The sequence below is a fragment of the Hemicordylus capensis genome, chromosome 17 (genome assembly GCF_027244095.1).
Source record: "Hemicordylus capensis ecotype Gifberg chromosome 17, rHemCap1.1.pri, whole genome shotgun sequence".
NCBI classification, from domain to species: domain Eukaryota; kingdom Metazoa; phylum Chordata; class Lepidosauria; order Squamata; family Cordylidae; genus Hemicordylus; species Hemicordylus capensis.
The window spans coordinates 5,586,327-5,729,668 of record NC_069673.1 but is presented as its reverse complement, the minus strand read 5'-3'; the positions used below and the strand labels follow the sequence as shown (position 1 = coordinate 5,729,668).

The 143,342-nt window shown below is 48.3% G+C and overlaps 2 protein-coding genes across 6 annotated transcripts; both read left to right on the top strand.

Annotated features, from left to right (window-relative positions):
• The first annotated feature begins 33,943 nt into the window (after positions 1-33,943).
• TNC (tenascin C) lies at positions 33,944-106,642 on the top strand. 5 transcript variants are annotated; one of them, XM_053282607.1, is made up of 25 exons: positions 33,944-34,346; positions 52,660-53,243; positions 55,461-56,960; positions 57,413-57,676; positions 58,940-59,055; positions 59,194-59,350; positions 61,229-61,498; positions 63,231-63,416; positions 63,617-63,706; positions 64,698-64,961; positions 73,590-73,862; positions 75,576-75,848; positions 78,994-79,260; positions 84,583-84,855; positions 91,404-91,526; positions 91,645-91,788; positions 94,130-94,249; positions 94,456-94,599; positions 95,526-95,656; positions 96,786-96,918; positions 98,624-98,775; positions 99,574-99,670; positions 100,597-100,758; positions 102,660-102,823; positions 104,036-106,642. In XM_053282607.1, the coding sequence occupies exons 2-25, from the start codon at positions 52,784-52,786 to the stop codon at positions 104,144-104,146; spliced, it is 5,874 nt and encodes a 1,957-aa protein (XP_053138582.1). In that variant the 5' UTR covers positions 33,944-34,346; positions 52,660-52,783; the 3' UTR covers positions 104,147-106,642. The 5 variants fall into 5 exon arrangements, with proteins under 5 accessions (XP_053138582.1, XP_053138578.1, XP_053138580.1 ...); XM_053282603.1 differs by lacking the exon at positions 78,994-79,260 and having other exon boundaries at positions 33,946-34,346; positions 104,036-104,902; XM_053282604.1 differs by lacking the exons at positions 33,944-34,346; positions 78,994-79,260 and adding an exon at positions 37,681-37,756 and having other exon boundaries at positions 104,036-104,902.
• A 16,181-nt stretch (positions 106,643-122,823) lies between these two features.
• TNFSF8 (TNF superfamily member 8) lies at positions 122,824-141,530 on the top strand. Its single transcript, XM_053282515.1, has 5 exons — positions 122,824-123,021; positions 131,747-131,792; positions 135,645-135,713; positions 136,288-136,347; positions 140,934-141,530. Exons 1-5 carry the CDS (start codon positions 122,824-122,826, stop codon positions 141,335-141,337), a joined length of 777 nt encoding a protein of 258 aa, XP_053138490.1. The 3' UTR covers positions 141,338-141,530.
• Positions 141,531-143,342: the final 1,812 nt, after the last annotated feature.

The following is a 143,342-nucleotide window of genomic DNA, read 5'->3' as shown; positions in this document are numbered from 1 at the left end:
AGTTGCCAACTCTGAATGCAACTATTCCTGAAGATTTTTCTCTGCAATATTTCACAATATCAAGCCATCCAAATCTCCAGTATTGCTTTTGAGAGTCACCTGGAGACTGAAGCCAATTTCTGGAGACTCCGGGCCAACCCTGGACAACCGGGAACTCTCTACGAACCGGTCTAAAGCCATTTAATTGTTTTAAAGGGCTATAAAGCTGCTCTCCTGTGCTCCTGCCAGGTAGCTCAGGGTCTTCAGTCTCGTTAACTTGTGAGCAGTTGGGTGAAATATAGCCTACATGCTTGTGGTTCCTTATAACTCCTCCATTAAAAAAGGCTAGGATTTACTTTATGTGGGGGGAAAGAAAGAGAGACAGAAAGAAAGCTGAAAAGGCAGTTAAAGTGTCTGCCTTTCCTCTGCCTTCAGTGGCTCCACAAGCCTGTGCTTGAAAAAGCTGTGGAGAGAAGCAGACGTTTCCCCCAGGTGGGGCTTTTCCCGACATACGGTTCTACTAATGGGAGAAACTGCACCTGGCAGAAATTGTACCTGGCATAATTTCCCCTTGTATGGGCCTCCTAAAAGTTTAAATGCCGCCTCAGAGTTGTTTCTAATAATAATTATAATTATATCTTTATTTCAATACAATATATATCCCGCTTTTCCTCCAAGGAGCCCAGAGCGGTGTAGTACATACTTAAGTTTCTCCTCACAACAACCCTGCGAAGTAGGCTAGGCTGAGAGAGAAGTGACTGGCCCAGAGTCACCCAGCAAGTCTCATGGCTGAATGGGGATTTGAACCCAGGTCTCCCCGGTCCTAGTCCAGCACTCTAACCACTACACCACACTGGCTCCAATGATAATAATAATAATGAGGAGGAGGAGGCAAAAATCCTCTGGGATTTTCAAATACACACTGTTCCCAGTAGTAATTTTCGCCCTAGGTGCAATTCCAAAACACCTTGAAGAGCACCGTCCTCAATACGACAGGGGCCACAGAAATCACCATCAGCCAGTTACAAAAAGCAACTTTACTGGGAACAGCCTATATTCTGCGACGATATCTATAACAATTGACAATAAAATTCAGCCATCCCAGGTCCTTGGGAAGGAATCGATGTCTGGATAAAACAAACCAGTCAATAACACCTGTCTGACTGTGTAAACAAGGAATAATAATATTATTATTAACAAATGATAATGTTGATTGATGATAAATATTATGATTGCTATTTGTTTTTTGTTTTTTTTTTCATTTTTGCGTTTATATCCCGCCCTCCGAGGAGCTCGGAGTACATGGCTATGCTTATCCTCACAATAACTCTGTGAGGTAGGTTAGGCTGAGAGAGACATGGCTGGCCAAGAGTCACCCAGTGAGTTTCATGGTTGAATGGGGATTCGAACTTGGGCCTTTCCGGCCCTAGTCCAACACTCTAACCGTCACAGTACCTCCAGTGACTGTTGCTGGTGTCGATCTTATGCTTCCTTTTAGCTTGTGAGCCCTCTGAGGACAGGGCTCCATCTTACTTATTTATTATTTCTCTGTGTAAACCGCCCTGAGCCATTTGTGGAGGGCAGTATAAAAATCGAATAAATAATAATAATCTGCTTTTGCATGCAGAAGGTCCTAGTTCCATTCCTGGCAGCATCTCCAGATAGGCCTTGCCTGAAACCTTGGAGAAGCTGCTGCCAGTTCGTGGACTCAATACTGAGCTAGATAGACCAATGGACCAGTAAATGGCATCATCATACATAAAGAACCTATCGCTCAGCGGCAGAGCGCCTGCTTTGCATACAGAAGGTCCCAGTTTCCATCCCTGGCAGCATCTCCAGGCTGGGTTGGGAAAGACTCCTGCATGAAACCTTGGAGAGGCCGCTGCCAGTCAGTGTAGACCAAGAGTCTGCAGATGGACCAAGAGTCTGGCTTCCGATGCTCCTCTGTTGTCTCCCTCGTGTCTCTTCTTCGATGACAAGCACCTTGTGGGCAGGGAACTGTCTTCTCATCCTGTGCTAACTATCATGCAGGAAACAAAACGTTTTTTGAGGCAGAACGAAATGACCAGAGTTGGAAGGCGGCCAGAGCTTGGACCATTGCCAGTGCTAAACTTGTGTGTGCACAGGCCAACTCTTAACCACACTTCATATTGGCTGTCAACACACCCGAGCCATCAGGAGCATAGAGTATGGGAAGCAATACCCAGTGTATCCTTTTCAGATCTCCCCAGCAATGGTGTGAGTGTGTATAAGGAACCAAAACCAGACAGCGTTTGAGTTCTCGGTAGGCTTCCCTTGTGAATTATGGCCATGTTGTCGGAGACAGTTTTGATTCCTCCTAGAAGAAGTGTCTCTGATTTCTGTCCCTTCCAAATAAAACTGCTCAGAAAATGGGGTTTTTGTCTCCTGGCGAGACAGGAGCAAAAAAACTCTTCTTAGTCATGACTTCCAAGTTCCTTCCAGTTGAGTACACGTCTTTGATTTATGGACTGCCGGGGCCATTTTGTCCTTTGCCCTTTGCCCAGATGTCTTTCTCAGATGTGCCTCTCTCAACATTTGGGAGTTTCATCTGTTTAATGAGGAGGAGGATGGACAATGCCAACTTCCTTTGCAGGAAATGAAGATAAGTTGGGCCCTTTCTTTCTTTTTTCCACTTAGTAGCAGCCTCTTTGTGCAACACCCTTGTCTGTCAATTTGGCAGCAATCCTGACTTTGCAGATCCTCCTTAATTCTTCTTCTTCTTAAGTTTATCTGAACCGTCATCCTAGCATTTTGGAAAGTACAGAAAATCTTCCCTGTCCAGCAGAGTGGAACCGAGCGTTGACTTGCATGATTCACTCCAAATTTATTCTGCATCCAAACAACATGGCGGGTAACGGACAGTCTTGGAATGGTGTTCTAGCCATTCTGATGGGCCTCCAGGTTATGAAGGCGATGCAACTTTCCTTGTAACTCTCAGTTAATCTGGGCACTCCACAAAAATACAGGAGAGGAGTGTGAGGGCAGAAGGGAGTATGAACAAAGGAGGCACCACCAAATTTGTTTTTTTTTTAAGAGTGAATGTCTGGGTCCCGTCCCCACCCACCCCCAGGATGAAATGGAGATATCTCATAGGAACATAGGATGCTGCCTTCTACTGGGTCAGAACATTGGTCCATCTAGCTCAGTATTGTCTACACAGACCAGCAGCAGCAGCAGCAGCAGCTCCAAGGTTGCAGCTGGAGTCTCTTCCAGCCCTGTCTTGGAGATGCTGCCAAGGAGGGAACTTGGAACCTTCTGCATGCAAGCACGCAGGTGCTCTTCCCAGAGTGGCCCCATCCCCTAAGGGAAAGATCTTACAGTGCTCACGCATGTAGTCTCCCAATCAAATGCAAACCAGGGCAGACCCTGCTTAGCAAAGGGGACAATTCATGCTTGATACCAGGAGACCGATATGGAGGGTGAGGCAAAGACAGAGCTGGATAAAGACTCGGGTGGTTTGCAGCCAGGAACAACAGATCGCCTAGGTGCTCAGCTAATGAACTAGCCCGGCCTTGAAGCTGTTATAGGGTTCACATGGAATACCACCTGAGACGCCCTGGCCCATTGAAGCAAGGCTCGTCTAGTTCATTTCTATGGCCAGAAGTGGGTGGCAGCTTGATTTTCTGCACGGGACCCCTCAAATTGCCAGTTTCAAGCTCTACTGTGGGATTTAGTCCTAACTGGGTCATGCCGGCTCTTATTCAATATTCCTTTATATTATTCAATATAACTTTGAAGGATGAGGTTTCCACTGTGATTAGTGCTGAGTCAATATGAATGTTTACTTTCATGAAAATGTGTATCTGATTAAAAAGCACGCCCCTGGGCAATTTTTGAGGATCAAAATGGCTGAGAAACTGTTCTTAGAGTGATTCCTGATTGGGTAGGATATCCTATATAGAGGTCAATCACACAATCAAAAAGCACCGCCCTGGGGTTTGGGAGCTGGGTGTGCTCCCAGTTTTCGGTTGTGTGGAAGCACTCCCAGAAATTGGGAGTACACACAACTCCCACAGCTGGGTAGAACACAGCTTTTGATTGTGTGCATGACCTCAATGTGGGCATCCTACATATTACCCTCATTATATTAGTACTATGTTATATTACATCGGGTCAGATACCATAATAATGGATTTACTTTTTTACAAGCATTGCTCCCACTCAGATCAATTGATCCTAGTGATATAAGCACGTAGGTAAGCCTGACTTACCTACACAGGATAGGATTGGCTACATAGCACTGTGATGTCATCTTGTCCGATATGTGAACCCTGATTGGCTGGGATCACCTAATGAGGAACGACCAAAGAATGAAATGGCCACCAAAGCAGCGGCAGAAAAGTGCACTCTATCCCCTTGGCCACAAAGCAGACCAGAATAAAACACCAGGGCCAACTGGACTGCTGCTTGGAAGTAAATCCCACCCAAATCAAATGGACTTACTTCTGAGTAAACATGGTCCGGCTGGAGCACATCTCCACTTTTGTCTGGGAGGCTCTGCTTGCTCGGCTTACTTCAGTTTTTGCAGTGTTTTTCCTGTAGCAAAAAAAGATAAAGGGGATTTATAGATCAATAAAAAGGCTCTCCATTCTCCTGAAATCACATCTGTAAACAGGAAACAGTCAGTGGTCATTTTGTTTTGTTTTTTTCTCTGCTTTGGCAAGGCCTCCATTAGATGATCTCACCCCCGACCGATTTCCTTTGCACATCCAGATGAATGAAGGCTGAACATGCTAATTAATTGTTAAACGTCTTCCGCAAAACGTCTGCCTGGAGAACATTAAACTGCTGCCCACCCGAAAGCCGCGTTATTTCCCTTGCTGGTCCACATGCACGGTCGATGGGTCATAAGTCCATCACGCCACCTCGTCAAAATCCCCTTGCCCTCTCCGTGGCCTGTTATACAGGGGGTGGGGGTGGGGGGATTTTGGAAAAGCGGGAGATGAACTTGCTGATGGTGTGGAATGGCCTAGGCCCCAATCCTGCAATGGCATTCCGCTCCCTCCAATGGCCTTTCAAAACTCGCAGCACCTTTTCCATTGTTCTTCCAAGGGGTTTTATATTACGACGTCTTGGCCTCATTAGGAGGCCTCCACCATGCAAACCCCCCCAGCCTCCTCTTCTAGACCGTTTCCAGCTCCAGTCGGTGACCAATTTGTCTGACAATTCTCACACACACCGCCTCAACCCGCCACCCCCTCCCCAGATTCAGTCTGAGGCTCTGGTTTTAGGACAAAGAACGGATTTTTTTTTTTGGAAGAGCCAACATGGCCCATCCAGGTGTGTCTGACTGTGCATTTCCAGACAGTGAGATAAAAAGCAGACTTATCAACTCTATGGCAACAGCTGACATAACTGTTGGCTCAGAGCCTGCAAATTGAATATGATGGTCTCCTTGGTTACCAGGGTAATAACAAGCCCAGCACTGTTCTTCGTTGTAAGATTCAGGGACCAGTGGTGACCCCCCATCAAACTAAGTATGGCCCCCCGTGACTAATTGTTTATTGGGCTTGCATGAAGCTTCAGCCGAAGCTGAATACTCTGCACAGCCGCCCTGGCACCGTGCAGAGATGGCCAGAGAGCTGGTCTTGTGGTAGCAAGCATGAATTGTCCTCTTTGCTAAGCAGGGTCCGCCTTCATTTGCATTTGAATGGGAGACTCCATGCGAGTGCTATGAAATATTCCCCTGAGGGGATGGGGGTCACTCTGGGAAGCGCACCTGCACACTGGCGTGCAGAAGCTTCCAGGTTCCCTCCCGGGCAGCATCTCCAGAGAGGGCTGAGAGAGAGACTCCTGCCTGCAACCTTGGAGAAGCCGCTGCTGGTCTGGGTAGACCATACTCAGCTAAATGGACCAAGGGTCTGACTCAGCATACGGCAGCCTCCTATGTTCCTAGATTTTAAAGAAAGTCTGGAATGAAGCGTCCAAGGCAGCTGTCACAACTGAGGGTGCAGGATCCGGGTGCCGGATCCTCCTCTGAACCCTGCTGCTTGCTTCTAAGAATATTACAAAGGCACTGGCAGTCTACAACTGGAGACAGGACAACATTATTATCACTATTATCATCCTGCAGGCTCCTAGTCTGTAGTCGTGAATCCACCTCCAGCTGTGGCTGTAGTCAGCGTCCCTGACAGACCTCAGTTCTAAGCAACTCAATAATTTCGGTGGTGGGAGGTCCCAGGAGACCCCGACGTTAAACAAACACCGGCTTATGAGTCCATGTGCAGGCAGGAAGCCTTACGTCACCAGATCAAGAAGATGGGCCAGAGGCACCCAAAGGAAGTGGTGGGGGTTCTTTTTCAGGAGCCGGGGGGCGGGCAGCAACTGGCTTCCTACAGGGTCTGGCTAGGAGCCCTGCAGAACCAAGGAAGGAAGCTCAGCCATGACCTAACCCACACAAGAGACTTTGGTTTTATCCCAGTTTGCTGACTCACCGGGTGCAAAGTTGAAGACAGATGAAGGTTCTGATTTCATGATTTTGGCATTCCTGTACTGACTGCCTTTCACAGCAGATGGCCCACCTTTGATGATGGTGAAGGGACGAACGGGACAAACAGGGGCATGCAGAAACTCCGAGAAGTTGCCTTTCTTTTCTAGAAACCCGTTTGACGGCTTCCCTTGAGATGACTTCCCCACCCCACCCCATTCCCAGGGAGGAGAGCGGGTCTTGTGGTGACAAGCGTGAATTGTCCCCTTTGCTAAGCAGGGCCCACCCTGGCTTGCACATGAATGGGAGTCTACATGTGTGGACCCTGGAAGATATTCCCCTCAGGGGATGAGGCTGCTCTGAGAAGCATGCAGAGGGTTCCAGGTTCCCTCCCTGGCAGCATCTCCAAGTCAGGGCTGAGAGAGCCTCCTGCTTGCAACCTTGAAGAAGCCGCTTACAGTCTGGGTAGTGAGCTCGATGGACCAATGGTTTGACTCGGTAGAAGGTAGCATCCCATGTTCCTATGAGATGTCTCCATTTCACCCCGGGGGGAGCCCAGAAATTAACTTAAAAAAAAAAAAACAAATTTGGTGCTAGAAGTGCCACAGCTCTTCTGGCTGTCAGTTCTGTCTATCCACCGGGATAAACCTCTTTAAAGCAAACCTTCTGCTCTAATTCCTAGAGATTTTGTATCCAGGGCAATACTCTCCCTACATCCTGGACAAGGGGCATCCTGGACTATCCAGGCCAACTCTAGCCCTCGATCCTGGGGTGCCCTCCACTGTTCCTTTGTGGGTCCCTGGGCTAGCCTTTTCCTAAAACACCTCATGCTCTGCACAGGGGGGTGGGAGGGGAACCCTGAGGAGCATTCTGTGTTTCTGGCAAAGAGGATATTCCTGTCCAGACCTCTCTTCTCCTGCCTTCATGGGAGAGGAAGAATCAGTGAGGTCAGACTTCAGGAATGCACCCACAAAACCACAGCCATGTTCCTCGGGCAATGCAGTCATGGAAAGTCTTTATGTCCCGTCTGTGAGTTCCTTCCTTTGGGATGGAAGCTTGTAGGCAGCCCTCTCTGGAATCCTGTCTGACAGAAACCATCATGGCGCACTCTAAATCCATGCTGAGACACCTCTGAAGGATTCAAGTTCTCCTTCAGTGCAGAGCTGTGCAGCCACAAACATTTCCTTTTTGTTGGAAATGGCTTCATCGGAGAGAGACTGAGCAAAGACTAGACTTCTGCTTGCATGCAGAAGGTCCCAGATTCCCTTCCTGGCAGCATCTCCAAGATAGGGCAGAGAGAGAGCCTGTAACCTTGGAGAAGATGCTGCCAGTCTGGGCAGACAAATGAGGGCAAGAGAGAGAGAGAGAGAGAGAGAGAGACTGAGTGAGAGAGAGAGAGATTGCAAACTGGCTCTCTCATTTTGAAATGTTATAATTCTGTGGAACAATTCGATAATGGAGCTTTCTAGGGTCATCCGAATGTCCGAGGATGATGACTGAAAGCTTTTAAGGCAAACAAAATAAAAATATTAACTATTAATGAGATAGGAGGCAGATTTAATAAGGTAAGGCTGCCAAGGCACGTCCCTGTCCTTTTCAAACAAAACCCTCCTCCTCCTCTCCTCCTTCTCCTTCTCCTTCTTCGCAAATCGCTCGATAAGCAAAAAGCGAAATCCTGTTTTAGTTTCATGTATTACTCATGCAAGAGCTTCTGTCTCCAAAAAGCCAAAAGTAACCACCATGTAAAAAGAGGGACTGCTTCCAGCTACTGGATGGTGCTGGGAATAAACACCAGGAATGACTACAACTGTGTGCCTTCTTCTGAATTTCCCAAGAGCATCTGGCTGGTTGGCCACCATCAGAAGACAGAATGCTTAGCTCAGTCTTTCAATGCTATAAATATGGATAGTTGATATATACCAATGCTGGCTGCCTACCAGGATTATGGGCGTTAAGGACATCATCCCTGATCAAACCAAGTGAGCTTTTATTGTGGGTCTGGAGGGACTATCATGGTGGAGTTGTACAATCCCTATCCCATCAAATGTACGGCTTTGCAGGATTTAGACATAGGAACATCTAGCCCAGTACGGTCTACACAGACCAGCAGCGGTCTGGATTTTTTTTAACCTCGGATATAAATCGGGCTATACTCCAACACACAGTGAAAAACTCGAATTGTGTGTGAACTGCTCCCCAATAACTCTCAGGGACATTGGGGTAAATCTGCCCAATATGTGAATGTACCCCTTCCATTCCGGAGGAGATGCGAGTGAAAAACATTCAGTACAATCATCCTTCTGCAAAATAGTCACACTGGGTTTTCCCAACAAGGAACAGCCCTTCTCCTGTGTGTCCAAACTCTCTGGAGCTCATGCTGTCCTCCTTTCCTACCTCACTCAAGTAAAGACGCAAAAGGCACAAACCTGTAATACACGCCATAAATGTATTTTGGCAGGAAATGCACAGAGGCGGGAGCGGTTGGGGCCCCACACAACTTGTGAACTCTACAACAACATGGCCCGAAGTTTTATCTCTCCTCGGGGACAATTTTGCCTCTTGGGCTCAGGGACAGGCCTTGTGCAAACATGAAATGTTGTAATTAAATAAGATGTTGTGGAAAGGCAAGGTGGGGTTTTTTCCCCCTTCAAAAGCAAACAAAAATTATTATATGGCGGGGTCAGGGGGGAGTGTTATGTAGGCCAATAAGGCCTATTTCAGGCCACACAGACTGAGTTAAAAGAGGGTATTACCTCCCCACTGCCCCACACCTGAAAAGAGACATTTGTTGGGAGTCAATACTTTGGAACAAAGCAATCATTTGAGCCTTTGTATACCAGCTAACTGGGCAAAAATAGGCACCGTTCAAAGTGGAAATTCTCTTTTTCTTAAGCAACTGTCCCTATTCAACCCTAGCGCAACATCTCTCCAGTAGCTGTTGCTCAGGGGCGGGTGGGGGGAGGAAGCTAGACTGCCAGGTATTTTATTTTTCTATGTGTTTGTTTAATTTATATACCGCCTGACTCCAAAGGCTCCAAGCAGTTCACAAAAAGAAGCACAACAAAAACAAAACGAGCGGTTAAAAAAAAAATCAAACATTCAAAGGTTACTAAAAACCTGGCTTTTAAAAGGCAGGTAACAGCCGTCTAATGGCACCGCAGGCAAATGTCTTGATTAGCAAGCCAGAGGTTGCTGGTTTGAATCCCCGCTGGTATGTTTCCCAGACTATGGGAAACACCTCTATCAGGCAGCAGTGATATAGGAAGATGCTGAAAGGCATCATCTCATACTGCGTGGGAGGGGGCAATGGTAAACCCCTCCTATATTCTATCAAAGAAAAGCACAGGGCTCTGTGGGCGCCAGGAGTTGACAGTGACTCAACAGCACAGTTTACTTTAAAGATATTAAACCATGGATATCTCTAGGGAGCACATTCCACAGCCCAGGAGCAACTACAGAGAAGGCCTCTTCCAGAGTCAACTACAGAAGGCCTCTTCCAAGCCTCTTCCGGGCCTTCTTCTTACAGAAGGCCTCTTCCATAGTCAACTCCAGAGTCAAATTCCAGAGTCAACTACAGAGAAGGCCTCTTCCAGAGTCACCACCACCAGACAAGCCGGCGGCATCCAGAGACGGACCTCTCTTGATGACCTCAAGTTGAGGTGGGGATCATGCAGAAGAAGGTGCTCTTCCAGGTAACCCAGTCCTAAGCCGTTTAGGGCTTTAAAGGTAATTACCAGCACTTTGCATGTCACCCAGAAAACTATTGGCAGTCGTGCCACCTCACCTTCAGGTCCTTCACGGCTCCGTGCAATCCCAGAATCCAGTTTTGGGTGTTCTCCTGATTCCACCCACCCAGAGAGGAAGCATGCTTCTGGGCACAGGCTAAGCATTCTTGTGCGAGGACCGCAGCCAGTTCTGTGTCCTGCCTGGAGGGTTTTGCTTGGAGCTAATCCTGACGGCTTCCCACCCCAGCTTCCTCCCAAGTAGACCTAGGGAGGCAGCCCGGGAGAGAGGTTGGAGGGCTTTATGAGCTAACTCCAAAAAAGGAGTTTATTTTCCAATGGAAATTTGAGCTCAACACAAAGAAAATGTTGGTGGGTGGGGAGCAATGGAGTGGTGATAGATACTTTAGGGAAGAGGGGCCTATAAAAGTGTCTCACAGCTGACCAATCCAGCTCTGTATTCTCTAGCCTGGCTGGCGCTGGGGAGGAGAGCTGGTTTTGTGCTAACAAGCACGGGTTGTCCCCTCTGCTAAGCAGGGTCTTCCCTGGTTTGAATTTGGACACGTGAGAACTGTCTGCTTTAAGAGCATCTGCTTTCCAAGAGGAAAGTCCCCGGTTCAATCCCTGGCAGCATTTCCAGGTAGGGCTGAGAGAGACTCCTGCCTGCAACCTTGGAGAAGCCGCTGCCAGTCCGGGTAGACCAGGGGTGGGGAACCTTGGCCCTGCAGCTGTTTTTGAACTACAGCTCCCACCATCCCCAGCCACAAGCTGGGGATGATGGGAGTTGTAATTCAACAACAGCTGGAGAGCCAAGGTTCCCCACCCCTGGTGTAGACAATATTGCACAAGACGGACCAGTTTTGCTAGAAGGCAGCTTCCTATGTTCCGATGACTGACAGACACACTTCAGGATTCCAGATGGGTATTTCCCAGCCTTGGGGATTGAATCTGGGACGCCTGCATACAAAGCAAGCCCTCCCTAATATCCTCTTTGAGATGCGGTAACTGTAGGAACATAAGAACATATAAATCAAATCAAATAAATAATATAAATCAAATAAATAAATAAATAAATAAATAACATAGGAAGTGGGCATATACCGAGTCAGAACATTGGTGCACCTAGCTCAGCATTGTCCACACAGACTGGCAGCAGCTTCTCCAAGGTTGCAGGAAGGTGTCTCTCCCAGCCCTATCTTGGAGCTTCTGCCAGGGTGGGAACGCGGAACCTTCTTCTCTTCCCAGAACGGCTCCATCCCCAGAGGGGAATCTCTTCCAGGGCTCACACATGCAGTCTCCCATTCAAATGCAAACCAGGGCAGACCCTGCTTAGCAAATGGGACAGTTCATGCTTGCTTGCTACCACAACACCAGCTCTCCTCTCCCCCGTTCAATGAACAGACCAAATATCGGAGTTCACGGACATGGCCCGATAACTGTGGCGAGATAAACAGCAGTGGCTGAGGTATGAATGCCGTTAATCCACTCTTCTCACTACTGCTAGGCCAACATGTTCCTATAAAAGGATGTAATTTATTAACTGGGACGCAGCAAAGTATGCTTGCTAGGGGCCAGATCTTGCTTCACTTGTGTTTGCACAATGACTTGGGCTCCACAGTGTGTTCATCTGTCATCTTCTTGCTATTTTCTTCCTCCTTCCCCATCTCTATGACATCCTTAAGTTGCTTAAAGTGTTGATCAAGATGATCAACCAACATCCTGATTCACATTTTAAAATTTTATTGGTTTTTACAATATCTTAACAATCCAATTACACTTAATTAAGTAGATATTGACTTCCCGCTTACCAGTCTGCGTGGTTCGCATTAGCTATACATATAAACCATTGCTATAGTAATTCAAAACATATATACTCCACATTGTAAACTCGACTTTACCCGACCCAACCGCTGTAATTATTAGATTTCAAACCCTGCTGAAAGGTCCATGTTAGAAAAATAGTTCTTTAAGTAAAGTAAGAATGGTTCCCAGTCTTCTTTGAAACATTCCAAGTTTTCATCCCTTATAAGTGCTGTACGTTTTGCCATCTCTGCGTATTCCAAAATTTTTATCAACCAGTCTTCTTTGAGGACATTTTATTGTCTTTCCATTTCTGCGCATATACTATTCTAGCCGCCGTGCTTGCATACACTAAAAATGTGAAGTTTCTTCTGGAGAACTCTCCTTGAATTATTCCCAGCAGGAAGGATTCTGGCCTCCTAGGAAATGTCATTTAAAAAAGCTTCTTCAGCTCATTATATATCATATCCCCGAAGGCCTTTGCCTTCCCGCATGACCACCACATATGACCAACATCCCGATTCAGCAATGACATGGTGTACTGAAGCTAGTTGGTGGCGGGGGAGGGAAGGAGATCTGGTCCAAGGGTGGAGAGTTGGTCTTGTGGTAGCAAGCATGAATGGTCCCTTTTGCTAAGCAGAGTCCACCCTGGTTGTCATTTGAATGGGAGACTGCATGTAAGATATTCCGCTTAGGAGATGGATCCTCATACTTGCATGCAGAAGGTTCCAAGTCCCCTCCCTGGCATCTCCGGAAAGGGTTGAGAGACACTCCTGCCTGCAACCTTGGAGAAGACACTGCCAGTCTGAGTAGACAACCTTGAGCCGGATGGAGCAATGGTCTGACTCGGTAGAAGGCAGCTTCCTATGTTCCCATGATCCCCTGGTTTTGGTGGCACTGGCAGTAAGAAATATTTGCTTATTTGTCTATGCTGTCCTCAAATCCATTCACTCTACAGAGCCCTCACTTGCCTTCAGTGACATCATAAAAGGAAAAGTGGTAAGGTAAAGGTAAAGGTAAAAGGTAAAGGTAAAGTGTGTCATCAAGTCGATTTTGACTCCTGGAGCCCACAGAGCCCTATGGTTTTCTTTGGTAAAATACAGGAGGGGTTTACCATTGCCTCCTCCCGTGCAGTATGAGATGATGCCTTTCAGCATCTTTCTATATCTCTGCTGCCCAATATAGTACCAGCAAGGATTCGAACTGGCAACCTTCTGCTTGTTAGTCAAGCATTTCCTCGCTGCGTCACTTAAGGTGGCAGTGACATCATAACATACCCAAATACGATTAGATGTGAAACATTACTATGCCATCCCATTCACTGTGTGATCCCTGATTGGCTGGGATTGCCCAAATGCATTACCCAAACACAATAATGTCCCATTATTTGAACATTATGTTGTCATCCCATTCACCATGTGATCCCTGATTGGCTGGGATTACCTATCTGACTTATTGAAAGAGGAGAAAGCAATAACCAGGAGTGTGTGAGAGCATCAACAGCCACTGTGTGGAACATTATTGGCAACGTGGCGGACATTTGCTGAATATAAAGGCCTGAATGATCCATGGTTTCCTTGCTGATGCTGCATGTACTGGAGGGGATCAGCATGGGGCTTAACTGGGCCCTCTTTCTTCTTTTCTCTCTGTCTAGGGTTGTGGAGAAATGGTCCAAATTGAGAACATTCCCTTGGGGAAACGCTGCAATTCTCTTCGATCTTCACTCCCACCCACCCGCAACCTTCCTTGTGTCTTGCTTTGACTGGATATGTGCTGGCATGTTCCCACAGCCTGCTAGCCATTATGTTGGATGAGAGTTTCGTGCGCCCCTCCAAAATGTGTGTCTCTCTCCTCTCCAGAGACCTGGCTTGCAAGATTTTTTATGCCAGAAGCATGCACAGTTTTAGAGACGCCACTAACATCTGACCGAAAGCAAAGCGTGCATGCAGATTCCTCCATGAAGCAGTTTGCGGGTAACCAAAGGAGTCCTCAAGACCGGTGATGTTTCCTGCACCACGAGACCGTCTGCGCACACCACCGCAAGCGAGGGCTTGACGGATCGGAGCTCGAGTGTAAGTCTTGAATGAATCAGCCGCAGCCACGATGAACATTTACTGCCCTTCCCATCCTTAGACGAAAAAAGGGCATGCGGTTATGTGTGACACGATTTTATTATCTTCTGCCTGACATCCTTAAGGCATTTGTCTTGGGGAGCTGGCGGGAACGCGACATGCTGAACATTCTGGAGCCCTGGAATCATATAGTCAGAGGTTTGGCTACTGGAGAAAGAAGCTTTCTTGCAGGGCAACTTTTAAATGTAAATTCACGGGCTTATGGTTTGGGAACCAGAACAGCAGCCTCGCACGACCTTACCGACTCTACCTCAAGCCAGTTCAACATCAAACTGGCCCGGCTCGAGGGCTTGCCCTCCAGCTGGAGCAGGCCCAGTTCGGCTCAAGGTCGGAACCCCCTGGGCCAGCTTGGGGCTGTTTCTACACTTAAAAAAACACATTTTAACATACCAGGGGGTGCTGCGAAGGCTGCGGGAGGTGTGTGTCTCTGGTGGTTCTCCCTCCCCTGCCAGACTCCCCCTGCCCCCCCTTCCCCAGGCTCCCCCAGGCCATTTTGGCCCGTTTGGGGGCAATTCCAGTCCTTTCTGAGATGGCAGCAGCCATTGAGAGGCTGCCGTGCATGTGCCCTCGCCACTTGCAGGGTCCGGCCATGCGAATGACCAGGTCGCATGCACGGCGGCCTCCAAAATGGCCACCGCCACCTCAGAAAGGGCCAGAATGCCCCCAAAACAGCCCACAGTGGTCCGGGGGGGGGGGAAGCTGGCAGGGGGAGGGGGAACTGCCAGAGACCCGCCATCCACAGCCGCCAGCAGCACCCCCCAAGACCCTCAGAGACGGAGAGTCCACCATGTTTTTTTGAAGGGGGGGAAACAAAACGTCCCTGGCACCCTGAAACCTGGCCCAAACCAGTTTGAATTCAAGCTGAGCCAGGCCCCTCGTTCAGGGTGCCAAAACTGAACATGCCCGGTTTGGTTCGAGCCCTGTTCGGACTCGAACCGGACCGGGAAATCTGGTTTTGAGCACCATCCCTCACGGCTTCTCCAAGGTTCAGGCCCTACCTGCATGCAAAGCAGATGCTATGCTCTCCCTTTGCCCAGCAAGTGGATACTTTTGCTCCGGCCTGCAAGTCATTGCTTGCAGGTCCCGACAGGTTCCAGATCAAACCCCTTCCCAGCAGAGGCCCCCGTCGATTGCCGTTTTTTATATGCAGACTTTGTACATGGCTCACAACTGTTTGCAATATTTCTCCCGTTATAAAACATAATCCCCCTCTTTGATCTGAACACTATCTTTGAAGTCTCTGCCCATTCCTTCTCCTTAAGATGTGGCTTTCTGGTCGTTTCCATTGGGAAATGCAGTGCATTCCCCCCGGGGATCCAAACCCAAAGGAATTAACTTTCCAGCAATCTCATGCCTCCATGGCTTTCAGTAACGGGCCTCACTTGGGCTATGGCTGGTCTGACAAATATTTTCTTCGTGCTGAGGGATTATGGCTGTCATCATTACTTTGCGAGTTTGGAATGAGGCAACACATCTTGGTGTGCATCATCAGAAATGAATTCCATGCATTTGTTTAGATCTCAATCTAGGAACAGAGGGAGCTGCCTTATAACAAGTCAGATCATTGGTCCATCTCGCTCACTATTGTCTACCCTGGCTAGCAGCAGATCTCCAGGATTTCAGGTCATAGACTTGGAAAAGAATATTCTTCCTTTCGAATGGTGTTTCCCAGCCCTCCCTGGAGATGCTGCCAGGGACTGAACCCTGGACCTCCTACATGCAAAGCAGATGTTCTGCCACTGAGCTGCAGACCCTAAAAAGCTGCTGCATACAGAGTCAGACCCTTGGTCCATCTAGCTCAGCATTGTCTACACCGAATGGAAACAGCTCTCCAAGATTTCAGGCAGGAGCCTTTCCTAGTCCTACCTGGAGAGAGGAGAGCTGGTCTTGTGGTTGCAAGCATGACTTGTCCCCTTAGCTAAGCAGGGTCTGCCCTGGTTGCATATGAATGGGAGACTTGATGTGTGAGCACTGGAAGATATTCCCCTCAGGGGATGAAGCCGCTCTGGGAAGAGCAGAAGGTTCCCGGTTCCCTCCCTGGCAGCATCTCCAAGACAGGGCTGAGAGAGACTCCTGCCTGCAACCTTGGAGAAGCTGCTGCCAGTCTGTGTGGACAATACTGAACTAGCTAGACCAATGGTCTGACTCAGTAAATGGCAGTTTCCAGGGACTGAACTTTGGACTTTCTGCATGCAGATCAGGTGCTCTACCACTGAGCTGTGTCCCCATCCCCTAAACAAATACAGAACAATCTTATCAGGTTTGAGGCCTGTCTAAAGGGATATTTTCCGCCATCACTGATCGCCCTTTTCCCAGGTTCCAGAAAACTGGCTTTCTGAATTCCACCTGTTCCTGCTTCAGGATGTTTTGAAATCTCATCCAAAAAAATTCCTAACAGTTTTTGAAGTTCTGAATTACCTGCTTTTTATGTTGCCAAAGTGGAAAGGCCACCTTCAGAATTCTTCATCCTTTAGTTCTGAACTTTATACAGAGTTTGGTGCACGGGCAATGTGTCACTGCCTTCCATTCATTCCAGTGCTGCTCCATTTATGGTTCGTTCAGAAGCATGCTCGACTGTGTCCAATGCAACTTCCTCCCTTGTAAGTTTAGGATGGCAGCCTCTGTGTCTTTCCCCTATATTTCCCGCAGTGTCTTTTCCCTAGATCAGTGCCGTAAGTATCCACACAGATGGAGGCGGATTGGAACATAGGGGTTCTGCCTGCATCGTAGGCAGAGTTCTCCCTACTCTGTGCTAGAGTTCTGGGAGGGCTATACCACATTATTCCCTCCCTGAGCAGCATGGGTTCGACTCCATCTGGGATCTGGCTGGCTGGCCGAAACGACTTGGGGGAAAGGAGGTGAGGATTCCTCCTGAAAGGGAATAATAATAATAATAATAATAATAATAATAATAATTCGATTTCTATACCGCCCTTCCAAAAATGGCTCAGGGCGGTTTACAAAGAGAAATAACAAATAAGGTGGATCCCTGTCCCCAAAGGGCTCACATTCTAAAAAAACACACAAGACAGACACCAGCAACAGTCACTGGAGGTACAGTGCTGGGAGTGGATAGGGCCAGTTACTCTCCCCCTGCTCAATAAAGAGAATCACCACGGTAAAAGGTGCCTCTTTGCCCAGTTAGCAGGGAATGTTTCCTCTAAGGTGTTGACTCATGAGCATCTCTCAAGTGGAATCGAAAAAGCAGGCACCAAGCCAGGGGCCAGGGACAGTGAATCAAGACAGGAGTTGGAGCTGTCCTTACCTGGGCAAACCATCACTCTGAGCAGGGAAGCCTTTATTGCACTTCCTGTGGAGGACAGCCAATAGCCAGCCAGGGTGGGCGGAGTCAGTCCAGGACCCGGGAACCCTTGACTTCCCAGGGACCTGCTCCAACCTGCCAGACTCAAGGCTCCCTGCATGTTGCGAACTGTGTGCTCTTCTTGCGGCCAGCTCTCGTGAGGAGTACGCCTGTTAATGTCACCGCCTCACAAGAAGTTGCAATCTCACAGAGGATCAACTTCTCCTGTTGTCCAGGTGGGTCTCTGCAGGTCCGAACCAGCTCCAACACCTTGGTCAGCGTTTTAGCAGGCCCCCATGGCGAGGGATGACTTTCAACCGATGGCAGTGAGGGAGCAGCTCTGCTCCGTACGAAACCCGGAGCCAGAATCAGGCCGCCTACAATTTAGGCCGTGTAGATGAGGGCGTGCAGAAGGTAATGGATGGTTTAGTTTTAGGAGAAAAGGTGGAAGAGATAGTTGGTGTCACAAAAGCAGAATCAGAATCGGACGCGCCTGAACCCGGTGGCCTTCAAATTATTGGCATTGGCTACAGAACCCCTGCCAGTCTGTGAAGACAATGCTGAGCTAGATAGACCAATGGTCTGACTCAGTATATGGCAGCTTCCTATGTCCCTGTGTCCCTAACCCCGAGAGGTATGGGTCTGGGCCTTTCTGCCCCCTATCTCCCCCCCAAATGCTGACGGAGTCCCAGTTTGGAGCTGGGTGCACACACACACACACACACACACACACACACACACACAGGTGGTCTCCGGCAGTGGCTAGTTGTTTACGCAGCTCCATAGATGGAGCTTTTGGTGGGCTGTGAATACAAGCGTGGCTCTCCCGTTCCAATAAACAGATGGCCATATTTCCTCCGACGTTACAGACTCAGGCAGTTACGTGGAGTTTTTGCCCTTGCCGCATCTGGCCAGCATCCTTCATGTGGCTTCCAGGAAAAAGAGCGGGGTGGGAATAGAAGAAATGGGAACGCAGGGTCTCTGAAGGCAAACAAATGTTTGAGCAGGGCCCGCGGTAGACGGCGCTTGGAAGGACGAGGCCTTGGGTGCCGGGTTTATGAGCGTGGCCAGCAAAACGTGACGTGAAAACTGTGGGATGTGTTGCTGCAGCTCTGTGAGCGTAGGCCTCTGTTGTGCTCCTTCCCCCCTCCGTCCTCCATTGTGTTGTGCTTAACTAAGTGTTACCTGACTTTGATGCTCTCCATACGGCTTTGGCATTTGGTCCTGTTTATACATCCTGACAAGGAGGGAACAGATCTGTTTAACGTCCCCTGTGTTTCTTTGCAGACGCTCTGAAAGGCTGTGTTGGGAAATGGCCTGAGCTGGAAGCACCAGGCTGCCCAGGCCGTCCAGTGAGTTAGGACCCCCACGGCATACAGAACGGCGGGCTTGGTAGGTGCCTAACTGCGGGCAGAGATCTGGGTGTGTGTGTGTGTGTGTGTGTGTGGGCTGCCAAACAGGGTTGGTGATGGACCGGGCACTGCACAATAGGTCAGAACGTGCACACTACCCTCATATGGACAATTCACATGTTGCCCAGGTCTTGAGGGAACAGATGCAGTTCAGTGCCTTGTTATCGGCATGTGCCTGGGATAATAAATGAGAAATCAGCTCTCCCCTGCAGAAGTCCCTAGAAGCAGTGTTCACGGACGATCTTTCGCTTGGAAATCTCAGCCAGCAAAGATCTCAGGGTGCTCTTGCTTGCTGTGAACCGAGCCCCTGGCGAAATGCAGCACCTGGGCTGAGCTTGGAAGTAGGGCGGTTCACACGACCAGGAATAGGGACGTAGAAGGCACCCACCCCTACCCTAAACCAGAAGCTTTAGTGCACTTCCATTTGCCAGGCCTCAGTGACTTGAAACTAAAGTCAGAGGGGGAGGAAGTGATCAGCTGGGAAGCAGCAGCTGGGTAGGAGAGGTTTTGGTCCTCCCTCATCCATCAGTCCTCCCCAGTTAGGAGAGCTGATCTTATGGTAGCAAGCATAAATCATCCCCTTTGCTAAGCAGGGTCTGCTTTGGTTTGCATTTGGATGGGACCCCCACCCTGCCCCAGAAATACGCTTGGCTGCTTCCCTGGTCATTTCAGAGGGTCTTTCTAGGTCTTTGAAACCATCTTATTTTTAACTGACTTGTTAGATAAACGTGGCCACTTTGCTAAGCAGGGTCTGCTTTGGTTTTCATTTGGATGGGAGGCTACATGTGAGCGCTGTGAAATATTCCCCTTAGGGGTTGGGGCCATAACTCAGTGGAAGAGCATCTGCCTGCATGCAGGAGGTCCCGGGTTCACTCCCTGGCAGCATCTCCAGGTAGGGCTGGGAAAGACTCCTGCCTGGAACCTTGGGAAGCCACTGCCAGTCAGTGTAGACAACACTGAATTAGATAGACCAAGGACCTGACTCAGAAGGCAGCTGCAGATGCTCCTCAGGAGCATCAATAGCACAGAGTCAGAGCATCTGCTTTGCATGCAGAGGGTCCCGGGTTCAGTCCCTGGCAGCATCTCCAAGTAGGGCTGGGAGAGACTCCTGCCTGAATCCTTGGAGAGCTGCTGCCAGTCAGTGCAGACAAGACTGACCTAGCTGGACCGACTTGGTATAAGGAGGCTTCCTACATCCCTATATTTCCAGTAGAAGGCAGCTTCCCAGGAGTAGTATCTTCTGCTACCCAGACTAAACATTCAACTGTGTTGTTCCCTCTCCCTCTGCTCCCAAAATGCACAAACGCCACATGCCTATCATGTTAGACAAGCACTCTTTGCGGTAGCCGCTCTGCTTCAGAATCACACAGGCGGCTGTCACGGCCCCTTGACAAACGCCTCCAGGATCCCCTGCTTGACATCAGCCCCCTGATTGCTTTCCAACCTGACCCTGTGAAACAATGATGGAGAAAGAGCAAGCCTCCCTCTCCCATCCCACACATCTGCTGCTGCCCTGAGCAAATGTGAAATTCTAAGAAAAGCCTCGACGTCAATTATGCTCGAAGATGCTGGCGAAGGTGGATAAGGAAGAAGCCCAACTGGTGGCATTCATCTGCAAGCCTTCTCACCGCCGGATTTTTTCTGCCGACAGCATCTCTCCAGGGTGAAAAAGTAGCCAGGAATGACTTCAGATTCTTAAGCCATGAGATCGCTTCCATCTCATGTAAACTCTAAATAGGGCTTAGGAAACCTCGGTGCTTCTGGGCAGATCAGCTGAGTCACCGCAGTTCTGATGGAAGTCAATGGCTTCTCTCCAGTCTGCGTCCCTGAAGCATGATCTCCTGGAAGGAGCTGGGTGGAAATCGACTCTGACTCGTACAGTAGAGTATGCAAAAGGTGATGGCAATGTGGCTTTCGTTTCCTAGAATGGAGGAGCAAGGTTTTACAATGATTCAACTGCCATCATGGCAAAGACGGTATGCGGCATATGCTGGACCGATGGCATGAACACAGACCAGGCTGACGTTTAATTAAAAGCATTTGAGAGTACTGTAAGGGTGCCTTTCCTCAGTCATCATTACTCGCTCTTTCAGAGAGTTTTGGCAACTTGGATCCTCCTCTCATAGGCATGCCCTTATTTACATGGAAGATCTTGCAATGTGCTCTTCAGAAACATCGTGGGGCTAAATATTACTGGAAGCATGGGTTTCTGCATGGGAGAAATTGGCAATCAATTTCATCCCATGAAATTGATTGCCAAGAAATTTAGAACCAACAGAAGGAAGTCCTTTGACACACAACTCATAACCAACTTGTGGAATTCTCTGCCATATGCTGTGGTGACAGCCAACAACCTGGATGGTTTGAAGAGGGGTTTGGATAACTTCATGGAGGAGAGGGCAATCATGGAGGAGAGGGCTATAGGCCACCTCCAGCCTCAAAGGCAGGATGCCTCTGAGTACCAGTTGCAGGGGAGCAACATCAGCACTAGAGAGGGCATTCATACACCTCTTGCCTGTGGGCTTCGTGGAAGAATCTGACGGGCCACTGTGTCAAACAGGAATATTAAGAAACGACCTTCTCTCAAGACGTTTGTGCAGATTGCTTGATTAATGGCATTTGATGGCTGGTAGCAACTGGCTAAAGGAAGGGTTTTAGAAAACACAACACACAAAAGGACACCGTATTTTAGTAGCTTTGAATATAAGCCTAATAGCGAGGTCTGCCCCAGGGACGTAGCTATAACTGAGCAAAAGGGTTCAAAGAACACAGGCCCCCAGTTCCTAAGGGCTCTCCAGGTCCATCCCTCCTTATTTTCTTCATTATCTCCCTCACTCTGAGGGGCTGCCAGAGAGAGGGATGAACACAGGCCCCCTCTCCCCTAGCCACACCCCTGGGCTGCCCTGGTTGCATATGAATTGGAGACTAGATGTGTGAGCACTGGAAGATATTCCCCCCAGGGGATGGAGCTGCTCTGGGAAGAGCATCTAGGTTCCAAGTTCCCTCCCAGGCGGTATCTCCAAGATAGGTCTGAGAGAGACTCCAGCCTGCCACCTTGGAGAAGCCGCTGCCGGTCTGGGTAGGCAATGCTGAGCTAGATGGACCAAGGGTCTGACTCAGTATGGCAGTGAGCTTCCTATGTTCCTATGTAAGGCATCTCAAGGTGGTTTACAAGAGTTGAAGTACAACAAAACAAAACTCCTTAAAAATCACATTTAAAACCTTAAAATCAGTTTCATCACACACCCCCCCACACGCACAACCATAAAAAAGACAAAAAGAAGCAGGAGAGCAGGCCCTAAAGCGTAAAAGCCTGAACAAATACATAGGTCTTCAGTTGTTCTTTAAAAGCAGCCACAGATGTCAAAGAGCGGACATTCATTGGGAGAGCATATGTATAGTTCAAGATATCGTTTTTACCGTGAAGACTGAGATAGATAGATAGATAGGTAGATAGATAGATAGATAGATAGATAGATAGATAGATAGATAGATAGATAGATAGATAGATAATACAGTGGTGGTGCAACCTGTGTGTTTTCTTTCCTGCATTGTTCCAGAAGTGGAACTCATCAGAGAAAGTAACTTCCCTTGGAATGTGGCAATGGATGCCAGGTGTGTTTGGCCACACGGCATCAGTTTCCCTTGCTAAGGCGGGGCAATCACAATGCTAATCTAGAGTCCTTCCACACTACCGTGATTCCCAGGGAGGAAACCGAACTTGAACCAGCCTCAAGCAGCCTTTGTGCATCTGTTCTTGTGCTCTGAAAGAAATACGAGCGAGGACACGGAGACCTTGGAGCGCTTTCCCCCCACCCCACTCTGTTCTATAGCCCGAGGCCCATCTTACGGGAAACTCCCGTCAGTAAAAGCAGGAAGTTACTGGAATGTTGCTTTTTTTGGGACTCGCACTGCATAGTTGCTTCAGTATTTGTATTAATCTTGGAGAAAACAGGTGTGAAGAATTCATCACTTCCTCTCCGGGACTTGTTCAGACACTGTGGATCTCTTGGGTTGTGCAAGATACAGAATGGCTTCTGTCTGGCAGGGCTTCCTACAGCTGTTTCTAATTAATGGTGCACGATCATCCCCCCGCCCCCTGCACACACCCCATAAGCAGTGAATTAGCAACTCATTCGGAAGGCGATCGATGACAGGGAAAGCATCCAGGGGAATGAATGGCAAAGCTACCACGCCCACCCTCCAAACCCAGAACTGGAATTATTGTGTGTCATTGTTTTTGAGCTGGAAGTCAGATTGCAGGGTGCCGCGTCCTGTCGCTTCCGGATCCTCATTCGCACATTCTGGTGATTATTTGCAAATCGGCCGTGCTTTAACAAGAACATAAGAAAAGCCCTGCTGGAACAGGCCAAAGCCCCACCCAGTCCAGCCTCCTGCCTCATGCAGAGGCCAACCAGGCACACTTGGGAACCCTGCTAAGAGGGGAAAGAGGGCATCGGGCTACTACGCCCACCCAGCACCCCGGGTTCAGTGGCATGCCCCCTCTGATCCTGATGGAAATATGTAGAGAGAGGAGAGCTGGTCTGGTGGTAGCAAGCATGACTTGTCCCCTTAGCTAAGCAGGGTCCAACTTGATTGCATAGGAATGGGAGACTTGACGAGGGAGCACTGTAAGATCTTCCCCTCCGGGGATGGAGTTGAGCTGCTCTGGGAAGAGCATCTAGGTTCCAAGTTCCCTCCCTGGCAGCATCTCCAAGAGAGGGCTGAGAGAGACTCCTGCCTGCAACCTTGGAGAAGCTGCCTCTGTGTGCCAGGCCAGGTCCCAAGTTCACTCCAGGTAGGGCTGGGAGAGACTCTCTAATGGAAAGCTTGGAGAAGCCGCTGCCAGTCAGTGTGGGCCATCCTGCGCTTGATGGACCAAGGGCCTGACTCAGTATAAGGCAGCTTCCTAAGTTCCTGTGTTCCATTGTCATTCTCAGAACTGAAATACGTCCTGCAAGAGGAGCTGTTTAGTCAAACCCCTGATGTAGCACAGTTGCAAAAAATGGGTGAAAGGTATCTGGGACCTTGCCTTCATCTGCGGAATGGATAATGTGGAGCCAGCGTGGTGTAGTGGTTAGAGTGCTGGACTAGGACCGGGGAGACCCGAATTCAAATCCCCATTCAGCCATGAGACTAGCTGGGTGACTCTGGGCCAGTCACTTCTCTCTCAGCCTAACCTACTTCACAGGGGTGTTGTGAGGAGAAATTTAAGTACACCGCTCTGGGCTCTTTGGAGGAAGAGCAGGATATAAATGTAAAATCATCATCATCATCATCATCATCATCATCATCATCATCATCATCATCATCAGTTAATGCAGTTCTGGGGCCTATTGAAATTCAAAGTGGCAGCACATTTGGGGAGCGGGGGGTGAGGGGGGGTGAGGGTGGATCTGCTGCTCAGTACTAAGGAATTACAAAATGGAATTCCTGCCGCCACTTTTGCACATGCCTAGGTTGTTTACCACCCCACATGACTCCATGCTACACAATCTGGAACCAAATTTGCTCACAAGACATATTTGCATCCTCCCAATGTAGACATTCTCCCAACAAAGGCCACAAGGCCAATGAATCATACCCATTCTGTTCCTTCTTCTGCTGCACTGGCATAATTTTCTTGCTGGTAGGACTTTTCTTCTTCCTAGCATGATTCCTGGCCCATTGATTCCAGACCATGAGAACATAAAAACAGCCCTGCTGGATCAGGCCCAAGGCCCATCTAGTCCAGCATCCTGTTTCACCCAGTGGCCCACTAGATGCCTCCGTGGAGCCCACAGGCAAGAGCTGAAGGCAGGCCCTCTCTCCTGCTGTTGCTCCCCTGCAACTGGGATTCAGAGACATCTTGCCTCTGAGGCTGGAGGTGGCCTAGAACCACCAGACTAGCAGCCACTGGTAGACCCTGAATTTGTCCGAGCCCCTTTTAAAGCCATCCAAGCTAGTGGCCATCACTACATCCCATGGCAGAGAATTCCACAGTTCAATGGATTCAGCGCTGTGTGAAACAGAACTTCCTTTGTTGGTCCTAAATTTTCCACCCATCAGTGTCATGGGATGACCTCTGGTTCTAGTGATTCTAGGGAAATGAATCCTATCTGGAGGAGAGGACAATGCTTCTTGAACTGGTACACTCTTTGGCCCCTTTTCACAGCAGTCCCTGAAAAACTGCTGAAAGTGTGGCATCTTTGGGCATTCCGAAAAAATATGGAATGTCTCTCTTTTCCTCCTTCCTAGTTTGGACAAGCCAAACACAGAGAGATCCCACTGGCATTGCCAGAAGAGTGCTTGCATTTTTGCTTCTGCAAACGAAATCGGATCCTCTTACCCTGTTGGGCTGAAAGGTTGGCACAAGAGCCTAGAAGAGAGGAAATGGTTACCATCTTATCCCTCCTGCCCACCCTACGAAAGCCAACTGTGTCAACAAAATCCAATCCATGTGGAGGAAAAGGGCCTTCATATGTGGTTGGCTCTGACTGACGTCAGAAGTGTATCGAGGCCTACTGTATCAGGAAGTGCGAGGTGAACAAATGTATGACCAGAATAATAATGTTTTCTCCTCCAAGGATGGAAATAAGTGGATCTCATAGAACCTCTTGGAGCTTTTGGAGAGCAGAGGCTAACAAAGAAGGGATGTGTCTCTTTTTAGAGACGCATAAACCCTGGTTGGATCGTGAAGAGAGTACTGTGTGATCCAGTATGAGGTATGATGCAGTGCTGAGGGTTTGAACCAAAATTTCTCCAAAGGAGAATCTGAAACAGGATGTCTTGTACTTAAATACAACTTGTATTTAAGAACAAGACTCAGACACCTTTGTATAGCACTGAGGATGATGTCTTACATCGAAATGTTTGCTATTTTGCTACATCTGTGGATTAGTTTTTTAAGCTTTTAAACTTTTGAATGTTTTAAAACTTTTAAGCTTTTCACTTTAAATTGTGCATTAAAGAAGGTCATTGAAAAAAAAGCTTTGTTTTCATCTATCCATTCTCTGTGGTCTCAGGGAGGACCAGAAATGTGTTCCGTTTCAAAACAGATCCATATCTTGAATCAGAGTTGGAGAGAAGCCAACGTGGTTTCTAACCCTAGCACTGGATATTCTATACCTCCAGGATCTGCCATAGATGCACGCCCAATGTTTCCTCGCAGACCACAATGGAAGGAGACTCCATCGCCTCCGTAGGCAATGCAAAACTTGAGTTGGGAAGTTCTTCCTAATATTTAATCTGTTTCTGTTTCCCCTGTAATTTAAAGCCATTGCTTCCTGGAATATCCATCATGGATGGGATAGTTTGTGTGTGGCTAAGTGTGTCTATTAAGCCTTTTGAGCTGCAGAGAAGTTTGGGATGTGGTACAATTTTCTCGTGGACGATGTGGGCAGGAAGGAGCCATGGATTCAGAGCGGAGGTTGCTGTGGGCGGGGTGCTGAGACAGCAGGGAATATGCACAGTGGAGCAGCCAGAAATGATGCAACATGGACCTAGAGTAGATTCCTCTCCTCCTGTTACAATGAATGGGAGGCCGCTTAAATGGGACGCTGCACCTCTGCAGGGCAAGCTAAGCTTTTCCTCTGCCTACCACTGGTACCAAAGGGACATTTATCTGGGTCTTAGGAGGGGGGCATTTTCTGTGGTCACTCTAGGAATAGATGTTGTTCAAAAACCTATTTTTATCTCCCTGCTGACTCTCCACTACGTGGTGAAAGTATTGTTGTTCTGGCAGACTTGTAACAAGCATAGTTTTTGAACTTTTACTCCTGCTGTTTTCACTGAACATAGTAAGCTGCCTTCTACTGAGTCGGACCCTTGCCATCTAGCTCCGTACTTACTACACTGACTGGCAGTGGCTTTTCAGGGTTTCAGCTGGGTCTTTCCCAGACCACCTGGAGAGGCTGCAAGGGACTGAGCATAGCACCTAGATCACGGAAATCAGGGGCTGAGCTATGTATATACCTGATGAATACAGGAAGCTGCCTTTGTAGAGTCGGACCTTTGGTCCGTACAGCTCAGCATTGCCAACACCGTCTGGCAGCAATGATTCAAGGAGGAGTCTTTCCCAGCCCTACCTGGAGATGCTGCCAGGGATGGAACATAGTACCTTCCTGCATGCAAAAGCATATATCTACTACTGAGCTATGGCCTTGCTTTCCCATTAACGCTTGATTGATCATCACTGTAATAACTGCTGGTTCCTCTTCTGCTTTCTTTTGTTCTGTTTCTGTTTTTCTTTAATTTTGTGAGCCATTCGTTAGGAATGAAATGGCAGCATGTGCATATATTCTATAATAGATAGTCAGGCAAACCGACAGACAGAGTGGCCAAGGGTACAAATTGGCAGAAAGTTTCTTCTGCTTCCTTATCTGGGTTTTTAAAGTCCTCACACCACACTTCCAGCAGTGGGAAGCTCGCTGGCCCCTTCCCCACCCACAGAAACAAGATGGCAGAGAGTTGCGGGCTGAGAGCAAGGTCTTAATTGTCTGCATTCGTGTGCGGCGAACATGATGACAGCTCAGTTGTCAATGCAAGGTGCCAAGCCTTCTCCCACTCCCCCTCTGTGATCAAGGATGAGTGCTGAACTGGAATCCCCAAGGATGCCCCAGCAAAGCAACAACAGAGCTGAAACCTACTGGAAGGAATCTGAGCTCGGAGCTGCTGTCTTTAATAAAAAACGCAAGTTAGCCGCAGAGAATGCAAGTAAGTTGAATCCCATCTGCTTGGAGGTTTCCCTTTGGTCCCCGAAGGAGACGAAGCAGGATATGAGCCGAGGTATACGCAGCCTTGCTGGAAATGCCGAGTGAAACACGAGGAGTTATGCCTCCCTCTGCTCTCTTTGTCTGCCTTACAGGAGTGACCTCATCAGTTTGGGCCTCCCACTATGTTAGGAACTGGGGGACCACGCACGGCCCAGACAAAGACCAGGGCCGAAAAGATCATATCCTCTCTTGAGGATGGGGTCAGAGCTCATTGGTAAAGCACCTGTTTTGCAGGTAGGAGGCCCAGGTTCAATCCCTGGCAGCATCTCCAGGTAGGGCTGGGAGAGACTCCTGCCTGCAACCTCGGAGAGCTGCTGCCAGTCAGTGTAGACAATATTGAGCAAGATGAACCAATGGCCTGACTCAGTATATGGCAGTTTCCCATGTTCCTAAGGCCGGATTCAAACACCTGTTCACTGATCTCACTCCCTCTGCTTAGCCATTTTGGGGATGGGGCTTTAGCCTTCATAGTGAATGTCAACATAGGAAGCTTCCATATACTGAGTCAGACCATTGGTCTGTCTAGCTCAGTGTTGTCTTCACAGACTGGCAGTGGCTTCTACAACGCTGCAGGCAGGAACCTCTCTCAGTCCTATATTGGAGATTCCAGGGAAGGAACTTGGAGCCTAGATGCTTTTCCTAGAGCAGCTCCATCCCTTGAGGGGAAGATCTTCCAGTGCTCACACTTCTAGTCTCCCATTCATATGCAACCAGGGTAGACCCTGCTTAGCTAAGGGGACAAGTCATGCTTGCTACCACCAGACCAGCTCTCTTCCTTCAAGATCCCTCCCAAAGAGATGCCAAATCAATATATACGAGAGAAGTGAAATTTCTTAAGGGGTTGCTGCACGTCCCTATAAAGAGCATGAAACTGCAACTATTCTGTCAGGACACCTGCTAAGCTATTGGCTGAGGAGACAAGATGGGCACACACATTGTGGTGTGCCAGATTACACAATTCCAAAGCAGGTGGAATCTACCCTTTATATTATCACCAGCCATCCTTTGAGAGCTGTGGCTTAGATCTATCTATCTATCTATCTATCTATCTATCTATCTATCTATCTATCTATCTACCATTACATTTTTATAATGTCTTTCATTAAAACAATCTCAAGGTGGTTTACAAAAAAATGTAAAACAATCTAAAAGTATAAAACAGTTAAACAAAAACAATATTAGACTGGATTATAAATATACAAATCTAATTAAAAGTTTTTTTAAAAACACACACAATAGGACCATAAAATACAGAGCTGCAGCAACAAAAATGACATTCATATAAAAGCCTGGGCAAAAAGCCAAGCTTTCACTTGCTTTCTAAGAAAACTGTGATTTTAGAAACTGTGATTCCTCACCGCTTAAGCCCTCAGTAGGCCAGCACTGCTGCTTAAGAGCTCAGTTAGTCTCTGACTATTATTGAAGCAACATCTACTTTCTGTAGGAGTTCTCCCAGGTCCTGAAAAGTCTGGCTCGGCTCAGCTCCCAAAGTAGTCTTGTCTGAAACCAAAGTTTGAAGCGAATAACATAACATTTTATTTCAAGCAAGTGTGCTAGAATAATCCAAGATGAGTCAGTTGCAACATCAAAACCAACCTTGGTTGATTTTAACCTAAATTCGAAGTAGATGTTCATATGGGCATGGGAGGGAGAAGGACGTGCTTCTGAGGATCAGAGATCTTGTCCACAGCCAGGGTTTAACCAGGGTTTCACATGTCAGATGAGCCAGCCCAATGAACCTTGCACCATTCATATTAATGTCAGTGCATGGGAGAAGTTCCTTCTAAAATCTGCTTTTGGTGCTGGGATTTCCCTCTGTCACTGAGTTATCACTGCTAGTTTAGGCTGGTTCTCACAACCAACAGCTGAGTAGGAGGAGCTTCCAGCCAGGTCCCAGGCCCAAGAAATGGCTGGGAAGTGATCAGGTGCTAGCCACAATCTCGAGAGAACAGTGGTGGCCAACCCACATCATATACCAAACACTTCTTGAGGGTGAAGGGAAAACACATTTTAAAAAATTTATTTATCTATGCGTTTATTGCTCAGTTTTCATACCACCTTTCATAATGAATCTCAAAGTGGTTTACAAAAGTCGAGATACGATAAAGTTCCGTAAAAGTTACATGTGAAACCTTAAAATCAATTCGACATTAAAACCATACAACGCCAAGAAACAATGAAAATGAAAACAGAAGCAAGAAAGCTGAGAAACCTGGCAGCCTCTAGGAGGTAAATGCCTGAGCAAATAAAAAGGCCCTTAGTTGTTGTGTAAAAGCAGCCACTGTTGTCAAAGAGCAAACGTTCACTGGGAGAGCATTCCAGAGTCTGGGGAGCAAACACAGAGAAGGCCCCGTCCCGTGTGCAGGACCATCTAGCCTCTCTCAACGTCGGCACACGGAGCAATGCACCGTCCTACCCAGCGCACATTATGCATCACCCTACCCAGATTGTAGCTAGCACATGATCATTTCCCCCTCTGTCCCATCTTGATTTTTGCCATTTCTCAAAAAAAGACATGGCTTCTCCTCAGGAGTGCCCAGGGGGCTTGGAGCCTGACAGGAGGCTCCTCCTAACCACTGTCCGTCCTGAGAACCAGCCCTGGTACTTGTTTCACTGTTTGAGGTCCCCCCCCACACCCAATTTCGGCTTGTTTCACACATCCTGCCTTAGGACCCGGCTCCTGTAAGATCCCACAGAAAGCAGTGGCTTCCCACCCCTACCCCTAAGCAAACGACTCCCATGATTGGGTAATGGCTCCAGCAGATGTGCTCAGACTGGGAGCGAGCACTGCAAATAAAATGATCAATCGTCCATCCATCAATAGCTGCTCCCTTCTTTCCAGGCAGGCATCGCTGAATGCTGCGTGGAGCAGTTAAAAACTGCTGCCGCTCAGCGATTTACGATTAAACTGTGATTTATGGCTAACTCAAAGCTTGTTTTTAAATTACTGCGACCTCTTGGGTGTTGCAGAGTAGCTGAGTCAGCATACGGTTGGTCTAGGGAGTGTTGTAAGATAAAGCTCCGATCTAAAAACAATTTTAAAGAATGGTGTGAGTCAAAATCTCACCCACTCTCCAAATATTTCATCCTGCAGGCTGTGACGTTGGAAGTGATTTGGCAATTGTGGGGTTGAACAGGGTAAAATATGGGACAAATTGACTGGTAGCAGCAATCAGGATTAGGACTGCTGATGGGTGGCATAATTTTTTAAAAAAAATAAATAATCCAGAACTTTGAAGAGACATGGCAAGAGGCAGTTCCCTCACTCTGATTTGGCTTCATCATCATGAAGCTAATTGATATCTCACTACCATCAAAAACCTTAAATAAATCACTGAAGTTGCTGGACCACAACTCCCATAATCCCCAGCCACAATGGCTGATGAAAGGAATCGGCCCAACAACATTTGCATTTGTATGGGACCCTGGAAGTGTGAGCACTGTAAGATATTCCCCTTAGGGGATGGGGCCACTCTGGGAAGAGCATAGAAGGTTCAAAGTTTCCTCCTTGGCAGCATCTCCAATAATAGGACAAGGTTTTTTTTAATTGAACCAACAAACTTCCAAAGCATACAGTACGTTGCCAAAGCCCAATTATATACAAAGTGATTGTTTGTACATCATATATCTACAAAGATTTACAAACAAGGATTTGGTAACCCACAGGTTTATAAAGTATATGCAGGCAGTACTGTAACTCGGAGTGGGGGGCGGATTACAAGGCACATCAGGTAATTGGGGGGGGGGGTTACGTCCGACGTCCATTTCCACAATTTGTCCCATTGCTGTTTAGAAGAGATACGCTTGTCTTTTTGCACATAAGCATACAGACTTTTCCAGAAGAGATTTACTGTCTCATCTGCGTGAACCTCTTGGTCGCGTCTTCCCTCCCTATTCCTATGCAGGAGCATTGCATAAATGGCATACAGGTTTACTAACCTGATTACGAGAAGGGGCGCTCCTGCCTGCAACTTTGGACTCCGTATAAGGCAGCTCCCTATGTTTGTTTGTAACCATGCCCTTGTAAACTCTCAGACTCAATTATCCAACCACCCATCCATCCATGAACCATTTATTGCACATTTAAAAGATTGCCTTGCAGTTTATCATAAACAACCAGAGAGATCCACAGGAAAGCGACCCATCGGAACGGTGTATAACACTATCAAACAGGATTTGCAAGTGAATTGTATGCCTCCACAGGCATGTCTGTTTTTATTGGTGAAAGGTTGGAGGGTATACATTACTATAGCAAGGAACATAGGAAGCTGCCATATACTGAGTCAGTCCACGGGTCCATCTAAGCTCAGTATTATCTAAGAGGTGCACCTAGGTAATTTAGGCGACTGGACCTAAAGGCCTTTGGAGGCCCGCCCCCCCTCCTGGAAATTAAGCATCATCATGCTCTGCCGGGTGACCATACCACCCAGGACAAACTAAGGAGGTTTTGGGGGCCCCATGGGCTCTGGAGGCCCTGGACTTCGGCCCTGAAGAGCACCTCTGCTAACATTGAGTCTCCAAGGTTTCAGGCAAAAGACATATCAAAGACATATCATAGGAACATAGGAAGCTGCCATATACTGAGTCAGACCATTGGTCTATCTAGCTCAGTATTGTCTTCACAGACTGGCAGCAGCTTTCTCCAAGGTTGCAGGAAAGAATCTCTCTCAGCCCTGTCTTGGGAGATGCTGTCAGGGACGGAACTTGGAACCTTCCGCTCTTCCCAGAGTGGCTCCATCCCCTACGGGGAATATCTTACAGTGCTTACACTTCTAGTCTCCCTTTCATATGCAACCAGGACAGACCCTGCTTAGCTAAGGGGACAAGTCATGCTTGCTGCCACAAGACCGGCTCTCCTTTTTTTAGGAGACATATCAACATATCAAAAGCTCCTTAGTGAGACTGTCCTGCTTAAGTCTTCCAGAGGCTTCCGTTGGTCCAGAAAATGGCAGCCTAGCTTCCTAAAGGGATGGGAGGGTGGCCAAGAACACTAAACATCATCAAGCTCTCAGGTCCAATTTTGAAGTGCTTGTAGAAACATAGGAAGCTGCCCTTTTCTGATTCAGACCATTGGTCTGTCTCAAAGGTTCCCACTCTCTAGCCTTATTCAGACATTATGTTCAACTCTTGTATGAGTGTACAGTGTATCCAGATACAGATCTATACACAGGTACAGTTACTCCCATTTCACATTGAACATAGATATAGGGATGTACACAAGACCAGTTTTCCCAGTTCACTATGCAAATGGCCCATGTGCAGAGGCAAAAAAAAATGGCCTCCACGCACGGGCAGAGGCCCGTAACAGGCCTGGGAAGGCCTGAACTAGGCCCGAACCAGTCTGCCACTGCTGACCCAGATGCTGCCTCCCCCTATGGCTGCTGCAGCCGACCAGCTGGACTTGTGATTACTTCCCAATCCAGTTAGAGAAGCCCCCCACTCCCGCTGTCCCTTTTACCGATAAAGGGGAATCCTCACTGGATTTCCCTTTGCCGGTAGGGCTTCGAACTGGCCCGAACCGGTTTAGTTCAACCTGAGTCCGAACCGGACCCGATTCGGTTCAAAGTTGAGCCTTCGAACTGAACCGGTTTGGGTGCAAACTGGCTCAATTACAGCCAGTTCACACATCCCTACATAGGTGAAGCAGTACACTTTCTATCTGTATCCAGTATGTCAGGGAGTCTGTGTACCCACGTTCACTTTAACTGTATTTACCTGAATCCAAGACTAGTTTCCCCTCAAGTTCTTTGATGTTAGAAACTGGGAGGCCATCTTACATTCAGGATCCTCTTCTTTTGGGGTAAATAGTATAACCTATATTTAACCATTATTTTTAATGGGGTCATCTTAAATTCAGAGTCAACTTCTTTGGGTAAATATGGTAAAATGAATGCAGGGACAGTCAATGTTTGAATAGGGCTTCTGTGCACACGTCTATCTGGGGTGAAAGCAGAGCAGAAGTTGATGAGATTTGAAAAGGGATGGGAGATTAAAAACTTGGGGAGGAGGTGATGTTCACACTTTTTTTGCAAGGACTGAGGACACCAAACCCGCTCACGTGAAAGTGGATGCCAGCATTGAGTTGACACCCGCTTCCTGAGATGCGCCAACTACCGACACTGCATGGTCGCATCCTGGTAGCCTTCATGTGGTGTCCCTTACAGGGAAAAGAAGGGTAAGCAAAAACAGAACATATATACAAAACAGAACACTCTCTTAACAACACACAACGGCATTCTCAGCGAAATTACCCTGGCAATGTGTGTGCACGGCCTTGAGCATACTTAGTGCAGAGGAGGAAAAGGGGGAGGTTATAGTCACAAATTACATGCAAATGTCCTTTGTGTCTCAGCCTCCGGGGGTGTGTGTGTGTGAGAGAGAGAGAGTGTGTGGTGTGCCTCTCTCTCTCTCTCTCTCTCTCTCTCTCTCTCTCTCTGAAACCAGCTCAGGATCCAGGAAAGCTGTGCCTTTAATTTGCCAACTGCAAACTCAGAGTGAGTTTGCCTCCCAGGCATCCCATTACAGTGGATCAGGCTCTGCTATATAAACCAGGAGAAGCTGCAAGCCTCACCACAGTTTGCCTTACAGTCAAACCTCTCTCTCTCTCTCTCTCTCTCTGTCTCCATCTCCCCCCCCCCTTTCTCCCCCACTGAGTCACACCTACATCACAGAGACCCGGGCAACTTTGCTGAGCTTTTCCCAGGACAGAAAGAAAACCATGCAGGCATCTGGCTTTTGAGTGCCCTCTTCATCCTATGGAGACTTGAACAGAAGTGGGCTGTGGTTCATATCCAGGGAGGTAAGTCTCTCCAGCACACATTTTGAGGGAGCAAGGAACGAGAAGGGGGTGATGATTTCAGCAATGGGTCCTCACTGTAAAAGTTTCTTTGGAGCTGCCGGGAGTTTTCACTTAGAGATGTCTCAAGGATATGGGCATGTTTTAAGTCTGTGTCTGTGCTGTGATGTCCGATGGAATCAGATCTGTTTCCATGGTGCTGCTATAGATGCATGAATGATGAGCCAATGAATGGATGGTTGCCGAGAGCCATCCTCACCAAGGACAGAGGGATGTAGAAATTAAGGTGGCAAAGCTAACACACAGTGGAAGAGGCTATGAGTGTGTGTGTGGGGGGGGGGGAATCCATTCAGGTCCTCCAGCTCAGATCTATTTCTGAGATTTTGTGTAATTATGGCGGTGGACTGAAACTGTTGAAAAGTTCACCTTTTAAATTGCAAACCGTCTTGTGGACGGAGCAGATCCCAGTTCTCTCTCAAGTACAGTAACTTGTGCCTGCCTTCCGGACGGAGAGATTAAAAGTAGTGGTTCTGGATGTATCTTTTCATTTCTAATATTGAAACCAGAGGGGAATCTCTGGCAGAAGATAAAACTGCTTCTCTTTCTATAGCTACAGAAACCAGCTCTCCCCCACTCCCGCTCCCCACACTCTCCTTCCTCATGCTTTATTATTATTCAGTTCCTCTGCAACTTTTTTTTTTTTTAACACATGGGCTATCTGAATAGTACATCTGTGCAGTCTGGGAGTCGGGGGGCTGACTGAAAAAGAAACCGGGTCTGTAGCACTTGGCTTCGTTGAACAGCTGCTGGACCCGGCTTCTAAACTGGGAGCTGTGGAATTTATTAATGGAACATTTTCTCGGTTTCTTTCCCCCGCCAAAAAAAGAACTTGTCACGCTCTGCACCACACACAGCAGCCCTGAGGCTAGTGGCCGGATCCTGTGCACTAATTTTGAATTCCATGAAGGCTCACTTTGAGGAAATGTGCTTCAGGAAACCTTCCAGGGAATATATCCTTTTGGACACGGTGGTGGTGGGGCTTACTTCTGTGAAAATTCACACCAATTTGCACTGTATGGCTCATTGCCTTAGGTCAGAGCTGTCCTGTGCAACTAGAAAACATGGGCCTGATTCTGACTGGAGATGGCTGGATTCTGTCTAAAGTAAAATGCAAAGTGTGCACGACTAGAGAGTCAAGGGAAGCTGTACAAGAGTTTCTGATAAATGTGCTGGGAGAGAGAAATCTCTACTCTAACTTTAATCTAAGCTATTGCAATCCTAAACACACTGAATCCGGAGTGAGCCTCATTGGGCATTGTTGGGCTTCCTTTATTTGTTTGTGTATTTATTTAACAGTATTTAATTTATTTATTTAAATATTTTTATACCACCCAAAACTTACGTCTCTCGCTTTTTGAGTAAGACGAGCATAGGATTCCGCTGCACATTCCCCTTTTCTCCAGAGTAGTGTTTTATAGGCCAATCCTGTGCATGGGTGGTGGTGGTTTTTTAAATATAGGAATTACATAGGCAGCTGCCTTCTACTGAGTCAGACCCTTAGTCCATCAAGTTCAGTATTGTCTGCACTGACTGGCAGCAGCTCTCCAAGGCTTCAGGCAAGGGTCTTCCCCAGCCCTAGTTGGAGGTGCTGCCATTAATGAACCTGGGAGATCTTCTGCAGTGCATACACCAAATACAAAGAACACGTATATACTACTTTTCAACAAAAGTTCCCAAAGTGGTTTACAGAGAGAGAGAGAGAGAGAATGAATAAATGAATGAATGAATGAATGGCTCCCTGTCCCCAAAGGGCTCAAAATCTAAAAAAAAGAAGAAACCAGGATAGACACCAGCCACAACCACTGGAGGGATGCTGTGCTGGGGATAGATAAGGCCAGTTGCTCTCCCCTGCTCAATACAGAAAATTGATGCTCTGCCACTGAACTATGGCCCCATCCCCATGCTTACTTGGAATTAAGTCCCACTTGCCTCAGTGGGGTTACTCCATACAGATGTGCATCGTCTTGCAATGCTTACTTGGGAGTGAGTCCCATTGAACTGGCTTGTGAATGCATCTACATAGGCGCTGTACAGTCAGTGTATCATGCTTAAGCACGCGGATTCAAATTTGCTTCATGTTGGCTGGATTGTGCCCCATAGATTGCGGTGCAACCTGCATATTGTCAGCTTTTCACTCCTTCTCCTCCATCTCCCCCTTTCACCTCCCTCTCCCAAATGTGGAAGCTGCCTGAATCAAACCCAGACAGTAGTCCATCTTACATCACTAAATAGGCAGCCTCGTAACTCTATTTTCAGCTCCAATTTCTCCGCGGAGTCTTCATGACACTGCCTTGAGAGGAACAAAGCAGCATATAGTGATCTTAATTCTTCCAGTGGCTTTTGTTTGAGGCAAGTTGTAATTTATTTATGGCAGCTGCTTGGATCAGTTGGAAGTGCTGAAAAGGAGCAGGGTTTTAAGCAGGTCAGGGTTTTCATTTTTTTGCTAGCTGAAAACTCAGCCAGGATTCAGCACACAGGGGAGTCCATAGAAGTTTTTGGTTTTTTTAAATGAAGTTTTGATCCTCCAGCTGAGAAAATTGATCTGAGATGCCTGTAGAGAATAGCCGTCGCTCAATGATGGGTTATCTAAGTTACCAGGAGTGTAATCTTAGAAGGGAAATGATCTGTCTCTCTGCTCAAGTGTGTTGAAACTAGGCAGTACTGATGGTTCTGGGGAAGCTGCTAACTCCTTTAGTCCTCCAGGGCATAAAGAATTGGCTAGAGTGTCTTTCCCAAAGGCATTTTCTATGCCATTGTCCCCAATAGTGCAAGGGATTATGGGCTAACCCTTACCTTTCTTCTTGGCATGGGGGAATAATGTATAGAGGAGCAGTGGTTGTTTAATTCCTGCTGATCGGACAACACAAATTGAAATGGGATTGGCAGAGAATTCAGAGTACTTTCTCTTGGGGATCACACTGCTGACACCAACACATCAAGTTATTCTGGGGGCAGGAGGGAGTTGGAGGTGCTTGCTTTGAGGGACCCCTTGTCTGGGATGGGAGGTCATGAGGTGTTCATGCATGCAGTTCATGCATGCAGTATCGAGTGGTGAATCTTTCCCTAAACTGGTACCATTTGGGGATGCAGATGAGGGAGAGGCTACATGTTTGCTTCCTCACCTAAGAAAATCTTCTTAGCACAGAACATTTGCATGTGAAGAAAAAGGCTGAGCCAACCCCCTCTCCGTGGCATGTTCGGTTTCTTTGTGCGGGGGCCGGTTGGGCAGTTCTTTGTGGGACAGACTTCAAATATGGGAACCTTCTTCTGTCTACAGCCCAAAGCGGTCCAGTCTTGGGAAAGCATTACCAGCGGCTTCTACTGGATGTACAAAGTGACGGTGTTGAGCAAAGGTTTGATTTCTGGACTATTTCTAAAAGTTGGAAACTAGGATTGTCTGCTCTGCGTGTGGTCTGACTTGACTGTGGATGCTTCAGTGAATTGATGTAGAGGTTCTGCAAAATAAAAGAAAACACAGTCTGGATTATAGCAGTAGTAGATAGGGGGTATGCTTATTATACGGGCTTCTTTGGGCAACACATTTCTGATCAAGGGTGGGGCTTTTGCTCTGGGGGTTTGGTTGGAATGGAACTACATGGAATCAGATGACTTGGTGGATTTTGCTCCTCCTTACACTCAAGATCAAATGGATTACCATATTTGGTGCTGGGAAAAGATGTCCCTCAGAACACTGGCTAGTCTGATTTGTCCTGTGCTTTCCCTACTATTCCTGCATTTGATGTAGTCCACGTGACCTGGCTGAGTTTACTGTGCAGGGATGGTGGGTTCTCCCATTTTGTGGAGGGTTAACTAGATGTTCAACTCTGTGGACCAATCTATACATTCAGAGGATACTGCCAGTCTGACCCTCAGTAGTTTCCTGTTAAATTGCTACTGGAAGATCCAGGAACAATTCCCTGCTCAGGTGCTTCAATAAGAATGCGCTGGTGATTCCAGAGAGGTTGCTAACTCTGCTTCAGTCCTCCTGGGCATAAAGAATTGGCTAGAGTGTCTTTTCCAAAGACATTCTTTATCCCGTTGTCCTTGGCAGTGCAAGGGAATTATGGGCTGGCCCCTACTTTTCTTCTTGGCATGGGGGATAATGTGGCGATAGTGATAATTTAATCCCTGCTGCATTAATTATGCAAATGGAACATAATTGAAATTCTAATACAGAAGCAAATTCTTCGGTTTGAATAGACAGATATGAATGCAAGCAGCTGGCATTCTATGGTCCAAAGAGAGAAGGAGAGAGGTTTTTACTACTCCTGGCTATTTTATCATTGCCGATCTTTTATGTCATGTGGTGAGTCTTTGATTATTTTGTTACTTTGCTGCTTTATTCATGCCCCGGTGTGGAGCTGTTTTGCGAAGCACTGTAAAATTATTGTCCTTCATAGACGTAGATACTGTGTTATTGGACCAAGCCCTCCCAAGATGGCCAGCAAGAATAATCTAAAGACAGTGGTGTAGGAACATAGGAAGCTGCCATATACCGAGTCAGACCCTTGGTCCATCTAGCTCAGTATTGTCTACACAGCCTGGCAGCGGCTTCTCCAAGGCTGCAGGCAGGAATCTCTGTCAGCCCTGTCTTGGAGATGCTTCCAGCGAGGGAACATGCGACCTTCTGCATGCAGGCATGTAGATGCTCTTCCCAGAGCAGCCCCAACCCTAAGGGGAATATCTTGCAGTGCTCACACATGTCGTCTCCCATTCATATGCAAACTAGGGTGGACCCTGCTTATCAAAGGAGACAAGTCATGCTTGCTACTGCAAGACCATAACAGAGTAGTTTGCCCACCCCTGTCCTAAACTGTAGCTTATTTAGTATATGCCATTTCAAATCTCTGCCAGGGCTGCACTGAATGGCACTATGTGCCTAGAGAGAGACTCAAACAGGGCAAGCTGATCACCTTAGCTGCCTCATCATAAGAACATCAGAACAGCTGTGTGTGCTGGATCCGGCCCATCTAGTCCAGCATCCTGTTTCCCACAGTGGCCCACCAGATGCCTCTGGGGAGCCCACAGGCAGGAGGTATGTGCATGCCCTCTCTCCTGCTGTGGCTCCCCTGCAGCTGGGATTGAGAGGCATCCTGCCTCTGAGGCTGGAGGTGGCCCACAGCCACTAGACCAGTAGCCATTGATAGACCTGTGTCCACCATGAATCTGTCTAAGCCCCCTTTAAAGCCACCCAAGCTGGTGGCCGTCACCGCTTCCCATGGCAAGGGATTCCATAGATTAATTATGCGCTGTGTGGAAAAAGTACTTCCTCTTGTCAGCCCTAAATTTCCCGACCTTCAGTTTCATGGGGCGCCCCATGGTTCTCGTGTTGTGAGAGAGGGAGGGAAATTCCTCTCCACTCCCTGCATCATTTTATACACCTCGAACGTGCCTCCCCTGAGTCGCCTCTTCTCCAAGGTCTTTTCCATCTCTGGTTCTGTTTGGGTTTCCACCTGAGAGCTGTGGACAGAGAGAGACCTTCGGTCCTGGAGTCAATGACGCCCCCGTCTGTTTGCTCTCCCTTCCTGTGAATGTCCGTACTCGGTAGCAAATGCATTCCACATGTGGGAAAAGTTAAAATCTGGGCACACGTCCAGGAAATCCTGAAATCCACCCCCTGCCCCGCACCAAGTGTGATGTAAATAAGCCGTGGGGTGAGGAGTTGCCCTGACTGGCAAGCCGGGGCTGGCAGGGCGGGGGGGGGTGCTGTCTGCCTTGCAGAATGTGTGGGGAGAATACAGAAGAGGCAATCTTCAGGACTGTTGTATTAGGAACTGAAGCGGCCTGACGCCTCCTAAGCCATAATGGCTAGGGGAAATGAATTGCGCACATCTAATTAAGATGAAAATATACGTTCCTTATGTGGACATTTGATCTCCCGCTCTTTTATTTTCCCCATGACAACGCTGCGGGTAGCGTCAGAAAATGTCAGGGAGCTTTCAGAAGTTTCCAACTGGGATCACTCGGTGTGAACAAGCGGCCCTCCTCCTTCACACAGTCCTCTCCTCCGGGTGCACACCGAGGGGTCAGAAAAGATGCGATCCTGAACCGAGGTGGCTCAAGAGACCACTGTGGGCTCGAGGCAGGGCATGAAATGCCACACGCCCCTTGTGCACACCCTCCCCCCTCCCTTTTCATTTTTAAAAGACATCTTGTCGTCTCCCATCTTACTGCCTGAGGGGGCTGCCTCCCCGGCCTCATCCAAGGGCTGTTTACATGCACTCCCATTCAAATGCAAACCAGGGCAGTCCCTGCTTAGCAAAGCCAACCATGCATGCTTGCAAAGCACAAGATCAGCTCTCCTCGGATCCACAAGGTGCTTTCCCCAGAGCGGCCCCATCCCCAAAGCGGGATGTCTCCCAGTGATCACCTGTAGTCTCCCATTCAAATGCAAACCAAGGCAGACCCTGCTTAGCAAACACAGGCTTGCCAATGCATGCTTGCCAATGCAAGAGCAGGTCTCCGCCCCAAACGTCATAGTCCCGACTGCAGAAAAACGTGGTCCCTCCAGTAACTTATTGCACTGCCCAAAATGTGTCCTGTCTAGAATAAACCTGTAATCAGGACTACTATACATGGTCAACAGCCTGAGCATGGCTCAGCAAAGGACGCCACCTCTGTACAGAAGCACAGGACAGGAGAAGTAAAATGTTCCTACTCTTACGCAACACTTCTAAGGCTTTGCTTCGAGTGGCATCTTCTGCTCTGGGCTGCGATTTGACAAGTTGGAAAGAATTCAGGGAGGCACTCCGGAGAAAGAGACGATCAACTTTTGAGGAGAGGCTTGGGGCCAGTTTGGGGTTCTATATGATAATTTTTTTTAAAGAACTTACCACCTCTGGCAACCTCAGGGGTTGCTGGCGTGGCCGTGGGGGCAGTCTCCAACAGTCCCCCCTCCCCCTGCTGGCCTCCCCTGGTCTTGAAGGGGCAGTTTTAGCCAATTTCGGGGCCTTTGGGGGCCCTTTCTGCACTTGCACCGTGCATGCACACTGGCCATTTGCGTGGCCGGGCGAGCCTTCAGCTCCATCTCTTTTCATCCTTTGGAATGGATGGGACAGTGTTCCGCAAGAAAGCAAGAAATGCACTCCGTCTTACATCCGAGAATTGCTTTATCCCAGTGCTGAGTTCGTCCTGACTCCACTTGGTCATATGTGGGCCGGTGTGCCTTTCCGTTTCTTCCCCCCAAATAAAAATGGAGCTGCAGAAAGGGCTAGACTCTTTTCCAGAGACAACAAATCCTTGATTTCACCGTATCTGACAGAACTAGGCCAAGCAGCCATCCAGCCCGCGTGGGCGGGCAAGAGAGACGTTTAATGGAGCCTTCTAGGAACCACTTCTGTGGTCTCGTGAGTGATGGAGACAATGTTTTTTTTTTCCCTTGTTCCTGAAAATTTAAATGTGCCAGTACCAAGGACAGAGCGGATCTGAACTGGGATGGAAGGACGCCAGCTGGCTTTTTTAAGAAGTCAAATTATCACACGAGGAAGCCTGTCTGCACCCTCCCTTCAGCACCCTCTAAGGGTTGCACGCCGAATGAAGCTTTGAGCTGCTCACATTGCTAATGCAGCCTGGGATGACTCCAAGTGGGGGCAGGCACTCCCCCCAAAATATTTCCCGCTCCCCTTTTCACTCCCCCATCCACCAGACGGCAAACTGACGGCAAAGTGTCAGACAATACAGTCACGGTATATTATGGTCCTATTGCTTGCATTAATTATTTCAAAAGGCTTCTGTTGTTTAAAGAAGTTGCTCCTCTTCCCCAGAACAAGCAGCAGAAGCCAGATCAGCCAAGGAAGGTGGGAGACTCCTCCAGCCTCCCAGGAGCCGGGCCAACCCCCTTCACTTCCTTCCTGGCCAGGACCGGGACTGTGTGCGGATATCATCTCTCCCAACCCAGATTTCAGCTGGCCTGCAATGGACCTCTCTCCCCACCAGTGTTCCCTCTCACAGGGATTCCCTGATGTTGTTGACTACAACTCCCATAACCCCACAGCAAAAGCTGTTGCAGCTGGGGATTCTGGGAGTTGTAGTCACCAACGCCGGGGAGTCCCTGTTAGAGAGAAGACGGCTTTTCTGCCACATGGACTTGGGACAGGAAGAGGAAACTATCCTGGGAAGCAGACCAGAAGGGTTGGGCTGATCCCCAAAGAGTGTTTTCTAAGAAGAATATGGCCCGTTTTCTGAATAAGTTTGAAAATGTCCAATACGACAAATATTTATATACTGCTTTTCAACAAATCCCGACACAGTTTCCTTGGATATAAATAAATAAATAAAATGGCTCCCTATCCCTGAAGGGCTCTCCATCTAAAAAAGAAACATAAGATTGACACCAGCAACAGCCACTGGAGGGATGCTGTGCTGGGGATGGATAGGGCCAGTTGCTCTCCCCCTGCTCAATAAAGAGAATTGCCACTTTGAAAAGGTGCCTCTTTGCTCAGTTAGCAGGGGTTAACTAACAGCATTAATTACCTTTTTAAATATTTCACCTCATAATGTCCTTTGCATCTCCCTTTGCATACTGGTTGTTCTACGGTCACCCCTGCATCCAGGTATTCAAGGAAGGGCCGGAAGAACGCGATTCTGGAAAGTGCATTAAACATGGCAGCTGTAGCAAGAAGGAAGCCAGCCTTTGGAACTCCCTGCAAATGATAACTCGAAATGTCGTACGGAGGACCAGCCCTCACAGCGGCGCTCCGAAAGGCAGGGCTTCTGCTCCAATGCACAAGTCTGTTAGTTGGGCTTTTGAGTGAAGGGAAGGAAAACTCCACCTCTGTGGCTCCTTGCTGAAGTTCATGTCCGTTAAGGAGAGTAGCAGGTTTCCTGAGTGGAATGAGCTTGGAGTAGCGTTGCGTGGGAAATCCTCATGGCAGAACATTTGGTCTCAAATTTAGGCTGGTGGTGGTCAAAATTTGGAGCAGGAGAGGACCGCCGGTGATTTAGGAGGGGGCAGATCGATTCTGAGATGTCATAACAGCTTTGGACTGAAGGTGGTACCCAGTTGTGTCCTTTTAAACTTATTTTCCCCCACCACCTTAAGGGCAGTGGGCAGCAGCATTTGAGTGGCACTCTTCGCAGTAGCTAGCTGTCGTGATTCTCCCATCCTCATGGGAAGAACATAAGCACAGTCTCTACTCTGAGCAGCTCTCCAAGGTTCCAGGCAGGAGTCTTTCCCATCCCTACCTGTTGGGGTTTAAACCTGGGACCACCTGCATGCCCAGCTGATGCTCTCCCACTGAGGTCTTTCTGAGTTTCTGAGTCCCACCACTGGGTCTTTCCGAGTTAGAACATACAAGGTTTCCTTCTCTGTGTCTCTGTGAAGCTTTGTCTTATCGAGCTGACCTGCTGTTCCCGATCAGATCTTCTGGAACCCCTTTGGATCAGACCCTGGAAACTACAGAATGAGCAGAGATGGCTTTGCTGAGTAGGGCAATCCATTGCGGTTCAGATCACCACTCCACTTGCTTTGATCCATTTAGTTAGCTTCCTGTTGGAACATGCCCGTTAGAGAACCCACCTCGTTCTCTACAACCATGGCCAAATATCGTCTTATAACCCTTCTGCAGGGAGACGTGAAAATCCATTCCGTTGTCTTGCCGGCTAAAGATCTCACTCTCCATAACACAAATGAGCACCATAGTACATGGGGAAAGCGAGGGAATGAACTATTAATCCTTTTATTGCATGGTGAAACGGCTCACTTTTCCAGAAAGGGCTATTAAGGCTGTATGGCGGAGTGTTTTTGGAAGAAACCTTCAAGATCCTGGAAATGAAACAGCAGCCTTATGTTTTTAATCCATATTAGCTGCTGCAATTTATTCAAGGGTGGGGGGAGAGAAGAATTACCAGTCCTGTAAGTACGGAGCGCGCCTATAAAGGACTTGGCATAATTCGAAGTGAAGTCATTGAAAAAAAATGAGCTCCTGACCATGTGTAACTTGGCAAAGGAACTTTCCAAAGACAAGTTTAGAAAGCCGTAGCTTTTTGCCAGCTGGGCATATGTCTCTCCTAAGAGGGAGGATGGAGAGCTTCTCACCGAACTGGGGTGAGATAAGAAAGCTGGTCTTGAAACAAGAGAGTCTTTCTCTCTCTCTCTCGTGGGAAGCAGATGCTTCACGCATTGCTCTGTGCTGTGTCCTTCTGTTATGCAGGATGGAGATGGTGCTCAAAGGGGAGGGATTTAGGAATGGGACCATAGCTCAGTGGTATGAAGAAGGCCCCAGGTTTCATCCCTGGCAGCATCTCCCCGTAGGACTGGCAAGGACCCCTGCCTGAAACTCTGGAGAGCTGCTGCCGGTGGGTGCAGACGGTGTTGACCTTGATGGACCAATAGTCTGACTCAGTCTAAGGCAGCTGCATAGGGACATCTATTGCTCGGCGGTAGAGCATCGGCTTTGCATGCAGAAGGCCCCCGTTCCCTCCCTGGCAGCATCTCCAAGAAGGGCTGGGAGAGACTCCTGCCTGGAACTTTGAAGGGCTGCTGCCAGTCAGTGCTGAGCTAGATGGACCAAGGGACTGACTCAGTATCAGGCAGTTCCACAGTCTCTGAGAAATGTTGTAGGGTATATTTTGGGGAAAGGACTGTTTTTCAGCAGAAAAGCATCTGCTTTGCATGCAGGAGATCTGAGGTTCAATCCCTGGCAGCATCTCCAGGTAGGGCTGGGAGAGACTCCTCCCTGAAACCTTGGAGAGCTGCTGCCAGTCAGTGTGGGCAATAATAAGCTAAACGGAGCAGTGAACCAACTAAGTGAAAAGCAACTTCCTATGTGCCTAAACCTGGTGTGAGTAATGCCCTGTTCAGACATTATGTTGTCCAAGTGTCAGAGATGTTGCTATAATTGAGCCAACGTGTCCAAAGAACTCAGGCCCCACCCCCCCCAGCTCCTAATGGGGCCCCCAATTCCATCCCTCCCTATTTTCTTTATTATCCCCCTCACTCTGAGGGGTGGCCGGGGAGAAGGGTGAACACAGGCCCCCTCTCCACTACGCCCCTGCCAAGTGTACAGATGTCTGTATACTTGCACGGGTGTTTGTGTGAATGATTGTCCCTGCATCCATCTTAAAAGTGAACCCGCCTACAGGCCCCTGGGATACACGGTACTGCTGTGCCTGTGTTCAGCGTAATGTGTGAATAACAGCACCGGTGTACAGATTTGTACCTGTGTGCGCTGTCCAAAGCATGGCCTGAATGTCCAACGTCATGTCTGAATCGTGTTTAGTGACCGAGAGGGCACCATTGGAACCCAAAGCCTGTAGGAATTCCCAGATTCCGTCCCTGGCAACTTCCGCTGGGAATGACCCTCTGCTCAGATCCCTGGAGAACTCCCAGCCGTCCATGCTGGGGAAGATGGACAGTTCGACTCAGTCCAAGGCAACTTCCTATGTGTACGTTCACTACTTAATGGGCTTTGAGTGCAATAGATTCCCTTTGCATGGCCAGCCACTTGAGTGCCAAATACTCCCTGCACCCGTGCTTCCAGCAGCCGTCCTGCCTTGCCTTATGGAAGGGCTGGCCCAACTCTTCCAAAGGAAGTGGTGAACTTCCCCCCTTTGGTGGATCTCTGAACTCCCAAGTGTGGTGCATAGGAACATAGGAAGCTGCCTTATACTTACTGAGTCAGGCCATTGATCCATCTAACCCCATGTTGCCTACTCTGATTGGCAGCAGCTGAGTCAGCCCCTTGGTTAGTCTAGCTCAGTGCTGTTTACACAGACTGGCAGCAGCTCTCCAAGGCTTCAGGCAGGAGTCTCTCCCAGCCCTACCAGGATATGCTGCCAGGGATTGAACCTGGGACCTTCTGCATGCAAAACAGGAACATAGGAAGCTGCCATATACTGAGTCAGACCATTGGTCTATCTAGCTCAGTATTGTCTTCACAGACTGGCAGTGGCTTCTCCAAGGTTGCAGGCAGGAATCTTTCTCAGCCCTATCTTGGAGATGCTGCCAGGGAGGGAACTTGGAACCTTCTTCTGCTCTTCCCAGAGCGGCTTCATCCCCTAAGAGGAAGATCTCACAGGGCTCACACATGTAGTCTCCCATTCATATGCAACCAGGGTGGACCCTGCTTAGCTAAGGGGACATTAGAATTGGGGTGTTCTGAGTGAATCTGTGCGATGTCGGTGAACTCAAAAAAATAAATGCATAGCTAAGCAGTAGCGTCTGCCTTGTGCTTTTCTCCCTTAGATGTCCTGATCCTTCCGGGAGATAGCCGACCCATTCAAGATATGACCTCACCACTGAGAGAGAGCACAAGGCAGGAGTAATGATGTGTACTTCGTATCGGGGGGTGTGCCGGTGGGAGTTTCAAATGGAAGGTTTAAGCTAGACCGTTTCAGAGTGTCGGCTGAAGAGCTGATTCCGAAAGAGCCCAGCCATCTCTAATGAGGGAGGGAGGAGAGAGAGAGAGAGTGAGTTTCCACAAGCAGTTTTTTTGCTTTCCAGGGAGTCATTTCATGTGGCCTATTTCCGCAGCTCCCTTTCCATTTTTAGAACAGAGCCTGCTTTTTCCGCCGTCGGTCTGATTGTTGCTGCTCATCGCGCTGTGCCGGCCTGCTGTTTCTCATCTATGGCTTTTTGTCTCCACTGGATCCGCCCCAAGCTCTGTTGGTCCAGGCCCTGGAAACAGCTGCGAAGAGTAGCAATTGTGTCGCAGTGGAGAGAAGTGGTCTCCAGTGGGTGATGGACATTATCACGCGGCTTGCTGCCACCATCTGATTTGATTTCCTCTTGGAAATCAGACACAAAACTCTTGTCTGCCGGTTGCTGTGCACCGTGCTGAGCTCTTGGATGCAAACCCCACAAGCATCCTGTGGACCGCCTGCTTTTGTGTTCCCGTTTTCTCCTATGCCAGTTTCCATAACATAGATGGCAGACACAGACCAGCCCCGGATTTATTATATTCACATTTGCATTTTATCCTTGGCTTTCTATCCTTGGCTGGACTTTCCAGCATTGGGTGATCTGATTAGTAGCGCCAGCTTGGTTTCCCCCCAACGAGGCTTGCCCGTTGCTTTTGATGCTGGAGAATTCTGAAATGTAGAGGGAGGTCAAATTGCAAACTTAATCCACGGCCCACAAATTTTGGGTGTCGGTACTAGTATCCCAGGGGTGCTCATCGTGATTTTTTGGCAATCTACTCCCCTAGAGAGGGAAAATAGGTGACTGCATAGTCGCACTTACAGCTTTCTCTACCTTGCAGGGTTGTTGTGAAAATAAACATAACCATGTATACCACTCTGTATGTAACCGTGTACATAACCATGTATGCCTCAGAGGAACTGTGGGATATGGATGTATACATGTAAAAATAGACAGCTCGCTCAGTGGTACCACATCTGCTTTGTATGCCGAAGATTTCAAACACTGCCATATCCAGTTAAAAGGACCCCAGTAGCCAAGCTAGTTAGCATCCGTGGCTGAGATCTGGGACAGTTGCATAAGAACCTAAGAAGAGCCTTGCTGCATCAGGTCTAGGGTTGTCTGAATCATTTCAAGGTCAAATTGATTTGACTTGAATCTGGTCGATTTGAGTGATTCGACCTTGAAACGGAGTTCATTAAAAAATCAACCGTGTGCCTTGAAATTTGGGTGGTAAGTATCACCCATGGGGTCCTACCCACCCCCACCCCACTTTGGTATCTTCAGGACCTTTAAAAGTGGGTCAAGTCAAGTCAAATCTGAATCAAGTCTAATCCAACTCTAATCAATTCTGATCAGATTCGAGTTTGCAGATTCGGGTTCGTATCGAATCTGACTGATTCGATTTGACCACAAATCAAATTGCAAAAATTGATTCGTGCACATCCCTAATCAGATCCAAGGCCTATCTAGTCCAGCACCCTGTTGCCCACAGTAGCCCACCAGATGCCTCTGGGAAACCCACAGGCAAGAGCTGAGGGCATGCCCTCTCTCTTGCTGTTGCTCCCCTGCAACTGGGATGCAGATGCATTCTGCTTCTGAGCCTGGAGGTGGGACTAGTAGCTATTGCTAGACTAGCTACTGATAGATGAATTTGTCTGAGCCCCTTTTAAAGCCAACAAGCAGGTGGCCAGGAGACAATACTGATCTAGTTGGACTAGTGGTCAGACGCAGCTTCTGATATTTGTAATTTCAAGGGAAAGCGTGAGTTTCAAGACCAGTGAAAGCATTTGGGAGATTTCCACATGTTCCTCAACCAGCAGCTTTGGGGGTTCACCAAGATGTGCTCCATAAAGTGGGCTCCATGCTAGAATCTGAGGGGTGATGGACCGGGCTCTTGGCCCTATAGTTCCCTGTATGTTTGATGGAGGACTTTCTTGGCTGCTGCCCCATAGAGCTAAGTGGGGCCTTTCACAGCTGAAGGTCGTCCGCTGTGACCATGAATTTCTTGACGGCTCTGGGTTATGTCAGATAAACTTGGAACGCTTTATAAACACAGTTGCTTTGAGTCAAATGTTTGAGTAAGTAGCACAGAGCAGTACATTATGTAATGGTTATATTTAGCCAGCCAGATTTTGGAAAAGCCGTGTTTCTAAACACAAGAATCAACGCACGCCTAATAACTCACTCTTGAAACCAGACAATCGCTTTAGCCCTGTACGAATCAGCGGCTGGCATCTATAATTCAGAATTAGTCACCCCGTGCTTCTGTCTCAGTGTTTAATCTCATGTAACTCCTGCTAACTCCTTAATTTAGTGCCAAATTAATGACGCATCTCAGTTGGAGATACCCCATGGGCAGGAGATGGCAGATATGCTAATTCCAACTCTCCTCCTGGCTACAACTCTCTAGCTGTTCAGGAGTGGGGAGAATGCATCAAATAAACCATCTAGCAAGATAGGATGTTGATCTTCTGCCAGACAGAGTCATGCCAACCTATGAAAGATGCTCAGCAGAATGATGTGGAGTTGCCATTACTCTGTAGGCCTGTGGAAATCTTCCAAAGGTTCAGAACAATTTCCGTTTCTCCTTGTGAAAAGCAAAAAACTCCAAAATGCTTTATTTTCTACATTCAAAACCTGCTCTGCCTCCAAAGGGCCCAGAGTGGCGTCCATGGCTATGTTTCTCCTCACAACCACCCTGTGAGGTAGGTTAGGCTGAGAGAGAAGTGACTGACCCAGAGTCACCCAGTGAGTTCCATGGCTGAACTGAGGATTTGAACTCAGGTCTCCCTGGTCCTCGTCCAACACTTTTTCACTTTGGAGAAAAGTATCGATGTCACTGCACTGTGGTTGAGTCGTGCTTTGCCTGCAGAAGGTCTATGGCAGACCTGCTCAACTTAGGCCCTCCAGCTGATTTTGAACTTAAGGTAAAGTTGTGTTGTCAAGTCGGTGTCGACCTGTGGCGACCACAGAGCCCTGTGGTTGTCTTTGGAAGAATACAGGAGGGGTTTACTTGAACTAATTGTAAACTGCCCAGAGACACGGGTTTTGGGTGGTATAGAAATATTTTGAATAAATAAAACTGCAACTCCCATAATCCCCAGCCACAGTGGCCAATAACCAGGGATTATTTCATTTATTTATTTATCAAATCTGTACACCGCCCCAAACTTTCATCTCTGGGCGGTTAACAATAGCATAAAACAAGTTAAAACGTATACAAAAACTAAAAACAATTTTAAAATAAACCAGCAATTAAAACCTAAAAAATTAGGAAGCTGAGAAAGCTTGGGCAAAAAGATGGGTTTTTAAGTGTGTTTTTTTGAAAATTGCCAGAGATGGGGAGGATCGTATCTCAGCAGGGAGCTCATGCCACAATCTCGGTGCAGCGACCGGGAAGGCCCGTCTCTGTGTAGCCACCCAACGGGTTAGTGGTCATTCCAGAGAAATGGTGTGCACCAGTGTTCCCTCTAACGGGGATTTCCAGATGTTGTTCACTACAACTCCCAGCATCCCCAGCTGCAATGGCCTTTAGCTGGGGCAACTCCAATATTTATACCCCGCCCCACCAGTACACTACGGCTCGGGGCGGCTCCTTGAGGCCAGACTGGCCCCTGCAACCTTTGCGCGTGCCCCCTCGCCTCACACGTCTTGCAAACGTCTTGCACGAGGAGCAGTGAAGAAGTGTGTCTGCTAGCAACCTTCCCTCCTCCCTGCCCTTCCAAAACCTCCCGGAGTTGACTTGCAAGGCAGCATTTTGTCCTGGCTCTGCCATGCCTTGGGCAGCCCCCTACCAAAACACTCCATTGCTGCTAAGTATTCTCGTCTGGGGATCTTTAAAAGCCAGTCAAGGGTGCCTGCATCTCCAGAATGTCTAGACGGTGTCCCAGAATGAGGTGGGGCTAGGATCCTTCCTCGTGTGTTTCCCAGTCCAAATCAAGTCCCTTTCCCCTTTGTTCAGAGACACTGGGCTGAACCTCTGTCCCTCTTTGTGTTGGCTTCATGCTGTGAATGCCTTTGAAATCCTATCCCTGCCTGCCCTTCATTCTGTCTTGTGAACCAAAAAATTCATTTGCATTCATCCTCGGACCACCCCGGCAAAGAGTCTGGCCACACACAGCTTTCCCACCCTTCCTCCAAGGGAGTATATGGCTCTTCCTTCCCTCAGCTTATCCTCACAACAACCCTGTGAGGCAGGGCCGACCCTGGGGCTTTGGGTGCTCGAGGTAAACTTTGACCCCAGGCCAAGAATTGTAGTGTCCCCCCTCTAACCTGAGCCCCACAGGCTGCTCATCCGCCAGCCTGAATGACCAGCCTGCCCAGATGACCAGCGAATGACTAGTCCACGCTGGTTTGAGGATACAGTGGGAGAGAGTTCCGGAGTCTATTCTGGGGGCAAAACTCCAGCCCTTCAGCGATGCTGTTGCAAATCTGGAGATCCCGTCTGAGACCATTTCTATTTGGTAATGAACGCTGCAGCAGGCAGTTCATCTTCCAGAGAGGGAGTGCACCTGCTGAGACCTGTGTTTTATTGGGGGGTGAAGTGCAATCAGCAAAGACAACTGCATTGGGGGCGGCGGCGTGCAGAATGTGCAGGATGACATTTTACAAGAGGGAGAGTAATTGGCAGTGCAATATTCTTGCACTCCTTATGCTCCCCCCCAAAAAAATCCTGGTGCCTAGGCGAGTGCCTAGGTCTGCCTAGTGGTCAGGCTAGCCATGCTGTGAGGTAGGTTCAGCTGAGAGAGAGAGAGAGAGAGAGAGAGGAGATCAAATGTCCATGTAAGGAAACATATATTTTCATCTTAATTACATGGCCCACAGCCATCCAGTTAGCTTCCTGGCTGAATAATGATTTGAACCTGTGATTCCATACTATTTGGACACCCTAACCACTAGTCTGCACTATCTAGAAAGCCTGGTGGTAATGTATAGGAGTGCATCCAAACACTTCTCACTCCTGGTGTGTCAAAAGCCAGAATCTTCTCCGACTCCCAGACCTTTTCAAGATGTTCTTTTCTCCCCCTAAGCACCCAAAAGATGGCTCAAGGCCCAGGGTCTGTTGGCAGCCAGCAGACTCTCTTTGAGCAAGGCGCACCATTTCAAGCTCGTGGAAAACCATCCCGGCTGTTAAAGCTCACTTCTGTTAATCCATCCTAATGAGGTCCCTTGTATCTCATTAGAACGTTGCACAAGAGAGCTGACCTCACCGGTTTCCCCAAGTTCTCACACCATGCCGAAATCATTGGCAGCATTAAATGGATCCATGGAGAGGGGCCAAGAAGGAAGGCATGGAATTAGCACTCTGGCTGTTCTAGGGCTGCTTCTAGGGAGATTTTTAGGGAGCCCAGAGCCCAAACGGGGGATGCCGTGGCTTCAGATCGGGACCTCGCTAAGTGAGATTGGTCCTGCAGTAGCGAGTTTGAATTGTCCCCTTTGTTAAGCAGGATCTGTCCTGGTTTGCTCAACTTTGCCCCCCCCGGCAGCTGTTTTTGGACTACAATTCCCATAATCCCCAGCCACAATGGCCAATAGCCAGGGACTACGGGAGTCGTATCTTCAGGAGGGCCGAAATTGAGCAGGCCTGCCCTAAAGGGAAGATCGTACGGTGCTCACACGTGTAGTTTCCCATTCAAATGCAAGCCAGGGTGGATCCCGCTTAGCAAATGCCTGAGACCCCCAAACCAGCTCTCCTCCTCCAGCCGGAGATACTGCCTTTAATCTTTGTGTCTCATCAGAACCTTGAAAGCCCCCTTCTTTTTCTAGAACTGTAATCTGATCGCGTCCTGATGTCACCGCATGACCTCTCTCCCTGGAGTTCACACACACACACACCCCTTGGCGTATCAGTTTCACAGAGACGTAACTCACTCCCTGTAATTTTAACTGTTTCAGGAACAACCAAGCTGATCAGGAGGAGGGAGAAGTGAAGAGCCCCCAATCTGTCCACGTCCGGCGGGCTGTGAGCGTGCATCCACATTGAAGCCGCAAGGACGTCCCGGAGGAACTGAACCTCAGCATGGGTCTCCCCACGTGGGTTTGGGCCGTGGCGGTCCTCTCTTTGCTCCATCAGTACGTCAGTGGTGGACTCATCAAGAGGATAATTCGGCAGAAGAGGGAGACGGGGATAAACGTCACTTTGCCGGAGGACAATCAGCCCGTGGTCTTTAACCACGTCTACAATATCAAGGTCCCCATGGGCAACCTCTGCTCCGTGGACTTGGACCCCGCCAGTAGAGACACAGACCTTACATCTGTCGAGCCGGGCAGAGATTCTCAGGAGCACACGCCGAACGAGGAGAACCAGATCGTCTTCACGCACAGAATCAACATCCCGCGGCGAGCCTGCGGTTGCGCGGCAGCCCCCGATATCAAGGATCTCTTAAGCAGGCTTGAGGAATTGGAGGGGCTGGTATCCTCTCTACGAGACCAGTGTGCCGGTGGTGTGGGCTGCTGCCCAACCGGGCAAACAGCTGTGGGTAAGGCAGAGCGCCAGGGTGGTGTGGGGCTGAGAGTGTTGGGCTAGGATGCGGGAGACCCGATTTCAAGTCCCCGTTCAGCCATGGCACCCACTGGGCGTTCTGGGCCAATCTCTTCTCTCTCCGCCTAAGCTGCCTCCACTGGGTTGTGGTTGTGAGGATGAACATAGCCATGGGCATCGCTCTGGGCTCTTTGGAAGAAGAGAGGGATACAGACGCAGTAAATAAGCAAGCAGTAAGGAATAGAGAGACCAAGAGCATTTTCACATGGGAGGCTTAGGACCAGACTAGACACATAGGGACACAGGAAGCTGCCATAGATGTCAGACCATTGGTCCATCTAGCTCAGGATTGTCTACATAGGCTGGCAGCAGCTTCTCCAAGGTTGCAGGCAGGAGTCTCTCTCAGCCCTGTCTTGGAGATGCTGCCAGGGAGGGAACTTGGGACCTAGATGCTCTTCCCAGAGTTGCTCCATCCCCATATCTTGCAGTGCTCAAGCATCAAGTCTCCCATTCATATGCAACTAGGGCAGACCTTGCTTAGCTAAGGGGACAAGTCATGCTTGCTCCCACCAGACCAGATCCCCTCTCCACATGGTAGGAGATCTGCAATCAGGTTTCCCAACATTTCCCTCCCACTTTCCAGTTGCCGGTGGAGGACTGCCAAGAGGCGATTAAAGTGTTTTTAAAATGCACCTGCAATTCTGGTCATAGATGCTGCAGCCAGAATCTCTGCCTTGAGGTCTCCATCGTCAAGAAGATAGGGGTGGGGTGTGGGGAAATAAAAGAGGTCGGCCAGGGTGGATAATGGGTACAGGATGTATTTATTTTATGCATTCTCTTTAATAATACATACCCCCTCCTCCCATTCCCAAACATTTTCTCAAAGAGCCTGACAGCAAATTCAGGATGCAAAATGCTTGCAACACTTTAAGATCAATAGTACAATCCTCTTAGCATTCACTCAAATGAAATTGTCTTAGCAAGTGACTGATATTTTTCCAGTCCCCAAAATGGTGAGAAGGATCTGACCATCAGCCTTACGATAGGCTGATGGTCATAAATGGGGCAGACTCAATTCTATCTACTTGGATCAGTTCTCTTAGTCTGATGAAACCAATTAAGCCTTTGCAGGCCCAAGCTATTCATCCGGCTAGCTGGGCATAGCAGCAACACCTTTTCACGGGCTGGCGCTCTTATATTTATCAGGGAGAGAACCACTGTCCCTGTTCTGTCCACCATAGCATATCTCCGGTGGGTGTTGCTGGTGTATCACATGTTGGGCCTCCCTTCCCTCCTCCACCCCATTATGCTAGGAACACAGAAACCTAGAAAGTTGTCATATACCAAGTCAGGCCCTTGGTCCATCTAGCTCAGCATTGTCTACCCAGACTGACAGCGGCTTCTTCACGGCTGCAGGCAGGAGTCTCTCTCGGCCTTATCATGGAGATGCTGCCAGGGAGGGAACTTGGAACCATCTGCATGGAAGCTTATAGATGCACTTTCCAGAGCGGCCCCATCCCCTAAGGGGAATGTCTTTCAGTGCTCACAGCTGTAGTCATTCAAATGCAAACCAGGGTGGACCCTGCTTAGGAAAGGGGACAATTCGGGCTAGCACAAGTAAGGCTCTCCTCCTGAGTTGCTCTGACTATCATTTCCACCCCCCCAGAGGCCCACTCGGTATGAGACTGAATGACAACATAGCACCATTCTTAGTAGGGATTCAAAGAGCCACATCTTTTTTTGCAACAGCAAAAAGAGAGATGCCCCAATCCCCGCTTCCAATATTTCAGCCTGAGCATTATGGATGGGGCTGTAGCTCAGTGGCAGAGCATCTGCTTTGCATGCAGAAGACTCCAGGTTCCATCCCTGGCCGCATCTCCAGGTAAGGCTGGGAAAGGCCCCTTCCTGAAACCCAAGAGAATGAATGCCATTCGGTGTAGATCAGGGATTCTCAATGTTGGGTCTCCAGATGTTATTGGACTTCAATTCCCATAATCCCCAGCCCCTGTGGTTGGGGATTTATAGGAGTTGAAGTCCAATCACATCTGGGGACCCAGCGTTGAGAATCCCTGGTGTAGACAGCACTGAGCTGGAAGCCCAAAGGGTCTGACTTGGGATAAGGCAGCAATGTAGAAGTGTCTAAAGAGAGTCATCCCTAGATCTGCCTCCTCCGACATTTTTAAGGATAACATGCCGCCTTGTTTTGCTTCTGTAGGCATTCTTGAGGCCAAGCCGTATTGCAGCGGGCATGGCAATTACAGCAACGACCACTGTGGGTGCATCTGCGAACCCGGCTGGAAAGGGCCCAATTGCTCCGAGCCAGAATGCCCTCAGAATTGTAACCACCGGGGCCGCTGTGTCGACGGCAAGTGTGTTTGTGATGAAGGCTACACCGGGGAAGCCTGTGAGCAGCAGACCTGTCCTGGGGACTGCAACGACCAAGGCAAATGCATCGACGGGCAGTGTGTCTGCTTTGACGGCTTCGCCGGGGAGGACTGCAGCCAGGAGGTGTGCCTAGTGCCCTGCGGCGAGCACGGGACATGTGTGCACCAGCAATGCATCTGCGAGGCCGGCTTCACCGGGGCGGATTGCAGCGAGCCGCTGTGCCCAAACAACTGCAACAACCGAGGCCGCTGTGTGGAAGAGGAGTGCGTGTGCGACGAAGGGTACACCGGCGAAGACTGCGGCGAACTCATTTGCCCCAACGACTGTTACGACCGCGGCCGCTGTGTCAACGGGACCTGCTATTGTGACCCGGGGTTCACCGGGGAGGACTGTGGGGAAGTCGCCTGCCCGGACAACTGCCACAACCAGGGGCGCTGTGAAAACGGCCTGTGCGTCTGCTACGAAGGGTTCATGGGAGACGACTGCGGGGAGCGGAGGTGCCCCAGTGACTGCAACCGGCGTGGGCGCTGCATCGACGGGCAGTGTGTCTGCCACGAGGGTTTCTTGGGCTTCGACTGCGGGGAAGTGAAGTGCCCCAACGACTGCAACAGCCGGGGCCGCTGTGTCAACGGACAGTGCATCTGTGACGAACGGTTCATGGGGGAGGACTGCAGTGAATTAAGGTGCCCCAGCGACTGCAGCAACCGGGGGCGGTGCACCAACGGCTGGTGCGAGTGTGACGAGGGCTACACGGGGGAGGACTGTGGCGCCTTGAAGTGCCCGAACGACTGTCACGGCCGCGGGCGGTGCATCAACGGGCAGTGTGTCTGCGACGAGGGCTTTGTGGGCGAGGACTGTGGTGAGCAGCGGTGCCCCAGCGACTGCCACAACCGGGGCCGCTGTGTCGACGGCCAGTGTGTGTGCGACGCGGCCTTCACCGGGGTCGACTGCCGCGAACTGAGGTGCCCCAATGACTGCAACCACCGCGGCCGCTGCGTCAACGGGCAGTGCATGTGCGACGAGGGGTACACAGGGGAGGACTGTGCAGAGCGGAGGTGCCCCAACGATTGTAACGACCGCGGGCGCTGCCTCGACGGGGTGTGCGTGTGCGACCAAGGCTTCGTAGGCGAGGACTGCCACGAACTGGCCTGCGTGAACAACTGCAGCGGCCGAGGGCGCTGCGTGAACGGGCAGTGCGTGTGCGACGAGGGGTACCGAGGGGTCGATTGCAGCGAACACTCTTGCCCCAATAACTGCAATGATCTGGGCCTCTGCGTAGACGGGCGATGCGTCTGCGAAGAAGGCTATGTAGGCATTGACTGTTCAGATGGTAAGTTCCAAGGAACCTTTGGTGAGACTGGTTTGCATACACAACTCACCAAACCTGGCATTTTGGGCCGATTTGGGGGTGATTTCCGGCATCCAGGAACCAAACCCCCTGATTCCCATTGCCCTAATGCCCCGTTATTAGGGGCATTATTTATTTGTAATTATTTGTGAATTCACTATCCACAGCCCCCCCCCCCGAGAATGGAACCCCCGTGAATAACAGGGTTCTCCTGTAAGCAGAAGCATCCAGCTTTGGGCTCCGTTCCCATGTACAAATTTGTTGCAAATCGAAAACCAGGGTGTGAGTGAGATTAAAAACCTTTCTTCCTGGTGACCTATGTAACTTGTGTCATAATCTACATATTCATATTTGCACACTCCCCAGCCACACACAGACCATCCTTTATGTGTGTTTCCTGACTTCTTGTTAACTTCTTGTTAACTTCTTGGCAGTGTCTCCTCCAAAAGACCTGACCGTTACAGATGTGACAGATAAAACTGTGAACTTGGAATGGAAGAATGATAATATCGTCACCGAATACCTCATCACCTACATTCCCACTGGCATCGGTGGTCTAGAGCTAGAAATCCAAGTTCCTGGGAATCACACCTCGGCCACCATCAAGGGGTTGGAGCCTGGTGTGGAGTATTTCATCCGTGTATTTGCCATCCTAAAGAACAAGAAGAGCATCCCCATCAGCGCCCGGGTAGCCACTTGTGAGTCTATTAAAGCCAACTAAGAGCCTCTCGACTTATTTGCTTGCCTTCAAACCTGTTACATTTTTTTGTACACCTGGGCAGGAGAACATGAACGCGCCCCTTTTCACATCTGGGTTTCCAGCAATTGTGTTCTAGATCAGGGATTCTCAACGTTGGGTCCCCAGATGTTATTAGACTTCAACTCCCATAATTTCCAACCAAATGTCACTGGGGCAGGGGATTATGGGAGTTGAAGTCCAAGAACGTCTGGAGACCCAACGTTGAGAACCAATAACATCTGGAGACCCAACTTTGAGAACCCCTGTTCTAGATCTATCTAGTGATGGCTATGAATTTGGAATCAGTTCGGACTCTGACTCCCAAGATTTGGAAATCTGGCCCTCGCTATGAGCCTAGCCCTAACCCACTCTGGGATTCAGGCCTGGCTCATGCTGAGTTTGCTACTGGGGGACCCTTCCTGTTCATCTACCCCCTTCCAAGTAAACTCTCCTTTGCAGTGAGGAGAGAAAAGGAAGTGGGTTTGTGGGCCTCATTGTTGACTTAGCCAATCGTAAGCATCCTCAGGAGCATTGTTTCCAGACCGAGGGCATTGTATCCCTCTGCCCTGTGATTCCTTGGGCTAGGATGCATAGGAAATTGCAGTTCCCATGCATCCCAGGAGGAAATGACACCCGTACAAATACCCAGGGAGCATCCAGTCTTTTATGGGCATGGGGTTGCCCTTGAAGATGATTCAGGAGATTACAGTTAGCAGTACAAATTACGACAGCAGGTTGCTAACTGGGACTGGATGCATGCAACATAACAGTCTCAGGAAGCAATGCCACTGGCTCCTGTTTTCTGAGCTCAGTTCAAGCTGCTGGCTTTAATCTGGTTTTAACCCTTAAGGCCCAAATGGCTTGGGTGCAAATTACCTCAAGGGCTGCCTTCTCGCTCAGGAACCTGCCCTGGATTGGCTTTCTCTCACTAGGGGTCACTGGAGAACTGCAAGCTGAAGCTGGCCAGCCTTCTTCTTCTTCTTCTTCTTTACATTTATATCCTGCTTTTCCTCCGAGGAGCTCAGAGCAGTATACATGGTTATGTTTATCCTCACAACAACCCTGTGAGGTAGGTTAGACTGAGAGAGACATGGCTGGCCCAGAGTCACCCAGTGAGTTTCATGGTTGAATGGGGATTTGAACTCGGGTCTTCCCAGTCCTAGTCCAACCCTCTAACCACTATGCTATGTTGGCTCTCATCATTTCTGCTTGTGCTTCCCAGATTTGCCTGCCCCAGATGGCTTGAAGTTCAAATCTGTTAAGGAGACGTCGGTGGAAGTCGAATGGGACCCCCTGGACATCCCATTCAGCGGGTGGGAGATCGTCTTTAACAGCTTGGTAAGGAAGTTGGGCTTAGGAGCTGGTTCCTTAATGGATTGTCTCCTTCTGGGTGATCTGGCTGCCCAATCAGTTCTTTGAAGGATGCCCTGCTTCTTCCAACATTCGCGTCCCAACGGTCTAACCTCTTCGTTGCAGAAAGAGGAAGACAATGGTGGTATCAGGAGCAGCTTGAAGAGGCCACAGACGTCCTACCAGCAGCCAGGGCTGGCACCGGGACAGCAATACAACGTGTCACTCTATGTGGTGAAGAATCAAACCAGGGGGCCTGGACTCTCCAGGGTGGTGACTACAAGTAAGTCGACAAGTTGACAGTGACCGCTGGCTATGCCTACGTAAGAACAGCCCTGCTGGGCCAAGCCCAAGGAGGCCATCTAGTCTAGCATCCTTTTCCCCACAGTGGCCCACCAGGTGCCTCTGAGAAGCCCACAGGCAAGAGGTGAGGGCGTGCCTGTTGCTCCCTTAAAAAGGGGATTCAGAGATAAGACTTGTACAAGACTTGTAGCCATTGATTGACCTGTCCTCCATGAATTTTAAATTTAGCCCCTTTTAAAGCCATCCAAGCTGGTGGCCATCACCACATCCCGTGGCAGAAATATAGGCTAATCACACACTGCGTGAAAAAAGACGTCCCTTCTTTCGTTCCTTAATTTCCCACCAGTCGGTTTCAAGCCCTACTTAAAGCCACCCAAGTGGGTCGCCATCACCACATCCCGTGGTGGAGAATACCACAGGTTAATTATGTGCGGTGTGAAAAAGTATTTCCTTTTGTCGATCCTAAATTTCCTGGCAATCAATTTCATGGGATGAGCCTGTCGTGGTTCAGGTGTTGTGAGAGAGGGAGTTCTTCTCTCTCTTGCTGTGCCCTGCATAATTTTAAAAACCTCCCCTTAGTTGCCTTCCCCCCCCTGCCCTAAGAAGCCTCAAATGTTGTAGCCTTGCCCCAAAGGAATGGTGCTTCAGCCCCCTAACCATCTTGATTGCCCTCTTCTGCAGCCAAGTAGGAGTGTGCAAAAAGAATAGCCCCGTTGTTCCTGTTAAAATAAAGCCTCCGCATTTTGAGACGCCTCTGGGTGATGGTAGCAGCAATCAGGTCTGACAGCTGCTACAGGCAACATGCAGAGAAACCTCTATGCAGCCCTCCACATGAAACTGTCCACTCACTAACACTTCGACATCTGGCTGCTCCTAACAGCATGGGAGAGGATCAAGACGGTTGCAGCAGAAGGTCATGATATCCTTTCTCCTCTTTGGTGCTCTAAGCAAAAGCCAGATGCAGCTGGAAGGGGGCTTTCTGTGGTGTCTCTAGCAACTGTCACAACCAATAGCTGCTACTGGCTCCCAGAGACGGGGGTTCTGTTTTGAGCTCCAATGTGAATGGGGTCATGGTCAAAAGCATAGGGGCGTATTCTGTACCCAAGCTCCAAAAAAAACCAAACCGAGGGAAAGGATGAACACTGAAGAACCGGAGATGGGTTAGAACTTGATTCCCCACCACCACCACCACCACCCTGCCAAAAGAAATAGTTGTTCAGACAAAGCTGAAAGTTCTCACTTTGGGCTTGAAATTTAGGAACATGGGAAGCTGCCTTATACCGATTCAGACCATTGGTCCATTTTGCTCAGGGCTGTCTACACTGACTGGCAGCAGTTCTCCAAGGTTTCAGGCAGGACTCTTTCCCAGCCCTACCTGGAGATGCTACCAGGGAGGGAATCTGGGACCTTCTGCATGCAAGGCAGATGTTCTTCCACTGAGCTACAGCCCCATCCCCTAAGGGGAATATCGTACAGCACTGACATGAAGTCTCCCATCCAAATGCAAACCAGGGCAGACCCTGCTCAGCAAAGGGGATAATTCGTGCTCGCTACCAAAATACTAGCTCTCCTGGTCCTGTAGGAGGTGGGGAGAAAAGTCTGTTGCAGTGGCTTCCTTACTGGCTCATTGGTTTCTACTGCCACGTTACCTGTTCTGCAGCAACAAGTAATTTGTCTATTACTAGAGGTTGCTGATGGACACAGTTTTTAACCCAGAATCCCCCAGTGCCATGAAAGAACATGCAGATGTAAAGTTTCAGCCCTCCCCAGCCCCCTGCCACAAACTTGGGCCAAACTCTCAAACGTTCCTCCAAGCCCTAGTTTAATTCTTCTGACTTGTCCCTTTCTTCTGCCGCAGGACTTGATGCTCCCAGCCAGATTGAGGCACAAGACGTTACAGATACCACGGCACTGATCACATGGTTTAAACCTTTGGCTGAAATTGACGGCGTTGAGCTGACTTACGGGCCTAAGGATGTCCCCGGGGCCCGAACCTCAGTTGATCTCTCGGAGGACGAAAGCCAATATTCCATCGGAGACCTGAAGCCACACACGGAGTATGAGGTGACCCTAATATCCCGACGTGGGGATATGGAAAGCGACCCTGTGACCGAGACCTTTGTCACAGGTAAGTGAGTGGTTGTCATTCATAGTTTACTCCAGCTTGGGTTTAATATGTGAACTTTCCACTTTCAGGTAGGGTTCGAACCCAAAATTATCCCAAGTGAAATTTGCAAGTGAATGCCAGGTTTTCTTCAAGGAGAAGCTGAAATACAAAGAGAAAATCCAGGCTTCCTTCAAAGGAAAGACAGGAATTTGAAGAGGCATTTCTGGATTCCTCCCAAAGAGGAAACGTTTTGTGAAGAGTTTCTCCCAAAGAGGAAGAAACAGTGAAGAGTTTTCTCACAATCCTAGGAAATCCCTTCTCCATCTAGTCTTCTGTTGTGGAACCCTAGCATGCTGCAGAAAGGATTCTGGGACATGTTCTCGGGGCTCAGTTGATAGGTCAGATCTGTTGGGCATCTCTATTGCTCCACATGAACTGAATACATGGAAGGGAAAGATTAAAAGTGCTGGACAAACTGTCTTTCAAGGAAACCTTTCCTCCATCACTCATGTTCCCATTGAGGGACTTAGGATCTGCTTCCAAGGAGGAACTTCCCCAGAATACCACCTGAAAACCAATGATCAAAGATCACATCAAAATACCATATTTACCCCAATACAAAACCATATTTACCCCTTAAAAACAGAAGTTGAATACAAGTTATACATATACTTACCAAAAAGGCTCTGAAATTAAGATGACCCCCTGATTTCTAATATCAAAGAGCTTGGGGAAAACTAGTCTTGGATTCAGGTAAATACAGTGATATCATATTTACTTGAATATGGTATCTTTCAGGTCTGATCCATACGTATATTAACAGGTCTGATCCAGCCATATATTTCTCCAAGTTTAAGAAGACCCCCTTAAAAAATAGAGGTTCAGCACAGGTTATATCTGTATTTACCTGAAAGGAAAAGGATTCTGAATTTCAGACAACCCACCCAACTCTAACGGCCAAGAACTCAGGAAATACCAAGTCTTGGATTTGGATAAATATGGTATGTTGAGGTGAAGAGGAGGCTTTCTACTTTACTGAAAAAGTCCATGATTTACTGAGCCAGTTCCAAATACAGCAGAAACAAAATGTCCCACCATTTTCTGTACCCCATTCATTGGTGGTGAAAAATGAGGAGGGGTGTTTCATTGATTTGGGGAAAGCAGAGCACAAAATTGTGTGTGTGTGTGTGTGTGTGTGTGTGTATAACTCAATGGGAAGATGGGGGTTCTTCTCCCCCTGTCATTGGGGCTGCCAATAGTCCCACAAATGCCAGAATCACCCCCTGCAGAATGTCGGGTAGGGATAGGGGCTTTGAGAGGGGGAAATAGCAGTCAATAGTCCATGGCCCCTAAAAGGAGTAACACTGTGAAACAGGCAACGGTGTAATAAAGTAAATCAGGGTGCTAGTTTCAGCATCTCTTTCAGCCCCCACCTCCCCAAATATTGAACTACGAGTTCTCACCTCTGAATTTTCAACTCAGACCTGGTTCTGAAATCAAGTTGAGTGAGTTTGTCCTTCATGAATGAGGGATTGGCCCTAAAATTCAGCCGGCCTGTGGGGTCCTCAAATGTGGGTTCCCTCCCAAATGTTGTTGGACTACAGCTCCCTTCATCCACTGTGGCTGGGAATGATGGGAGTTGTAGTCCAACAACATCTGGGGACCCGAGAGTTCCCTAGCCGAATTCTCTGCTCTGAGGTTCTCCCACAGAATTAACAGGAAGAGTGATAACCCTCATTTCCTCCCACCCCAGAACTGGATGCTCCAAGAAATCTGAAACGCCTCTCTCAGACAGACAGCACCATCACCCTGGAATGGAAGAACAGTCAAGCAACTCCTGACTCCTACAGGATCAAGTATGCCCCCATTTCTGGCGGCGACCATGCCGAAATCACAGTGCCCAGAAGCAACCAAGCCACGACCAAAGCCACACTCACAGGTAGGACGCAGAAAGCCGGTGAAGGGGGACGTGAGCCTTGAGCAGGCATTGCAGGGATGTAGATCTGAGCGACAAAAATGGCGAGGGGTCTTGGAAGTCCGTGAGGAGCGGTTGAGGTTGCTGGTTTGAGTTTCGCCTGGAGAAGAGAAGACAGAGGGCAGACACAATGGTCACATAAATGCCATTTTGTTTTCATTTAGGACTGAGACCCGGCACAGAATATGGCATTGGCGTGACGGCCGTGAAGCAGGATAAAGAGAGCGCCCCCGCTACCATTAATGCTGGAACCGGTAGGACGTCTTAGATGGCTTATGCAAATTCATGGAGGGCAAGCCTATCAATGGCTATGAGTCATGGCTTTGCATGCAGAAGGTCCCAGCTCAATCCCTGGCAGCATCTCCAGGTAGGGCTGGGGAAGATCCTCGCCCCCTGAAACCCTGGAGAGCTGCTGCCAGTCAGGGTAGATAGTCCTGGGTTAGGGGTGTGCGAACAGGTTCAGAATCAAACCAGTTCGACTTCGAGCCAGTTCGGTTCGACAGTTCAGGGTCAAGCCGATCCACCCCCCAGTTCGGCTCGACCCTGGACTGAACCAACCCCGGCTCTTTGGGGTGTTCACTTTATTATTACTTTTTAGCCATTATTATTATTACTTTTTATTATTACTTTTTAGCCATTTTGGTCCATGAACCCCCCCCCCCGGACCAGACTGAACAGGGGTGCTGGACTGAACTGGCCCGGTCCAAGTCCGGTTCGGACTCGAACCAAACCAGGCCAGCTGGTTTGGTGCACATCCCTACTAGATGGACCAAGGGTCTGACTCAGCAGATGGCAGCTTCCTGTGTCCGTGTACGAGTCCCCAGAGCAGATAGATAACTCGTGCCATTCCGAAGTGCACAGAATGGCTTTTTCTGTATGTCAGCATCTTTCTGCTTGGCCTTTTGCCCCTGCTGGAATGGAAAGGGGAGCGTGGAGGGTGTGGGTAGGTAGAACATGCGTTTCTGGCAGTTTTCCTTCCCACGAAGCCCAGCTGTGAAGATGTGGTTGGCTGAAGCTCAAAGGCTCCTTTTTTCATTGGTTTAACTGGTGGCCAACTGGTGGTTGTCAGTGGGCCACAGCTGAACCGCAGGTCTCCAGCTGCCTGCCCCCATCTCTTACATCAAGGAACCCATTCCAAGTGACACATTTTAAATGGGAACCCAAGGGGTGTCAAATGGGAGGATTCTTCTTGGAGAGAGAGTATCATTTGACAGTTGGGGAACTAAGTTTTCTTTTTCAACACAGAAATGGATAGCCCCAAGGACCTGAGGGTCAGTGACCCTACTGAGACCACTCTCACCTTGCATTGGAAGAGGCCCTGGGCCAAATTCGATCGTTATCGCCTGTCTTACGTGACCCCATTGGGGAAGAAGAATGAAATAGAGATTCCTGCAGATAGCACGTCTCATATCATACGAGCCCTGGATGCTGGAGTAGAGTATACCATCAGCCTCGTGGCAGAGAAAGGCAGACACAAAAGCAAGCCCTCAACAGTGACCGGTTCAACGGGTATGTGAAACTCTTTGGTTTGAACCATGATCCATTGGTCCCCAAACTAAGTCCCATGGTTTGAACCATGGTCCGCTGGTCCCCAAACTAAGTCCCATGGCTTGAACCATGGTCCGCTGGTCCCCAAACCATGTCCCATGGTTTGAACCATGGTCCGCTGGTCCCCAAACCATGCCCCATGGTTTGCTCCATGATCTATTGGTTTGTAGCCAGCTTCATTTTAATTCCTCTGGAGTTCCCAGGAGATTTTCTACACTGACCTTTGTCGTGCAAATGAGGGTCATGCTCAGAAGAGAGAGTGCTTCTGGGTAACGAAAGCCAGTTGAGAATGAAAAGCCTGCTGCGTATCTCCTCAAAGATGGTGCTTGGGGTTCCAAACGGAACATGGGCCAATGTGATGAATAAGCCACAGGCTAACAGGTTGCCCGTATATAGGCGAAGTGGCCACAAGCTGTCTGAATAGCTGGTGGACCATGCACAATAAGATGCCAGACTTCCATTGTGAATTTATGTATTTGCTAGATTTACTAAGGATTCATGAGCATCCCTCTACATTTGGGTGTATTTTGCCCCCACCCATAAACAACTGCCCAAATCCACTGCCTCGCCATTTTGCATCTGCTAATGGGTGGTGAAACAAAGAGAGCCATTTGGGCTCAGTTGTAATTAGGATAATTGGCGGAGAAAAATCAAAGTAGCCAATACTTCCCATTGGCGGGTGAATTTGCCTGAGAATCGCTTCCCAGCAACACTGAAATTTATTTCCACCTCATCATTAGTTTCGTCTTCCCCTCTAGCACCCAAGCAATCATAAGGACCGCATGGGGAGAAATATTCACGGTGCAGGCGTTCATGGTGAACTTTTGTGCTCTTCAGTCTGCATTACAGCCTCACTCCTTGCCTCCTAAGAGGATATTTTCAACTTGGGAGGAGAGTTGGTTTTGGCTAGTGAGTATGAATCGTTCCCTTTGCTAAGCAAGTCCTGCCCTGTTTTGCATTTGGATGGGTGACTGCAAGGGAGTGCTGTCTGCTGGAAGATTTTTCCTCTTAGGAGATGGGGCCAAGCAGAGCAACAGCCCCAGGTTCAAAGCCTGGCAGCATCTCCAATGAGAGGGGAGAGAGGTGACTAACAAGTAGGTTGTTAAACACAGGAAAGAGCTCCTCCTTAACTGGAACTGATGCTCCTGAGAATGCTCAAGAATGCTGTCTCCTGCAAGGGAGCATGGGAGCTGTAGTTCTCTCTGTCTCTGACTGGCATTTCAAAACAGACCGAATTAGAAGGACCTGAAATGTGAAGGGCCTTTTTCCAAATGTGGGAGCTTCTTGTTTTGAACTCCCTCTGCTTGCAAATTCAGCCCAATCCACTTCTGGATCTGCAGCCGAGCACATATCCAGCCTTCTTATCTCTATGCGGTGAACATTTTAGCTGCTCTTTTCCGGCCATCAAACTGCTGCTGTCGAAGGCATGGGAGCAGGCTTAGTGTTTGGTTTTCTGGACAGTTGGCCACCCTTAACTTCTACATCTCATCGGAAATTCACGACTGGGAAAATTCTCCTTGACAGAATGATCCGGACAGCCCTGTGGCTTACCATGTGCAGTTCCCTGCACACTGGTGCATAGGAACATAGGAAGCTGCCTTCTAATTGGCCCATCTAGTTCAGTATTGCCTACACTGACTGGCAGCGGCTCTCCAAGGTTCCAGGCAGGAGCCTCTCCCAGCCCTACCTGGAGATGCTGCCAGGGAGGGAACCGGGACCTTCTGCATGCAAAGCAGATGCTCTGCCTATGAGCTACGGCCCCATCCCCTTATTATCACTTCATAAATGGTCTTCTGTCTTTGCATGAGGAAGCATTAACAGCATAGTGCAGTCATTAACTGCTGGTTTGTTGGTGGATAAAAACCATCCCATGAAGAACCTCACGGTTTACTGATGGTTACAGCTAGCCAAGGCAGTGTGTTGGGGGAATGCAATCTTAAAAAATCTGCTTTCCCGCCCCAGTACCTCCAGCTCTGGTGGCCCATGAAGAGTAACAAAATCAAAGGTCCCTTATGCACACATTTACAAGTCTTATATTAATATGCAGCTTAGTGTCAGGATGTTGCAGCCACACACCCCCGATTCCTTTTATGTTTTATATTCTGGCAATGAAAGATGGGGTGCTTTGATGGGTGGGGTTGATGGGTGCCAGATGGAGTTTTGCAGCCCTCTCGTGGCATCTGTTTCCTGAAACCCACAGCAGACAGAGACAGATTTCCCCCAATTAGCACGTGCCGTGCAACCTCCCTACGACCGGGCATGGAGAAACCCCAAGGAGGGCAAGGAGAGGTTCTAGATATCACAAGCCACTATGTGTGAGGTTCTATCTATCTATCTATCTATCTATCTATCTATCTATCTATCTATCTATCTGTCTATCTGTCTATCTATCTATCTATCTATCTATCTAAATTTTCTTATATACTGCCTCCTCCAAAGACTAGGCTGTGAACAACAATAGTGCCAATAACAATTAATTTAAAATGATTATTATGAGGATGGTTATTATTATTAAAGGGCAGACTTGGGTGCATCTGCAAGGACCATAAATCGGGCAGGGGGTGGGGGAGAGAACATAGGAACTATTACAACCACCCCAAAATGATGTGGAAGTCTGGCATGGAGAGTGCATATAACTTTCACCTGGTATTGTAGAAAACCCATCTGAGAAAATCCTCCCACTTTTCAGCTTGGGAGAAGCCCTGAAATGCCCTTTGAATTCCCAGCCTCCCCTCTGTGAAGAATGCCCCAGTTCTCCTAGAATAACACATCAAGGATGCTGAACAAAATCCACCTGAAACAACCCTACCTGGTGGGTTTCAGAAACTAAACATTGATGGCACCAGAGCCCCCAACTGCCCAAGATTTTCCTTTCTGTCATGGTGTCCATTTCTCAGTGTCTGATGGCTCAGGGTTGTTGTTGATATTTAAGGACTGTTTGGTCAACACAGAAGACCTTGCATTGCAAAAATGTCTGGTTAAGCATTCCAGCTATCCCTGTTTTGACCAAGCTGTTCTTGTCCCAAAATGTAAACATCAAGGCCGTTCAACCGAGGGCCCAGAAGTAATGGATGTAACTCACAGAGCTGACCTGTCCCCATCTTCCTGATTGCCTCCAGCTTGGGTGAGAACCTTCCAACTTGAGCCAAATCGTACAAGATGTGTCAGCTCACCCTCTCTGACCTTGAGGGACATCAACATCCATGCCCTGAGCTCCAGGCAGCGAAGAGACCATGAGTCACTCAGATTGGGTCATCTGAACTGCCTTCTTGGATTCATAAGAGACATTCCCTAAAAGAGCCCCCGCGGTGGAGAAGGAGGCTCATTGGATGCGGCCCTCCCAAGAAAAACATGCTTCTCTCTTGGAAAAATTAAGCCGCTTCCATGAGCAGTTTAGATTTTGTGGCCCGGATCCAGAGAAGATCCATTCAGCTTAAGTCCTATTTAAATTAATGGTCATGAAGAACTTGTCTCAGATGGGGCTTAAAAGATGGTGAACTTCCCCTGGATTAGGGTCCAAGAGAGTATCATTCCATTTGAGACAGTGAAAACTTTGAATCATGGTTCCCCGTACTAGAGTGACATTCATGACATCTCCATTTAAAATTTGAGAAAAGGACCGATAACAGGAAGCAGATTCAGGCTAGACCTTAGAAGCCATTTCCTAACTGTCAGAGCTGTTAGACAGTGGAACAGCTTGCCTCATGCAGCAATGGCCTCTTCTTTCCAGGAGGTTTCCAAACAGAGGCAGGATGGACATCTGCCCCATAGAAGCCAAACACCACCACCACACTGAGTGTCTTTGAAGAGGGTCTGTCTCTACCTCTTTAGGAAATGTATGTGATGATATAGGAACAGAAACCAATTTCACCCACAGCTGCCAGGAAAATATAACTTCCTGGCACGATTCCCCTCCAGAGTTTAAAAAAAAAATCACCAGCAGTGAGGCATAGCGGTGGAAATCCCTACAATATCCGAGGCCTCTCATATCAACAATATGCACCCTATATAGAGACAGCAAAGCTTGGGGTTTTACCTCAACTAGGAGGCAATAAATAGAGGAATTTCTCTTTGGGAAGGAATGTTTATAGCGGCGCCTCTGATGTTCATCCAAGAAGCTTTTAGCTCTAGCCTGTATATGTTCTTTATTAATCCACCAACCATGTCTGGCTACTGTCTCTCTACCTAGGCCTCTGTGTTTCTCGTATTTATTACATTCCGGTCCGGCTGAGCCTTTAGAAAACTCAGAGTAACTTATATGTGCTTATCAGTCCACTCCAGGCTGGAATGAAATCCACATCCCCTGTGCTTCACAAATATCACGACAACAAACCATGCTTTGGGTTGTGATGGACCATCTCCCTCCCAACCCCACAACTTGTCAATTGAGGAAATGCGGTGGTTTATTTCTGAGCCAATCCAAGTCTGTCTATCTATCTATCTATCTATCTATCTATCTATCTATCTATCTATCTATCTATCTATTAAAATTTTCTTATACACCGCCTCCTCCGAAGACTAGGCAGTAGACAACAACAATACCAATAACAATTAAATAATAATAGTAATAATAAATTAAAGGGCGAACAACTGGCGGAACAGGTAGGTATTAAGAAGGGCCTTAAAAGCTAGGGAGGAGACTGAATGAATCTGGGGTGGGGGGAGAATGTTCCAAAGAAGAGGGGCAATTATCATAAGAACAGCCCTAGTTGATCAGGCCCAAGGCCTATCGAGTCCAGCACCCTGTTTCCCTCAGTAGCCCACACCAGATCCCTCTGAAAAGTTCCAAGAAAGACATGAAGGCATGCCTTCTCTCCTGCTGTTGCTGCCTGGCAGCTGGTATCCAGAGGTATCCTGCCTCTGAGTCTGAGCGCAGCCTGTAGCCATCAGGACTAGTAGCCACTGATGGACCCCTTTCTGTTTCACCCCACTTAGCAGGCTGGGGTGATGGGAAAGGCGGCAAAATAGGAAAGGGAATGGAGGAAGGTCCCATCTGTACAAACTTAGATTCAGATTCCTTTATTACGGCCGTCAACCAGCTAAATAATCATTATACACACTCCCATCACACAACTGGACCCACGTTTCCAGCACTGTCCCGCTTTTGGGGCATGGGCAATGGCCCAGTCTCTGGAAAAACTGGTCCTCCGGAAGGGGTTTGCCCACAAACCCAGCCCCTGATGGCAAATGGTGTTTTATTCGCCTTATCCCGGTATCCCATTGATGCCTGCTGATGATGAAACTGCATGCTTATGAGCTTGAATGCATGTCACTCTACACAGAGGATGTTTGGATGGCTCAGAGATTAGCCAAGGGCCTGACCAAGCATCGGCATTCGGCATCAGGCACGGCGTGTGCGAGATGCCACCATTGCGTGTGCCATCTCTTGCCATGATGTCGACATGATTAGAAGTCATGCAAATTTGTGAGCTTGAATGCAAGCCACTCCACAAGGAGGATGTTTAAAGCACAAAGAGGGCGTTTAAAGGATGTTTAAAGCAGTTAAGGCAAGTGTGGCGTTGGGCTGCTTCTCTCCTGTGAATTTTGCATGGACGATCGTTTCATTGAAGCAGAAAGGAGCGTATTCCCATGACGCTTCCTTTCATGTGGCTTGCCACCTTGGCCATTATGACTCGTTTAAAAGTTCTCCACGGAGAACCTGAGCATGGAACTTGGGGGGCCGAAGTTACCCCAAACCATCTTTCCCTTCATAATTCTTTGATGAAAGATCATCAGTGAGGAGTAAGTGGTCATATCAGGGAAACCTCCCCATCATTTTTGACCTTTTGTGTCTGCTTCCTTCATGTAGCATGTTCTTAAGTTCCCTTCAACCTGAGTTTTAGGCTGTTCCTAGGCTTTGCATGAGAGATGACCCATCTCAGATGACTTTTCAGAGTCATGATGCATACGTGTTCGAGAAACCATTGCATCAGAGCTCACTTTGCTAGTGTGCATGCAGAGACGATGTGACTGCTATTTACGAAAGGCATGAAAATAGCAGGTATCTTACCATCGGCCATTCGTAGCATCTGCATGAAATCTGTGGAGACAGAATGCATGTAAGGTTGTCCAGAAGTAGAGTTGGCACTGAAAAGAAACTGAAGTCCAAAATACATCTTCCCAAGGAGCAACATCCGAGAATGTGCAAGGGAAGCCAGAGAGGGTGTGTGTGTGTGTGTGTGTGTGTGTGTGTGTGTGTGTGTGTGTGAGAGAGAGAGAGAGAGAGAGAGAGAGAGAGAGAGAGAGAGAGAGAGAGAGAGAGAGAGAGAGAGAGAGAGAGATCCACATCCAGATATCCACATCCATACCTGGAAGGAGGGACATCTTCAGGTCGTAGGGGAGTGCAGGTAGAGTTCCTTTATTCCACCGATCAGCCCAGTATATGAGAAACCAACTATAAGTTTATAAGACAATTTAAAAAGCCCTGCTGGATCAGGCCCAAGGCCCATCTAGTCCAGCATCCTGTTTCCCACAGTGGCCCACCAGGTGCCTCTGGGAAGCCCACAGGCAAGAGATGAAGGCATGCCCTCTCTCCTGCTGTTGCTCCCCTACAACTGGTATTGAGAGGCATCTCGCCTCTGAGGCTGGAGGTGGCCTATAGCCACCAGCCTAGTAGCCATTGATAGACCTATCCTCCATGAATTTGTCTAAGCCCCTTTTAAAGCCATCCAGCTGGTGGCCATCACCACATTCAGTTGCAGAGAATTCCATAGGTTAATATCAGGTGGTACAGCCTTACCACTTCAGAGTTGCCATGGGACACTGCAGGTTTAAATATCCCCTCCCAGGTACAAAACATCCTGCAAGTAGAAAAGTATCATGTCAAGGATAATCCTTCTATGGTTCTAATATTCTGTGGACAGAGTTTGCATTGCATTGGAGGACTCAACCATGCCATCCTCCATGCACAGTCTAAAGTGGTACAATCTCAAGAAGGCTATACCACGTGCAATTCCTGATTCCAACAACCACATTGTTCGTTGTTCCCCCCTGGAATTAAGGGTGACTTTGTTGGTTGCTTCCTGAGAATAGTTTAGGTAGTTCTCAACCAATTCTGCACAGAGATAGCTTCTCCATGCATTTCTTTGATAGACATCTTCCGGGCTAGTCTGACATTATGCTGTACATGTGTACAGATTTACACTCGTACATGTCTTTGTGGGAATGACTGTACCTGCATTCATTTCAAAAGGGAATCTGAGCCCAAGCCACTCAAATGCCTAGTACTGGTAGGAAGTATACTGCTGTACCTGCGTTCAGCATAATGTGTGAATAACTATATCTGTGGGCATTTGCTGTACCAATGCTGAACATAATATCTGAACAGGGCTTGTTAGTACCATGAAAACCAGTGTGGGGTACCCAAAGACCATGCTGATCAAAGGATAAATCTTCATATGTTCAGACGCACCCTTTCCTCTGCAAATTCACTCCCAGCACTTTTTAAATGCTCACACAACTAGGAATTTGGTGTTTGAGAAACATCTAATTCCATCCTGAGCAAACCTGTTTCATTTCCATGTGTCCTGCCCTGTCCCTTTAGTTAGCTCCTTTCCCTGACTTTGGGGAACCACTGTGATCGGAGATTGTGAGTTCTCCTCCAAGAAACCCCCTGTCAAGGAGATGGTTTTCACTTCAAAGGTTCACCCTTCCAGGGCGTTTTTCACACAGCAGACTTTACTACAAGTTTACTGCAAGGCTTTACTGTGAATTCAAAATTGCCCCCCCCAAAAAAAAAACCTGATACAAAAAGTGGATTTTTTGAACCCTGGATATAAATTGGGCTGCACTCTAATGTCCAATGAAAAAACGTGAATCTTGTTAAATGCTCCCCAAGAGCTCCGGCCGATATGTGGCTGCACACCCTCCATTCCAGAGGAGATACGAGCAAAAGGCCCTGTGTGAAAAACACCCAGGTATTTGCACTTTGAACTTGGCTCATTGCTGCACTGCTATAATAGCTGGCGCGGTGGGGAAATGACTTGACTCGCACGCCAGAGGTTGCCAGTTCAAATCCCCGCTGGTTGGTTTCCCGGACTACGAGAAATACCTATATTGGGCAGCACCAGCGATATAGGAAAGTGCTGAAAGGCATCATCTCATAATGCGCAGGAGGAGGCAATGGTCAACCCTCCTGTATTCTACCAAAGACAACCACAGGGCTCTGTGGGCGCCAGGAGTCGACACCGACTCGACAGCACAACTTTACCTTTATAATAGCTTTGGAAGAGCAAATATTGAATTGTTAAGGGTCCCCATCAAGCAGCTGTAAAAATCTAACCCATGAAGCACAACTAATGCTAGTAGAACCATGTTGGTGGGAATTTGTCTCCCGGGTAGGTTCTTAGGTCCGGCAGTGAAATAATCTGGTTAGGGTTGGCATGGCTGTCGTCGACGGCCTTGGCTGTGTGGCTTAGTTCTCCTTTGGTAATCGAATCACCGGGTTCCACCAGGGTGCGTGCAAGTGGAAGAGAGAGGTGCTCATAAACACCAGTCGCAAGGGGGACGCCTGAGCATGAAAGCCCAAAGCCTCCTGGCTTACTTTGGTGTGTGGCCTGATTAACGGATTGGCTCTCTGTCCTTATCCAGAGGAGGAACCTGAGCTGGGGAATTTGTCAGTGTCAGACGTTCACTGGGATGGATTCCAGCTCACCTGGTCGGCCGCGGACGGGGCCTATGAGAACTTTGTCGTGCAGGTGCGGGAGCCGAATAATCCAGCAGATGCGAGGAATCTCACCGTTCCAGGCAGCTTGCGATTGGTGGATCTCACTGGCCTCCAGCCAAGCACATTTTATATTATCACCCTCTTTGGGGTAACTCAGGGCTTCAAGACAAAACCCCTCTCTGTTGAATCCACCACAGGTACCTTTCCGCGCTTATTTGCCCAGTTCAGGCCTTTCCTTGCCTGCTTCTTTCCTTCCTTTACAGAAAAAGAGAAAGCGCTCCACCTCAGACCTGCTCCATCTTTTCCCCTAGTGGTCAGCAAATTTCGTATGGCTCGAATATTTCATCTCACAGTCACCCCTCTTAAACCTTGGAGCAGGTTTCAGAAGAGGTCCTCTCAGAGCCACAAATCTCCATGTTATTTGCTTCTCTGCTTCCCCCCCCCTTTGAAACAAGGGGGATCAAGGCTAGACAGTTGGGAACTTATTTTTCTGATTCGAAGTACATTCTTGGCCTTGCATAGTTTGTAACATGAGAGAGACTGAGGCTTGCTTCTGACTGGAAGCAGTATCTGAGAGCTCTAATTCTAAGTCAACCAGGGTTAGCTGAGTTGGGTCAAAGGTACTCTGCATATGCTCAGAGGTAATCTCTTTTCCCCACTCTGTGTGATCGAGAGCTGGGTTCTGGCACTGAAAGCAGATTTTAAGACTAAGTCTCAAGGAGCTTCAGTCCACATTCCGTCCCAATTTTGGAGTCTTTAAATGCCCCATTCTTTGCTTTTTGTTATGACATCTGACTATTTTGGGTTTCCTCCCGCTCCCTGTGTTGTTCATTTTGAAACATTCCTGCTGAATCTATAATGCATGGCAAGTCCTATCTTGTAGATAGAGCATCATGCCAACTGCAAAGTATGCATATGGAAATTTAAACACTGCCTTGCACGTCAGCGGGCTGATTCCCCTGGAAAGTTTGTGATAGCCTGGTGTTTTCCATTCCCATCGAAGGAGCTTACATGAGATGTCATTTCCCCTTGGATAAAACAAAAGTCTCCTCTCTGACAGGACCGGCAAAACCGCTGCTTTGCAACAAATCTCTGCTTTTGCATGTTATATGTTCAACTTGTGATGGCAAACTCCACTCCAGCTGGGATGACCATCCAATTGGAATCTCCCTCCCTCTTTCTCCCTCCATCTCCCCAAATCTATTCTATCTGCAAGCACAATCCTGATCATCTGGGTATGCAATAGAATGAGATGGTAGAGCCCTGAACTGACTGAGAGGGCTGTACCGCTTCAGTAGGAAGTTGGAGGTCACATTTTTGAACGTTACTCTACATGAAGGTTACTACAATGAGACCAGGATGGCCATTGGATTTTTGGCACCCTCAGCAAGGCTTTAACTGGCTGCTTATTTGGTGAAATGGGAGAGTGTTTGGGACAGGAGAGAGGGCAGAGGTTGGCTTTGCTCACTCGCTCTCCCCTCCCGCCCCCGCCCCTGCCCCTGACTTTCTCTCCAGGGAGGAGAATAAATGGACACTCCCAGCAGCAAACCAGACATGTCTGTGATGGCTTGGAGAGGGAGGGAGCAGCATGTGGCGCCCCCTAAGAACTGGTGCCCGAGGCAACTGCTGAGCCTGCTTAGTGGACAGACCAGCCCGGGATTGGGAGCAAGCTAGGTTTGAACCATTGTACCTGGGTTACTGGGGTTTCCCTGCAAGATCTTTGCTTTTGGCTTTCGTGCATGGCAGCTACGGATAGCATATTTCCCTGCCACACAGCTGCTCTCTGTGGTATTTCTGCCTTTCCCCACTTTGCTTCCGCGCCCGGCCTCTTTGCTCAGCAAACCGACGGCAAACAGAAGCTCCGCCATCTGAATATTCACTAAAAACGACCTGTTGTTTCCCCTCTTCAGCAGCGAAGCCCAAAGTCGGCGATCTAACCGTTTCCGGCATTACCCCCGAAAGCTTCAACCTTTCCTGGACGACCACAGACGGGGCCTTCGAGAGGTTTACCATTGAAATTGTTGATTCTAACAGGTTGCTGGAACCCAAGGCGTACAACGTCTCAGGCCATTTAAGGACGGCTCATATCTCAGGGCTGTCTCCCCAAACTGATTTCATTATCTACCTCTACGGAGTCACCCGTGGTTTCCGTACGCAGGCGTTGAGCGCTGCAGCGACTACAGGTATACAACCCTACCGTGTACACTAACACATTGGTTGTTTGTTTTTCCCCCTTTTCAGGACTTTTCCTAGCCTCCTTTTCTACTCTCATGCTCTTCCTTGCCTTGTGATGAACAGCAGCAGATAGCTACTCTAGAGGTGTACCACTGCACTGCTGAAAATGGGAATAGACAAATGTTTATGACTGCATTGGAATATTCTTCTTCCCTTAGCCAGGTGGGCACGGGAGTTGTGTCTAAGGCCCAGGTTTCTGTTGGGTTGCACCACTTCAGCAGCCTGCAGCGGATGACCCACATAATTTGCTCTATTTATTTATTTAAACTATGCACATACTCCTTTTCAATTTACGATTAGGACAGTGATTTGCGAGATTTGATGCTGAAAGCAAAACCAAAAATCAGCTACCAAAGGCAGAATAGAAAAGTGGAGTTTCTACCTGCCTTTGGAAAGAAAGTAAAGATGGAGCCATCTGAACTTCCCTGGAAGGATATTCCAAAGTTCTGGGGCTGTGACAAATAAGGCCCTGCTTCTTTTGAAGGCTAATTCAGCCTCTAACTAAGATGAAATCTTTAGCAGGACCAGGTTATAGATCTCAGTAAGCGGGGGCAGTTGACCCAGGTGGAGGGACTTAGCAAAGTGGGCCCTGGGACAAAAAGTCAATCTGGGTCCCTGCCCACCCCCCACCCCCAATCTTTTTTAGAGAGGGATGAGGGGGGAATCAAAGAACACGTTTGTATTCTGCTTGTTCAGTTGCAGTGATGCCCCTGTCCAGGTTTTCCCTGAGATAATAGAATGCAGAGGGAGCTCCACCCCTCCTGAGGGACCAAATGCATCCTTACTTTCACCAGTTATGGACATTTTGTCACTGCCTTACTGGGCATCACCTGTATCATGAATAAAATGTAGCTATTTCCTTATGTGTTCCATATCTGGTGCTTCAAGGCATCACGGAGGACTGGAACAGGCTTGCCCAGTTCTCTTCCACCACTTGTAACCTCTTCTCTGTGGTCATAGCAAAATGCATTCGGGGAAAGTGTCTGGGAATTATTGTGCGATTTATTTATTTTAATATTCGTGTGGTCTAAAAGATTCTATAAGCTAACAATGTTTCTGTTTAAAAATCCATACTACCAAAAGTAAATAAGCTAAAGTAGAGATTTGAAGACCGGTGGGTGGGTGGGATGGGGGTGGGATGAATTTTTCCGGGGACGGGGGGAAATGTTTTGTCTTTTAAAAGCTTTTTTATGGGTTTTTCCCAGGCCTTCACATCTCTAAGCCAAACCAAAATCACACACACACACAGACACACACACAACACACATCAGAGCAAAACAGGAAAGTATTCACTGATTAGATTCAGGATGAGAAAAAAATGGGGGGCCACAAGAAAATGGCAAACTCTGGGCAGGCGGGGGGAGCACCTTTGCTCGGTGTCTGGAGATCAGCAGGGCTGGGGAGCGAAACTCTCCCAGGAGGGAGTTCCCTACCTTCGGTGCCACCAGCACCAAGCCCCTGTCCTGGGTTGCCTCCCATTGTAACCCTGGCCGCAAAGAGCCTCGGAACAAAGCCCCCAGGGGTGGTCTTAAAATAAAGGCAGCAAATGCCAATGTTACTTCCCCATTATTAAGGAAATCTAAGGAACTGAACCCTGACTGGTTCTTGTATATATACACATACAGTCATCTGTGCCACATTCTTTCTTTCTGTGTGTATATATAGAGATGTGTTCGGAGACATACATCTACAGTATGTGCATATATGTATGTGTCCTTGTTCCAGTTGATGTTTTTCTGAAACTTCTCTGCATCTGGTCTGCAGTATCAGCCATCCATCTCTTCTGCCTTTTCTTCTTCTTCTTGGCCATTCTCATCCTGAGGTCTAGCTCCTTCTCCGTTCGGGACACCCCAGGAAGTGGTTCTCGCATGCAACTTTGCTTGCCTCTGACAAGGGCCAAACATCTGTCCATAAGAACATCATCTCCTTGCCTTTTGATATGGTGGTGCCTTGGCCATGTGGGGAGAAGTTGCATGGATGGTTACCCTCAGCTTCATCGACTGGGGCCAAGAGCCTTCTCTGCATCTGTCATTACAGTAGCTGGCAAGGGAAACTCCACTCTGTCTCTGTCTCTCTCGAGGCTGAATCCGGAGGGCTCTCAATTCCACCTTTGCCCTTGATGTCTTGGTGGATGAGACTCTGGCCCACCTTCTGTGGGATACTGCCACGGAGGTCTCCAGGATTTTTAGATCCTGCTAAATCTTGCCTAGTGAGATGCTCTCAGCTTGCATTGCATGAAGCCTTTGAGAGCCAAAGGGCTGCACTTGATCTGAATGCAAAAGCATGCTTTGAAAATGTCAAAATGACACAGGGCAAGGGGCCGCATTTTCATCTTGCATGGACGTTCGGTGACACCCCTTCTGTCCCCTCTCTGCTATGAATTTGATCATCTTCAGAGGCTCTCGAGCTCTCCTTGGACTTGTTACATGAGCGTCCGGTGTCATAAAGCCATGGGAACGCTGCTGGCCAGTATCTGGCAGCATGCAGGCAGGTTCGGCATGGGTCCTTAATTGGGGTCACCTGGGGCTACTTCACACAGCCGCGCTTCCTGCATGGGTACAGCTTGGCCATGTAGAACAGCTGTCAGAGTTCAGCTGTTACAGAGGAGCTTTCTTTTAACATGAGAATGGGACCTCTGTCCAAAGGAAGCAAGGGCGCCCCCTCCAGGTGGCTGTGTGAAGTGGCCCGAGTTCAATTCAAGGCATCGATCAAGGGCAGCAGAGGGAAGGATGAGTGAAAATCACCCGTTCTATAAGCAAAACATTATTATGAGTTTTATCCCACGGGCATGGCCTTAATCAGTATGTGAACCCATGCATAGCACCCACATACTGCCAGAACACAGTGCATGGATTGCCAAAAAAACACTGTCGGTGTGGACTGCAGAGATTCCAAGGAGAACCAGTTCAGGACATGTCAGTTTCAATAACAGCCATTGCATGACGGGTTGTAACAGGCCAACAACTGGTCAACAAACACCCTGTATGGATTTCTTCCCTCCAGCCTCGTGTTTGAGACATACTCCGCCTTCTCTGCTGCACACCTCTTCACCAGTAATGCTTTTCTCTCTGCTTTTTGTCCTCTTCCCTTCAGGGGCTGGGCCACAGCTGGGCAGACTCACACTCACAAACGCTACCTACAACCTCTCCTGGACTGCGAGAGACGTGCCTTTCACAAAGCTGGCTGTCAATGTTAGAGATTCGTATCCAGCCCCTGAGCCTCAGAAGCTTGCAGTCTCAGGAGAGGCTCACGACACCCTCATCTCAGGCCTGGTAGACTATACTGATTATGACCTAAATGTTCAGGGCACAAACACTGGAGGGAGCCCCACTGAGACCCTCATCTCTTTGGTGATGACAGGTACCCACATCCAGATGTCATGGGGTTGTTTTTGTTTTTCTGTGGTGGATTCCCCCAGTTTGGAAGAGCTGATAGAGCTGATAGAGCCCACTTCCTCCATCTAATTGGCTCTCCACATCCACCAGAGGCTTTCTGAAGCATCTGCAGAAAAACTGGAGATGCTTCTGAACCTCTCCAAGCAGAGAGGCGCTTTTGGGTGTGCATAAAAGAGTGCCACACGCCGGAAGTGAGCTTATAAAACACCCGGATTCCATTGGGATCAAAACCTGAGCTAGAGATGCTTTTGAACTTCTCCAAGGATGTTAGGTGAGAAGAACGTTAGGCAAGCATAAAAGACCACCACCAGTTGGAAGTGAGCTATTAAATCACCCAAATTCAGTTTGACTCAAAACCTGAACTGGAGATGAATTCTGAGCTCTCCTCCCACCCAAATTCAGCTGAATCAAAACCTGAGCTGGGGATGAATTCTGAGCTTTCCTCTCTACATCTCCATGAGTCCTCGCCATCCCCCAAAACCCTTCTCACCATCTCCTTGCTCCTCATTCTCCAAAATACTCTCCCCTCCTCCTCCTCTCCTTTACTCACCTGTCAACTAGTGGTGATGGACCTATAGCAACTTGCTGGGTGCAGAACTCAAGCGGATCATGGGAGAGAACTCATGGGGATCACGTATCTCTTCTCCCTAATGTTCCTGCTCTCATCACAGCTTAACAGGTAAATAAAGAGAATGAGTGAGGAGAATGCTTGAGGAGTGATTTAGCAGAGGCTTCTTTGGAGGAACACCCAGGGCTGACAGGGATGAGAAAGAGAATTCTCTCTCTTTTTAGAAGAACTTGGGTCAATTTTGACCCACTTCGAGGCAAGCTTGGGAGATATCGCCCATCTCAGAGAACACACAGATGTGTTTCCCATCTAGAGTTCCCCATTGTGTTTTTCATCCCAGACTCCCAGATAACATCGGCACCTTTCAGCAATGGGCAATTTATAATTTACATACATTCTCATGCCGCTCACTCTCCCGCCTGTGAGAGATGGCAACCCCATGAATTTTGCAGGACCTGTGTGATCATGCTGAAGGCAGCCCACGCCAGAGGGGATTTATCTTAAGCAAGCTCCCGTGGAAATGCCTTCGTGGCCACTGCATTTCGTATGAGACATTCCTGGTGGGGTTTCCGAATGAATTCTGCTTCAACAAAATTTAGTCGGAAACATCGGCAAACAAAGCTAGCAGTGGTTTCTGGAATATCCTGGCAACCCAGACCTGTTTTTCTCAGAGTTCAGTGGAGCTTACTCCTGAGTAAATTGTGTATAGGATTGCAGCCTCAATTATAAACAAGCTCTGAATGCATCAGTTCCCTCCTAAGGGCTGCACAGCACATGTGCTGTAGTCAAAAGGCGCTGCATAAACAAACCTCCGATGTTTGTTTGCTTTGTTTAAAACATTTCATCCATGAAATTGAAGTTCAGGAATTTAAGAAGTGCAAAATTCCAAATAAAACCAAACTGAAAGACAAATAACAGGATCGAAAAACGGCACATGTCATGGAGCAGAAGAAATCCAGCTGTCCTGCATAACTATTTATTTTTTTTAATCGATTTAACGCATTGTGTGTGTGTTAAATTATAACGAGCAAATTATAACGTATAATTCAAACGAGCAAACGGCTGGAGCAAATTGAACTCGTTTTCGACCGATGTTTTAAGCAGTCCAAAGTAGGTGTTTGGAGAGGGCTTGCGGTGCTACCACAGAAAAGCCCCTGTCTAGTATAGGTTTTAAGATAAGCTCACTCCTCTCTGACTGTTACAGTGCATCTTGAGGCATATTTCTGCCACTCCTGTAGACTACATTGTCTATGATGCACTGCAATTGTAAGGGGCTGCTGGAAGCTGTATAAAATGATTCTTGTGCATCTTGCATTGCTGTTTATGCAGCTGTCGTAGACCGCATCACACAATGCAGTTGTGAGCAAAGTGAGACATTCGAAAATACCTTGAGCCAGGAAGATATAAAGTGATATACCTGTCTGTATGAATCAAAGGTGAACCAAAATGGGACCCCTTTTTCACAGCTCAATTCCCAAGTCAAGAAACTGCAGGGGGGTGAGCTACTATGGCAGTTTTCAGTGGTCAATTTTCGGGGATGGGGGTGACACTCCTGCTAGTGGTGTTGGGGGCCACCTTTAAAAAAAATTACCCAGAATGCCTCTGGACCTATGCTGTATCATAATATAGCGTTCTATTCTGGGATGGCAGCTGCCAACCAGAGATCGGTAAACTCCTCCCCTCAAATTGCCCCCACATCCAAAAAATACAAAAAGGCTAAGCTTCCTCTTTCACCCTCCCGGTCCCCCCAAATTTGAACCTGGCAGGTCAGCCGGCACATAGAGATGTATCAGTGCAGAATCTTATCTATGATTCTGAAAAGCTCTTGGGTGGCGCTAGTTAACACCACAGTGCCATAGCTGGGGTGGGTTTATCTGCAAACCTGTGATGGGCACCAAAAGTTGAGCAAACTGCCGAGCCTAACTTGGAGTCTCTCCTTCTATTTTTCGCACCTCTCGCAACTTTTAGAGGCGCTGCCCGCCCTGGAAAACCTCACTGTCTCAGACATTAATCCATATGGGTTCACAGTGTCCTGGACGGCATCTGAGAATGCCTTTGACAGCTTTCTAGTCATCGTGGTGGATTCTGGCAAACTGCTGGACCCCCAAGAGTTCCTTCTTCCAGGATCCCAGCACCAGCTGACTCTTAGAGGCCTCATTACCGGAATCGGCCATGAGGTTGTGCTTTACGGCTTTGCCCACGGCCGGCAAACACGACCCTTAAGCGTTGTTGCGCTAACAGGTACTTGGACTCAACCAGGGTAGCTTCTTCCTCCTGCTCTCTTCTCCTCTGGATGACCTTTCTTGCCATCCATCCATGTGCCAAACAACCATGGTTTCCCTCACCTAAACCATGGTTTCCCTCACCTCAACCATGGCTTCCCTACTGACGCATCCACTAACTGAATCCATCCTCTTCTGTTCTGGGTGTTTCTTTTCTGTCTCTCAGAGGACCAGAATGAGAGAAGCGGCAGAAAATCCTGTAGCTGGTTTATCCTGATGTCTTTGTCATCCCCTCCCAGGAGTGGGCTCCACAATGTCCTTTTTTGCATTAACTTTCACTCCTTTGTTATATTTTTACCTCCACTTTTACACTAGAGAGCAGCTTATTCTACTGTTCAATTTCTAGTATATCTCACTGGAACTGTAGTCCATAACTGTACCATTAGATGTCTGCTCATATTCAACGGTAGGGTTTTTCTGTTCTCTCTGTGTGCACGACTCCTGGTAATAATGCGCAAACCCTGCTGAGAAAGATGGAAGAACGTTGATGGTGCAGGGCATCCTAATAGTTTAAGGAAACCTTCCTGTCTAAATATTGATGGAGAATTAAGAACATAAGAACAGCCCCGCTGGATCAGGCCCAAGGCCCATCTAGTCCAGCCTCCTGTTCCACACAGTGGCCCACCAGTGAAACTATTTGCAATTATTAAGGTCCTTCTTTCCACCTGTAGAAATATAAGAAACTCCATCTAGTCTTGTGATTAGTCTATCCAACAGCAGCCAGACAGATTGCCCTGGGCACCTCCTTAGCTGGATAGGAGGAGGAGAGGAACGTACGAACAGAGGAAGCTGCCTTACATTGAGTCAGACCATTGGTCTATTTAGCTCAGTATTGTCTTCACAGACTGGCAGCGGCTTCTCCAAGGTTGCAGGCAGGAGTCTCTCTCAGCCCTATCTTGGAGATGCTGCCAGGGAGGGAACTTGGAACTTTCTGCTCTTCCCAGAGCAGCCCCATCCCCTGTGGGTAATTTCTTACAGTACTCACACATGTAGTCTCCCATTCAAATGCAAACCAGGGCAGGCCCTGCTCAGCAAAGGGGACAGTTCATGCTTGCTACCACCAGACCAGTTTGAGGATGGTCAAACCCTATTGTGTGAACCCAGAATTCCACTCGGAGGTACATTGCTTCTGAACGTGGACCATCATAGTCAACAGCTGTGGATAGACCTATCCTCTCCCTGTTGATAGAAGTTCCAGTTGGAAACTTATTTGGATTGGAGTTGCATCCGAGGGTGGATTGAGCCATGGCAGATATGCCGAATCCACCGTTTGTGCAGACATCTTATACCATCATTTGATATAGCGTGCATGGCCACATGTGACTTTACGGGAGATCAGATAATTCCACGCTCCTTGAAAACCACTCTCACCTGTGACATTTTGCTGCTGTGATGCCTCCACTTGGAACTTTCTCACGCATGAGGATAGACGTGCTTGTCTCTGCTCTTTAGTCACTAAAAGACAAAACTCAAGTATAACCTTGTTTTGAAAAGCAAATATAATTTTGTTTTGTGGGTTTTTATTCTGCAGATTGTAGCACAGGGGATGTACCCTCAACAGGTCAGATATTATATATATATATGAACAGTTGGAGATGGCACTTTTATCAGCTCTATTGATAGGGTAGCTAGCTTCTGAGTTACACTCTTCCGCATGAAACACTCTAGCTTCTGGGTCACACAGAATTCTCCCACATTAAGAAACACTCTTAGCATCTCAAAAAACCACTCCTTGATCCAATAAAAGAGTCCTGAAGGTCATCTTGGATCCCCATTGGCTGGTGGGTTAACACAGCAAAACACAGCAAGTGTTTTCTTGCAAATTGGTGCAGCAACAAGTCGGCTCCATCATATCAGGTGGTGAATATCCACAGCATTAATCACACCAGAAGGACATGGAGGGGGGGAGGATATGAGAGAGATGGGGGGGGCAGCTGCTGCTTTGCCGTGAGCTTGGGAAAGGAAGGAGAGGCCAGCAATATGCAGGTGCTGCTGTACAATTTGCTTTGCTTCTGCTTTTCCAAAAAAAAAAAGGTTTGGCAAAAGATGACTCCGATGGAAGACAGAGAATGAAGGAACATCACGCTTACTAGCAGCATGCTTTCATCCTTGCATGGCCGAGGAAGCGGGTGTGTGGAGGGGTGATACACCAGCACTGTTGGAGGGTCCGGGAGGAGTGACCACACTCATGTCTTTGTTCCGGAATGTGTCTTGCTCTTAAACTCTGAATGCCTTTTCCCTCCTTTTGGATAGCAGGCCGGTTCATTTCCACTTCTTCCAACCTCTGGCCGGACCGCTCACAGCATCCTTTCCCCTCCCGATTGGTGGCTGATTCCCCTCCATGTTGGGCTTCTTCTTCTTCTTTCCAAAAGGGAAATTAAAGCCTCTTTGTTTTGTTTCACCCCCTCTTGTTTTTGTTGTCTTCTTCCCATTTCAGAAGCAGAACCCGAAGTAGACAACCTTTTGGTTTCAGACGCGACCCCGGAGGGCTTCCGTCTGTCTTGGACGGCAGACGACGGAGCCTTTGACAGTTTTGTTCTTAAAATCAGGGATACCAACAGGCTGGCAGACCCCCTGGAGCTCATTATCCCAGGGCATGAACGCACCCACGATATAACAGGGCTGAAGGAGGGTACTGAATATTATATTGACCTCTCTGGAATTACCAGTGGACGGCGTTCCCAGCCGGTAAACGCAGTTGCTAGAACAGGTATTGTTTCAAACACAATGAGAACGAGAAAAGCATGGTGTGTGTGTGTGTGTGTGTGTGTGTGTGTGTGTGTGCACGCGCAATGTGTGTATTTACCTTTCACAGCTATCTTCATTTAATAATTTAGAGTTCTGTCCACCAGCAACTTCTCCCGGGCATGCTCCACTGATGAAGAACAATCCAGCTGTCCCTGTTGGTTAGGCACAGTTCCTATTTCCTTTCCCTGTTGCTGATAAGCCACTGGCTGATTTTGTGCCTTTGGAGGACAGCTTTGTTGAATGTCATCCGCGTGGGACTCTAAAAAGTGCCTCTTTGCTCAGTCAGCAGGAGTTTAACTCTGCAGTGGGGATTCTCTGTTCCGCGGGGGAGAACAACTGGCCCTATCCATCCCCAGCACAGCATCCCTCCCTGTGGCTGTTGCTGAGGTCTACCTTTTGTTTGTTTTCAGACTGTGACCTCTTTGAAACAGAGAGCCATCTTCCGGCTCACTTGTGGCACACAGATTGGCAACCATCTCTGCTTACTGGGCCAAGAGGCACTTTCTCAAGTGGGGATTCTCTTCTGTTTAGTAGGAGGAGAGCAACTGGCCCTATCCTGCCCCCGCACAGCATCCCTCCAGGGGTTGTTGCTGGGGGTCTATAATTATGTTTCTTTATAGACTTTGAGGACTTTAGTGGGACAGGGAACCATCTTATTTATTTCCGTATTTTCTTATGTAAATCACTTTGAGAACTTTTGCTGGGAAAGTGGCATATAAATAGTAGTAGTAGGTAGTAGTAGTAGTTGTTGTTGTTCTTGTTGCCACGCTTCAGGCGTCCTTCACTGGATCTCCGGGGGCGAGAAAACAAATGCATCTTTTCACTTGCACACAAGCATGTACATGCATTGTCCCCTTAGCTAAGCAGGGTCCACCCTGGTTACATATGAATGGGAGACTAGAAGTGTGAGCACGGTAAGATATTCCCCTCAGGGGACAGAGCCACCCGGGGAAGTGCAGAAAGTTTCAAGTTCCCTCCCTGGCAGCATCTCCAAGACAGGGCTGAGAGAGACTCCTGCCTGCAACTTTGGAGAAGCCACTGCCAGTCTGTGAAGACAATACTGAGCTAAATAACATAGGAACATAGGAAGCTGCCATATACCAAGTCAGACCATTGGTCTATCTAGCTCAAGCTTGTCTTCACAGACTGGCAGCAGCTTCTCCAAGGTTGCAGGCAGGAATCTCTCTCTCTCAGCCCTGTCTTGGAGATGCTGCCAGGGAGGGAACTTGGAACTTTCTGCTCTTCCCAGAGCGGCTCCATCCCCTGAGGGGAACATCTTCCAGTGCTCAGACATCAAGTCTCCCATTCATATGCAATCAGGGTGGACCCTGCTTAGCTAAGGGGACAAGTCATACTTGCTACCACAAGACCTATGTTCCTATGAATTTGTACACCACCCACTACTGAAGTCTGTAGGCAGTTTACATGTTCCATGTATAGTCCAAAAGTAGTGTCACATCACAAGGACAAACATCGAAATTTCCCCCATCTATCTTTCACCCAAAGTTGCAGACCCAGACACTGGGTGAATATCTGCTAACCCTATGTGGACCGAGTCACACCACAAGGACAGCTGTTTGAGATTAACCTTCCTTGTTAAAACAGCCTTTCCCCTCTTCCATCGACTCATACGGAATTTATGGGAAGCCACTGCTGATCATTATACTGTAAATGCACCTTCTTCACTACCACTGCCGTCAATGTTGGCTTCTTAGCCCTTTTTCGGAAGATTTAGGAGTCCCAGCGCTACTCACTGAAATAAGTTGAGAATAGGAAAAAAGCCTATTAAAACTCCCTAGCGAAAAGCTCAGAGATAGGCAGCTCATATCGTCCCAGGGAGTTGGTGGCTTTCACAATGCCAGAGAGAAATGTAATTAGCTTTTGATTTAGTGCCTTCTGGCCCCTTACGACTTTTTATAGCTCTCCTCTCCTTTGATGGTAAAGATGTGTGTGGTTTTTGCAAAGCCATGGAGGGATTTGGTTGCATCTTTTCTCATAAAAGCCACTGCGAAGGTTACCACCACCACTGTGGAAGCACTAAAGAGGATAGAAAAGAATGGAGGAAAAGGAGATGGATGGGGAAGGAAGGAAGGAAGGAAGGAAGGAAGGAAGGAAGGAAGGAAGGAAGGAAAATGAGATGGATGGGAAGGGAGGGAGGAAGGAAGTGACCCTATTCACACATTATGTCCAATGCACATACAATCTGTTTACAGTGTACACACATACAGATTTGTATACATGTGAAGTTATTCATACATTGTGCTGAATGCACCTACAGAAGTATACTTCCTATCTGTACATGCATTTGAGAGGGAATGTAGCCAGGTTCACTTTTTAAATGAATGAATGTCGAGCCATTTGCAGGAACGCATGTGCACATGCGCAGATGCCTGAATGCACATGCACATAATGTCTGAATGGGGCTACAAAAAGAAGGAGATGCAGAAAGGAGAAAATGCCATCGTGTTTTGGCTTATGAATCCATGCAGATGCCTCCCCCTCTTCCACCCTCTCTGGCATCTAAGGTGGAGAGTCAGGTTGCAGCTCTTAGGGTTGTGCTGCTTTGGAAGATGGAGGTTCCACTCTGGTCTCCCATGGCTGAAAGCTGTGGAGAGACACAGTTGGTTGAACTAATCCTTTATAAGAACGTTAAGGAGAGCCCTGTGGGATCACACCACGAGTCAACCTAGTGCAGTATCCCAGTGCCCCCAGTGACCAGGCCTATCAGATGGGAAGCCCACCAATAAGGTATGAAGCACCAGCCCGCCTTTCTTCTTCAATGCTGGTATTCTGAGGCATGAAGCTTCTGAAGATGGAGGTATCATTTATTTAGCCAGTACAGCTAAAAGCCATTAAAAAAAACTAGGATAGGATATCTAGAACATTGGATATCTAGCACAAGATGGATATCATTGGGTATCTGGAACAAGGATAGGCTATCTAGAACATTGGGTTCCAAAATCCTTTAATATGACCTTGATCATTACACTTGCCTGCCAACCCTCAACACCCCAGCCCCACCCACCAGGCGAGTATCAGAGTGGAAATTTTAAAAACCTCCACCATGTTTTCAAGCTTTACCCTTGGAAATGTGCCGTTGCTTGACATATCAACAGAAGAATGTGCCCCAATCCAAACGATGTTTATGTGGAAATGGGCTGGATCTTGTAACCTTAGTCTTTAGCTCTTGCTGATAAATGTTGAGGTAATATCTGCGGGGGGGGGGGGCTGGTCTTGGGGTAGTGAACATGAATTGCCCCCTTTGCTAAGCAGTGTCTGCCTTGGCTTGCATTTGGATGGGAGACTTCATGTGAGTGCTGTAAGATATTCCCCTTGGAGGATGGGGCCATAGCTCAGTGGAAGAGCATCTGTGTGCAGAAGGTCCCAGGTTCAATCCCTGGCAGCATCTCCAAGTAGGGCTGGGAGAGACTCCAGCCTGAATCCTTGGAGAGCTGCTGCCAATGCTTTTCATTCAAAGTTTATTACGGTCTATGACCAGCACAACAAGGGGGGCGGGGGGAATACAATCAAAATATAAATAATTAAAACAAAAAACAAGTCAACAGTCTAACCCATCAACAATATTATAACTGAAAGGTTATAGAGTAGCACTAGGACTGTTAATTAAAAACTGGCGCACTCTTCGAGCTGCTGCACAAAAGCCCGCCACTTTCCCAGTAATGGCAGGTATGCTGTCCTCAAGCAGGAAAGCCACTTGTTGGCTAGGTGGGAAACGAGCCAACAGTGGAGATATGAGTTCCAAACGCAAGTCCCTATAAAAGGAGCAATAAAGCAAAACATGTTCGATTGTTTCAACTTCCCCATCACCACAGGGGCACAGACGCTCCGCATAAGGAGTCCCACTGTAGCGACCTTCAAGGACAGCAGAGGGAAGGCATCTACATCTGGCCTGTGTGAAAGCCAACCTAGATCTGGGGATGTCTAATAGTTGCAGATAAGATAAAGGAGCAACAAGGCTGCTGCCAATCAGTGTAGACAACACTGAGCTAGATGGACCAAGGGTCGGACTCAGTAGAAGGCAGCTTCTTGTATTTCTAATAGCATTATTGTTAACCTCGGTAATCATTATTGTTAGCAAATGCCTTGGCATAATTTTATGAAAGGCAGAATATAAATCTAAAATAAATAAACCAGGAGAAGGAGAAGCCCCAAACCCCAAATGCAACATCCCTCATAACTGGAAATGTGGAGCAAATTACAGATTAGAAGCATACCAATTTGGATTTTACAAATTAGAAAGATACACATTTGGTAGTTTAGAAGCAAACTTAAGTTTACCTCATTTTTTCCTTTGGCTGAGCTGTAACTGGCACCTCTCCACAGATGCTTTTAATGTGGTCTGCTTCTGGTATTTGTCCCTCATTTGCTAATGGACATCTCTTGTGTGGTCTGTTTATTTATTTTTTAACATTTTTTTTTAAACCCAAATTGTGTTCCTTGCAACTGACAAAAGAAATCCCACTTAGGATGGAAAGGCTAAATATAAACTTTGGAGTGCCAGTTTTCTCTGGACGCTGGAGCGTGCTTCTGCATTCCCCAATAATTCAATATGCCAAAATAAGTTGGGACCATGGCGAAAATTTCACTTAAGAACGAGTAAAATGAACAGCTTGGTTAGGCCTGTTTGTTTATCGTTCTCTGCATTGTGCGTAGAGACATTTAAACAATAACGTGCGTGCAGCACATATACAGAATTAGCAGGCGGACATCAGTTGCTTTTAGCGTATGGGACCGGATCCTGACTTTCATCAGTGGGATTTTGCTTATGACATGGGGATTATCCCCCTTCCCCCTGCATTTGAATACATGATCATGATTAATTGCATTTATAGTTCACCCTTCCTCAAAAGAATTCGAGGGTACATAGTTCTTCCATCATAGGAACATAGGAAGCTGCCTCCTACCGAGTCAGACCGTTGGTCTATCTAGCTCAGTATTGTCTACACGGACTGGCAGCGGCTTCTCCAAGGTTGCAGGCAGGAGTCTCTCCCAGCCCTATCCTGGAGATGACTTGAACCGGGGACCGTCAGCATGCAACGCAGATGCTCTACCACTGAGCTTTAACACTTCCCCAAAGGACATATTAAGATACCGAGTCAGACCCTTGGTCCATCTAGCTCAGGACTGTCTACACTGACTGGCAGCAGCTCTCCAGTTTCAGATGAGGATTTTTCCCAGTCCTACCAGAAGACTCCGAGATCCTGAGCATTGAACCTGGGACCTTCTGCACGCAAAGCAGAGCTTCTGGCACTGCGCTCATAAGAGCAGGTCTGCTGGATCAGGCCCAAGGCGGTCCATCTTGTACAGCATCCTGTTTCACACAATGGCCCACCAGATGCCTCGGAGAAGCCCACAGGCAAGAGGGATGTGCATGCCCTCTCTCCTGCTGTTGCTCCCCTGCAACTGGGATTGGGAGGCATCATGCCTCTGAGACTGGAGGTGGCCTGTGGCCACCAGGCTAGTAGCCGTTGATAGCCCTGTCCTCCATAACTGTGTCTAAGCCCCTTTTAAAGCCATCCAAGCTAGTGGCCATCACCCCATCCCACTGAACTAGGCTCCCGCCCCCCAAGGGGAATCTCTGACAGCGCTCGTGTTCAGTCACCCATCCAAATGCAAATCAAGGTGTACCCTGCTTAGCAAAGGGAACAATTCATGCCCGCTACCACACGACCTGGCTCTCTGCCTCTGTTTTGTATTCACAGCCATGTGTGGTAGGTAGGCTGGGCCGAGAGACAGTGACTGGCGAGTGAGAGACTATCACTGAGTGGGGGGAATTTGAAGTTATTGGCTATGGTCAAGGTCAAGGTCAAGTCGGTGTCGACTCCTGGCGCCCACAGAGCCCTGTGGTTTTCTTTGGTAAAATACAGGAGGGGTTGACCATTGCCTCCTCCCGCGCAGTATGAGATGATTTTTTGTCCCAGAGCTCCAGTGCACGCATGGAGTTCCCCCAGTGGCCTCCCCTTTCCTGTCAAGGGTGGGCGCTGTTTCACTTATGCGTGTATGTGAAGAATGGTATCCTCTGCAGAAATGCAGGTTCCACCCTCCCGATGCAAGAGCTCCATGTAAGCATCAGAGCATAAAGGGAGCTCTGCATCGGGGTGGCGCCATCTAGTGTCAAGAATAATGAAGGGTGTACTTTGGGGTTTGCTGTGTCTGCATTTGCTTTGCCTTGTTTTGTCTGCTAGCTGAGGAAGGCTTAGCATTTGAGAATTAAGATGTTGGTGTGTGGTGTGTGGGATAAGGTAGACTGCCAGAGTACTGTCGAAAATCAAAAGCTTGACCATAAGGGGGACAGTTCTGAATCGGCAACAAAAGCCTTTGTGAGATGGAACTTTCCATTCCCGTCAAACACTGGACCAAAATATTTATTTTAGTGTTGGCTCCTGGACTGGAATTCAGAGACCCAGTGTTTCTTTCCAAGCCACGTGGCTTATGAAACCACGTGTTAACTCCTTCTCTCTCCTTCTCCTTGTGTTCCTCCTTGGCTAGTGATGGGATCTCCCAAGGAAATCACTTTCTCCGATATCACCGAAAACTCAGCCCTGGTCAGCTGGACAGCCCCACGGACACGTGTGGATAGCTTCCGGATTTCCTACGTCCCAGTTACAGGAGGTGAGAGAGAAGGCGGGAGCGGGTAATGTCCCAAAACAAGTCGGAAAGGTTATTAGCATGCTTCTCGTTTTTTACGTGGCTTCTGGTTCCTGACCCTAGCACATCTGGCTCATTCCAGGTACCCCCAGTACTACGACCGTGGATGGAAGCAAGAGAAGGGCCAAACTGGTAAAGCTGATCCCTGGCGTAGAGTATATCGTCAGCATCATCTCTGTCAAGGGCTTCGAAGAAAGCGAGCCCGTTTCTGGCTCTCTGACCACAGGTAAGTCCAAGGGGCAGATTTTCTTCCCGGCTGGGTGGGTTTTCAGAGAGAAGCTAAACCATGGGAAAGTTCCATCAGTGCTCAACTTGGCTGGCTGACTTGGGTCCTTTAAAGGCAGCTGTTCAGGGAACATCGACATCCCCCAACGGAACCACTTTCCAACTGGTGGTGGGTGGGATGGGCCATTTTGCTTCCTCGCCGTTTCACTCTTAGATGCTACATAACAGCTGTCTTGTGGTAGCCAGCATGACTTGTCCCCTTAGCTCAGCAGGGTCCACCCTGGTTGCATGTGAATAGGAGACATGATGTGTGAGCTCTGTAAGATCTTCCCCTCAGGGGATGGAGCTGCTCTGGGAAGAGCATCTAGGCTCCACACACCCTCCCTGGCAGCATCTACAAGATAGGGCCGGGAGAGACGCCTGCCTGCAACCTTGGAGAATCCACTGCCCATCTGGGTAGACAATACTGAGCTAGATAGACCAAGGGTCTGATTCATTATATGGCAGCTTCCTATGTTCCTAACATGGTGGGTGGGGAGATCTCACAGAAGCTATAGAGTGACCTCTAGAGGGAGCTGTCCCAACATAAGAGCATGGCCAGCGGCCACCCACTTGACAGCCCACAAAAGAGGCCTTTCCAGAGATTGATGGAAGGTCATCCCTGATGCTTTAGTGCCTTCTGTTCAGTCCTTTTTCCCAGCACCAGTTCTGAGTTTTCTCCAAGAAGTTGACAGGAATGGGAATGGAGAGGGAAAGAAAGAGGTCAGTGCGGAAAGACGGATGACACCCAGTCTCTCAGCCAATGGCCTCTCATCACACTGGCATAGAACCAGTTTTGCTGTCTCTCGGCCTTTTCAAAACTCCTCATCTATAATGTCTGCCCATTCCCATGGAGATAATAATTTGCCCTTGATTTCAGAGGGAGGGTCGACTATGCTTTATCTTTTATATTACCACAACATAATCTGTTCAGCCAAGAAAGAAAGTGCAGGCCTATTTCTTTTAGGACTGAGCCAAAATACTAAGATGGATGGATGGATGGATAGATAGATAGATAGATAGATTTATCCTTTATTATGGTCATCGACCAGATAAACAATAATCATACCGTTTGTGGCAGACAATAAGAATCTACATCAAAGTAAGCCTCTCTTTGAAAATACTCGGTTCATTCTCACGATTATTTTTAGGATAGTTGAAGACTCCTAGGCTGTGCATGCTTCCGTTTTGTGATCGTCACTACGAATTTCAATCAATCAGTTATGCTAGTCTATGACCAGAATAAAGATTGATTGATTGATCAATCAATCAGTCAATCAATTTATTTGATTAGCCACAGCCATAACAAAGATATTTGACTTTAAAAAACAGGTAGCTAAAACGACGACATAAAAAAAAATTGCAGGACACTCAACAGCAGAAACGTTGACTCAGAATAACTGAGAGCAATTGGACTGTATCAGCTTGCCACATCCTTAGATGGCAGAAATGAAAAAGCTGACGACTTTCCTTGTATTTCCTGCTGCTCACTGAGCAAAGAGGCGCCTTTTAAAAGTGGTTATTCTCTTTATTTAACAACAAATCAACAACATAAAAGATCTGAAATAATAGTATATAAAACAAAAGGAGAGATCCTAACAATACAACCCAAAACAACAAAACCCACTAAATATGTGAATATAAATTATATTGAAAGTAAAACAATCAAATGTATATAGTGATCTGAATAAATACAAGATATGAATATAATGTCCTAACCAAACATCTACAGCAATATATATGTAGGAACAATAGGACAGTATAATATCGAGAACTATGGGGAACACAACAGCTTTCTGGTAATGTACGCTGTTTTGAGATGCTTTTTCAAGTGTCCAAAAATGTTCAGTTATTCTTTGATAAATATCAGCAGCATTGTCTTTCAATTTTCATATTGGATGATGAATACTTCTCAATGGGAATCCATCCATCTTTCCCCATCATATGTCCATTCCACAAAATACCCACATTCACCCATAAATGTGTTAATACTGATCTTTATTGAGCAGGGGGTGAGCAACTGGCCCTATCCAACCCCAGCACAGCATCCCTCCAGGGGCTGTTGCTGGTGTCTGCCTTATGTTTCTTTTTTAGATGCTGAGGCCTTTGGGGGACAGGGATCCATCGTTATTTATACCTATGTCAACCACTTTGGGAACTTTTGTTGAAAAGCGGTATATAAATATTCATCATGTTCATAATGTAGAGCCCGGTATTGGTTAATTAAAAATGTGCATAGAGCTCCAAAGATCTCCCAAGTAGCCAGCCTCACAATGATATTCCCTCTCTCCTCACCCACGCAGCTTTGGACAGCCCGTCAGGTCTGGTGGCCGTGAACATCACGGATTCGGAGGCACTGGCGATCTGGCAGCCAGCAATTGCTGCAGTGGACGACTACGTGATTTCCTACCTTGCTGAGGGCGGTATGTTGAGATGGATCTGGAAGAGATGGAATTCTGGCTGCCTTCGGCATCAAAACAGAGCCTTCTCTAGATGCATTGGCACAGCCATGGATAGAAACAAGGGATGCTTCCCAAACGGAGTGTCTCCATAGCCCACATAAGAAATGCCCCTAAGAATGCCGAGTTGCTCATGAGAAGCACTAATTGCGATTTTCTTTGTTGCCCAGATTCAGAGGTAACGCAGAGCGTCTCGGGCAACACTGTGGAATACGACCTCTTCGGCCTCCGTCCTGCGACTGAATATACACTCAAGATCTATGCTGTTAAGGGACCACAGAGAAGCACGGCTATCACCACTAAATTCACTACAGGTATCCTCAGGTTTTGTCCAATCTCAGGTTTCTGATCAAGTGATGTCGTGAGGCTAGAAAAGGTCTCCTCAGCAAAATGAGGTTTCTTAGGAGGAATACGCCTTGGCAAGACTGAGTCCCCAGGGGAGAAGCTTCCCTGGTCTTGTGGTAGCAGGCATGACTTGTCCCCTTAGCTAAGCAGGGTCTGCCCTGGTTGCATTTGAATGGGAGACTTGATGTGTGAGCACTGGAAGAGATTTCCCTTCTTAGGGGATGGAGCCACTCTGGGAAGAGCAGAAGGTTCCAAGTTCCCTCCCTGGCAGCATCTCCAAGATCGGGCTGAGAAAGACTCCTGCCTGCAACCTGGGAGAAGCTGCTGCCAGTCTGTGTAGACAATACTGAGTGAGATAGACCTGACTCAGTATATGGCAGCTTCCTATGTCCCTATCCGTATGTACCACACCCCGGCTTCCTGGCCCCCATCCCCTTCCTCTCTGCTTGGGCCTACATGAACCTTTCCCCTTGATTCCCTTTTTTCACATGCAGCAGCCCTTGTTTACACAACAAACCCTTTCCCAACCCGACCACACCCTGGTCAGTCTTCTGTTTGGGAAAATGCTGCTTGGTTGTGTGTGGGGTGCCTGGAGGGCATGATCCCTGGATGATCACCAGAACAGAAAAGGCAGAGAAATAGAAGTGAATTTGGCCTACTTTACAGGGAGGCACTGTATCCAAGTGGCCGCAGACATGGCTTGGGGGTATAAAGCCTCAGGTGGGATCTCTAATACCTCCAGCTGAAAGGTAGCAAGTCGGAGACTCCGGACTCCTCCAAGCAATGAGAGCAGAGCGTATAAGCCAGATGGGCCAGTGGTCTGACTCGATCTAAGCTTCATGTCCTGATGTGGCTCCATATCCCACCTATCCATTTCATTCTGTCTTCCTCCTAGGCCTCGATGCTCCAAGGGACCTGACCGCCAGCGACATTCAATTTGAAACGGCACTCTTGACATGGAGGGCCCCCCGTGCCTCTGTCACCGGTTACCTGCTGATCTACGAATCTGTGGATGGCAAGGTCAAGGTGAGCGTCAAGGTGGACTAGGAGAGCTAGTGGCAGCAAGCACAAATGGTCCCCTTGGCTAAGCAGGGTCTGTCCTGGTTGCATTTGAATGGGAGACCATGTGTGAGCACTGTGAAATATTCTGCTTCGGGGATGCGGGTGTTCTGGGAAGAGCATCTCGGTCCCAAGTTCCCTCCCTGGCAGCATCTCCAAGGTAGGGCTGAGTGAGACTCCTGCCCGCAACCTTGGAGAAGCCACTGCCAGTCTGGGTAGACAATACTGAGTAAGACAGACCAAGGGTCTGACTCAGTATACGGCAGCTTCCTATGTCTTGTACGGCCAGTATCCAGCTCTTTACCCACAGACAGCTATAAAGCGTAATCTCTTGGGGGTAACAATAGGAGGAGGAAATGGTTGGGACTGTGTGTGTTTTGGGATTCGGCACAAGCATAGCCATGGCTGAGCTGCAGGCTCTCTATGGAGAGCTTGCAACTCAAAACCTGGAGGGTAAGGACAGGCAAACTCTCCCCCCTAAATCACCCTTTGACTCGCTCCTTTTTAAAAGGGTTGCTTCATCCAGGAGAAACGCCAACATGTTTCCCCACCCAAGACCATCCCTTCCTACCCCTGGAAATTGCAGAACTGTCTCTACTTCTGCAGTGTGCAGATATGGGGTGGGGGGGGAGTGCTGTCCAGTCCTTGTCTGCTTGTGTTCCAGACGGACTTCCAGAGAGGCGATAAGATTTGCCGTCAGAAACAGCCTTCCTCTATCCAGCCTAGCTATGTTAGGGGGATGCTCCAAGAGGGAAAACGACTGTTGCTTAATTTTTGATGGGCTTCAGACATGCCACTGCACTGAGTGCATGTTTCAGCCACGATAACGTCCGCCCCGATCTTGCTTTTACGCTACCCCACTTGATCCCATGAAACTTTCATTCCAGACAGCCGCGCCGATACCCCAAACGGGCAGCCGTGTGGGGAGAACCGAGCAGCCACAGCAATTGTCCTCATCAATCATTGAAGCTGTTTGCTTAAAGTAGCATGAATGATTCATCCGGGGGCATTCCAGTGTGTAAAAAATGTAAGAGCTTTCCATTCGATGTGGTCCTCCAACCAAAAGTGGTCCTCCATTATTGATTCCCCCCCGCAGGAAGTCATCTTGGGACCGCAGTCGACTTCCTACAGTTTGTCGGAGCTGAGCCCCTCGACACAGTACACGGTGAAGTTGCAGGCGCTGAATCGGGACTTGAAAAGCCGGATCATCCAAACCATTTTCACCACAAGTAAGAGATAGGCACAAGGTCAGAGCAGAGGCACGCTCCCCCCTGGACTTCCAGGCGTAGGTCCAGGGCCTCCACACCCCCTGGGCCCCCCCTAATCCTCTTTAGTCTGTCTCTCCTCTCCTTGTTCTCTTTCATCTCCCTTTGATGATACCCTTTCCTTCTCCTGTGTGGCATATTCTGGTGCAGAAAGTAGTGCATTCAGCTAATTGGTGGCAGGATTGTCAATGCAAAAGGTGGTATCTAAAGATCAGTAAAGTAAATAAAGTGTGCTGTCAAGTCGATTTCGACTTCTGGCACCCACAGGGCCCTGTGGTTTTCTTTGGGCCTCCTCCCGTGCAGTATGAGATGATGCCTTTCAGCATCTTCCTCTATCGCTGCTGCCCAATATAGTAGCAGCAGAGATTCAAACCGACAACCTTCTGCTTGTTAGTCAAGCATTTCCACACTTCGCCACTTAAGGTGGATCAGTAGGATGAGCATATTCCTTTCCCTGAGCATATTGTGGTATTTAAAATATTGTGTGTGACATGGGGTGTGTGCGGTGTGTGCGGGTGCATGTGTGTGTGTGCGTGGGTAGGGAGATGATGCTTATCTTGCGGCAGAGGAGGGGGCCGCCCCCAAAAGGCCTTTAGGTCCAGGCTCCAAAATTACTTAGGTGCACCTCTGGGTCAGAGTGTTGTAGATGGCGATTCAAATGCAAACAGCAATGGCCAAGACCATAATGCCCTTAAATAAATCTCTCTCTCTCTCTCTGTATGTATATGTATATGTAGATAGATAGATAGATAGACAGATAGATAGATAGATATACCAACCTCCCCAAAAATGGCTCAGGCAGTACTTGGAATACAGTCAACAATTCTGAATGCCCTGCCTTTGGAGAAGAGTGCTGGAGACCCCGGTTTGCATGCAGAAGGCCCAAGGTTCAATCCCTGGCGGTGTCTCCACTTTGGGAAAGACCCCCTTCGGAAATCCTGGAGAGGCGCTGCCTGTCAGTGCAGGAAACACAGAGCTAGACAGACCAAGGGCTTGACTCAGTAGAAGGCAGCTTCTGACATCCACACACTTGAGAAGGGCCAGGAGCTGAGTAACAGAGCGCCTGCTTGGCACGCAGAAGATCCCTGGCAGCATCTCCGGAGGGGAGGATGGGAAAGACTCCTCCCTCCCTCCCTCCCTGAAACTCTGCAGTGCTGCTGCCGGTCAGTGTAGGCTTCATATGTGAAGCCAGGCTTGTAGTACAACAGCAGAGGGCCTGTTTTCATGCACGCAGGTCCAATCCCTGGCAGCCTGTCTGGGTGATTCAACAACTGCTGGAGTAGCACAGGTTTGGAACCCCGATCTATGAGCTCTCTGGGTAGAGAACACGGTACGATTCAAACGATACATCTGAGTTGGCTCCACCCACCCACCCTACGCGCCCCCTCCACCCATGCCCCCACCCAGCCATGAGTATGCCCCACTCCCTCGCATTCCTGGATTCCCTCTCCAAGTGGGTAGGGACTCCGGGAAGGGGAGTGGGCATGCCTGCTCAGTATCGCCCGAATCGTCCCCTGTTCGCTCGCCACACTGGGCATGCAGGGATCTGATCTGCTAATATGGCTGTATGAGCCAAAGGCAACACGGGATGTAACAAAATGGGAGCGATGAGGTTTCTAGGTAGCCGTGGGTTTCTCCATCACTGATTCTCTGCTGACTCTCTGCACAGCCGGACTCCTGTATCCGTACCCCAGAGACTGCTCCCAGGCCCTGCTGAATGGAGAAACGGCGTCAGGCCTCTACACCATTTATCTCAACGGCAACCAGTCCCAGCCCATCAAGGTCTACTGTGACATGAGCTCCGACGGAGGCGGGTGGATTGTGAGTATCTAATGAGAGAGGCCGCTTCAGCAAGGAGGACACGCCCACTGCCTCGCCTCCCTCCCCGGAAATGAATGGGAAGGCCATTCTGTTGGCCCTCTTCCTTGAAATGAGTGAGAGGCCCATTCCCCCAGCTTCCGCCAGTGCTAGCAGAGCCAAGAGGCACTTTCCAAAGCAGGAGTCTCTTCTCTTTTGCACTGGGGGAGCAACTGGCCCTGTCCACCCCCAGCACAGCATCCTTGCTGTGGATGTTGCTGTTGTCAGCCTGGTGTCTCTTTTTAGAATGTGAGCCCATCAGGAACAGGGAGCCATCCAATTTGTTATTTATTTGTGTTCCTATGCAAAATGCTTTGAGCCTTGGTAACCTTGGTAGTAGTAGTAGTAGTAGTAGTCATATGAGTAGGTGCTCCTGAGCATGAATCAGTCAGGACAGCTGATTTGCACTCTCCACTGCCCGCAACCCTCTCAAACCATGTTGGTTGGGATATCAGGAGAACTGATCTCCCATAACCCCTGGTTATTGGCCACTGTGCCTGGGGATTATGGGAGCTGTAGTCCAAAAACAGCTGGGGGCGGGGAGGGGCAAGATTGAGTAGGCCTGCTTTAGGGAATGGGGTCTTCGTTCAGTGGAAGAGCATCTGTGTTGTACACAATCCCTGGCAGCATCTCCAGGTAGGGCTGGGAGAGGCTCCTGCCTGGAACCTTGGAGAGCTGCTGCCGGTCAGTGTAGACAATGCTGAGCTAGGTGTACCAATGGTCTGACTCAGTAGAAGGCAGCTTCCTCTGTTCCTGTTTCAGGTGTTTTTAAGAAGGCAGAATGGAGAGGAGGAGTTCTACAGAAACTGGAGGACGTATGAAGCTGGATTTGGAAATCCCACGGGTGAATTCTGGCTTGGTAGGTGGCTGCAGGGTTCATTCATTCATTCATTCATTCATTCATTCATTCATCCATTCATCCATTCATGATTTGATTTCTGTGCTGCCCTTCCAAAAATGGCTCAGAGCAGTTTACACAGAGAAATAATGTACTTCTCTTTATATGCCACTGAAAAGATAATACCTCCACTCCTGGCAAGCCCCCAGTTGGACCCCTCTCGATAGTGCTATAACTCCTCTGGAACCTAATTCCCCCCACCCCACCCCAGAGCAGCTGAGCTCTACGTTGTGTGGAATCATCATGTAAAGGGTGCCTCTGAGCATGGGCAGAGCATCTCCTCCCTCTGTGCCAAGCAAGCGCAACTAGCCTGCACAGCTTTGAGGGGAGAGTTCCTAAAACAGAGAGATGGTTTGTAGGCAAGCTTAAAAATTCCATTCCGGTTGGAAATGAAGCTTTCTCTACTGTGTGTGGGAGAAATCCTGAGGAAGGTTCTGTGTGGATTCAGGCACAGGAAGCTAGAGAAAGGGGGCTAATCAGGGGAGATGATGGTGGTAGTTATAGGGGGTTATTCACACAATCAAAAACTGTGTTTTACCCGGGTTTGGGAGCTGTGTGAGCTCCCAATTTTCCGTTTTGTGGAAGCAAGGTAGGAGGAAAACCTGGGTAGAAGTGACAGAGCCTAGGTAGAACCTGGGTAGCTTTTCCTCTTACCTTGCATCCACACAACCGAAAATTGGGACACAGCTCCCAAACCTGGATAGGACACAGTTTTTGATTGTGTGGATGACTTCATAGTTTAATTGCTAGAAAGCAAAGGGACAGAACCTCTTCAGCACAGAGGGTTGTCAATTGATTCTACCTCCAGCAGGACTAGCAGCATGAACAGTGTGACTGGGTCTGATAACTGGGAGATAATGGGGAAAGCGTCCCTCCATTGCTTACAGGTCTGGATTCGCTCCACAAGATCACTTCCCAGGGCCAGTACGAGCTGCGTGTGGACTTACGGGACCACGATGAGACAGCCTATGCCCTCTACGACAAGTTCAGCGTGGGAGATGCCAAGACCCGCTACCGGCTGAAAGTGGATGGATACAGCGGCACTGCAGGTGTGTTGGGCAGCCCAGCGGGGAAGGATCTGCAGCTATCCCTTCTCTTGCTGTTTTGCTAAGAAGCCTGGTCCCCAAGAATACTTCTGTTAAGCTCAGCAATAACGATATGAATACGATGAATATTTATATACTGCTTTCCAACAAAGCCACCTAATGGCACAGTGGGGAAGTGAACAGCCTAGTGAACAAGCCTAGTGAACAAGAGGTTGCCAGTTCGAATCCTGTTTCCCAGACGATGGGAAACACCTCTATCGGGCAGCAGCGATTTAGGAAGATGCTGAAAGGCATCGTCTCCTACTGCACGGGAGATGGCCATGGTCAACCTGTATTCTACCAAAGAAAAACCACAGGGCTCTGTGGTCACCAGGAGTCTTTCCCAGGCCTACTTGGAGATGCTGTCAGGGACTGATCTTGAGACTTTCTGCCTGCAAAGCAGCCACTGAACGAGAGCCTCAACTCCCCACCCCAAACAGCTCCTCTTTGAACCACCAGTCCCTATCGGTCTGTTTCGGTACCAAAAAAAGTAAATGCCTAATCTCTGGGTTGGGCTCTCTCTGCTTTCGGGGATCATGGGCCCTTCTGCAGCTCATTGCTTCGGCATGAGGTTTCCCTTTTAGAACTGCTCCGTGCCTTGCAAAGGGACCCTTTTCCTATCCGGCTTCTGCTGCAATGTTGATGAACCCGTGGAGCTGAGCCACATCTCACTGCAGGCGCCAACTACCTGCCATGGAGATTGTTTACAGTGGCGAGCGTCACGGCCTCCGGAGCCAGGAATGTGCTTGGCGGCCCTCCGTCGTAACTAACTGCAGGCAGTGAAGCCCGAGAAATGTTGCCTGAGAAATGTCGGTCTCTTTTTTCTTGCTGGGCAGCCAATAAAACAGACCTAATCCCGAGGAGGCCGTCTTTGCTTTGGCCTCTGTCGGAATCTCGGCTGGACTGAACCATGGCCCAGCAGATGTCAAAGGTCACAGGGACAGAGGCTGCAAAGTCATTCTGATGTTAGCCCAAGAATGTGGCAGAATCAGAGACCCATTATTATTTCAACATTGAGTCCTCAAAGCATTTTACATCCCCCCCAAAAAGAAATAAGAGGGTTCCCTGTCCCCAGAGGGCTCGCAATCTAAAAAGAAACATAAGGCAGAACATGGTCTCTAAGGGGCACAAGATACAGACACCTTGTTGCTGACACTAAGCAGGTCTTGGTGTGGTCAGTACCAAGATGGGAGATTCACGTAAGCCATCCTTGGAGATAGAGCCATAGTTCAGTGGTCCATCTGCTTCGAGGCCCCAGGTGCTTTTAGATGGAGTAGCCCCACCGAGCCAAGTGGGTCTTCCTCCCAAGTAAACATGGGGATGGAGCCATCATGTCTGGTTTGCATGCAGGTTCAATCCCTGGCAGGTCCCAAGTTCAACCACCAGGTAGGGCTGGGACAGGTAAAGGTAAAGTGTGCCGTCAAGTCGATTTCGACTCCTGATGCCCACAGAGCCATGTGTGGTTATCTTTGGGAGCATACAAGAGGGGTTGACCATTGCCTCCTCCCACGCAGTATGAGAGGATGCCTTTCAGCACCTTCCTATAGCACTGCTGCCCAATATAGTACCAGCTGGGATTCGAACTGGCAACCTTCTGCTTGTTAGTCAAGCATTTCCCCACGGACTTCTGCCTAAAACCTTGGAGAACCGCTGCCAGTCAGTGCAGACAATACTGAGCTCGATGGACCAGTGTTTGGTATAAGGCAGGTTCCCAATTAGAGAGCAAACCTAGGAATCTTACCCATCACTACGTCAGACGAGTCTCGGGGTTGGATGTCAGAGTTTCTGCTGTTTCTTCATGAGCAGAACCTCAGCCACCTGGAAACTGACTATCTGTTTGTTTGCTTACCCATCCTGCCGTGCAGGCGATTCCATGACCTACCACAGCGGACGTCCGTTTTCCACGTTTGACAAGGACAGCGACTCCGCCATCACGAATTGCGCCTTGTCGTACAAAGGGGCCTTCTGGTACAAAAACTGTCACCGTGTCAACCTGATGGGCAGATACGGAGACAACAGCCACAGCCAGGTGAGCATCCCATTTCAAAGCAACAGTGGGGAGAATGGAGTACACACCATGGCTTACGAAGCCAAGGTTGTTTATTATTCTTATATTTATATACCGCCCTTCCTCCTCAGACCCCAGGTGCTTAACAACTAGGGATGTGCACAAATCGGATTTTGCAATTTGATTCAAGGTTGAATCGAATCAGATTCGATTCGAACTCGAATCTGCGAAGTTGAATCTGCTCCGATTCCATTTGAGTTAGATTCCATTTGATTTGGATTCAAATTGATTTGACCCACTTGTAAAGGTCCAGGGGGCACCAACATGGGGTGGTGGGTAGTTCCGCAATGGGTGCCACCTACCACTCAAATTTCAAGGTGGTGGGGTACTGGTTGGTTTTTTAATGATTTTTTTTTTTTTAAGTTTTTAGTGATTTTGTATATTTCCGCTTTAGGGAATAATGGGGATTTGAAGCAGCCCTAACCCAGATTCCCAGCTTTCATTTTTTAAAAAGGCTAGCCCTTGTAGAAGTGGAGTTATGGAGCAAAATGTGCAGTCACTATTTTTGAAGAGTTTAGACACTTTGGTGTGTACTGAAGTTTCCTCACAATTAATCCCTATGCGGATTCATTACACACCAAAGAGTCTAAACACTTCAAAAATAGTGACCGCACATTTTGCACCACAACTCCACTTCTACAAGGGTGTTTTCCCCCCTAAAATCTTAGTTTTTTTTCTTTCTTTTTTAAAAAATGAAGCTGGTAATCAGGGTGAATGAATAAGGGAAACTTGAAAGTCAGATCTCGAATAGATTCTGGGGAGGTTAAATTCGAGTTTGAATTTGGCCTGGGGTGATGGGGCAGATTCATTTTGAGGCTGAATCACTCAAATCGACTAGATTTGAGTTGGATCGATTTGACCTCAAAACAATTCGCACATTCCTATTAACAACAGGATGGAAACAATAAAATTCCATAAAAACAAAGTTTACTCATTTCTTTTGAAGGCCTTCCAACTGGGTAATCTTGTGTACCATGTAGATAGCCACGTCTTGGCAGGGTGGTTAGAAATCTCAAGGGAAATCAACCACCAAGAATGAAGAACGTTCACCCACCATGCAAACGCATGAGCTCCTGGATTCAGATCTGGCCTCTTAGCTACTCCCTCTCAAAGAAACATCTGGGATGGGTCACCCCTATTCACCATATTTCCTCTCCTGCTTGTCTCTTTCAGGGTGTGAATTGGTTCCATTGGAAGGGTCACGAGTACTCCATCCAGTTTGCAGAGATGAAACTGAGACCGTACAGCTTTAGGAATCTAGAAGGCCGACGGAAGAGAGCATAAGCGGGGGAAAGCCCTGTCGGTGGAGAAAAGAGGGAAAGAGAGAGAAAGAGAAAGAAGGAAAATGGACAGGGCAGCTGAATTTTTTTCCAGAAAATTGGGGAAGGGAAATTATCAGTGAAGATGGAAATCTTACCAAAGCATGGGTGTTGCTTGGCCTAACCTTGGCTCCTTTGAGGATTTTATTGGGGTGGGGTGGGGGTGGGAAAGGCTTATTCAAACATAGCATGCTCATTAGAGCATTTTTGCCCTTGTCCATAGCTGGCTTTCTTTGCACCAAAGACGACAATCTCCGGGGAAGGGAAGGGGGGATAGTGTTTTATACAGCCTTTTTCCTCAGTGGGCTCTTGTTGACATAACTGATTTGGAAACCGAGATGGCTCTGAAGAGCTGCCAGAAAAACAGAGCAGGATCTGGTAGTTTCTTTACAAACCAGCCGTATTCCTTCACACACACACACAATATACGCTGATCTCGTGATTATTAGCCACCATGCAGCTTCAGCTGGTCATGTGGAAGCCCTGAAGGTGTGGAAGCAAGCAGTCCAGTCTAAACACTTCAGCCTAAAATTAATATTATTAATATAATGAAAAAGTTAAAATAATAAGGATGATAATAATAAGCTAAGGTGTTCTCTCTTTTTTTTTTTTTTGTCGTCTGTTTTTGTTTTTAAGATATCCATGCTTCCCAAAAACACAGCAGGACAGTGTCTGATTGTAAATTTTTTAAAAAATAAATAAAAGCACAATTTTACTTTTATGGACATCTCCAGTTTTGCTTATGTGTTGAATTGTCTTGTGCACAGCCAGGTTTATACTGAGGGGTAGCACAACACCTCCTTTGCATGCTGAAGGAAGTCCCAGATTCCATCCACAGTGTCTTCCGTTTTCAAGGAGCAGGTTGCAGGTGAGGAGGAAAGACCCCTGTCTGAGGCCATGGAGAGAAAGTGGGGAAGGGCATCGTTGGAGAGCATCCCGGAATACAGCCTTTCCTGAGCAAACCCTGTTCTGGCTTTGGTACTGGGTCACAAGTGTCATGGTAGGTTGGCTGGGATGGATAGCCTATCAGTGCTTCCCCAAAAGTGTCTTTCCCCTCACCCCACCTGCAGCTACCCAGAAGATGATTGATGGTCCATCCCATGGACCGTTTCTGAGGGTCTTTCACGCCAGCCTTGGGAATGTCCTCTGTTGGCCACCAGAGACTTTCCTCCTTCACTCCAAGGAGACGTCTTTGTTCTCCTTTGGCAACGGTCTCCCCAGAATCCTCCCAGCTAACAGAGAAAAAGAAACGCCTCTGCCTGGCCCTCTCAGGAAGAAGACTGCTCTGCAGGGGTGGATGGTGGGCCAGGAGTGTGATTCAAGGGCATCGCACCTGTTCACAGGGGACGCCCCGTCAAGGCGCATTGGAAATGCACCTTCCCACACAACCCTCAATGGCATTAAAACCTGGACAGGCCTTCAAAGTGGCATCAAAGGCCTTCTCAACTAGAGGGTGTGTGCCCTCTAACATCACATATTATAATGGGGATGCTCTTGTGATATCCTTCTCCTCATTCCACCCTGGTGACGTGGCTGAAGGTTTGTCTTAATTTCCTCTGCATAAAGCCTGCCCTTCACCAGTTTTAAAAAGCATTTCTTCTCGGGTTAAAGATACAGGAGGATCTGTATCTTTAACCATCTGTAACCAACAGTTCCAAATATACCGATGCAGTGTGTGAAACAGAGGCCATGGACTCCATGCTACCTTAGTGTTCATGCACAAGCATTAAGATGCATGTGGTGCTAGAGTGCAGATGCAGATATAAACACACGCACACACCCCTCCAATGGTTACATAGCTAATTACACAGATCCACAAAACCTTGTTGTGGCCGGTGATCATGAGGATACTTTAAGCAGTGGATATCTTTCAGGGTCATTTCTGTTTGCAATAAAAATCCAGTGGGGTCATTTTTTGTCTCAGTTACTTACATTTTGGCATACAAATGAGCCCTTTCTGTTGTTAACTTTTTCTACCAGGGAGTATTTTCTTTTTTCATGGAAAGAAATGATACATCCTGGATATATTGTTTAGCAAAGTTGCTGTTGACAATGTCTTAGAAAAGGGCAAAGTTGCAGTATCACTGACATGCAAGGTTGTGCAAGAGATATGCCACTGGGGTACAAATTTACTCCAACCGTGGATAAGGATTCACACCCTAAAATAGGAACTGTGATTTATTCAGGATGGGGACCATGGTTAACAAGGGCAGTTGGAGCATTTGGAGGTGAGATTATGGTCTGTTTTGCAGGATGCACAAAACTCCCCAAAAGCACTTCTTGCTTTCAGGGACTGGGGGAAATTGGGCAAAGCACAAAAAGGGGGAACTGGGGGTCAACTGTAACAGCTGTTCAAGATTCACTTTGTAAAACAAAATCTTTTTATACGAACAAACCCTCTGCTTGGGTCCTTCTGTACGATATCCTTGGAATAGAAACCAATAAAAGACATTTGATTTAAGCCATTGCCTTGCGCCTTGTGTGTCCTGCTGCTCATCTGACTGCCGCTTAGCAGTCAGGCATGGTCCCAAATGCGGATGTGGTCCCAAAGGCATTTAAGCACTGTGTGCGAAATTCAGGGACAAGCCCAGACGTGTCAAAGAATTATTAGTTCAGGAAGAAGAGTTATGCTTGGGGCAGTTTGGTAGCTGGGCTTTGTGAGCTCCCATTTTGTGCTTGTGTGTGTGTGTGTGAAGGGGAAAGCAAGGTAGGAGGTGGAGGAAGTGTGATAATAAGTTCCACCTCAGATCAGAGAGAGAGAGAGTTTCAATCAGCTCATTCCCTTCTAAGTTAGAACAGTCTTTCCAGAGAACGCTTTCCTCTTTTCCACCAGCAGATGGCAGAGTGGCTCCATCTTTGTGATTCAAGAGCTCCGCTGATTGAGCTTTGGTTAAGAGAAAATGGTACACAAAATGTCTGTACCACTTAACTAAGGTTTTATCTGAACGCGCTGTGGGGAAGCAGCAGCTCTTAGGGATCCGTTCCAAAGCACCACACATTCCTTGAGGTTCTGGTCCACGCCTGCCTCGAGGCGGGCATGGACCAAAACCTCAATGACCTATGCTGGCGAAAAATAACTCCCTAGAGGTTACCAAAGAACCGCAAGGGAGTTATTTTTCTCCAACACCTCCCACAGGCAGCTACATGGAGGTCTGGCCTAGCAAGAGAGGAGAGCTGGTCTTGTGGTAGCAAGTATGACTTGTCCCCTTAGCTAAGCAGGGTCCGCCCTGGTTGCATTTGAATGGGAGACTACATGGGTGAGCACTGTAAGATCTTCCCCTTAGGGGATGGAGCCACTCTGGGAAGAGCAGAAAGTTCCCAGTTCCCTCCCTGGCAGCATCTCCAAGACAGAGCTGAGATAATCTCCTGCCTGCAGCCTTGGAGAAGCCGCTGCCAGTCTGTGAAGACAATACTGAGCTAGCTAGACCAATGGTCTGACTCAGTATACGGCAGCTTCCTATGTTCCTATGTAGCAACTGGCTTGCTGTAGTGACTCGAATAAGGGCTTGTTCGCAAGTGTGCGTTTTCTCATCTCCTGATGCCTGTGAGGTCAAGGGCCCTGCTGGAGCATGTTCCGTCTGGACTGAGGCTTTGCATATTATATGAATGGGGACATGACAGATTTTTCTATACCACTTTTCAACAAAAGTTGCCAAAGAGGTCTAGATAGATAGATAGATAGATGACCTCGTCAAGCGGGCAGCAACCCTTAGGAGCAGGTGTTCCCTCAAGTATCCAGGGCCCAAACCATTTAGCGCTAATGATTCAAAGGCTCTTCTTTTTGGAGATACAGCAGAAGAATAATTACAAGCAGATGTAGACATGATCACATTTGTCAACAGCATCAAGACTCTGTATTACGATAACATGGTGTGTGGCGGAGGGAAGCCCGGGAGACTATTTGGAGCACGATATTTCTGATTAAACTCATATAATCATTCCAGGGATGAGGACACAGGAGAAACATTTGTGTCTAGACAGATATTGTGTGTTCAATACTGGAACGGGAAAGTGCGACATTCTGAACACCCCTAGAGACTGTTCTAAATAGCAATAGCAATAGCACTTACATTTATATACCGCTCTATAGCCGGAGCTCTCTAAGCGGTTTACAATGATTTTAGCATATTGCCCCCCAACATTCTGGGTACTCATTTTACCGACCTCGGAAGGATGGAAGGCTGAGTCAACCTTGAGCCCCTGGTCAGGATCGAACTTGTAACCTTCTGGTTACAGGGCGGCAGTTTTACCACTGCGCCACCAGGGGCTCTTTACCTGCGCCACCAGGGGCTCTTACCACTGCGCCACCAGGGGCTCTAAAAATGATCTCATCTTTGATTGGGGTGTTTTTGATATTTCAAATAATTACAGTAAAATATGATTTTTTTGAATTTTTTTTTTAAAAAAACAATCATTGTTCATTGTGCCCCTGCCCCCCGAACTCTCAGTGCTGAACCAAAATATGCCAAAAATAATTTCAGTTAATTTTTTGGACCGATTGACATAATAAAAAGCAATGTCGGTTACATGTCAAAACCTTGATTTGCTTGGAGTGCATGCTCCCAGTTTCTAGCCACATGAACCCGGAAATTATAGGAACACAGGAACATAGGAAGCTGCCATATACGGAGTCAGACCATATGTAGGCTTCTCGGAGGCATCTGGTGGGCCACTGTGGGAAACAGGAGGCTGGACTAGATAGGCCTTGGGCCTACGGTTCCCTCTAAGGTGTGCACACGTGCATGCACTCACAAGGTTTTTGATGTCTGCTCAGTCCATTTTAGGTCTCGCTCAGGTTGAATCCGGAAGGCCCCACTCGAAATGCAGGTGCGCACACTCTGCCTTGATCCTGCCGCCCAGAACAAAACTGATTCCGCACAGAGATGAACAAAATTAGACGGACCACTGCTTGGCCCAGATACGGCAGGGCTGATCTTACGTTCTCATCTATGATTCACGATGCCAGGTTCGCACAAAATTTCGGGGTTTGTACAACCGACAAACGGGGAGCTTGTGTGCCTCGGACATCTAGGATTTGAAGTTGACCAGACCATTCTTTTAATTGTGTGGACAGACCTTTGAGTCACTTGTCTCCTAGACAGGCATGTACTGTTTAGATGGGCGCGGATAGCGGGAAAGAAGCGACGATAGCATGACTCCAACCTCTGAAACATTTTCAGTCGTATTTCTCAGGAATTTCTCAGGAACAGTTTCTAAAAATGACAGGTTATAAACTGAAGTACAAACTGATGGTAGTTTTATTAGGTGATAGAAAAGATTCTGCTTTCTGCTCAGCCCCAGGGATTGAGGATTTATTGCTACCCTTCTGCCTGTGGCAGAAATTACCCAAGCAAGGAGGCCCATATAATATCAATGTGCAATGCACGGGGGATTTCTTCAATGTACACGCCGCAAAATGAACAGACTCTTTAGCCCTATTCACATGTTCTCTAAAATGCATGCATCATCTGCGTACAATATGCAGGATCTGTGTACAGATCTGCATGCAGATACCATTCTTTTTATGTCCCATCCAAGTAGAGTAGGAAACTTCCTCTCTGGCATAGCTCAGGGCCCCAGGTTGAATCCATGGCTACGACTCCCAGTAGGGACAGGAAAGATTCCTGCCTGAAACTTTGGAGAAGCTGCTGCCTGTCAGTGTGGACAATCTGTGTGACCTGTCAGTGTGGACAATCCTGAGCTGGAGAGAACAATGTCCTGACTCAGTATAAAGCAGCTTCGTACATTTCTGGGGGACGGAGCATAGCTGAGTGGGAGGGAGCACATCTGCTTTGCATGCAGCCGGCCCCAGGTTCAATCCCTGGCAGTATCTGCAGGGCGGCTGGGAAAGACTCCTGCGTCAAAACCTTGGAGAGCTGCTGCCAGTCAGTGCAGGTGATACTGAGCTAGACGGGCGCAGGGTCTGATTCAGTATAAGGCAGCTTCCTAGATCTCTTCCTATATTTCTATATACATTTCAGGAAGCCTATACCCAGATAAAATATATGCACGTACAGTCATTCACACAACAAACATGTACCATGTCTGCACGGGTGAACTCCCTCCCTCCTGGCCCCCGCACAGCCGTTCTGTTTGCAGCAGGCGTTTGCTGGATCAACAGCTCTTTCTCCAGGCTCTTGCCTCCAGCTGCTGCCTTGTGGCTACACCCAGTTACGGACCATTCTGCACATAAAGGATCTGCTAGGCACGAGCTAGGCTTGGGAAAGGAAACTCATAGGAACATAGGAAGCTGCCATATACTGAGTCAGACCCTTGGTCCATCTAGCTCAGTATTGTCTTCACAGACTGGCAGCGACTTCTCCAAGGTGGCAGGCAGGAGTCTCTCTCAGCCCAATCTTGGAGATGCTAGGAAAGGAACTTGGAACCTAGATGCTCTTCTCAGAGTGGCTCCATCCTCTAAGAGGAATCTCTTCCAGTGCTAATAATAATAATAATAATAATAATAATAATAATAATAATAATAATAATAATAATTCGATTTCTATACCGCCCTTCCAAAAATGGCTCAGGGCAGTTTACAAAGAGAAATAACAAATAAGATGGCTCCCTGTCCCCAAAGGGCTCACATTCTAAAACGAAACATAAGATAGACACCAGCAACAGACACTGGAGGGATACTGTGCTGGGGGTGGATAGGGCCAGTTACTCTCCCCCTGCTCAGTAAAGAGAATCACCACGGTAAAAGGTGCCTCTTTGCCCAGTTAGCAGGGGTAGTCTCCCATTCAAATGCAAACCAGGGCAGACCCTGCTTAGCAAAGGGGACAAGTCACGCTTGCTCCCACAAGACCAGATCGCCTCCCTTCAACTCTAGGATAGTGTTAACTGGGGTGGATCTGATTTACTTCAAAAGCAAGAGAGAGACTGCTCTGTGTTTTCCAGGAAACCTGAGCCATTGTGAAATGGGACATCTCCAGGAATTGTCCTCACCAAGGACCGTCTGCTTCTCATTTAAACAGAGGCAACGTTACAGACGGTCAGCATGCCTAGTTTAAGCCTCTCTCACTTCCAGGAGGTGAAAGGGGAGCTCAGGGGCAGACCGTCTGGTTTACATGCCGATGGTCGCAGGTTCACTCCCTGGCAGCATCTTCAGGTGGGCCTGGGAAAAACTCCAGCCTGAAATCTTGGAGGGGTTGCTGCCAGTCAGTGTGGACAATATTGAGTTAGATGGACCAAGAGACTGACTCAGTAGGAGGCAGCTTCCTGTGTTTGGGGGGTAAAGGGTTCTCTCCCTCGCCCCCAGGCGCTCAGCCTAGAGTGCAGGCAGAAAAAACCGCAGCAACCCGCTTCTGCAAGAGACCGGAACTCACTCCACACAACACAGGGCAGGAATTAGGTAGTCAAATCGTTGTGTCAGAAATAGTCCGGTTGCCAGGCAACGGACTGATTGCCCAGAAAGGACGTCGTGGCTTCCTAGCACTGAGGTATCTCTCTCATGCCTTCGTTAGGAACTGAGAATGCCTCTGAGCACATGCAGAGTGCCACTGCTGAGGGCTGGTTTGCACATTTTATAATGCCAGGATGAGCCAATGTGGCTGGGTCGTAGCTCAGTGGGAGAGGATCTGCCTGGCATGCCGAAGGTCCCAGGTTCAGTCCTTGGCAGCATCTCCAAGAGAGGGCCGAGAGAGAGAGACTCCTGCCTTCAAGCTTGGAGAAGCCGCTGCCAGTCTGGGCAGACAATTGTGAGCTAGATGGACCAAGGGTCTGACTCGGGATTCGGCAGCTGCCTATGTTCCTATAACCAGCCCGATGTGGCCCCTGTAGGTTCTGGCTCCTTTTTTCGATCCCTTGCCATATGACCGCTTTCACTGCCCCCTATGCCTTGCTATCTCTGGCGTGCACAGTATAGCAACCAGAGGAGATCTCTGCGAGAGCAGCTGCCACAGGAAATCACCAGATTTCCTTGCATGCTCTTGTGTTGCTTTGCAGCCAGCTGCCTGGCGAGTCAAAACACTTCTGAAATTCGTCAGCCCTGCGCCTTCCATGCCTCAGTAAACAGAAGCATTGTGACACAAGAAGAAGAGGAGGAGGAGGAGGAGGAGGAGGAGGGGGAGGGGGAGGGGGAGGAGGAGGAAGAAGGAGGGGGAGGAGGAAGAAGGAGGAGGAGGAGGAAGGAGGAGGAGGGGGAGGGGGAGGGGGAGGAGGAGGAAGGAGGAGGAGGAGGAAGAAGAAAGAGGAGGAAGAAGGAGGAGGAGGAGGAGGAGGAAGAGGAAGGAGGAGGAGGAAGAAAGAGGAGGAGGAGGAGGAGGGAGGAGGAGGAGGAGGAAAGAGGAGGAGGAAGAAGAAGAGGAGGAGGGGGGGAGGAGGAGGAGGAGGAAGAAGAAGGAGGAGGAGGAGGAGGAGGAGGAGAAACAGGAGGAGGAGGAAGAAGAAGGAGGAGGAGGAAGAAGAAGAAGAAAGAGGAGGAAGAGGAAGAAGGAAGGAGGAGGAGGAAGAGGAAGAAGGGAGGAGGAGGAGGAAGAGGAGGAGGAGGGAGGAGGAGGAGGAAGGAGGAGGAGGAGGAAGAAGAAGAGGAGGAGGAAGAAGAAGAAGAAGGGGAAGAAGAAGGAGGAAGAGGAGGAGGAGGAGGAAGAAGAAGAAGAGGAAGAAGAAGGAGGAGGAAGAGGAGGAGGAGGAGGAAGAAGAAGAGGAGGAGGAGGAGGAAGAAGAAGAAGAAGAAGAAGAGGAAGAAGAAGGAGGAGGAGGAAGAAGAAGAAGAAGAAGAAAGAGGAGGAGGAGGAGGAAGAAAGAGGAGGAGGAGGAGGAGGAAGAAGAAGGAAGAGGAGGAAGAAGGAGGAGGAAGACGAGGAGGAGGAGGAGGAGGAAGAAGAAGAAGAAGAAGAAGAAGAAGAAGAAGAAGAAGAAGAAGAAGAAGAAGAAGAAAGGGGAGAGGAGGAGGGAGGAGGAGGAGGAGGAGGAAGAAGAAGATGCTTGAAGTCTCTCTCTCTCTCTCTCTCCAGCACAACAAGCCTTTTCCTAAAATTGTTTCCTTTTCCCCTAACGCCCACAAGTTCATCGTACCTTGCGTATGTTCAAAGGGGAATGCCCGGGGTGGGGGAGAGCTTGTAGTTGTAGAAACGAGCTTTCCTCGAGATTCTAGGAAATGCAAAAGAAAACACCGAATCTGCTGGTTAAAGTTCAAGTGAAATCTTTCGGATCAGACCAAAGGTTCATCGAGGCCAGCATCTGTTTCCCACACCAGCCCCTGGTCCCCAGCAACCAGGAGTCAGAGCTACACTGCCTCTGAACATAGAGGTTTTGTTCCTAACAATCATGGCTAACAAGAACATAAGAGCCCTGTTGGTCCAGACCCAAGTTCCACCTAGTCCAACATGCTGCTTCCCACAGATGTCTCTTGAGAGCCCACAAGCAGGGGATGAAGGCAGTAGCCCTCTCCAACGATTGCTCCCCAACAAATAGTATTCCGTGATATACTGCCTCTGCACATGGATGTTCAATGTAGTTGCAGCTAAGAAGAGCCCTGCCAGATCAGGCCAAGAGGCCATCTTGCCCCACATCCTGTTTCCCACAGTGCCAACCAGATGCCCCTGGGGGAATGAGCCCTGAAGCAGATCGCTCTTGATAAAGAGTTTCACAACATTGGAGCCACTACAGAGGAGGCCCTGCTCCAAATGGGTCTAATATAGCCTCCTCTAAGGGTGGAATCGGGGTCTAGCGTGTCACAATACACAACACAGTGGGAGGAAGCCATAGCCCACAGAAACCTGCTCTGGGTCTAGCAGCAGTTCCTCGGGGTTTCTGATGGGCATCTTTCCCAGCCTGACCTGAAACAGAACCTTGGGCAGTCCGCATTTAGAGCACGCACTCGGCCGTTCTGCTATAGATGCTCCTGATAAATCTGTTTCCTGCTGAGTCAGTCCTTTGGTCCATGTAGCCTAGCATTGTCCACACTGTCTCCCACCCCTGCCTGGAGATGCTGCCTGCCTGGGATCGGGGATCTGGGATCCGCTGCATGCAAAGCAGACCTGCCCAAGTTCTTTTCGGCAGGAGATGCTGCCAGGGACTGAACGGAGGCAGAGGTGTATCTAGGGAAAATAGCGCCTAGGGCAAGCACTGAAATTGCACCCCCTGTCCAAGCATCTGACACCCATCTTTCAGATAACTTTACCATAATATCAGCTCGAAAATACAAGTCAAGCTTGTTAATCTTTTAACAGTTCAAAAACTATTTAGCAGTAGATGCAGCCAGACCAAAAAATGCTAGAAAATGACAAATTTCAGTATGCTGGGGCTCATGAAATACCCAAATACTATGTGGAGCTGTACTTGGAAAACTAAAGAGAAGTGCCTGTCTAATTCTCTGCTAGGCATTGTAGTATCACTATTACATAAGTTTTAAAAATAAATGGAGAATTTGACTTTTCCCAGATACTCTGAAAATAATTAAAGTAAACTGTGTCGCTGCTTGGAATATATTCTAGTATTTCATAAAGACAGTTAAAATGAGAGAAAGAGAGCAAGAAACTCCCAGTGGGCCTTAATACTAAGGATTTCACACTGATTCAAAAACAAACTCACCATTAATAGCCATATTATTAAGATATCACTCTTAACTCACTTAACACAAGAAGCAAAGTAAGAGCAAATGAATACAATCCTAGCTCATAAGCTTCAGCTCAGTATTCACAATCCCCGATTCTCTGTACTTAGTGCCCAACTAAATAAGTGTACAGTGACATATTATATATATTTTAAAGAAATTACCTGCAGCCCCTTCAGGGGGTCTTCCTAAAGGCCATGTGTAGGGGGTCTGCAAAGGTCCCCCCCTCCCCCTGCTGGCCTCGAGGGCCTCGCAGGGACCATTTGAGTATGTGCGGTGGCCGTTTTTCTTTTCTTTTTTAATTTAAATGCCCACTGAAAACAAAATGGCCACTGAGCATGCTCAAACGGCCTCTGCAAGGCCTGGCATGACCTAGGGCCTCACAGAGCCCATTTGAGCATGCATGGTGGCCATTTTGTTTTCAGCAGCCATTTTTTAATTTTTTTATTTATTTTTAAGAACGGCGCCCCCCTTCAAGTGGCGCCCGGGGCACGTGCCCTGCCTGCCCCACCCTAGATACGCCCCTGAACGGAGGACCTTCTGCATGCAAAGGAGGCATTCTCCCGCAGGGCTATAGACCCATCCCCATAAACAATGCTTGTACCGCCTTATAGCAAGCCAGACCATGGATCCCTCAAGCTCAGTACTGCCCACTCTGACTGGCAACAACTCTCCAGAGTCAGTGTTGTCTACACTGACTGGCAACAGCTCTGACTGGCAGCAGCAACTGAACCTGGAGCTCTCTGAAAAGCTGATGCTCTACCAATGGAATATCACTTGCCGGGGAGCCACAGCAGGTGACGGGGCATGCCCTCACCTCTTGCCTGTGGGCTTCCCGGAGGCATCTGGTGGGCCACTGCGGGAAACAGGATGCTGGACTAGATGGGCCTTCTTGGGCCTGATCCAGCAGGGCTGTTCGTAGGTCCTTGGGCCCTATCCTGGGGTCCATGGTGCAGAGGCTCTCGAGGTTCCTGCAACAGGGTAGCCAGGGGAGGAGAGCTGGTCTTGTGGTAGCAAGCATGACTTGTCCCCTTAGCTAAGCAGGGTCTGCCCTGGTTGCATTTGAATGGGAGACTCCATGTGAGCACTATGAGATCTTCCCCTTAGGGGATGGAGCTGCTCTGGGAAGAGCAGAAGGTTCCAAGTTCCCTCCCTGGCAGCATCTCCAAGAGAGGGCTGAGAGAGTTTCCTTCCTGCAACCTTGGAGAAGCCGCTGCCAGTCTGTGAAGACGATACTGAGCTAGATAGACCAATGGTCTGACTCAGTATATGGCAGCTTCCTATGTTCCTATGTTCCACCCCATCTCCGCCCCATCAGATCATGCTTGTGCACATATGTGCCCGCTGGCGCGCACACATGCAAACCCACACACGCAGGCATGAGCCTAATGCTCCTGGGGAAATGACACATCGGAAACTGAGTCGCTCCTGTTTGTAGTCACAAATGGGCAAGGCTCAAGAGCATCATCGGGGCAGACAGATCTTTATCTCTCGCTTCCAAAACGCTGAGGCTGGTTTACCAACATTTCCAAACGGAAGCCTGAAACTGAAAACCCCGTGAGGTTTTCGCTTTCTTTCACAGTGCACACCTCCACCGCCTCCATCTCTTTGGGTTTGCTCACCGTCTTCAAGTTCCCCGAGTACTCTGTTGTTTTATTTGTTTTTAGTAAAGGTAACGAGCTCTGCCTTTTGAGCTTTCCAGGCAGGTAAAACTGTCTCATTGTTATATTTCTTTCGCACCGAAGAAATTCTCCCCACCTGGATTTCTCCCTGGGTTTGAAATGATCTGTTCTCATCCCTGGAGTTGCCTTAGGAATCTGCTGCTTGTCTTATTCTTGCTTTGCTTAAATCTTTTTTATTTTATTGTATTTGCACATTTCCCCCACAACTGCTCACAAAACAGTAAATGGAGTTAAGAAACAAAATCACACCTGGGGCGACACAAAATACGAGCCCAATTGTCACCTTTAAAAGGAGTTTGCTTTAAACAGCTGCAAGAAAAGAAAAGATGAAACAGCCTCATCCTTGAGGAGGAAACAGCACTTCCTAGTAAGTACGCCCAGCACTGAAGCATGAGCGTACTAGGAAGCTGTCTTATCTTGAGTCAGATCATTGGCCCATCTAGCTCAGTATCGCCTACACTGACTGGCAGTAGCTTCTCCATGGTTTCAAACAGGGCTGCCAGCTTGGACTGAGGTGCGTGACGTCACCACAACATGCCAGTCAGGCGTCCCTGTGTACCAAATTTGGTGCAGCTCGGTGCCAGCATTACAAAGTCCTTAGGGTCAGAGGCACACACGGACATCCAGGTGATCTCATGCGAAGCTGCCATATACCGAGTCAGGTCTTTGGTCCATCTAGCTCAGAATTGTGTGCACAGACTCCAAGCTTGCAGAAAGGAGTCCCCCTCAGCTCTATCTGGGAGATGCCAGAGAGGGGGCTTGGAACCGTCTACACGCAAGCAGGCAGGTGTTCTTCCCAGAGCGGCCCCCTCCCCTGAAGGGAAGATCTTACAGTGCTCACACACGTAGTCTCCCATTCAAATGCAAACCAGGACAGAGCCTGCTTAGCAAGGGGACAATTCAGGCTTGCTTCCACCAGACCAGCAATGCTCCCAATCGGTGCCAGCATTGTGAAGTCACTAGGGTTGGATGCACTGCCCACATGCACAGTCAGGCCACCTGCTACCTTGTGGTTGCCAGCATGACTTGTCCCCTGAACTAAGCAGGGTCCACCCTGGTTGCAGATGAATGGGAGACTAGAAGGGTGAGCACTGGAAGAGATTCCCCTTAGCGGATGAAGCTGCTCTGGGAAGAGCATCTTGGTTCCCAGTCCCCTCCCTGGCAGCATCTCCAAGCTAGGGCTGAAAGAGACTCCTGCCTGCAACCTTGGAGAAGCCGCTGCCAGCCTGTGAAGACAATACTGAGCTAGATAGACCAAGAGTCTGACTCAGTATATGGCAGCTTCCTATGTTCCAGGAGATCTCATAAAGGTACTTTCCGTGCAGAAAGTATGCTTTTTTTAAAAAGGCAAAAGTGTGTGTGTGTGTGTGTGTGTGTGTGTAAGCAAGAGAAAGTACCATACCAAACAGAATAACAAAGAGAAATCATTCTGGTAAGTGCCTTCCGTCCTCACATTTCACCTTCCTGCTACCAGGCAATACCCTCTTCCGTCCCTGCCTCACCAACATGACACCCGAGATTTCAGATATGATGCAGACTTTTAGTCACAAGTTCCACTTGTTCCTTCGGTTTCTGTCCCGCTGGGCATCTCTCTGGTATGAAGCAGCTCTGTGGCTTTCTCTCGCCTCTCCCCTCCCCGCCTCCCATGGAAACAAGCGTTTCCGCTCCGGAAGCCACCCGCAAGGGGTGTGGTGGCAGGCTGGGCTGGGCCGTGCCCCCTGCATGGACCGGCGGAGGGCCTTTCTGCTGAGCATGGGTCTTCCTGGTCCTCCTATTCTCTGCAGTGACCCCCATCTGGGAAGCAGAGCCCCAGCAGGATTCTGGAGGCAGATGGCTCCAGAACAGAAGGAGAACATTCCTGGAGAGAATCCATGACATTCTCTTCTGCATTTCATTTGGGAGAAAGGTGGCTCCCCGTCCCCTGTAGAATCCAGTAGGTAGGGCAGAGCAGATCATGGGAACCGAGGGAGCTGCCTTTTGCTGAGTCAGACCCTTGCTCCATCTAGCTCAGGATTGCCGACACAGACCGGCAGCGGCTTCTCCAAGGTCGCAGGCAGGAGTCTTTCCCAGGCATTGAGCCGGGGACCTTCTGCATGCAAAGCAGATGCTCTTCAACTAAGCGACACCTTTTCCTAAGCAGATAAAGCTTCCTTCGACTGGTCCGTCTGGCTCAGGATCTACACTGACTGGCAGCAGCTCTCTAGGGTTCCAAGCAGGAGTCTCTCGCAGCCCTACCTGGAGAAGCTGCCAGGGCTTGAACCGGGGACCTTCTGCATGCAAAGCAGATGCTCTATAACTGACCTACAGCCCCATTCCCCATATTTTTCACCATCACAGGGATCATAGGATGCTGCCTTCTACGGAGCCAGACTATTGGTCCATCTAGCTCAGGATTGTCTGCACAGACTGGCAGCAGCTCTCTGAGGTTTCAGGCAGGAGTCTCTCCCAGCCCTACCTGGAGAGGCTGCCAGGGAGTGAACCTGGGACCTTCCGCATGAAAAGCAGATGCTCTCCCACTGAGGTATGACCCCCATTCCAAAGTTCCCTGGACCTTTTACATAGGGACATAGGAAGCTGCCTTCTACTGAGTCAGACCATTGGTCCATCGAGCTCAGGATTGTCTGCACAGACTGGCAGCATCACTCCAAGCTTCCAGGCAGAGGAGTCTCTCCCAGCCCTACCTGGAGATGCTGCCAAGTATTGAGCCTGGGACCTTCTGCATGAAAAGCTCTATCACCTTCCTGTAGGGCTGGGTTGAAGCCACAGCACGATATGGAAGGTCAAGGAGAGAGCCCTCTAGCCGTGTGTGAACAGGTCCACAGGGGCAGCGCTTCATACCAAGAAATAAAGTTTGAACATATAACTCCCAAACATGTCTTCGAAATTCTCTATGGCTACAGTTGCTTCTGAAACGTGCTTCATCCAGATTCTGAAAATCTCCACTCACCTGCTCCCAATCTGGAACTAATAGATTAGAGATTATTCAGTCTTCTGGGCTCTTTTTTTTTAAGTGTCCAAATCCTGTAGGGGACGCAAAGATGCTCCGCTGCTTCTTTGCGGCAGCTTTCCGTTCTCCCATCTCATTCCTGCCTTTACTTTCACTTCGGCTAGAGTTTCAGGTCTCCAAAGTGGAATTCATAGAGGAATTTCGGGGTTCTTCCCAGGCAGGGCCACTGGAGGATTTTCTCGGATGGCTTCTAAATACAAAGAGTGTCCATTCACTTCAGAACCAGTAGGGAGCGCAGAAGAAACCCAACTCAGTTCCTGTTTTGTTCATTCTGAAACCAAGGCAGAGAGGTCCCAGATGAAATGAAGAGCGCAGATTTCATTCAGGACCCCCACCTGTTTTCACAGCGGAGAGCGGCCTGTAGGACAGCACAGAGAGGGTTTCCTTCCTTTCTTTTAACCACGAAATTTATTATGTGTTTGCTTGTTTGTTTGGTTATTCTATTTCTATACCACCCTTCCAAAAATGGCTCTGCATTAAAACAATTAAAATCAATTAACAGTTGGAAACAGAAATGATACACCATAAAACAATTAAAAGCTAAAACATTCAAAACAGTTCTAAAACCCTGGAAAACCAGGTTACAACAAACTACAAACATTTACAACAGTTTAAAAATTGTTAGGCCTGGAAGGCCAAGCCAGGCAGATAGGTTTTGAGGGCTCTCTTGAAGGCCAATAATTAATTCAGATTACGGATTTCTGCTGGGAGTGCATTCCACAGCCCAGGAGCAGCTACAGAGGAGGCCCTCCTCTGAGTCGCCACCAGACGCATCGGATTCCCAATTCCCAAATCTGGGTGGCCTGATTTGCATATTATGCAAATTATGCTGTGTCTAATTTGCATTATTTATTTATTTATTTATTTATTGGGCCGATTTCTATCCTTTCCCCTCCTTCTCTGCCCTCCTGTGTGATCGGATCCAGAGTAAAATCTGGGCAGCACATTTGAAATCTGTGTAAATCCGGGTGGAATTTAGTGGCCAGGTGGAGGAGCTGAAATCTGGGGGCTACCTTAAATTCCAGGGGACATGGCAACCCTAGTGCCGAGCCCTGGTGAAATTTGCACACACATTTCCTCTGCAGCAAGTACAGAAAGGGTTTCTTCATTGTAGGGGGTGAAATTGATTCAGAGGCACCCAAACCCACTGTGAGTTTCATCTGTACAGTGAAAGGCCTTCTTTGACTCAGCACAGAGAGGGGTGGGTGGGTGTTGGGGGGGAAGTGGTTTGGTTTCGCCCCTGCTTGATGTTGCAGCCCTCCGCGTTCAAGCAAGATGTTCGGCACTCTCCGGTCCCTGCGGGGCAAGAGGTGAGGGGGCAAGCTGGAGCTGGGAGAAGCAAAACAGGAAAGGGGATTTCCGACAAGCAAAACCAGAGGAAGCAGATGAGGCCAGAGCGGAGTGGGAGAGCAAACAGCCCCAGCTCCTGCCCCTGGCTTCGTCTCCTAGTAGGGCTGGGGGAAACTCTTGCCTGGAGCCTTGGAGAGCTGCTGCCAGTCAGTGCAGACAATCCTGAGCTAGATGGACCCAGGGCCTGACTCAGTTGGAGGCAGCTTCATATGTTCATCCCCGCAGGAGCATCCATAGCTTGAGAGCAGAGCACGCGCTTTGGGTCCAGAAGGCCCCAGTTCCTATTGCCTGCAGCATCTCCAGGTAGGGCTGGGAAAGACCCATTTAAAACCCAGGAGAGCTGCTGCTGCTGATGATGCTGAAGCAGCAGTCTGACTCAGCAGAAGGCAGTTTCCTATAATCCTATGAGTCAGGGGGAAATTCTCGTCATGGGCTGAAGTAAGAAACTGGGTGCCCTGAAGACCTGTGCCAGCAACAGTGGGGCCTTTAAACTTAGAAGCATAGAGTGTTCGGGGTGGGGAAGGGTCTTTGGGGGGGGGTGTCTTCCAGCCCAACTTTTTGCTCAGTGCAGGGATCTGCTACTACGCCTGCCTCCAGCCCCTTCTCTCTTGTCTTCTCATAAGAATACAAGAACAGCCCTGCACACGGTGCCGGATCAGGCCCAAGGAAGCCCATCTAGGCCAGCATCCTGTTTCCCCCAGTGGCCCACTAGATGCCTCTGGGAAGCCCACAGGCCTACAGGCCCTCTCTCCTGCTGTTGCTCCCCTGCAGCTGGTATTCAGAAGCATCTTGCCTCTGCGGCTGGAGGTGGCCTTCAGCTAAACATACCTCCTTCCACATGCCTCACAGGCATTTGTTTATTGCTCATAAAAGTTCTGGACCTCCCAATTGAGGAAAGAGGCACTTTTAAAAGTGGTGATTCTCTTGTATTTAGCAGGGGGAGAGCAACTGGCCCTATCCAGCCCTAGCACAGCATCCCTCCAGTGGCTGTTGCTGGTGTCAGCCTTATGTATCTTTTTAGACTGTGAGCCCTTTGGGGACAGGAGACCATCTTGTTTGTTTGTTTGTTGATTGGTTGGTTTTTCTGTGTAAACCACTTGGAGAACCTTTCGTTGAAAAGAGGTATATAAGCAGCAGCAGCAGCAAGTCTTAGAGGGGCCAGATTTGCAAATGATACCCAAATTATCCAGGATGGTGAAAACTCAGGGCGACTGCAAAGAGGGTCTCTTCAAACTAGGCGGCTGTTTCTATGCAAAATTGGTGCGAAACTTCCCAGGACCTCCTCTTGAGTGCACAGATTTTGGTGAGAGGAACACCACAGTCTGTGCAGAAATCATTCAGGAAATCTGCAGGGATCCTAGACACCCTGGAAAGTTTCCTAGACACCGTGGGATGAAGCGGGGCAAAACCTCGACGGGTTCTCCACCTTTTAGTCCCAGCCTGAGAAAGACCTATAGAACTCTCTAAAAATAAGAGTGGATTGTTTTTAATGAAAGGCGGTATATAAATTTAACAATAAACAAACAAACAATAAATAAAATCCGCCGCTTCTAGGCTTCCAGATCTCTGGAGAAGCCAAGAGGAACTCGGCCAATTTGACCCCATCACAGCACTCCTGTTATCTGTGCATCAAGAAAGAAAACCAGGTCATGCTTGATGAACGGGGAAGTCGCCCAGAAGAAGGGTTTATTCTTTCCAAGTGTAAGCACCGAGCAGAGAAACTTGCTGAGTAGGGAGAAAGAAGCTGGGTTTTGCCACCTGTTGTATGTACCCTGGCCTCCGCTGATGTGCTCACACACAAAAAAACGGCATCCTCACAGAAGCTTCCTCCAACAGCACGGAAACTCCTTCTCATCAGGGTTGAGCAACTCAACTCTTTATGCCTCCAGATCGCTTCTCCTTTGTCTTCGAACGGCAGGCAATGAAGCGATATTTTCCAGGTCACATGGACCAGGATGCGGGGGAATCTTCTCAGGAGCCGAGGCCTGAGATCAAAGGTGATCAGAGGAAGATATGGGGCGAAACTCTGAGGACTTTATAAAAGGATGAGCTCACAGCCAGAGCAGAAGTGTCTCTGGCAAGTGGACGGGAGGAACCAAGCAGCCACCAACATGACTGAAGAAAGTGTCCCCCGACAGTTCCATGGCCCCATCCAGACCTATTTCTATTTTGTGATCATTTCTCTTACCGTCTGCCTCATCGCGGCTCTGGGAACCATCCTGGTCTTGGTACTTCAGAGGACGGTGAGTGTCTTCCTCCTCCTATCCCGGGATTCTCCTTTGCTCCAGCTGTCGGCGGGTCTTGATTGCCTGGGTGGAAGAGACAGATACTGACGTCCAAGGCTTGCCTTGAGCTGGCTCATGGAAGCCAAATCGGCTGCAGATAACCATGGCTGAAGGGGGATGGTTGGCAATGAGATCTGGGTTCAAGTCCTGACTCAAAGCGGTCCGAAAGTTAACAAAATGCCTATACAGAACGCACGATTAAAAATATGGTGGCAAACTCCCTGGAAAGGGATCCTTTCCTTTGCCTCCGTCAGTGAGTGACAGTGTCACATAGTGGTTACAGTGCTAGATAGGATCAGGCGAACCCAGGTTCAAGCTGTTCTGCTGAGGCAAACTTATTAGGTTGAAATCACTATGATTTGCCTTGAATGCCTCCACTAAAGGCAAACTATTGTGTTGTGAAATTAAAAAAAAAACAGATAATAATTTGTTATGGGGTGGCTAACAAATGGAGTTTGTTTGTTTGTTGTTTATTGTTGTTGTTGTTACAAAAGATAGGATAGAGATCCCGGTGTGTGAGTAAACATGTGAGTAAATATCAGTGTGAATTAATATGAATAATACAGCCTTACTCTGCTATAGAGCTCAGCAGGTGATAGCCACTATCTCTCAGCCTAACCTACCTTGCAGGATTGTTGTGAGCATAAAATGGGGGCCACGCACGTTGCTGTGAGCTTTGGCAAGGGAGGCTGTGCTTTAAATGTCAGTAAGACTGCTCTCTCTATCAGTTGCAACATTTCACCAATGACTCGGTTCAAACAATTGATTTCTTAAAAGGCTTATCGTCTGAAAAGTTTCTGATTTATATTATAAATCTGTATTACATATAGGTATAGATCTGTAGTATAGATATATAGATATAAATACAGATCCACCTACACAAGTAGCTAAATATCTGGCAGCTGCCAAGGCCTCTGATATATAGCAATAGTATCTCTATAGATCTAGACACACACAAGTACTGTAAGAACTCTGTAGATGGCAAGCACGCTGATGCAAATGTATTCCAATGTAATTAACTAATTGACTGATTATGCTAATTGGGTGACAACCCTCATACTTGGTTGTAGGAACTAGCAAAGCCAGCTGGAAGGAGTCTTGGTGTTCATGGCGCCTGTGTGTGCATGCCGCTAGGTACCACCTCCAGGGCTTTCCAGGGTGTGCAGATTCCGGAAAATACTGGCGTGCGTGCGGCAGTCATGCAAGATGGTTACCCGCGTTCTGCCCTGATGCCTCCCCAAAGCAGAGAGCTCTGTCACATCAGAAACAGTCCCCAGAATCTGCCTTTGCTGAAGCCCTTTTCTCATACACACCCACCACGCTCATATAAACGTAAGAGCACTCAGAGGAGCCCTCCTGGACAGGAACATACCAAGCAGCCTCATTCCGAGTCAGACCCTTGGTCCATCTTGCTGTCCACACTGACTGGCAGCAGCTCTCCACGGTTTCCGGCAGGGGTCCTTCCCAGCCCTACTTGGAGATGCTGCCAGGGAGGGAACCGGGGACCTTCTGCGTGCCAAGCCGATGCTCTGCCACTGAGCCAAGGTACAGCTCCATCCCCTAAAGGGAATACCTTACAGCCGACAGTGCTCAGATGTAGTGGCCCAACCCAATGCAAATCAAGGTATAGCTTGCTTAGCAAAGGGGAGAATTCCTGCTCATCGCTACCACGAGACTAGCTCTTCTTGGATTCAGCTCAAGGTGGGGCAAAAATAAGACAAACCCAAAAGTTTCTCTCTCTCTCTCTCCCCCAACCTGAATTCTGCCCTCCCCAGTAGTACCATGTAACGTCCATTCTTGGTTCTCAGGATTTTAGAATAGTAGCAGAACATAAACATTTCAGATTGTGTCAGTGACTACTTAATAATATGCACTGAAATTCAAGGAGTGCTCAGTCGTTTTAATGCAAGTCAGGTGTGAATTCTGCAAGGGCATCTAATTTTGGATGTTTGTGAAATTTTGTTCACACCAGTCTTGACTTGGACAGATCGTAGACCAAAAGAGAATGCATCTCACCTACTGCCTCCCAGGTTGCTCTCCTTGAAGCTTATGTACCCCCGATGTAAACGAGACTCCCTGTAAGAAGGATATCCTGTTCTTTCTCAAAGGAGTTGGGTGTGGATCAGTGGCAGAGCATCTGCTTTTCATGCAGAAGGTCCCATGTTCACTCCCTGGCAGCATCTCCAGGTAGGGCTGGGAGAGACTCCTCTGCCTGCAAGCTTGGAGTGATGCTGCCAGACAGTGTGGTTCAATACTGAACCACATGGACCATCTCTGGGTAAAGCAGTTTCTTATGTACCAAATATGGTGGTCTCCAGAGACCCTCCTGAGGTCTCCCACCGAGTCAGAAACTTGCTTAGCTTCAGTGGTCATTATCATGGTGAGGATGTTACTGGTGCCCGATTTCTAGACACAACGGGAAGGAGGTTTCAAGCCCAGCTGGAAATGACACTCTCTGAAATGGAAGGCATTTTCCCCCTCAGATGTACGCAAATGGTTGTGATGACTCAGCGGGGAGGGAAAGTGCCGACTCAACACACAGTCACCAGAATTGTTTGTAATCCTCTTTGTTACTCTCATTCCACCTGTTTCCGTTCTCCTGAAGAGCCTCGGAACAGGCGTGCGGAGACTGCAGTGGGAGGCCCAAGGGGACCCCTTTGTGGGGGTCGCAGCTTATGGGGATTTGCCTCCAGCTAGAAGCGCCTGTGGCAATGCATACACTGTCTTTCTGTCTCTCAGAACTCAGTCCTCAACCGAATCGGAAACAGATTCCGATTCATTAAGCCTGCTTCGGATTAAGTCCCCCCCCCCAAGTGGTAGGTATCCATTAGCACAGGTGGAGCTAGACCGGCAGGGTGGGAAACCAGCTTCAGCCAGAATTCAAAGATAGGAATCCATGCTCTGGCCTCTACTTTAAGCTGTCCTGCTTCCAGACGAAGGACAGCACCTGGGCACACACCGGGGTACCTGAGAAACGTTCCTCAGAAACTTAGATTGCACAGATTCCACCTTAAAGATGTTAGAGTACATGCCAGGTCAGAGCTGTGCTTGCACTTTAGCCGGGGAAAAAAAGTTTTATTGCAGAGTGGATGAACTGGGCACCCCTAGAGCAGTGGAAGGATTGAGTTGCTTGTGTACTGCCAAGGAGTAAACCTGGCACCTTCAGCGTGTAAAGCAGATGCTCTTCCTCTGAGCTCTGGCCCCATCCCCTAAGGGGAAGATCTTCCAGTGCTGACACTTCTAGTCTCCCATTCAGATGCAAACCAGGACAGACCTTGCTCAGCAAAGGGGGCAAGTCATGCTTGCTACCACAAGACCAGCTCGCCTGGTGCTGAGGGGCTATGCGGAAGAGAGCTGGTCTTGTGGCAGCGAGCATGACTCGTCCCCTTTGCTAAGCAGGGTCTGCCCTGGTTACATATGAAAGGGAGACAAGAAGTGTGAGCACTGGAAGATCTTCCCCGCCGGGGGATGGAGCCGCTCTGGGAAGAGCATCTCGGTTCCAAGTTCCCTCCCTGGCAGCATCTCCAAGATAGGGCTGAGAGTGATTCCTGCCTGCCACCTTGGAGAAGCCGCTGCCAGTCTGTGAAGACAATACTGAGCCAGATGGACCAAAGGTCTGACTCAGTATATGGCAGCTTCCTACGTTCCTAGACTATTCCGCTTCCGCTGAAGCTTCTCACAAGCCCAATAAGCAATCAGGAACTTCCATCAACTTCTGGGTGATGGAAGCTGCCACTGGACTCCCAGTGACAAAGGCAGCTCTGGGTTCTGAGTCCCGCCGGCCTCTCCTTCTTCTGCTCTCAGAGGTGACGCCACCCATAAATAGAATTCACCAGTGAATTGACATCAGCGGCAACTATCAACATGACAAATGTGACCTATAGCTCGGCTCTTCCTATCCTTACAGCGGCAGCATCTGTACAAGGGGAATCTGCACCAAAGAGGGTTCCTGGCTGTGGTTCCTGGCCCTTTCATGCAAGATCAACATGTAACCCCATCATCACCAATAAAAATGCCATAATATATATGAGGATTGTTCTCACGATCGGCCTGAGGGTAGGAGAAGCCTCTGGGGATGGAGGTGGGAGGCAAAGGTAGTGATGTGCGATCCGGCTCAACCTAGAGCCTAGTTCAACATTGAACTGGCCCGGTTCGAGGGCTCGACTTCAAGCTGAAAGAGTTTAATCTGAGACCCCTGTGTGCTCCTGATTGGCCACTGTGGGGATTCTAGCCTGGGGGTCCTGGCTTCACTTTGAGCCAAACTGAACCGAACCAGGCCCGGTTCGGCTTGAAGTCAAGCCCTCGAATCGGGCCAGTTCAATGTTGAACTAGGCTCTAGGTCGAGCCGGTTCGCTCATCACTACACACGCCTTCCGCCTCCGTCCCCAACTCACAGGCGAGCCTTTTCCCCTCCTCTGACCTTGCTTGTAGGATTCTCACGATGGCCAATCAGAAGTGTGTATGCCTCCAAAATTAGGGCAGGGGGCTTCTCCTGCCCTAATGCTGATCGTGAGAACAGCCCTGTTGTGCAAAGAATGTCCAGAATTGTATCCTAAGGCTGCAATCCGCTGCACACGATCCTGGGGGAAAGCCCCAGTGAAATTAGCGAGGCTTACTCCTGAGCAGATATGGACGATTGCCTTGTAAAATTCCCCTCTCCTGTCTCACAACGTTCTCCCTGGGAGGAGAACAAACTATTTCCCTTGTCGAGGGGCGTCTTAAGCTCTTTATCATCATCGCCTTGAGCTCCATTCAATGTCGGGAGCTCTCGAAACGGTGGTGCTTTCGGTTTGCAATGAAATCCATCCCAGCCGACGTGGAGTTCCCACCCGGTCTCCGTGGGGTTGTGGAGGCTGTCTTCTTCCAGATTCTCCCATTTCCAAGCACAGCACCGCCAAGCAAGCCCTTCTTGCCCGTGGGGGCAATAAAGGGGTCATAAGTAACCACGTTTCGGGGAAACAAACACCAACGTTATTGCTCCGGGCAATAATGCTGTAATGCTGGAATCAAACACACAAATAGCCTGTTATCCTTTTGCCTTAGGAGCCATCCCCGGAGGTGGATGGGAGGCCTTGATGTCTGCAATTTTTTCTTGGGAAACCACTCCAAGAACCCAGCAAGCTGTCAGCCCTCATCCAGCCTTCCTGCGCTGTTTCAGATGACATTTCAAGAGGCTGTCCTATCGTCCTTTAGACTGTCCCGACTGAGATGGGCTGGTCCGGGCTGGTCCCCCTCTGTCCCTAGAATTGCCTCCTTGCAATCAAGAACAGGGAACCTCTCTCCTCATCCAGTTTCATGGCTTGCAATGGCAAACTCAGTGTTTCCTTCCTTGTGTGACATGCTGCACAAAGACAAAGGTCTGAGATCAGTGCTCGAATTTTTGAGCGATGATAAATGTTCCATTTGAAATTGCAACCAGAGACAGCTTCTCGGAGGCACCAATGGGAAGGGGGCATAACTCAGAAGCAGTGCACTTGTTTTGCTTGCAGAAGGCCCTAGATTCAATCCCTGGCAGCATCTCCAGGTTGGGCTGGGAGAGACTCCTGCCTGAAACCTCGGAGAGCCGCTGCCAGTCAGTGTAGACAGCACTGAGCTAGACGGACCAAGGGTCTGGCTTGGTAGACAGAAGCATCCTATTTCCCAGTGCACAGGTTTAAACACCTGCTGGCTGATCCTTAGGGAGGAGAGCTGGTCTTGTGGCAACAGTATGGACTGTCCCCTTTGCTAAGCAGGCTCTGCCCCTGGCTTGGATCTGAATGAGAGACTACCTGTGAGCACTGAAGGATATTCCCTTTAGGGGGTGGGGCCGCTCTGAGAAGAGCACCTGCCTGCTTGCATGCAGGAGGTCCCAAGTTCCCTCCCTGGTAGCATCTCCGAGACAGGGCTGAGAGAGACTCCTGCCTGCCACCTTGGAGAAGCCGCTGCCAGCCTGTGCAGACAATACTGAGCTAGATAGACCAATGGTCTGACTCAGTATATGGCAGCTTCCCTATGTTGCTATCTTGCTCTCTCTGCTTAACTATTTTGGGGCCGTATCTCAGTGGTAGAGCATCTGCTTGCATGCTAGTTAACATGATGTGAAAGAATATCCTCCAGCATTTCACGGGGGTGGGGCCGGGTTTCACTGGAAGACCCGGCTGGTACATATCCTCCATCCTCCCCCCCCCCCCGCATTCTCAGAGAATGCTGGTTTTCACACCATGAATCACACTGTGCAAACCCTATGGATTCCTTGGGTCAGCAGCTGTTTCCTGGATGTGCAACAGACAGGGCTTCTGCTCTGAAGGGAAGCCGAGGAGACAGAATTAGCTGGGCTAGAGGCAGGAACGAAGGAAGGAATGATGGAAGGAAGGAACGAAGGAAGGAAAGTGCTGCTGCTGTTACATTTAAACCTCCATGGGGGGAATTCCTCAGCTGCACTATCCCCCAGCTTGCAATTCTTGCATCATTGCCATCATGGTCAGGCGAAATCGAGCACTTGCTTGGGAAGAAGCTGGGCTTGCTCCCAGTGTTTCAAGACAATGCCAGTGCGAGGCACAGGGGATGACAGAATCAGAGGGGTTTGAGCTGGAGGGCACCCAGGAAGTCATCTAGACCAGCCCCGTGCTCAGTGCAGGAGACTGCTGCAACATCCCAGACAGGCTCGGGCTGAAAACCTCCTTCTAATGATTATCCACACGCATGATGATTAATGTCATCCTCGTTATTTGGACACCACGTTTCAGCAAAAGGAAATAAGAGCATCTCCTTCTCCGTTTGCTTTTAGGAGGACCCTGAAGACGTGCCTGTTTCCCCAGGCTTTTCGTGGAAATTGAAATTTTTACGTGTTTTTAGGCATTGAGATTTTTTTGGTCTGTTTTATGAATGTTCACTGTTTTATATTGTTTTGATATTACGTTTTAACCTGGACACCGCCTGGAGATTGTATATCAGGGGGTTTAGAAATGTGATAAATCGATAGATAGATAGATAGATAGATAGATAGATAGATAGATAGATAGATAGATAGATAGATAGATAGATAGATAGATAAAAGGGGCTTCCTGTCTGCCTGAGGGAGGGGATCGCCACTTCTCCACCATGCCCACAATGCATGCATCGCAGAGTCGTCCTTTTGGCAGACGGCTACCCCATCGACCTCAACGGGGAACACAGATGAGTTTGATCGCCTCTGGCCTCTTTGTACCCAGCTGTCATAGGGCCGGGTCAAATGGGACTGTCCCCCCCCCCCCGCCACACACACACCCCCCCAAGAGGAAACGCTGGAGGTGCTCTGGCCTTTAGATCAGGGCTGTGTTCTGCAAAACCGAGATTAATATGAGAGGAAGAATTGAAATCCAGGCCCTGGGCAGGAAGCCGGCATAACAGTTCTGCAGCCCATGAAGAAGGCCTTTCACTCACCGTGTCTCAACTCAAAAAGCAAGGCATACGGCTGCCGGTCGGGAATGCACAGGGGCTCTCCTGGCTGGTGGCGCCTCCAATCTTATTTTGGGTCCTGAGAACGAGCCTACTCTTTCTTTATGCAAGTCTGTCTGTTACCTTCCTGGTCTGTCTTCCTATCTATTATTACATTCCAATCAATCAATCAATCACTCACTCACTCACTCAATAATATAGCACACATGCAGCCATCTATCATTTCCTCCCCAATCTCTTTTCTTGCATCTCTCTCTCCTTCTGGCCTGGTCCACACAACCCTTCAGCTCTAGATTGAATACGGGTTACCGACAATAGCGTGATTGTGTGAAGCTGTGCCATGGTGGGAATCTCGGATTCATCTTGGGCCATAAACCATTCTCGGATTCATCTTGACCTTTGAAGCCCTTGACGGTTTGGGCCCTGGATACCTGAGGGACTGTTTGCTCCCAAGGGTTTCTGCCCGCTTGACAAGGTCATCTGAGAGGGCTCTGCTCCGGGTGCCGACAATGAGGGAGGCTTGGCTGTCGTGCACGCAGGACAGGGCCTTCTCTGTTGCTGCCCCTAGACTTTGGAATGCTCTCCTGGTGGGCATCCACTCCTCAGTCTCCATCACAGTTTTTAGAAAGCAATTTACATCTCGGCTTTTTACCCAGGCTTTTATATGAGTATTGTTCGTACTGATGCTCTGTATTTTATAGTTATATTGTGTATGGTTTTGTTTTTTAAAGTTTAATTAGATTTGTATTTTTATATTCTATTTTAAAAATTTGGTTGTGTAATTTTTATAGTCTTATATTGGGTTAAATGTTTTGTAAACAGCTTTGGGATTGTTAAATGTTTTGTACCGCTTTGGGATTGTTTTAATGAAAGGTGGCATAAAATTTTAATGATAGATAGATGATAGATAGATAGATAGATGATTGATAGATAGTAAACCACCTTGGCATGTGTTCACACAATCACGCTAATGTCATTAACCCACATTAGATGTTGGTTAGAATGATTGTGTGAACCAACCCAATCTCTCCGTCTCTCTTTCTCTTCCCTTCCCTGTGTCTGTCCATCTATCATTTCGTTCTTTTCTTCCTTCCCCCTTCCATGCACCTCTCCTTCTCTTTCTCTGTGTCTCTCCATCTTCCTTCCTAAGACTTATTTTTTTTAAAAAATTGATGGTGTTAAAAAATAAAATGGATGCAATGAAGAAAAAGATGTTCCAGTCACCATACATGTAACGCTCTTCCCTCTGCTTTCTCTTCTCTTGAAGGGATCTGCTGCACAGTACGATGGACCCCCAGGTGCAGAGAAGCAGGGTAAGATCTTGCGAATAATACAACTGACTTGTATCATTCTGTTCTTATTAATTAATTGATTAAGTAATTAATATTTTATTTGTTCGATTTCTATACTGCCCTTCCAAAAAATGGCTCAGGGTGGTTCACACAGAGAAATAATAAATAAATAAGATGGCCCACCATCTCAAAAAGAAACATAAGACAGAAACCAGCAACAGTCACTGGAGGTACTGTGCTGGGGGATGGATAGGGCCAGTTGCTCTCCTCCTGCTCAATAAAGAGAATCACCATGTGATTAAAAGGTGCCCTCTGCCAAGTTAGCAGGGGTTAGCATGTGTGGTTTAAATCAGGGGCCGGCAGAAGGTAATGGTGATCTGCCTGTACTAGAGTTCTCAAGGCTGGGTCTCCAGGGAGTTATTCACACATGGCTTCATGCTACAGGGTAAATGTTGAGCGAAACTACTTCAAATCGCACTCGTGGCATTGAGGGAAGCAGCCCCTCCCTCTGCTCTCAGGTTTTGTTTTGATGCAAGTTCACATGGCATGCCTCCATGTTTTCCTTCTTTGGGAGGGGGGGAGAGTCACCTTAAGTGGCGCAGTGGGGAAATGCTTGACTAACAAGCAGAAGGTTGCCAGTTCAAATCCCCACTGGTACTATATCGGGCAGCAGCGATCTAGGAAGATGCTGAAAGGCATCATCTCATACTGTGTGGGAGGGGGCAATGGTCAACCCCTCCTGTATTCTACCAAAAGACAACCACAGGGCTCTGTGGGCGCCAGGAGTCGAAATCAACTTGATGGCACACTTTACCTTAACATACTTTGTCCCTCGCTTGCTTCAGGTGTTGACCATCTATGTTTCCCTCTAAGCTGCACGGCAACTCAAGTAGGGGTGTGCAAATAGATTCAAATTCAAATCAACTTGACTCGAATCACAGGTGATTCAAGTGATTCAGATTTGAATAGAATCACCTCTTAAAATCTTCCATCCATCTTATTTATTTGTTGTTTCTCTGTGTAAACCACCCTGAGCCATTTTTGGAAGGGTGATATAGAAATCTAATTAATTAATTAATTAATTAATTAAAAGGGCAATTCGATTCAAATTCAAAGCGGATTTTCAAAATGTGATTCAAATTCGATTTGAGAGCTGTTTGGCACCTTTTTTAAACCATCCAGGCCCTCAGATTGGTTTTAAAAAAGGCACCAAAACAAGGTCGAATTTAATTGAAATTTGATTCAAATTAAAATTGAATTTTCAGACTGAATATGAATCTGATTCAAATTTGACATGAATTTCCCAAATTCAATTCAAATTCAAAACGAATAAAAAAATTTGTTTCGTGCCCATCTATAATCTCAAGTTTTGTTATCTCAGAGCTGCCTTGATAGTCATTTGATTTGCTTGAAAAGATGCATCTCCAGACTGTCCTGGGCTCCAAGGGACAAAGATTAGAACACAATGATGCAACAGGGAAGCACACTTCGATATTCACACAAAATCATCCAACTGAAAAGTAAACCTTGACTGCAGACCTCATGCAAAAGAAATTCATTGGTAAAGAAATAATGTCTAGACAGCCCCACCCTCTTCAATAGCCACCCAGAATAGATGACTCTTGCAGTCTTTTTGGGAAGTCTGTAAAGAGAGGAGGAGACCAGCTTCTCCATCTGGACAATCACTCCAGAGATTGCAGTAATGATCTTGATGCTTCCTGTAGTGGTTTCTCCCACATGACAGCACAAAACGGCAAAATAATTGCCTTGCAGCTGATGCTTATAACAACAACAACGATCACTTCTTTTGGGAATAGGCAATAGATCTGACCACATCCTTGTAGCATGTCCACCTACAATCTGGGGACACAATTCCACTGAGCGGCAGCTCCTCCTCAAGGAAAACATCATGGGTCATCTTCAGGACTCGTGAAGACCCTATAGAAGGCACTTTGTACTCAGGGGTATGGAGAAATCATCTGGGGAAATCCTCTGATCTTTCTCCTTGGAGGATCCCTGGGATTCTTTCAGGTTTGACTTCAAGGATCTTTGGTTCCAATCCAAGGGTTGGCCCATTGGTACATATATTCCAGGACTGCTGATGCCAGCTGGAAGTTGCTCTCTCTAGGCTGAGGCAGATGGCTTTCCTAGCCCTGAAATCCGAGACACTTGATCCCTGGAGAGGGACCCTAGGACCTTCCCAACTTTGGAGTCAAAGAAGGATTTGGAAGCAAACCTTGCTGGCCTTCACTGTTTGGGTCAAGAGCCATACCTTCTCCAAAGATTCAACCATTTCTTTTAACACATTAATTCATTCATTGCCGGTTGTTTGTTTGTTTTTTAAAGATCCTCTCTCTTGTTTGGAAAGCACTTTTTGAAGTTTCACAAGGCATAGAAACAAGCGTATGCATCAAGCAATGTACTGACGGAAGGCCTGGCAGTTATTTAAAAGCACCATCATCGACTTATTGGAACTCAAGTAGCAAATATTTGCCAACCCAGATGTAGTTCTACTTATGGCCAGTAGGGGGTTCTATTCCCTTGCATTTTAGAGTTAGGCGTCCCATCTGATCTCTTCATATAACTTCTGCATCAAGACGAAGTGACTCATGAAGTTAGCAGCACGAGCTGTCTTCTTTTTTCTCGGCTAAATAGCAGTTGGACTGGGTTCCCCATGGATGAGGCCTGTGGTGCAGTAGAAAAGGGGCTTTAAGTCTTTGCTTCTGCCATGGTCCCAACCCCATAAGGTGCCTCACAGCTATTCCTCTCCAAAGTGAAGCCAATGGGAACTTCAGTTTTGAAGCAGCTACAGAGGAAGTGGGTTGCCAGGATCAGGACCGTGACGGTGCAAAAGCACGTAGGCATCCTGCTATATTGCAGGTGCAGAGTTTTATGGCAATTCTTTCACATGTATGTAAAAGATTCCTCTTTCTAGGTTTATGACAGTTAAGATAGATTGTACATCATCACATAGGAAGCTGCCATATACTGAGTCAGACCATTGGTCCATCTAGCTCAGGATTGTCTACCCAGACTGGCAGCGGCTTCTCCAAGGTTGCAGGCAGGAGTCTCTCTCAGCCCTATCTTGGAGATGCTGCCAGGGAGGGAACTTGGAACCGAGATGCTCTTCCCAGAGCAGCTCCATTCCGTAATGGGAATATCTTACAGAGCTCACACTTCTAGTCTCCCTTTCATATGCAACCCGGGTGGACCCTGCTAAGCAGACAAGTCATACTTGCAACCACAAGACCAGCTAGCATTCTGGGAAAGAGAGAGGGAGAGGGAGAGAGAGGGAGGAAGAAATGATGTCCGGTCACCTATGGGAAACTGCCCACCCAGATCCCAAATCTTTTTTGTTACTTTATGGGGGTGCCCTCCCCCTGGCCCCGATGAAATGTCAGTATCGACCTGGAAATGGTTGAAAGTGCTGGAGCAAAACCATGTGATATTATATTGCCAGTTTGACAAAGACATTCGGTTTCTTTTTATAACCCCAACTTTAAAGAAATTTCCAGGCAGGTCAGGTTTATACCTTTCGTCTTCTTTCAGACTCCAGCATGGACAATAAATGTTGTAAAACTTTGCTCCAGGGTCTGCTCCATTAGGGGTCAGATGGTTAAATCTGCAATTTGATTCTCTGGGGAAGTGTTGGTCTCTGAGTATTGATTTAGTGTATCCGTAATATTGTAAATGGATGTGGTGTGAGCTGTAAGCTGGACTGGTTTTTCTGTAACTCTGCACACACACACACACACACACACACACCCCGCCCCTCCTTGCTTCGGTGTCTCTTTCTGTTTGTTTTCTGCTCCTAGACCATAATAATAAACTTAATTTGATTTTCTCTCTCTTTCTCTCTTTCTCTTTCATGAGCTCTTTCAGAGGAGGGCGTGAAGAACCCGCAGAGCATGACATCTGAAGCAGCGGCTACATATCTTAAAAGTCAGTGAGGGAATCGCATTCATCAAAACATTAATCATCATCATCATCATAATCCTCCCAGTAGTAATTTCCACCCTAGGTGCAATTCCAAAACTCCTTGAAGAGCACCTCCACACCATAGGGGCCACAGAAATCACCATCAATTACATTGATGTAAAACCAACCCGAGCCATTTTTGGAAGGGTGGCATATCAATCAATCAATCAATCAATCAATGATATTATCTGTGTCCATTTTCATATGAGGCATTGCATGTATGAACGCAATGTAAAACATTACGTGTTTTTTGGGTGGATCTTTTGTGGCTTAATACAGGGGTTCCTAGCCTGAGATATGCCAGAAGTTGGTCAATTACAATTCCCTTCATCCTTCATAATGGGAGCTGTAGTACGTCAACATCTGGAGGGCCACAGGTCAGGAACTCTGGGCTTAGTTCATCGACCGATCCTGGTATGTTTTGGTTTCTGTTCAGCAGTCATAGTAAGACCGATGGCATTGTGGCAGTAGCAGTAATGATGACAATTGGCACGCGACTGATTTCTGCTGTGTTTTTCTGTTGCATGGGAACTTCCAGAGTGGGCACAGAGCCATCTGCCGGACCCCGCCTGTGAAAAAGCAGCTGCCTATCTCGAAGGTGGGTCAAACCTAGGCACCATTTACTGTCAAGGGGAGGCTCACCACATGGGGGCCCCAGGGGCTGCCCAAAGGATGCTGGCCCTTGAGGGAAGGCGCTCAGTGTTGCCTTATTGCATGCCCTGGTGAGGCACCCAGCCCTTTCCAATGTGATCCCGGCAACCTTTGGACACTGGGCAGGAGGCTGGGAAGAACCCGTATTTATTAGATATTGATGTAACTTATTTGTATACCACCCAAAACGCAAGTCTCTGGGCAGTTTACGAATGAAATGAAATGAAAAGAAAACAACAAATAAAAAGGTTAAAACAATACAACCATTTAAAATTTAAAACGCTAAAACGATTAGAAATCGCACAATTAAAACAGTATCTAATGAAAAGCCCGGGTGAACAGACGTGTCTTTGAAGACTTTTAAAAAGTTTTCAGAGATGGGGAGGTGCTTATTTCAGCAGGGAGTGTGTTCCAAAGCTTCGTGGCAGCAGTGGAGAAGGACCATCCCTGAGTAGCCACCAGACAAGCCGGTGGCAACTGCAAATGAACCTCTCCTGATGTTCTCAGTGGGCAGTGGGGTACATAGCAAAGAAGACATCCTCTTAAATACCCGGGGCCCAAGCCTTTTAGGGCTTTTTTAGAGGTTATAACCAAGACCTTGCATTTTGCCCAGAAACTTATTGGCAATGAGTGTCTATCTTTTAAGATAGGCATGATATGGTCTCTCTGAGATGACCCAGAAACCAACCTGGCTGCCGCATTCTGGACCAACTGCAGTTTCCAGACTACATACAAAGGTGGCTCCTTCTCTCTCCTCTCCTCCCCTCCTTGTGTTCCTTGCAAAGCTTGCGAGGCCCAGATCCATCCCAAAGAGCTGCTCCCAATGGCAGCATTGCGGGACACCTTGCTGCCCGGCTGGAACTCCAGTGCTCTGCCGCCTGAGACCACTGCCTCACCTAGCCTCAAGAAAGTACCACCCCTGGATGTAGCTACCCACAGAGCCATGATTTCTGGTTCCTAACCCTAGCAGTTTGTCAGGCAGCAGCCCAGCAGAGGAAACTAGTTTGTTCTTTCAGGTGGGGGAGCCTAGTGACAGATGGTCCCAACCAAGCTGAGGGAGAGAGTCTAGCTTTCTCCCTGTAACCTTCTTCCATGTATCAGGCAGAATATATAGAGATGGTTGATTGTGTGTGTGTGTGTGCACGCGCACACACACACACACGCAATCAACCGTCTCTATATATTCTGCCTGATACATGCTAATTTAATACAGACTCTTACTACTACTAGGCACATAGGAAGTTACCTTATACTGAGTCAGACCCTTGGTCCATCTAGCTCAGGAATGACAACGCTGACTGGCAGCAGCTCTCCAAGGTTGCAGACACTTATTTCTCAGCCCTGGAGATGCTGCCAAGGAGTAAACCTGGGACATCCTGATGCAAAGCAGATGCTTTGCCACTGAGCTATGGCCCCATACATCTACAAATATTTGTATACCGTTTTTCAACCATGTTCTCCAAGCAGTTTATCTAGGGAAATAAATAAATAAATGTAAATAAATAAATAAATAAATAAATAAAGATGGTTCCCTGTCCCCAGAGGGCTTGCAGTCTAAAAGGAAACACAAGGGAGATAGCAGTGTCAGCCGCTGGAGGGATGCTGTGTTGGGGATGGATATGGACAGTTGCTCTCCCCCCACCACCACCCTGGCTAAACAAGAGAATCGCCACTTTCAAAGATGCCCCCTTGCTATGAGACTGAATGCACTGCATGGTTAGAATTAATGAACTGCAAAACGTGACTCTCACTTTTAGGAAGATCTGTACTACCAATTCTTCATGCTCGCCGTTGAAGTTCCAATTTTCTACAGCCTTTTAAAGCAGATTCTCTGAAATGATATTGATAGATGAGGTACCTACGCTCTGAGACCAGTGACCGCACTTGAAGTGGTTTTGTGAATCACTCCTTCATATTTACTGACGTGACTGTGGCTTTCCGTGTCCATTCACAGTGTCTTTAGAATTACGTCTGTAGGATCTGCATCTGCTAGGATAAGAACTGATTAGTTGCACATTTTCACTCGGGTTCTGAAACAGATTGGCAAGCAAGCCTTGATTATTCCTGCGTCAAACTCCTGTTTATGCATTGCAATGTTTTGAGCATCAAGATCTGTCGACATCTTCTGGGCAGCTTTTTCGGCAGAAAATGTGATTTTTCCCGAATGTCATCAAACGAGCCCCCTGGGGTTCAGAGCAAGGTTCCGTTTCTCCTCAATAGGCCCCCGTGATGTGCCCCTGTTCCCGGCTCACACGTCAAAAATCACACAGTTTCCATTAGACAAACAATTGGATTACTGTACTACCCTCTTTGTATATGCACTATAAGCAGCGGCTGTAGTTAGGAAATCATTGTTGCAGATGTTACCTAATGGTTGCATGTAATTATTGATTTCCTATCTCCAGTGTTTCCACATTTAATGTTTGAAGGGTTTCCATGGAAACCCTTCAAACCTCTGGGTTTGGGGGCTTGCAGGGACGGTCTGGGAATGGAGCCACTTGGGGAGGTTATTTAGCTCACCCACTCAGAGCTTCGGGGCTTGGAGGTGGTTGGTGGTGAGGGCTCAGACCACTCCCCCTTCAACAGTGGAATTTGTGGGGTGAAGAGGAGGCTAAGGCAGTTGGCTGACTGCTGGCAAACCCTAAGCTTGGTTGGTACCAGTGTTTCCTGTAACAAGGAATCCCAGATGTTGTTGACTACAACTCCCAGTACCCTCAGCCAAAGGCCACTGCAGCTGTAGTTGTAACAAGTTGTAGTTAGAGTACTGGACTTGGACCGGGGAGACCCGAGTTCAAATCCCCATTCAGCCATGAAACTAGCTGGGTGACTCTGGGCCAGTCACTTCTCTCTCAGCCTAACCTACTTCACAGGGTGGTTGTGAAAGAGAAACTCAAGTATGTAGTACACTGCTCTGGGCTCCTTGGAGGAAGAGCGGGATATAAATGTAAAAATAATAATAATAATAATAGACAACAACATCTGGGATTCCTTTTTACAGGGAACAGTGGTTGGTACCCCCAAAAGGCGCCTCTCTATGTGGTTGTTCCCATGGTGGGAGGGACCAGCCGCACTCTAGATCAACAGCTTGTGCGTTTCTGCACGGTTGCAATATTTGTTAATTAGCTATTAATTAATAGCCATAATAGTTAATAAAGTGTGCCTTATTAATAGTTAATAAAGCCTTATTAACTATTCATAGAGCCTGATTAATAGTTAGTAAAGTGTGGCCCTCGGTTAACTCCATTGTGAGGTTTATTGGGGTACGAAGGCAAGCCAAAGCACGGGTGCATTTGCAGTTTTCCAGAAGAGCACAGAGATTTTCCAGAGCTCTCCTGTATTCCAGAAGTGCTCTGTTAGAGTGGAAATATGTCACTCGACCCTCTAGGACAGGGGCAACTAAAAGGAGGTACCAGTACCTTGAGGAGTACTTGGAGGGCTGCCAAGGAGTGCTGTCCTAGAGTAACCACGCTGCAGCCACACTATTTGTTCCCCATCTGAGATCAGTGGCTTGAAGCCGACACATCCTCAGCAATGTATGCCCTGCAGAAGGGCAAGGAGGAGGGCCAAAACCCTCTTCGTCTGCTCCTGATTGGTTGCCTACATGCAGCAGCTCTGTGTGCCCCTCCCCTCAACCTGACTGACAGGTTTCAGAAAATTAGCACTGATTACTCTCTTATGTATGTGTGTGTACATAAACATGGACATTTAAATGCTACAGTTATGAGACAGGCTACTCTAGTCACCTGCTTACATCCAGATGAAGTTACTCATAAGCAGTCTTACTGAAATTATTTATTTCAGTAGGAGTACTCATGAGGAACTTAGTCTGGAGGTAAGCCAGTGACTGGAGAAATCCGTCCCATAACCGTAACATTTAAGTGGCCGCATTCGCACATAATGTGGAACTGGGGTTAAAGGGGCCAGAGGTTGTCTTACCATTTGGTCTAAATGCATGCAGCTCTGGTTCCACGACGTGAGCGACCTGAGGTTTCCTCTCTGGAACTCCAGTTTGGACCCTTGGGTTGTAGTGAGTTTCATCGCCCCAACCCAAGGTTCAACACATTCTGAGTTGTGTCCGAATTCAGAACGGCTGGCTGTGTTCTCTTCGACTGGAGTTGAGGGAGGAAGCACCTCCCTCTCTCCAGTCATGATTGGCTGTGCAGGCTGTCCTTCATGCAAGAAGGAAACATGAACAACCAATTCCCCTCCCTGCAGTCTTGCTGACTGCAAAGAGAGTGCTCTCCGTTACATCCGAATTCGGACAGCAGAGCGGAAGTGGGTGGGGAGCTGAAACATCGGTCCATTGAACCTGAGGTTCCGCATTACATGTGAATATGGCCTCTGTGTGTGTATACACACCCACACGAATCTTGATGGGGTCCCTGAGCTGAAGGTTTGAGACAGAAGGGATATGCTTGTTTAAAAGGTTGGGAATCCCTGCTCTGGGGAAACCATCTCACACTGGACAGTCTTCCCAGTGTTTGCTTTTAGGCTGGTAAGTTTACTGAATGGGCTGTCTCTCTCCCTTTCCAGTGTCACCTCCGGTCAACCAATCACAGCTGAGCTGGATCAAAAGCAACATGCTCTACAACATGCGGTATGAGAAAGGAAACTTGATCGTCCAGAAGCCCGGACTGTATTTCATCTACTGCCACTTGCACTTCTTCGTGGCCAAATGTGACACCAACCACACACCCCAAAAGCTAGAGCTCCGTGTCAATGGGTCTCCTGTGAAGGAGACGCTCCACACCCTGTGCAGCCCTGAAGCGGCAGCTTCGAAAGGGAAGTTCCACAGCCTCTTTCAAGTCCTCCTGATGGACCTGAGGAAGGAGGACCAGATAACTGTGGAAATTGAGCCGTTCAAATATTTGGAGGTTGACCGCCTTGCCAGAAACAATGTCTTAGGGGTCATCAAATACATTGGTGAAGAATGCTGACCCCCTGCAGAGGACAGTGTCGGTGATCGGAAAATGTCTTTAATTCAGATGTTACAAGGCCCCATCTTTTAGGCTTCTCAAGTCCACCCGTACTCCAAGGGGCCATAGGATGCTTGACTGCTGTTGTGCAGAAGAGCTGCCATTGTTTTTTAATGCATCAGCAGTGGCTGTAGAAACCCAAGCCAAAGGTAGTTCTGGTCTGCAGGATGGGGAAAGTGGAAAGTGGATCCACCCCCTCAGAGGATGGAGCCACTCTGGGAAGAGCAGAAAGTTTCAAGTTCCCTCCCTGGCAGCATCTCCAAGATAGGGCTGAGAGAGACTCCTGCCTGCAACCTTGGAGAAGCCGCTGCCAGTCTGTGAAGACAATACTGAGCTAGATAGACCAATGTTCTGACTCAGTATATGGCAGCTTTCTATGTTCCTATGAAGCTGCCTTCTACAGAGTCAGACCATTGGTCTGTGTAGCTCAGTATTGTCTTCATAGACTGGCAGTGGCTTCTCCAAGGTTGCAGGCAGGAGTCTCTCTCAGCCCTATCTTGGAGATGCTGCCAGGGAGGGAACCTGGAACCTTCTGCATGCAAGCAGCACGCAGCAGTAAGGGGAATATCTTAGAGTGCTCACATGTAGTCTCCCATTCATATGCAAACCAGGGCAGACCCTGCTTAGCAAAGGGAGAATGCATGCTTGCAACCAGAAGGCCAGCTCTTCTCCCAAAGACTAGCTCTCCTCCCTTGAAATGTAGGGCTTTAGTGTGCTCACTTTTAATCATGCCCATTGATTTTATACTGTCGGAAATTGAGTGGAGAGAGAGAGAGAGAGAGAGAGAGAGAGAGAGAGAGAGAGAGAGAGAGAGATTGCTCCGTGCGTGCACAAGGGTTTGTCTGTGGCTTGTAATTTAAATTTAACTTCCCACATTTCAAAACTTTTACAAGTTTCACTTCTGAAATTTGACCTGGAGACACATTTTAACTCTTAAGACTTGAGGCAATCTTGAGGCAATAACCAAATAACTTGTCAAAAGCACTATTTGTATATCTTGATGCTTTTTATCCTGGGTTTTTGTTTGTTTGTGGTTTGGGGGTTGTTATTCCCCCCCCCCCCTCTTTATCATCCTGATTCTGAACTCTGTAATTTGGTGTAATAGGGTAATTGCATCTCTATTTTTGTAAAACACTTGGCGGCGGGGGATGTGTGTGTGTGTGTACTATGTCTGTGTTTGGAAGGCACATGTAGTCTGGATCCCTGCATATTGATATCATGGTACTTTGTTCTGGTATTATCTTTACTGTTTGGGTGACTCACCTGGGGTGGTGATCATTAAGGTGACCTTCATGCCCTGAGATCGTGTCCAGACTGTACTATCACGGACTTCCAGGGATTTAGCTCCATGAAAGAGACTCTGCTTTGCAAGCGGAAGGTCGCAGATCAATCCCTGGCACCTCCAGGCTGGGCTGGGGAGGACCCACACCTGAAACCCTGTACAGCTGCTGCCTGTCAGGGTAGACAGTATTGAGCTCAGTAGACCAGGGGTCTGACTCAGTATAAGGCAGCCTCCCAGGCTCCTATGAGACAGGACCCAAATTCAACGCCAAGGATGAGTGGGAATTCTGAAGAAAAAATGATGTGGAGGGTGTCCTGACCAAACAATATGATTCAGTGTGACCAGGAGCAATGATGCATCCGCAAGGGCTTCAAGGACTTGACATAAAGCAAGATGGATGGGCTAGCAGTTGGTGTGCACACATCCCACCATTAAACAAAAGAGTCACGCACCCATGGGTTGACTCACCTAGCCGTGGGACATTCCACCGTGTGAGTCTACAAAGGCAGTCTTTGTGTGAGTCTACGTGAGAGTCCACGAAGGCAATAAACAGAGCTGTCTAGATGCCGTTTGGCACCCTTCTTGAGAATGAGACCTAAGTAAATGGAAGGACTCTGTCTATGCTCACTGGAAGGAATCTCCATGGGGAGTATAGAAACATTCAAATCTTCCAAGGCATCACCA

Excerpts from the sequence above, each read along its gene's own strand:
- TNFSF8 (XM_053282515.1), top strand. The coding sequence starts at position 122,824 with ATGAGCTCACAGCCAGAGCAGAAGTGTCTCTGGCAAGTGGACGGGAGG. Across the intron at positions 131,793-135,644 it reads CCCAGGTGCAGAGAAGCAGG|CTCTTTCAGAGGAGGGCGTG; the intron begins GTAAGATCTTGC and ends CTCTTTCATGAG. Across the intron at positions 135,714-136,287 it reads AGCGGCTACATATCTTAAAA|AGTGGGCACAGAGCCATCTG; the intron begins GTCAGTGAGGGA and ends GGGAACTTCCAG.
- TNC (XM_053282607.1), top strand. The coding sequence starts at position 52,784 with ATGGGTCTCCCCACGTGGGTTTGGGCCGTGGCGGTCCTCTCTTTGCTC. Across the intron at positions 94,250-94,455 it reads TTCCTACCTTGCTGAGGGCG|ATTCAGAGGTAACGCAGAGC; the intron begins GTATGTTGAGAT and ends TTTGTTGCCCAG. Across the intron at positions 99,671-100,596 it reads CACGGGTGAATTCTGGCTTG|GTCTGGATTCGCTCCACAAG; the intron begins GTAGGTGGCTGC and ends CATTGCTTACAG.